Raw genomic sequence first — 121,896 nt, forward strand, 5'->3', positions numbered from 1 at the left:
TTTCTGAAGCTACAATTCCTATCTTTACAGAGACCATAAATCTTCGTCCATTAATTTAGGCACAACCAGGGAGAGAACCCCATCATATACAACTCTGATGGTGCTCTGACCTATAGCCAGTCAGCCTCCAGAACCAGGAGCAAATGCTGTCAGTCGTAAGCCCACCCAGGGAAGGACAATTATATTATTCTGAACTGAATGCGCTAAATCACTCTGCCAAGATTTAAAACAACTTTTTGATACTATAGTCTCTTATTTCTTCCTTTATAGTAAACTAATTATAGCCTCAGCTCATGGGTTACTGGTTCATTTACTCTCTTTTGGCCTTCGGGTGACTGTCTTTTGTTTTCTCTGGATTCTCCTCTTTCTCCTCTCCTAACGTCCACCAAACTGGAAAGCTTTGTGCGGTCTCTTCCTGTTACTGGCTGTACAGACCATGGTTTCACTTTTGGAGTGCTTATCTTTATTTACATAATGCACACATTAGACCATAAATCATACAACGAATTTGAAATGTCTAATAACTTGTCTTGAACAATAGCAAAATACCCTTAGCACACCTTAAATGCCATCCACGTTGCCCCTTCAGTTTACACACCTCTAGGTTAGCTTTGAACTTATTGAAGCAGAACAAAATCTAAGGGTGCTTTTTCTCCCTGCTGTTTTCCATCAGGTTATAAACGTCAGCTTATATTGTTATCAGTTTCTGAGCTTCTGCTCATTGTTTTGTGTTCTGGCTGTTTTCTCTTACTAGTGAGGAGTATTCTTTAATTACTTCTGGATAGGTCGTTTGGGGCACTGCGTTTTAACAGTGCATTGCTGGTCACCTTCTGGTCCACAAAGCCATTTATTTTGTTTTTTTAAACAGATTGACTCTTCACACTTCTCTTTTTTGATAGCCTGTCTTTATTGGAAGGGAGAGCTGGTGGAGTCACTCAGTATTGAAATCAGAGTTAATGACTGTTGAGCCTCTGGTCCTTGGAGGAAGGACCAAAGCAGTGCCAAGCAAGTTTACTTGAAAGGGGGAGATGATTTTTTAGTTTTATACATATACATATATACATATATATATATATTACAATTTTTAAATGTATTTGGACCCCACCCCCACCCCTGGTTCAATTGACAGGTGCATTGCAGTGTCAGACTTGGTGTGCTGATCCCTGGAGGATTCTTCACATGCTTATTTATGGCAATTTCTGGAGTCAGACTCCAATGCCTGCAGAGGCCAGACAGGTTATGTAAATGTACAGACAACCCTGTGTATGACAGTAGATTGCGGTGTCATCCAGCAAGACTGGATAGAGCCGTCTTTGCCAGCAGCACAAACAACCATGTTTTGTAATTGGCAAAGCACACACAGAGTGAGTGCTTAATTAGGCCAATCATGTTTGTCCAAATTCCACACTTCAGTTGCCACAGGAAAGTTATGCTGTGACAAGGTCACGCTTGGATCTGGGCTGTAAGTTAATGATCACTGTTCTTTCAAGGATGTATTCTGTCTTTGCAAAATGTATAAAAAACTCATCAGTGCATTAGAGAGCTGTTTTATTCAAGTAAGGTTAGGTGAGTACTGACAAGACCTAGTGGGGAAAATATTATTCAAGTGAATTAATGCATTATTTCCATGCTTTAACAAAAATTGCTTCATTTTCTATATTATTTGGGGTGACGTACAGCACAATTCTCTACTATGAAAGTTAAGTGTTGTGGCAATTATGCTGTTTCTACTTTTTGTTGTGTCTGAGGTTGTTTGTTCTTTTTGTTATTATTTTATTTTAAGACAGTATTACTATGTAGCCCTGATGATCTAATATTGTGAATCCCAGGCCAGCCTCAGACTCCAGGAAGTCCTTCAGTCTTAATCTCCCAAATGCTAGGATTTGATGTGTGAGCCACCAAACCCAAGCTTCTCTCTGGTGCACATTTTTCCTATAATATATATATATATGTATATATATATAAAACATATATTTTACATATATATTTGTGTGTATGAATAACATTGAATAACATCAAAACCCTTTCCTGATATGATATTTTAATCTGGATAATAAAATTAGAGTAGGCCATATAAAAACAGCAAAAGCAGAGGTATTATGGAGGAAAGATCTATACTGAGGTTTAAAAAAATCCAAGTTATACTTTAATTTAACTGTAATTATCTAAGCACATTTCCTTAGTCTCCCTTCAGTGCTAATGATTTGCACTGTTATCCAGCTCTTTTTCTAGGCCCTGTGTGATGCCTAACTGCTATTCAGCTCAGTGAGTCTTTGTGACTAGCATGTCTAGAAGGAATGAGAATGTTCCAGAGACATGGTACCTCTCCACTTAGCTACCAGACTATTACACAAGACACCCCAAGAAACTGGAGTTCTGTAAGAAGCTCATGCTGGGAAAAAGACTAATGACTGGACCACCTTGAAAAAGATTTACAACTTCTCAGATCATCTTGTAGAAACTACAGAGTCCGGACAATGATGAGCCATGGACAACAAGGGACCGTACGTTAGCTATGCACACTTCTAGCACTCTGCTTAATCATAAATCATGTTCCAGGGTCCTGAAGATGATTTGAGGGGCTATCATTGGATCTTTTTGTTCCTTTTCCATATGTGGCCACACCCACACTGAGTAAAACGTTTTCTTCTTTTTGTTATTGCTTGTTTAACTGGCTTAGGGAAGACAAGTAAAGGAACCTGGCTTCTGACTCCCGTGATCCATTTTGTTAAGTCTCAGAATTTCCACCCCCATTCTCTACATATTAAGCACCACATTTCCATCCTACTCTGTGGTCTGAAATTTTGTTTCATCATGGTAATGTTATATTGGACCTGTTCTGAACACTAAGTAGGTTCATTCCATCTGAAAGTCTACATTATTCTCTCCTAACCTAAAGAAGAAGAGGAGGAGGAGGAGGGGGAAGAGGAAGGGGAAGAGGGAAAAGGGGGAAAAGTGGAGGAAGAGGAGGAGGAGGAAGAGGAAGAAGAAGAAGGAGAAGGAGAAGGAGAAGAAAAGAGAATAATTTCCTTGATGTTAATTTCCTCTTATCTTATCCTTCCTTCCCTGATGCCTCTGGAATTAATGTAGGCATCTTACAGCAGTCCTCCATTTTTTGGTGTTCTTTTCTTGCTTTCTAGTTCACTTTCTCAACTTTATCCTACAATTCTTTTGTGGAATCTTTGGTATTTTTTTTTAAGATTTATTCATTTATTATATATAAGTACATTGTGGCTGTCTTCAGACACACCAGAAGAGGGCATCGAATCTCTTTACAGATGGTTGTGAGCCACCATGTGGTTGCTGGGAATTGAACTCAGGACCTCTGGAAGAGTAGTTGGGTGATCTTAACCGCTGAGCCATCTCTCCAGCCCATCTTTGGTATTTTTAATTCCAAAAGTATCACTTTACTCCCCAGTGATTTGGGGAAGGGACTATTGTGCTGTGTTTTGTTTTATTTTTAGTATGATTTTTTTTGTTGCTTCATTTGTACTATATATTTTCTCTGAAAAAATTTTTTTCATTTATTTATTATGTATACATCACACAGTTTTCTGCCTGCATGTATGCAACTACAGGCCAGAAGAGGACACCAGACCTGATTATAGGTGGTTGTGAGCTTTGTGGTTGTTGGGAATTGAACTCAAGACCTCTGGAAGAGCAGACAGTGCTCTTAACCTCTAAGCCATCTCTCCAGCCCTGAAAAAATTTTTTTACTACATCTATTTACCTGTATGTGTACTATGGTATGCATGATGAGATCAGAGGACAAATTATGATTTATTTATTTATTTATTTATTTTTAGAGCAAGTGGTCAAATGTTTAAATTAGAACAATCGATTGTTCTATGTCTTGGTTTCTCATATAAATGTTGTCAGGATCAAAATGGAGTTACTTATGTCAAATCTAACTAACAGAAATAATCATTCCAGAAAGTTATAAAGGAAGATGTTGCACACGATGGCCTAAGGACAGTATCTACCACAAAAGACTTTGCCAGAACCACAACACTGCCCAAAAGCCACCACAATCTTACATAAAAATATTCCTGGCTATGTGGGGGCACATGCCTGTGATGTCAGCTCCTTTGGAGGCTGAAGCAGAAGGACTGGAAGTCTGAAGCCAGAATGGGCAGGTCAGTAAGCTCCTGCCTAAAGAAGGGTTAGGGATGGTGAGCCGTCATAGAGCACTTGGCTAGCAAGATCAAGGCTCTGTGTTTGATCTCCAGCACTGTAAAACAAACAAAACAACAACAACAACAACTGCTGAACTTATAAAACGATATTTCTCCAACATCTGTTTAAAAGTGGACAGATCTGACCTTTGTAATTCCTTGTCTCCAGAGAGTTCTATGTGCAAAACAGTTTATGTAATCTTCACTTTCACCTTAAAACTTCACTCGTTTCAGTCTCCCTGAAGATGAATATAGTTCTGTGACACATGTGTTACAATTGCAGTGCTGTACTGTTCCCAGGTAATATTTCTAAAAGTTCTTTTCTGTACATTATTTGATATTCATATTTACCTGTAAATTTAAAGAACCAAACAGCAGATCTGAGGCTCTAAATGTAACCATGATCAAGACCTTTGTTTTGAGAAGCTCTGGTCAGGACTTGGCTGTAGGGTACTCCTGGTGTCAAAATTGGGCCTCTCATTTTGAAAGAAGCCCATTCCTCTCACCCTTCTAGAGGGTATCCACTGGCTTCCTGGATTCTGGGAGGGACCTCTGCTGGGGAACACATTGCAAGCTTCATTGTGTGCCAACTTGTATTTACACCCTCTCTCCTCCCAACAAAATGGTTTGTTTTCAACTTGTTCTGGGCTGTTTTCTTCATTCCAGGATTAAAAGTAATTCTGGGGCCACTGGAGGTAAGGGGGAGCCATATAAAAGGTCCTGGGATGCTCTTCAAAGTTAGTATCAGTTCACTCCTGGCTCATGACCTAACCTCTTTCTTCCACATTCATAGGTTCCTGATGTTTCTAGAACCTGAGAGGTGGGAAGGCCCTATAGAGTTAAGTCTAGTTACTGCTTGATTTTCTCTACTATAAACATAACAAAAGGCACCATGACCTGCCTGTGGTCACAGGTGTCTGCTCAGCCAAGTATAAACAGGGTTCTTAGATAAGCTTGAAGGCTTTGCTGAAATACATCTCTCAAAGATTTAACTTTCTCCAAAATTGACCTTAGCTTAGTCCACAATTTCTTTAGCTATTAATTTTTAGTTTTATATTTGTTATATCATTTTCCTCCTTTTGGTTCATTTCATGGTTATTTTATTACAGGCTTAAACTGAGAGTTTAATCTGTTTCCTACTTAAAAAATAAAAGCATTGATTCCATAAATTCCTTCACTGAATAGCTGTGAACAATTTCAATTACTGCTAGCTAATAAAACTATTGCTATAGAATTCTAGAGAGCATGTACCTCCAGCTATATTTTGGGACTGTTTTGTGTTTTAGAAGAGCAATGACATCTTTCTAAGCAAAATTAATTCTTGTTACATTTTTGTTTATTAATGTATACCCTTACTCACTGCCCCCATAAATCTGTTAGCATTTTACTATAATGTTTACTTTTATATTATATAAATCTTATGTTAAAAATAGTTTGTTTTCTGTCAACCTAACTACCTTAGAAAAATTATTTTTGAATCCACTGCAAATTTTGAGTGGTATAAAACAATATTTAAAATAAATCTGTGCACTTTTCTGTTCTGCCTTCCTGCATATATGAGTCCAAGGTGCTCATCTGCCCCCAGAAGAAAAGTCGGGGTATGGGAATTATTAAGACTCCTTTGCAGGAATGCAGTGTAATGATGAACGACGTTTTCAGCTCCTGACATTTAAATGGGACTTTGTAGTAAGACGATGTACAAATATGTGGGAAAACTAGTTGAAGACAAGTGTCCAAATTCCTTTGTTTCTGTTCAATACATCAAATGCTAGGCCTGGCCCAGAAGGTTGCAGGGATTCTTCTAGAACTCACGCAAAAAAATTATCCTGCTTACTAAGAGAGATTAACCAAGAAGGTCTAACTCTAGAGGGGCAGAAGTAGGACTTAAAAAGCCTGCCTGCCCTTTCTGGTCTTGTGAAGACCAAGACAAGGGGGTGGGGCTTGAGACGTAGGAAGAGAAAGTCAAAGAGATCTTGCAGGTCCTCCTCATGGATCCTTGCCTCAGTAAGGAAATTCTGTGATGAAATGTTGGTGAAGACTCTCTTCCCACATGGGTATGGAAAAAGCCTGAAGTTATAGACAGCCTTGATTTAATAAGGGAGGCCCTACTGACGTCAAGACAAGTAGTATTGAAGTTACTACTGAAGTATTCAAGAAGGGCTGAAGTTACAACCTTGTTCAAACCTGAGAAGAGAGTGAGGACAATGTACTGCACTGGACTGGCAAGGTAACGTCAAGGCTGTAGCATGACAAGCATACCCTCCAGTCAGCTTCAGTCAAAACTGAGGAGCAGGGAGGGGCACCCAGAACTGGATAGAGTCTAGAAAAGCAAACTCTGGCTTCCTCCCTCTGAGAATCCAGAAACAGATCCCTGCAGCATGTCCGAAGGAGCACAGGACTGTCACAGTTTGCCAGTTTCTAGTCACTGACACCCAAGGTCCAACCTGAGGCCAAAGCATTTCTTTTAGACCCAAATGAGTCTCTGTGGCTCTCATTCTATCCAACTCCCTGTTTCAATAGCATGATAGGCAGAATAAGGGAGGTTGCATTAATCCACAGCCTTCCAACTCATGCCTCTGACATCAAGTTAGGCACAGATATTGCATAAATGATACTTTCAAACCAAATTGGCATAAAATCAGGGGGAGTAAAACTTAGAAGAGCTTCAAAGCTTACTTAGTACAGAGCTTCTCCCCTATGAGTCTGTAAAATGCCACTCTGATTTTGTCCTTCTGGGTAGGACATGGCCTTCTTTGTTCTTTGTCATCAAGAGTTCATGCTCAAGTTTTTCCAATTGAAATTCACACTGACTTTAGGCTGGAAGACTTCAGAGGAATTCATTTCAGAGCACTGTATGAGAACTAAAGTTCCTCAATGAGGACCCTTAGATTTTTATGGTATGAAATACTGAGATGTCTGAAATTCCTCAGGGCTGCATCCCACTGCACTCTCAATTGGGATCATAACATTCTCTTTTCTACTCTATTATTGCATTTCTTAGCTTGCAGAACATGTACTTTGTTGAGAGAGGTCCAAGTAAGAGGTTTCTAATTTGTCTAAATCTTTTAAACAATCCTACTGAGCATCTGGGAGGTGTTTTCTTAAACGGGGTGGGTTAGGAGGGTGGAGGCTTGATGAGGAGGGGTTAGGATGGGGTTCTTTCAGTGTTTACTCCTTGTTCCTTGATGCTACTACTTCAGGAACATGGAGTCTCTTCTAAGTTCTTTCTCCTCTCTAGGTCTCCATCTCTCCAACTCCCTCAATCTTCTCTCTCTCTCTCTCTCTCTCTCTCTCTCTCTCTCTCTCTCTCTCTCTCTCTCTCTCCCTCTCCCTCTTTCTCTCTCTCTCCCTCTCTCCCTCCCCCACCCCTGTTTTGAACTCATGGAGTCCTTTATTTTTCAAACCATTATTTCCTTTTGGGGAATACATTCTACTCAGTGTCTCCATTGAATTGAGAATATTTTGGCATTTAAAAAACTTTAAAGTCTGTATTTTTGCAGTCAGAGCCTCTTCCCTGACAATATTGGTTTATTGTTCCAATATCCCTGAGTCAGTGAGTCTGGAAAGCAGTTTTTAAATACTGTTCCATTGTTCTCTGCTTTCTGTGTTAATTCTGTGCTGGGGCCATTTGCTGACTATTCAGTTTGCCATTGTTTCCATGTGGCTGATCCTGCTCAGGGGATCCTTCTCTGTCCCCACCCCACTTAGGATGGTAGAACACAATTGTATTGTAGGATACACAGGCATGGGCTTTGTAGGTCTCTGATATTCAGACTGCAGCAGCTCGAGACTACATTTTATGCCAGGCAAGAAAATATGTCTTCTGCCTTCTGAACTGGCAGTGGTCTGTGGTATGCTACGTGTGGTGGCTGGAGGGAAATCACCTAGTAAAGAATCTGTCCTCTACAAAATGACTGATGGGAAATATTTCAGCCCCCTTGGTATCATTTGAGTAGGTACTTGTGACCACTAGTTAGAACTGGAACCTAGTCCTCATTTTTCAGGATTAAGAGACTGCTTTCTTTCCACATTATCTCTATACATGGCCAAAGCTCAAGCTCCAGGTGGGAGAGGGAGCCCACAGAGCAGTTCCTTACACTGCATTTTGATAAATGATTATATATATTTATATTTCTAAGATAATATTTTCATATAATATATTCTGTTCCCTGCTTACCCCCTTGAACTCCACCCAGATATTCCCCACCCCACCTCACAGCTGCTTGGTAATTAACAGGAGCAGGATGGACTTAGGTCTGAGGTACTAGATGTAGTAAACTAATTCATGCAAACAAGTACAGGTTAGGGAGAAAGAGGTCCTCTGGGCTCCCTACTTTATCATGAAATGGAGTAACACGATACTATGTAGGAAAGAAAATTCAGGAGGGAACTTCATCTAAGTAAGTCACTTGTTGAAAACCTGTTTAAATTACAGTCCTATGCCCCTACCTTCAAAACTTGTTATAAACTTCTAACAGTGAAGAACAGACAACAGACAATTCAATGGAGTGAAATCAAAAGCCAAGGAATATACTCAGTGAAATCTATTCGACTGAAGAAAAGAAGGCAATGAGACAGAAAAGGAGAGACTTCCTAACAACTGGAGCTTCAGCAGAAATATCTACATGTAAAGCAAGCAGACATGCAGGCAGAAGAAGAGAAAGAATCTTGACCTTTCACAGAAATGAGCTCAAATGGCTTATATGCCTGAATTTAAATCACAAACCTACAAAGCCTTTAAAAAACTTCTCGGAATGAAACCCCTCTGACCTTGGACTTGGTGATGAGCTTTTGGGGTGAATAAAAAAACAAGCCCTAAGGGTTGGGGATTTAGCTCAGCGGTAGAGCACTTGCCTAGCGAGCACAAGGCCCTGGGTTCAGTCCCCACCTCCGGAAAAAAAAGAAAAAAAAAAAAAAAGAAAAAAACAAGCCCCACCAAGAAAATGGACTTTGGTAGCATTGAAAACTCACAGACAAGCCACATGTGCATCTAATAATGGATGATCTAAAGTACATGAAGAAATCTTAAAACTCAACAGAAAGAAAACAATCTTGTTTTTAAATGTGTGTGTGTGTGTGTGTGTGTGTGTGTGTGTGTGTGTGTGTGTATCAGAGGACAACTTTCAGGAGTTGGCTTTCTCCATTTGCAATGGGCCCCAAGCATGCAATGGACTTAGGCTGTCAGGCTGGTGGTTCCTAGAAAGAACACCACATTACAGTGGGCCTTCTGCAAGCCTGATTAACTGATGTAAGACTTCAAAAACCAAGGGAACTTTGGAATGTTGCAAATCCAGAGCCAAATTATCTTGGGTAAATCTCTTGTGCTCTGAATAGCTATTTATTGCTCTTCTCTGTATGTGACCTAAAGTCTTTGCTCTTTGCAACTATTAGGTAAATCCTTTGAAATGTACCAACAGTTCGCTAGCTCCCACCAGCAAAGACTAAGAATGCTTTCTGATAGCTAAACAAAGAATTCACAGCTGAGGAATGCTAAATGGCTGAGAAGCACCTAAAGAAATGTTCAACATCTTTAGTCATAAGGGAAATGCAAATCAAAACAACCCTGAGATTCCACCTCACATCAGTCAGAATGTCTAAGATCAAAAACTCCAGCAACAGCAGATGCTGGCAAGGATGTGGAGAAAGAGGAATACTCCTCCATTGTTGGTGGGATTGCAGACTGGTACAACCATTCTGGAAATCAGTCTGGAGGTTCCTCAGAAAATTGGACATTGAACTACGTGAGGACCCAGCTATACCTCTCTTGGGCATATACCCAAAAGATGCCCCAACATATAACAAAGACACATGCTCCACTATGTTCATAGAAGCCTTATTTAAAATAGCCAGAAGTTGGAAAGAACCCAGATGCCCTTCAACAGAGGAATGGATACAGAAAATGTGGTACATCTACACAATGGAATACTACTCAGCTAAAAACAATGACTTTATGAAATTCATAGGCAAATGGATGGAACTGGAAAATATCATCCTGAGTGAGGTAACCCAATCACAGAAAAATACACAGGGTATGCACTCATTGATAAGTGGATATTAGCCCAAATGCTTGAATTACCCTAAATGCACAGAACACATGAAAGAAACTCAAGAAGGATGACCAAAATGTGGATGCTTCACTTCTTCTTTAAAAGGGGAACAAGGATACCCTTGGGAGGGATTAGAGAGGCAAAGTTTAAGACAGAGGCTGAAGGAACACCCATTCAGAGCCTGCCCCACATGTGGCCCATACATATACAGCCACCAAACTAGATAAGATGGATGAAGCAAAGAAGTGCAGGCTGACAGGAATCGGATGTAGATTTCTCCTGAGAGAAACAGCCAGAATACAGCAAATACAGAGGCGAATGCCAGCAGCAAACCACTGAACTGAGAACGGGACCCCCGTTGAAGGAATCAGAGAAAGGACTGAAAGAGCTGAATGTGCTCGAGACCCCATATGTACAACAATGCCAACCAACGAGAGCTTCCAGGGACTAAGCCACTACCCAAAGACTATACATGGATTGACCCTGGGCTCCAACTGCATAGGTAGCAATTAATAGCCTAGTAAGAGCACCAGTGGAAGGGGAAGCCCTTGGTCCTGCCAAGGCTGGACCCCCAATGAACAGGATTGTTGCGGGGAGGGCGGTAATGGGGGGAGGATGGGCAGGGGAACACCTGTATAGAAGGGGAGAGGGAAAGGTTAGGAGGATGTTGGACTGGAAACCAGGAAAGGTAATAACAATTGAAATGTAAATAAATATCCAATTTAATAAAGATGGAGAAAAAAAAAAGAATGCTTTCTGATAGTATCTGAGGTCTATAGCTGGAATTTCCCTGACCTCCCAGAAGCTACCTAACATTTCCACTAGGATCACTGAAAAGTGCTTTGTTGGTTATGATAAAAACTTCATAAAACTGCTACCATGTCAGAACCAAAATTTGTTTGTGTGCCACGATCACTAATGTTTAGCTCTAGACTCAGCCATCTCCTAGCTCCTTTGAGGTAAGAGTTATGTTTTTATGGCAATCGTGGCAAATGCTTTTTACTGGTCGTGTCATTTCTCTGGCACTATCCCAATATTAAAATGAACAAAATATCTGAACAGATGACTTACCAAAGACAAACAAGTGATGAGCATGTGAAGAGCTGCCCTACATCATATGACACTAGGAAACTTCATGTCTTTTAGGGAAAAAAACAAGCAAGCAAACTAACATGAACTGATGGTAACAAAGGCAAAGTGAACCCTCTCACCCAATGCTTTCAGTCACCATGGAAGACACAAATGCCCATATAACCCTGGGCATTTAACCAAACGAGCTGAGAACCTGTGTCCACACAAACCCTGCACACTAACATTACATCAGCTTTGTCCACAACTGCCAAACTCAGAAACCACTTAGGTGTCATTTAATTGATGAATAAAGATCGACAGCTCCTTACTGTGGAGTACAGCACCACTCAGTGACAAAGGAGTGAGCTATTAAGAATTAAAAGATGCATAGAGTTTTAAAATGCATCTTCCTAATTGAAAGGAGCCAGTCTGAGGAACCACCAGCTGCCTGGTATGACAATAGGGGCAGTAAAGGTATAAACAGTTCTTTGGGTGGACAGAGGAGGAGTGGAAAATGGGAGTACAAGGGATCTGCAGGGTTGTTAAGCCATCCTGTACATTGCAATGATGGATACAGGGCAGTATGTACTTGTCAAAACCCATAGGAGCAACAAGGAGGGACTTTGGGAAGTGATGGAATTACAGCGGTTCTGAACTAAGTAATGAATTAGTCCATTCACAGGTTCAGAATTTGATGGGCTTTTGGGAACAGATAATGATTGAGAAGTAGGATCTAGTTTTTAAAAAGTAGGGCTGGCTGCATTCTTTTATTCCACTGTCTTTTGCTGACTGGATATCACTGGAAAGCAGAGTACTCTGCTTTACCAGTTGTCCAAGCAGAAATGGGTTAAAACATTTGAAACAGTCAAAATAGGCCCTTTTTTTGTATCTGTTTGTATTACAAATGTTAATTATGTTCCCCAAAATCTGCTTACAAAAGAACATTTGCATTTAGCTTCTGGGACTCTATCCCCAGTTGGTTCTGATTGGTAAATAAAGATGCCAACAGCCAATAACTGACGAGGTGGGGATGGGAGTAGGGAGAAAGAGAACAAGAGATCCAGCAAGCCAGGGGAGGATGGAGGAGAGACAGCATGCCTGAAGAGAGTGCAGGACAGAGCTTCCTAGCATAGCCGCCATGTGAAGGAGCAGGGAGAACATGGCCCAGAGGGCTGCTCAACTGGGCCCGGAGCAGCCAGCCTGGAGCACAGAAGTAGTAATAACTTGAGATTAACCGTATGGAGGTGGCCCAGTTATTGTGCTGTTTAAAGCATATTAAAATATAAAGGCTGTGTGTGTCTTCCATTCAGAAACATCAAACCACTGGGGCAGCTAGCGAACCTGCCGATGGGATTAATATTTATTAATATTTATTTCTAAGTTTTTTTTTTCCAGGGTATTTTGTCACAGTGATGGAAAACTAGTATGAAAAACTGTCATGAAAACCTGCAATCAAAAACAGGAAAACTGCTATCTCACATGAATGTTTTCTGTAGACATTTGCCCAGGCAACTGTCTGTTGATTATGGTCATTCTCTGGACATGGAAGTGCATTTTCAAATTTCATCACTATGCTGCCTAGTGTCAGCTTTCCAAATAGCTGGGCTTCCCCAGTTTTCCTATAAATCAGCTGAGCTGAATATATTATGCTCCCCTTTTTTTGTTAAAAACAACTAACTCCTCACCTTAGGGACAACTGTATTTCTTAGTTTGCAAATCTATTCTGTATACAAAAAAATTTGTTTTATTTGTGTGTGTATGTGTGTGTGTGTGTGTGTGTGTATGTGTGTGTGTGTGTGTCTGTGTGTGTGTAGGCTGAAGGATAACTTACAGGAATCTGTGCTCTTTCTACCATGTGGGTCCTGGGGATCGGACTTAGGTCATCAGACTTGGCTGCAGACATCATTGTCTACAGAGCCATTTCACTGGCCTTTCTAGAGGATGAAGGTTTAGATAGGGTCTATGTCTGGCTTTGTACTCAGAGCTCCACCTACTCCCATGTCCCAAGTGTTGGGATTTAAAGGTGTGCACCACCATGTCTAGCCCCCTTTGTTTAATTAAAAGTTTTTCCTTGGCTTCTACTGTAACCTCATTTGTGGTTTTGGGTCGGCGTTGATATAATCCTTAAGATGGTTGTGTAACAATCTTCATGTATGTAAGGGATTCTTGACAGCTGCTGCTAAACCAATGTACATTGACTTCAGTTCTTTTCGTTGCTTTGGGCTCTCAAATGTAAGGTTGATAAATTATCATATACATTTCGTTAGCATGAAAATAATTAAGCTACAAAAATTATACTCTAGACCAGTGGCTTTCAACCTTCCTAATGCTGTAACCCTTTAGTAAAGTTCCTCAGGTTGGAGGGATGGCTCAGAGGTTAGAAACACTGACTACTACTCTTCCAGAGGTCCTGAGTTCAATTCCCAGCAGACACATGGCAGCTTACAACCATCTGTAATGGGATCTGATGCCCTCTTCTGGTGTGTCTGAAGGCAGCTACAGTGTACTCACATACATAAAATAAATAAATCTTAAAATTATTTTTATTGTTACTTCATAACTAATTTTACTGTTATGAATCATAATGTAAATATCTGATATGCAGGATATCCATGTGACCATTGTGAAGGTGTCATTTGATCCTCAGATTACTTCTCTAGACATTAACTTGACATTCGTTTTCTAGTGGTCAAATATTTTTTAGGTGGTACTTTTTAAATAACTTGTACAACTACAGTAAAGGGTAGCCTTAATTTTTTATATTATATTTTATGTCTGTATATATTTGTATTTACGTGTATTTATGTGTGTCATGGTGCATATGCAAAAGTCAGAAGACTGGTAGGAGCTGGTTCTCTCCTTCGACTGTGTCGGTTCTGATGACTGAACTCAGATCATCAGACATGGTGGCAAGCATCATTGCCACTGAGCCAAGACCTGTCTTTTAATAAGTCATAAGTAATGCTCTATGTTATAAAGCAATTGGAACAAAGGAACTAATCAATGTGAGGAAAATCTACATCTCTCTCGATGTTATGCTAATGAACACATATCACATTATTAAAAGCAGAAGCTGCTAAATCCCTCAGGTTCCCATTTGAAAAAAAAAATAAAAGCTTTACCTTATTTTAATGTTTATTTTTCACAAAAAGTAAAAATAATTAGTTTACTTGGTGTGATACACTACATAATGGCTTCCTCATGATGCTTACAGGCTAATCTCCAGAGTAGCCAGTGTGATTTAAACAATCTTGAGTAAGGAGAATATCTTGACTTACCTAGTTGGGGTGACATAATATCTCAGGGCTTTCCAAAGAGGACACAGGAAGGGTAAGGGTCAGACAGAAAGGTGGGATAGGAGGGGAGAAGACAGAGGTGAAGATGGTACATGGCTGCAGGAAAAGTCTGAGGCAATGGAGGTTGGAGACTGTAGAAAGTCAGTGAAGGAAAAAGCATGAATCCTCCCCTCATGCCTCCACATGTACAAGGCAAACACAACCCATGAGGTAGTAATTTTCACCGTGTGACATTCTATAATTAGGAAAAACAGTAACGAAAGTGTTCATGAGGGGCTAGTTCGCCCAGCAACTCAGGAGAGACTACCTAGGAGACCTGTGGTCTACATAGGACACAACTCATACTATAGGATAAATAAATCAACTGAATAAGTAACTTATAAAATCATATATACACATATTTTTTATAGCTGGTATGTCCTGAAAACTGACTTCTGCTAAAGTCAAGAAATGCAAATATTTGTGAATACTTACACGTCAGAGTTTTCAGCAGGAAACACTAATTAGTAGATGAACTAAAGTGACTAAGGAATTAGATTCCTCACAGGAGCCAGCAGGCTGTATTTGGAAATGGTACCCGTTAGACTTCCAAATTCTTTTCTCTATGATGAGAATACATTTTAGTTTGTTCCAGTTACTATGACAAGATACCCAAACACACAAATCTTCAACAGAAAGTTGTTGAGGTTCTAGAAGGTGGAACAATGTTAAGGTACAGGCAGGGGTAGTACCTGGAGAGAACTCATGGGATGCTTCATATAGGACATCTACTTGCAGTGTCCTTACAGGCTCTGTCCTCATAATCCCTTTTCAAAGACCCTAGAAACACAAATGCCTTGAAGATCAGGCTTTAACATAGCAATTTCTAGAGAAGACAAATGTGGTAGAGTGGATATATCCTGTGGCTCATGTGTTCTGTAAAGAAGCCACCTCCCTTAAGACGAACTCAGCTGGAAACAAGGAATACATATGACCAGAAGTAAGGGGTAATGGCAGTGAGGTAATATTTAAGTAAGAAAGGAAATTCTCATGGGAGAGTTAGATCCGAAAGCATTGGGAATGAGAGGTTATGAAGGCCATGAAACATGAGCCACATAAAGGTCCAGCATTCTAACTGTCTAGGGCTGTAGAGCTCACCCTGTACATCTCCATCACTCCACCTTCTGGCTTACATTTGCTTACCAGCCACCACTCAGTGCTCCAGTTGTCTCCTTTTTCAACTGATTCGGCAAGGCTTCTCCTTTTATCATCATACAGTCTAGCAGAGATGATCTTTGCCCAGAGGCTATTTTTATTTTATACCTTTGTCTATATTTAGGTCTCAGCCTATATACTACCTCTTCCAAAACCATTTCCTAACCATGGATGCCATTTGGATCTACTGTCACTTTTCATGTCCTCTGCACAAGTCCTTCAGAAAACACTTTCATGTGTATCTTTCCATGCTACTGCTCATTTCTCCATCCTTGATGGGGGCTTTGTGATGACAAGCTTTCCAATTTTACTCACTATACGTTCCAGGTCTTAGAACAACACTAACACACTAAAGTCATACAAAGAAACCCCAGAAGATATCCCAACATCTTATTTTTCTCTATAATAACTGATGTGTGATTTTAGAACCACACAAAACCCTAAAGTTTACACATAGCTAGTGATATTCCAAACAAACTTGTCTATTCCTACACATGGGAGAGGTTTGCACCTGGAGACCTCGAAAGCAGTATTGCTTTGGGTTGCAAGTTGATCGCACTTCCTAATTTTCTACTAATTAAGTGTATCAGAGGCTTTCCCCTAACTCTTTTCTCTCTGCTCTCAACACCCTGTCAGTCTGAGTATAATAAAAGACCAATTCCAACAGTAAATTAACCACAGCAAGTTTAACATGGAGGATTACTATTTAGATGACTTGAGTATTTAAGCTTCTATGGGAGAATAACCATGAAACAAAATAATTCTGCTGGGTACTATACAACTTAAGCAGAGTTCTTAAGGACAAATTCGCAAATATGTTGGGGTTTAGACCTGTGTGAAGAGGATGTAGAAGGAGGACCTGTTTATTCCTGATCACAGAACAATCTTCTGTGGAGAAAGAGATAGGTACCACAATGGGATGAAGGTTTCAACAGATGCTGTCTCAGGTCTCAACTGCTGTGAAAAGACACCAGCAGGAGACACACTGGGCATAGCTTTAGCATAGGAGACCTCAAAGACCATCCCCACAGTGACACTTCTTCCAACAAGTCCAGTTATTAATAGTGCTACTCCCTATGGCTAAGCATTCAAATACATGGGTTTACAGTGGTCAAACCTACTCATACCACCACATAGTCTATGCTGGGAAGAGGTTTGCAAACAAAGTCCAAGGTTTTGGGTGAGTGGAGGCAGCCATGAGTTGACAGAAGGGATTGGGCCTGCAGAAGGGGTAGGGGATCTCTGCAAACATTGCTGGAATCAGGTGCTAGACACACTACATTCTTTCTGCTAATTTAGTGGGCTTCCATGAATGGCCTTACACGCTCCAAATCTGCAAGGAGCAAAGGTCAAACAGCCATTTTACTAGAGCTGCTTGACATGTCTGCATGTCTGCATGTGTGTGTGCATGCATGGGTGTGTTGTGTCGTGTCTAAAAGGGAATGCGGCCGTAGCGATTTGGCTGGCAATATCAGATAAGCTGCTGAACCTACATTAAGGGCTTAAAAAAGTCCATAGCTAGGGCTGAAGAGATGGCATGTCAAAGGACCTGCCTGGGTTCAGTTTCCAACAACTATTTGGTGACTAACCACTACTTGTAACTCTAGTTCCATGGGATCTCATTCCTTTTGGCCTCTGGTGGCATTGAACACACATGGTGCAGAGACACAGAAATAAAAATCAATAAGCCAAGAAAAACAACAACAACAACAAAAACGCAACAGAAACCCCACAGCTAGAGAAACCTATACTTGGCTGGCACCTAGTGCTGGAAGAGCTGCCTGACTGAAAGCCAGTTTGTGAGCCAGCAGAGCTGGAACCTGACCAGAAATGTTCCTTGCTTCTCTGTGGTGGCTCATCAGTGCCTTCCACTGGCAAAGCTCAATGTCACGTTAGACAGGTGACCATCTTCAAAAGCCCAAATGGTCAGTTCATTTGGAGAAAGGCAATACATCATGGGTATGCAAGGCCTTCAAAGGTTCTTCCAGCACTTGGTCTTTAAATGACACCCACATAGAGTGAGGGTTCTTATAGCTGCATGTGTAGCCCATTCCCTTTCCCTAGGAGCCAGGTGCATAACCGTGCTCAGTGGTGTCTGGCTACAGAAATGGCAAGGCTCCACACTGACCACTTGATTCCCCTCTCTCAAACTGATCAACTTCCCTGTGCATTTTAAACTACTCCGAAGAGAACATCTACTTAAAAATAAGTACAAAAACAAACAAACAAAAAAACAAAAATCCAACAAAGAAAAAAACTACTTAACACCTCCTCCCAAAATGGCAAACTTTTTTTTAACCACCTTTCACAACAAAAGCCTTAAGTGGCATCCCTTCTCTCACATTGCAGATACTGTTGTTGAGTCCACATTCTCACCATGGCCACTTCTTAACCCGGTTCGAGTTTTCAGCCTTCAGCTGGAGACTGAGGAGATGCCACGCCCCGGCAAGCACAATGGTTCATAGCACTCCACTCATAACCCTTGCAGTGCAGTGAAGGCTGTGGCCCTTGCTGTGGACTTCATAGCCGTGTACTTGGAGTCCTCCTTCCATCTTGTCTGTCCTATCCCGCCAAGTATTGTATTTTGCACCTGGGACGCCCTCTCGCAGTCCTCTCTACAGTGTTGGCCTGTCTTCTTTCTCTAGCTAGAACTTACTTTTCTCACACTAACATGAGTTACTAAAAGGCCTATCTCAAAGCACCACCTTTTCCTTAAAAAACCACTCCTGTCATCTTATCTAAAGTAACAACTTACCACTTCCACTGTGCTAGTCCTCATCCTCCTGAGCTTTGTTTGTCATCACAGTATGTCCACAAAATTCTGCACATGCTTGTCATTCAAAGCATGCTCTTCTTGTTCAAGACCTTTTGTCTGTTTCTGTTGAATCTCCAGTACCTAAAATTCTATCTAACAAAGAAAGTATTTGATAAATAGGGTAAAATAAATTTTATGGAAAACCTGAATGTTAGTGAAACTTAAATATACTTCATTACATCTATATAGCCTAATTTTAAAGGATATGGATGTAAACCAAACAACAGATTGGGGATGTTTCTTTTACAACAGCCCAGTAGTTATGTCTGGATGTCCACACACCACTAGCAGAGGTAACTTCCAAAAATATAGCTGTTTGTATGCTGTGTTTGGAGATATAAAGGATGAACTAGAATTTGCTAAGAATCACCTGCATTCTATGGTCTTTTTGACTTCCCTCGAGTCCCTTATAAATGTGGGTTGAACTTTATTTCAAAGTACTAGAATCCAATCTAGAGATACTACATAAATTAGTGACAATATACATTAGTTAAATAGTTATCTGAAACTGGTATCAGAAATGACAGGATTAAAAATCATATCAATCTTTGGTTACAATAGATAGAACATTTTTTGTACAGATGTAGACGGTTATATTCAGGCATTTGTAGTACATTTCTTAAGCACAAAGAGGTATCCACATAATAAATTTTGATGACACAATTAACAGTGGTTAGCATACGTATTTTTCATATTAAATAAGTTTACTGTGATGTTCTAGGTATGTGGGTTTATAGGTTTGTGCACCTGTTTTTTTTTTTTTGTTTTTTTTTTGGCCTTAGGATTTGTCGGTATTTCATAATTATTTCCTAACTACCTTTTAAAGAAAACTAGAGCTTAAAGTCATTTTATCATTGTCTGATAATGAACTGTATATGTAACAAAGCATAGCAAAATTTCCTCTCCCAATGATTGGTTATATGATAACCTTTACAATCTAGTCTCTAATCATGCATATACAAACAGGCACACCCAGACCAAATGTGCCCAATTGGAGACACACATGCGCAAAAGCACTGACATAAAACTGGACTCAGTATAATTGTTGTTTAACCATCTTAACTCCTCATATTTTGGTCATGATGACTATAAAGAGCAGGAAAAATGGGACTTAAGGTGTATTTTGATCAGTCATACTAGCTTAAAAAAGCATGGATTCCTTAATCTGTTTTTATAATCTCTAGGTGATGAGAGGTCAGTTGATCAGAGAATGAGTTGGCAAGGCTTATGGGAAGCTTATGCTCAGATGAACTTTATGCAAACGAGGGCACCAAACCCCTTTAGTGTTTCATAAATGATGGCTCTATCCTCAATGGGTAAGAAGTCAGTTATTGGAAATTGACTAGCAGGTACCATATTGAGATATATTTCAGTGAGAGCATGCTGTCAGCCACTCCTTAGTAAGCTTCAATCTTCTAGATGGAAAATAACCTCCCATGAGAGTTACAATGCCACCTGCTCCCAGACTGCCACTGGATCCAGAAACTTGAAGGATGGAAACATGAGAACTAAACAATAGGCTGTGCTTTCATGTAGGCTGAGAACAGGACTTACTATTGAGAAGTCTATGAAGGGCAGGTGTATCTTGAGAGGGCAACAGTTGAGACTAGAAGATTGTATTAGAGCTAGGGGCAAGTGTGACTCATTAACCTTGAAAACTGGAATTGGGTTTTAAAAGCTTGTAGGTTGGGGTTGGGGATTTGGCTCAGTGATAGAGCACTTGCCTAGCAAGCACAAGGCCCTGGGTTTGGTCCCCAGCTCCAAAAAAAAAAAAAAAAAAAAAAAAAAAAAAGCTTGTAGGTTTTATATGCTTAGGTTATGCAATGTTTGTCCCAATCTGATGAGGGAGCAAACATTTTAACTTTTACTAGATAATTCTATGAGTCAATTACTGAAAAATAACCCAAATTTTACACTGAGGAATTAGGTAATCGAGAATCCTGAATTCTTCAGGAAGTTATCTTAATGTTAGATATAATCAAACCAAAAGCTAAAAATAGAATCTCTTCAAGCCATCTGGATTGAAAATTGCCAGGAAAACTGTTTATATTTACAGACATAATTTGTGAAGTTGGCTATACAAATCCTAATTTTTGCCACCCAAACTAAGTCACGTCATAACCCATGGCTCTAGTGAGATAATTCTAAACTCAGTCAATAGGTGCTTGGCTTTTTACTCATCTAAAAGTCACTGAACTTTGAATGCTGGGTTTTTAATCTAAGTTCATTTTCTCTTAATGACAGGCCAGCAGGGGCCACAGGTTGCTATTTTTTCTGTGGAGGCAATGACTGATTCTACCCTCCCAATGAGGACTAATAGCTTGGCTGTGATGAATGGGACCTGTGCTCATGAGCCCATTTTCTTTTTTTTTCTTTTTTTTTTGTTCTTTTTTTCGGAGCTGGGGACCGAACCCAGGGCCTTGCGCTTCCTAGGTAAGCGCTCTACATGAGCCCATTTTCTTATAGACACACTTTGCCTGGAGAAAGTTTTAACAGCTGAAGTCTAGTAAATACAAGATACTAAAGCATCTTACAACTTGCTTAAGAATAACCTTAGCTAACTAATGAAACTGGGAGTTAGTGTCTAACACAACCGTTAAACAATGGCTCCCATAGTTGTCCCTCACCTTGCACCTAATAAAGGCACAATCTTTTTGGACACCCCCCCCAAAAAAAAAAAAAAAACAAAACAAACCAAATGGTTCCCTGGGCTCTGGTGTGTACGTAGGATAACCACCAACAAAAGCTTGGCTCATTCTCTTCTTGAACTGCCTTTTATTCTTGAGCACACTTCTATAACCCAGGTGAGAACCTTTACTGCCTTGAAAATGGGAGTCTGCTCCTTTAATGGCTCAAGTCAGATGAATACAGATGCCTTCCAATAAGAAAGAATATGGGTTTTTGCCTAAGAGATGCTTTTCTTAGGAATGTTGCAAAAACCGTTTGTGGGCAACATCTTGAGAGGACTTTCTAAAACTCAATCAAGAACTTGCCCAGCCTCTCCTGTACCCCTCCATTTAGTCATCACAGTCACGATGTCTTCCTGTTTTGTTGGTGCACATATCTTGTGCCTCTTGCAAGAGTTGCATTGGAACAGAGTGAATGGTTTTGTATCACTCTACATCTTATCTTTAGTTACATTTCTCAGCCTTGTTTGATCTATAATTCTACCTTTAAAACACCAAGTTAGTAGGTCTAGACTAACACAGAGAACATATTAACTCCACAGATATTGATATCAGGCAGCAATCTCTTCACAAACAACAACACAAATCATATATACCAATATGCATGTTACAATTTTTTGTCCATGCTGTTTCAGAACACCAATAAGCCAATATAAACTACCACCAAACTATATGCCAAGAAAAATCTTTTAAGACCCAAATTTAATTTGCACTGCCTACCCTTTACAAACCACTGGTTGCTGGAGATGGTACATGAATAGTCATGAAAAACACAGGCTTTAGAATTGAGACCTGTGTCCAAATTTCAGCACTGTCCCATCAGTGAGATTCTGTACATCTTTTTCTTCAGGTTCTTCCCATTTTTCATTTTTAAACCAGTAAAAGAAGAGTTCCTAGAAGCTCCAACGATCTAAGTCAACAGCAAGCTTTTGCATTTATCTTTTGCTTTTTAATGCTTAAATAATGCTGCTACACCTCATTTGCATGAAACTCTACACCATGCATATTAATTATAGTATAATTATATACACCCCTATCCTGGAAGGAGGGACTACTTTAGAAGACAATTTTTACTGAAATATAATTAAATAGATTGTGAGATTATAAATGATATGAAATTATAATACCATTTGCCCATCAACTTAATGCCACTTGCTATGTAAATTTTTGCAGTTTCTAAAAGGTAGTATGTTCTGCCTTCCTATGGTCCAAACAGAATAAAAACGCTCAGAGAGCCAATAAGGTGTCTGTGTTGTTCACTTACACAGGCAAAGTGGCTTTTGTATCAGTTGTTTACGTGCACCAAATAAAGCTCCTGAATTAATACTATAGTGTCGTCATCTTTAATTTCTGAGTGAACTGTCTTGTACATGTTTTTGTTCATGGTGTCTCAGTTTTACTGTAGATTTTAACTTAGGTAGCTGAATGCTTCTAAGACTGGGAGCTACCTACTAACAGTAAAGCACAACTGGAATTCAGAGTGTCATATCCAACACACCAGATCCTACTAGGGCAGGCATTCAGCAATCACAACAGACAAATAATCTGGAGACTCAGGATTTTAATTTTTTCACACTGCAAGAACTGTGCACATTAAAACTTTATGCTCCATGAGCTGTACTTTATTAGAATGCTTAAACTTTACTTCAATTAGAAACACAGCACACACTAACTACTTGGAGCTTCTCATATACTGAGGCCCACTCAGGATCAAGTTAGACCCAAATAATAAGGATGAAATTACTTGTCATGTTTACAAATGTGCCATTTCTAAGAACATTACAAGAAGTTTTGTTCAAGTTCTCCTAAGAGCTAGCTTTATGACCATTAAGTTCACTTTGTCATTTAGTGTCCTTATACTTTATTCAGAAAGGCGTAGGTATAAACCTTATACCTGGAAAACTGACTTGGAATGGAAAACCATGAAATAAGGAAAAAATGAAGTGTGGATCTTAACCACTTACCTTGTGCTCCTCACACTAAGAATTTGAGAGTATATGCTCCTCTAAATGGACATGTTCCAAAACAGTAGCCATCACCATCCTTGCTTCTTGCCTAGTGTTGATATCAGCAAATATGGGCCAAAAAACATGCAGAATTCCATACTAAGATGCTTTTCACATTACATCCACTGCTTCATGCAAATTGAGCACAGTGACAGATCTCAATGGAAAGCCATATCCATTTGCAACACAAGACAGACATAAACTGTATATAGAGTACTAGCCTAGAATCAAACCAAGGTTCAAATCTTGGCTTGACCATTTTTCAGGAGCTACCTTGCACAACACTTGGTATAATGGCTAAGACAGAGGACACAACTAAATAAACAGAAGAAAGAACTCACACGTGACTGCTCACAGTAAGTACCTGTATGACTTGAGTACTTCTGCTCTCAGGACTAGAAATAATTTAGTTTCACTTCGACTTTTCTTCCTTACCAATAGAACACAAAGTACTCACTGCATAAAGAGGTGCCATATAATGCAAAGCTTATGACACAGATGCTAGCACAAAGGCTCTCCTTCTAAGACTGAGAGTGCCTTATGCTGTGTAAAACATGTAACATGAAAAAGTAGGCTGCTCTCAAAGGACAAGGCAGACAAGGGCAAGATACTGTATTATTTGTTCAAAGTAGATATTCAAAATGAAACCCAAAGGGCCATTGTGTAGACTGAATATACTAAAATCTAAACCCAAATAGAGAAACTAATTATTCAAAACCTATAAGGTGTCAGTGAGGACGCTAGCTTCTGGAAATTTACACACTATATAGTTTCTGGAAATTTACACACTATCTGTAGAGAATTGGTTCTTTCTTACCTAAGCCTATCCGTCTGTCTTGCATACTGAGGAAACAAAAGTCAACCATACTTCACTGTTCTCAAGAGTCTCACTGCAAAGGCATATTAAAACAGTGCCTTCCTGTCCTGTACTCACAACGGCCCCCCGTACATGCATCCTTTAATTCCATTTGTAGTTAACTGACATAAAAGCCTTGCAATTACAATCATTTTTTTTTTTATTTTGTGAGGCTGTTTCCTAATTGTAGTAAACTTTCAATATTTAAACGACAATTAAAAATGCTGTCCCACAAAGAATGACGGCAAAGAATAACTGAAGAATTAATGACATCATTTTTTATAGCTGGGAAATTATCCATCTTTCCTAAAATTCAAGTCACAAAAACATCTCATCACATCATTCTTTTAAAACATTTAGAGGATAAAAATGTCCATGACCTACTGCTGAGAAATACCAAATGCATCACAGGAATTTTGTAAGGTAGCAGAGCCAGCATTGCCCAACCGATAAATCTACTTTAACCCAGAAGCAAGCATCTACCAGAACAAGCAGCAAACCTTTATGTCCCTACATATACACCGAACCTGATCTGTACAGCTGAGCTGCCCTTACTTCCAAACTGTTAAGAGCAGCCTCCTTAGTAAAAATTCCAATTACACCGAAAGCAATTCTTCAGTGTCCCACTGTACCTGTGCAAGTACAGCAAGGTGTATACTGGCCACACCTTCACTGCCTCATGTAAAGGTGGGAAACATGTAGAGATTAAGATCATAAGACTTCAACCATTCAGTGCATATAAGAGCAAATTTAAATGCAACAAAACCAAGTCTAAAAGGAAAATTATAATCCAAGACGCATGGGGAAAATATTTATGTGGAGCTTTTAATCCATATTAGAATTCAGTTATTGTAACTTCATAAATTTAACACAAACCATCTTCTGAGACATACATTCTAATAAGTATATCAACAGTATTGATATTCAATGGAGAGTTGGTTACTTGAACTCAGTAACATTTCATTTTTCTGACAGAAATCTAGTGGTTTTCCCCAATTACATATCTAAAACATTATCTTTTAAGAAAAAAAAGGAACAAAATTAAATAAAATGGAAGATAAAAATACTCTGAAGTTAAAGCAAACTATAATCCTTGGCAGATCAATCAGGTAGAAAACGTCAGTGATAGTTGGAAGCACAGAGTAACGGACACGAATCTCCAGCACAAAGCACATCTTTGAAAACACGAACATGACTCTTCAGAGGACAATGGATAGCTAAATATCCACGTTTGAAAAATATTGCTTAACACTTTCCAAAACACAGCTGCAAGAACTGAAGAATTCCTTCAAACTATCAAGGTAATCTATTTATTGCATCTTTAGATTGCATTTTGAAACAATTAATGGTGTACCACAGCTTCACCAAAATATATATTTAAACTGTGTGTGGGGGGTGGGGGATGTATTTATAAACAAATGGTAGAATGGATGTGCTTTTCAAAGGAACTGAATTAAATATAACCAGCTGCCACCTTTGTGCTCTGACATACTTCAGTTAGTGTGTATGTGAATACTAAATTCATTTATTTTGTCTACAATAAATGAAATAAAAACACCACCCTATACAATCCACTATTAGCAGTAAGTACAACAGCAAAAAATTATTGTACAATTTATACATACTAAAATATTTTCTTTCTCTAGAAATAACTCAGAGCAAAACCTAATCATCTTAGAACTTAATTTGGAAAACCTCAGATTACAATAGAGAAAAACAACTCAGGGTATGTACTGATGTCCAAACAAAGGTCCTTGGTCGTAAGGCTGAGACAGTAAGTGCAAGTGGTAGGGTAGAGCATGCGCCAACTGTACGTCTGGGTCTCTGTATACTTAGCAAACCTGTAAACAACACCAGCTAAGGAAACGTCACAAGCAGAGCAAGAGGACTGGGAATTCTGTCTCTTTTGCCATTCTTGCTCCCCAACTTACACAATGCGCAAAGTGTAGTAAGCAACACTACAGAAACACACTTACAGCAACACTGAAGACCTGGGGAAATGAAATCCAACAATTTTATTTTAATGAGCTGTGTTTTCTAAATTTGTTTTATTTTTTTTCCTGTTTTCATACAATATTGAAAACAAAACGCGGCACATTCACATTTTCCCGAGGAACTGTAAAGATGATCTCTACAGGGATAACGTTGGAAAGCCTGAAGCTCAATCAACTGATGTTGAAAACTCTCAGAGGGAGTAGAGGCTTGATCTGAGTGGTCTATAACATGTACTGCAATTTAACAGAAGAGATGGTCGTCTTAATAGTAGGATTTAAAAGAACTTCCCAGTCCATGCGAAGAGTACAGTCCAAGAATAAATCAAATTTCTGAATGCATTTTATGCTACGTATGTGTATACTTTGCGATCCTCAGGTGTTCGTGCCAAATATTCTCTCTCAATAAGTCCTTCAATACGTTTCTTAATAACAACTGGACTTGGTAAGAATCGAGCCTTCAGTTGCTGAGTTACCTAAAAAGAAAAGGTAAAGTCTAAATTTAACTAAAACACTTCCACATAAACAAACAAAAATCCCCATCTTCTACTAGAGCGGACATGCCACTTTAAAGCTAAAAAATTTAGTGACTGTACACCTAAATTTTTTAAATTTTTTAAAGTACCAGGCATGGTGCCTTATACCTATAATCTTAAGCACTTGGGAATGTGAAGCCTCAACATAACAGATAAAAGAACTGGACAGGAAAAAGTACCAAATATTAAAGCTTTTACTTGAAAATTTACTGGATGTTTAGAGCACACTTCCATGTGTCAAAATATGGATGCTAATGAGGATTAGTTAGAGTTCAGCATTCTGAATACATACCAGCATATAATTTAATCATTTCGATGATATTATTAACTTCTGGGTTACCTTCCCAGTTCATAGAACCTAGTAGTGTTTACAAGCAAAGGCTCTGGATCCAGACTGCTTGGGTTTAAATTCCTGATTATCTCAGTCCAGCTAGGGTTTCAGAGATGAGTTGACAGATAACAATCCTTTACAGCAATGGCATGGCACCCAATACTAAGAGAAACTTCTGGCATTCTTTACTCCAGCTGCAGTCAGATCTTAAGTATGTTGCTACCAGTAATATGTTCAACTGTAGCAGCCAGTCTGTTAACATAATATTTATATATATCTACACACACACACACACACACACACACACACACACACACACACACACAAACACTTTCACAATTTTAACTGCAATGTAGTCTGTTTCATTTTATAAAGGAAATTAAAAGTTGGTAATGACAATCAGTAGCAGAACCAGAGAGAGTCCAAACCTCTTTGTCCTCAAAGCTCACACTCATTTCAATAATCCACCCTGACTCATTAGCCAGATTTTCTTTTACTCTTGTTGATCAAAGCTTTTTTCCAACATGCAATTATTGGAAATTCTTTGACATGTGAAATTTTAGCACCCAACTGTACAACTACAATATATCATCCTTCCACAATTTCCATTCTAGTATCAAAACCCTTGTTCTTGGCAGGTTTCTTTTCCAACCTTACCCTCTCTGCATTTTCACAGTGCATTTACCCAACCCACTTATTAAAAAAATAACAACAACAAAAATCTTGCAACCACCCACTTGAAATTGCCAATCCTTAACTCTATCTTATAGACTGTGAATAGACAGACTTTACACTTATTCTTCTTCCTTACAGAGTCTAAATTGCAATCAACCTTCAAAAGTACCTCCAACTCTCAGTTTAAACTTCATAATCACCCATTAGCCTGTTAGAGCCAGAGTGCTGACTCTGGAAGTGCTGATTCATTAAGTCTGGGTGGACCAATGACCTCTATTTCTAAGACTCATGACATTAGTACAGCTTCTTTAAAACCAGTTTTCAAGGGTTCTTCTCAGTGTCATTCATTAAGCACTCTCATTGCTCCAGAATATGGAACTGTAGGGCTTTTTCTTGCAATTTTTTTCTGTTGTTTTTTTCCCATGGTACTCCCGAACAATTTAACATGGACTCAGTTCTGACTATATTTCCATACAATGTGAGCTCCCAATTCAACATCTGGACTTCTCACTTTTTAACCAACTTTCAGTGCCACAATTGACTCCTACCCAGGCATATGCCAGCACACAATAAAAATCAACCATGCAAACCATTATTAATTAAGATATGGACCACTCTGTAGTTAAGGGGCTCAACTTCTGTCTACTTACTCAAGTGAGGAACTCAGGAGGCTAAAGTCATCCTCCTTATTTGCCATCATTGGTTAATGAACTGCCAGCTCTACCTCTCAAGTCTTAACTAGGTTAATGGTCCCTTCATGGGTATTGGCTTCCTAACTTATGAAAAGCTCTTAAAAAAATGGTGACTGTTACTAATGTTCAGAAACACAGGTGATTTGTTTATAAAAGCATACTGATATGCAGGTGTTTATGCACAGGATCTTGTTCTTGGTGAGCAGTGCTGTGTGACAATGACGTTGTTGACCCAGGCTTCCGGTGTCCTTACCTCTGCTACTAAAACATTGTGCTGCATCTTCTTCCTAGACTTCATTATCCGCACTATAGCAGCTTCTATCTCGTGTTTTCTGTCATCATCTACTTTCTGTCTTGTTTCTTTCCTTTCTGGGTCAGATTCACCTTGTTTGGCTGCAACTAAAATAGGAATAAGACCATTTATCAGATTTAGCTAATAATAAATGTAATTTAGTATTATTAAGAGAAAAAAAATCTCAATTAGAATATGCACACAAGTAAACAAACAATAACAAATATTCATGCTCACATCAATTAAAAATTATTCTTTTGCAAAATTTGAAGTTCGTTTTAGAGAGGAAAATAAAGTCGTCTTTTTTTAAAGAGAGTCTCATTATGTACTCCTGACTGGCCTAGAACCCTTAGACCAGTATGTCTTCAAACTCACAGTTTTACCTGCTTTGGCCTCCTGACTTCTGGGATTAAAACTGTACTGGATACATGCCTAGCTGACTAGAATAATCCCTATTCTAGAAGAACGAGGGAGTGGATATCCTCAGTGATAACATTAGTAGTACACACTTTACAAACTATCCAGGACTTTCAGACCTCAACTCTTACTTTTCCTTCATGGCATCCAAGATTTATTTCAACAAAAATATTTCAGATAGGCAAGTATCTGTGGTCTCTAATTCATAAGACACTGTAAGAGAGGGAGGGAAGAGCAGGTGTTGTCAAGATTCTACCAGTTAAACAGAAAGAAAGCATCACTGGTCTATCAGAAAGGGAAACTCTGTTCTGTAGACCTTGCCAGTATCTCCTTAGATTTTATTATCTAACAAAATTCTTTGCATAATCTCATCATTATATCCACACTGTATTCCAAACTTTAGGAAAGCCTCACTCTGTCCTTTCTATTGTGTTTGAAATAACCAGTAACAGACATATAAAGAACTAATGTACAACTAATGCTATAACTGATATAATAAATAACAGAACCATTTGTTGTGCTATCTGGTTCTTTAAAAGAAGACAGTCATGAAACTTTCTGAATCAAAGCAGAAAATCTCAAAGAAACATGGCTGACTTATGCATAGACAGAGACATAAGATAGAAGATTTCTAATTTATAAGATCATTCTGGTATGCATAACTATTTAGCTACTTGTAGGTAAAGTTTCTTGGTTAAGAACACTGCTTTCAGCCTGGTGAAAATGGCTCAGCGGTTAGGAGCACTGACTGCTCTTCCAGAGGTCCCGAGTTCAAATCCTAGTAACCAAAACTATCACAACCATCTGTAATGGGATCCAATGCCTTCCTTCTTCTGATGTGTCTGAAGAGAGGGACAGCATAACTACACATAAAATGAAGAAATAAATCTTTTAAAAAGGGGGTGGGGGGCAAGCACCGCTAACCAAAAAATACTGCTTTCTGCTGGGGACATGGCTTAGTGTTAGAAGCACTTGGCCTAGCATGTGTAAGACCCTGGATTACAGCCCAAGTATTTTATCTGTCTGTCTATCCACCCACCCACCCACCCACCCACCCACCCATCTATCCTAATTATCTCTTTCTCGCTCAGACACAGAGAGAGGCATGTGCATAAGAAAAAAAAAAAAACTGCATTCAGTATATTCAGTATTATCTGCTAAGAAAATAAAGAGTAAAAGGTAATAAAAATGGGGTTGGGGATTTAGCTCAGTGGTAGAGCCCTTGCCTAGGAAGCGCAAGGCCCTGGGTTCGGTCCCCAGCTCCGGAAAAAAAAATAAAATAAAAAAAAATAAAAATAATCTACACAAAGAATTATTTCCCACCCATGTTTAATGGAAAAAAAATTAAAAGAAAGGAAGGTATGGGTTTATATTAAAAGAAATTAAATAAGTGATAACATGAAAACATGGAAAGAATCACAGTTCTGACAGCTAAGATGAAAAAGAAATCGCTGAGACAATTCAAACTATAGACACAGATAGTATGTACATGTTATGAAATTATTTTACTAGAGATACAGTATTTGAGTGATGAAGGAAAACATCTTACTTCAAGGAGATGTGTGTTCTGAGGTGTGATTGTACTAATATTAACCTTGAAACCAGGTAGCAGAATGCTTTAATTCTAAACAATGAAGACAAAAGGCTTTTTGCTACTTACAAACCAAAAATAAAAACCTTAACTGATTATACATACTGAATAGTATTTTACTATCAACATGACAGGCTTTACTAAAAATTCTTCACCAATGGTGTTATTTATGCTTTTAAATTAAAAGTAATAATACTGGCTTTACAATTCCAAACTTACCCTGTTTCTCATCTTAGGACCAAGCATATTTTTGTTGACAATGAAACTATTACTTTTTAAGAGGAAGAAACCCAGCAGATACAGAACTTTTCTATGTAAAATATACATAATTTTAAGAAGGAAATCTTAATTCCAGGTACCTGTTTGAATCTTGACTCTGTGTAGTTTGGATGTGAATTGATCATTAACTGTAAATATGTGGCCACTTTCTATCTCCTTGGACTTGGGTTCTTTTGTGAGGACCCGCTGTGTTGGTTTACCACAGGCGAGGGACTGGAGGGCTCTAACAAGTTCTCTTTCAGGGATATCAGTCTCTTGTTGAATTTCCTGAAAATTTCATTAGATTTAACATAATTAGATTTTCCTCACAAAGATTAAAAGTACATCAGTTAATCAGCAAATAAGTCAATCAAGCAGTAGAGAAAGGTTAATTCTATGAAGGAATTAATTTATAATAAAGAATCCCTGAATATTATTACTTGCTATTAAAATCTTATTATTTGGACAAACTATAAATTGTTAAAAGGCACAGGCATTTCTGCTTCAAAAAGTAGGTTCTAAAAATGCCATCTGCAGGCACTACCAGGAACCTGACAGCATTCAGATAAACTACTACAATGGGCTCAGGAATATTTACTATATTCTAAATTTACTTACAGCATACTTTGTTCAAGCTTTCATTGAAAACAAACGTCAGAATCTGGATCGACTATATTTACTGCCTCTGGGATCAAAATTAAGATTTGGCTACTGGAAATTAACATTAAAAACAAAATCTAAGACATCTGTTCTGAGTTCTAATTGATAACTTTTGTCAATGTTATGATATGAATACAATGCTATACAGGTAAAATAAAATAAAAACACCCGGAGAAAGGCTTGTAATTTTTAACTCACTGTTATCATGTCAACGGGATAATTAAAAGAACTATACTCAAATGACTTAGTTCACAAATGTGCTATGGAAATATAAGTTAAGTAAAAGTAAGAATTCTGTGAAATGCTATTTTACACATTTCTTTGTTTCAAATAATTACACGCTTACTACTGCTGCAGACATTACAAATACTAAATTAATAGGAAGCTAAATAGGTCTTATTTTAGACTACAGATAGTGAGCTATAACATATTTTAGTTATACTTAAAGAGCGGAAAACACTCTTAGGTAGAAACAGCTGTGTCGAGTACAGATTTATTTCAAGAATTCTGTGTCTATTTCGCTGAATCTGAATTCTTTATACAGGTTTCAATTGTATTTTTATTTCTCTATCAATATGCTTAAATATTTCCCTCTAACTATTATGTATTACACATACCATGTGGTGTATGACTGCTATCAATTACAAATGAAAACCTTTTTCTTCCTAGACAAGGTTTCTCTGCATAGCCCTGGCTGTCCTTGAACTCAGAGATCTGCCTGCCTCTGTGTCTTGTGTTGGGATTAAAGGCATGCATCACCACAACCAGAATTGGGTAGAATGTTTAATGGCCTTCCATTTCAATTATATCTGACATTAAAGTCAAAATTAGCTTATACTTGAGACTCATAAAAATTTTTAAAAAGCATACTATAGAGCATTAATACAGGAATGACTAGTCATGCTGCTTTGCAAAACAAATATTAGTTATTAAAACTGAGATGTAAGCTACTATTTTATGTTCCTTGTAACTATTTTGTATTACAGTGAACTTTATTCAAGACCACCTCCTCGAAAAGAAAAACAAAAACAACAAAACAACAACAACAACAAACCCCAAAACAAAAAACTCTCAACAACTTTATTACTATGGAGTAAATATGACACTACAAAATCTTCCCTGTCAGTTTTTAAATATTTTTATTGCACTTATTTATTCCTGGGTCGGTGTGTGTGCACGTATTTGTCCCAATTCACGTGTAGAAGTTAGTCCTCAACTTCCTCTACCATTTGGGTCCCAAGGATCAACTTCAGATCCGCAGGCGTGGTGGCAAGCATGTCTACCTGCAAGTACTTCTGCACTCTGTTTTCTCACCAGCCCAGACGGACTAGGTGACCAACAAGTAAGGGAGGAACAATAATGTGACACCAAGATCACAAAGATCACATAGTTTCTTCTTGGGAGCCCGAGGACTACTCACTCTAGGACAAATGAGGCACTATGATGGAAGATGACCAAAACGTCACGTAGAAAGGCCTATCTACATGAGAAGAAACTACAAACTACAGACTTTTACCAAAAGCAACAACCAACCTGCCCACCATGCAAAACCCCTTGGAAGCACACCCCTCAAGCCCACTCTACAGGAGGTTTTCTAACCTCAACCCGACATGTAAATACAACCTGTCAGGACCTTGAGCCGTAACTATGCAAGTGAGTCCTGCTAAGCACTCAACTGAGAAACACTGCGAGTGGATGCTTTAGGTCAGATCATTTAGGGATTTGGTACGTGGTGACACACCCACCTTACTGATTCCAAGACTCTCATAAGGTCAGCTTTCTTATTAAGTACTATAATGCCGCTAATCTCTGTAAAAAGAGCTGGCTAATGAAGCACAGTGTAAAATGCACGTTATCTGTCATGCATAGTCTCACATCACCTTAGATTTGAGGTATAGGGAACATGAAGGTTTTGAGGCCCATTACACTTCACAGAATTCTACACAGAAAACTCTGTGTATGATATAGCTAAAACTGGCAATGTTAGAGCAATAATCTAATTAATTTCTTCTACCTATAATTCGCTCATTAATAACAATGTATCCCAAGCTGGTTGAAAAAAGGAAGCTTCCTTCAACCATTAAAGTTAATACATCTATTCTATAGTAGCTTTGAAAAATGAATTTATATTTTTGCTTATCCCATCATACTTTTTAGTTCTCTATACATAGAGCTCTCAAAACTCAACCTTGATATTTATCATACATAAGACACTTCATAATGTTCACAAAAAAGCCTCAATTAAAAACTATGTATTAGATTCTAGGATAGTTAGAGCCACATAAAAGAGCCACTCTGCCTCAACTATGCCCCGCAAAACAAGCAAGCAAAAACCAAGCTAAACCCTACTGGATCTGGTGTATACATTCAGTTTGCAGAACACTGCCTAACATGCAGGATGACCTGGGGTTTGATCCTCAGCATCACATAAAACCTGATGTAGTGACTGATGCCTATAATCTCATCCTATTTCTATTTTCTACAGAATTCCATCGCTTAGATTTTTTTTTAGTTTTTTTGTATATTGTTTGGTTAAGATATACACCATGTTTGCTTCATCAACAGAACTCCATGTAATTCCATATAATTTGCTATGAAAATTAGCATTATCCTTAGGAAGAATCTATTTGTTAAATATAAAGAAAAAAAACTGTCTTGATTTGGCCACTGAACTAAAATATCTAAATTTCAAGCTTTAATGTATTATATAAAAATGATATTTTCTTAATATGTTTGTCAGAAACCAGAAACATAACGGCAAGTACCAAAACAGATGCTGAGTTTTAGCTTCTTGCTCTTAATTTCAAACTCATGTTTCCTTCCTATAAGCAATAGCTAAAAATTTGCTGTATTTTATGTATGTGAGTACACCATCACTGTCTTCAGAAGAGGGCATCAGATCCCATTACAGATGGTTGTGAGCCACCATGTGGTTGGTGGGAATTGAACTCAGGACCTCTGGAAGAGCAGTCAGTGCTCTTAACCACTGAGCCATCTCTCCAGTCCATATGAAGGCAATTTTAAAGGTTTCCAAAACATGTAAGACTTTACTTCAAAAAATTAAGATGATATTCATTCAACACCAAGCAACATTTATGCATATAGGAAAAGACTGGTTAAATTTAATGTAACCAGGCTTAAAGATGGCTGGGCAGTAAAGGTGCTTGCACCAAACTCTATCCTTGCTCCTCAGGGCCTGCATGGTAGGAGAGAAAAGAATCTTGCAAGTTGTTCTCTTTCACACACATTCTTTTTCACACACACACACACCCATGTGCATAGAAAATAAATAAAAAGTATTAACTATAAAAACCCTTGTTGGAGAGGTCTCACTAGTGTTAGGCTTTGAGGTTTCAAGAGCCTAGTGCTCTCAGCTGTTCCTGTCACCATGCCTTTTCTCTGACATCATAAACTCTAACTGCCTGAAACCATAATTCCAATTACATGTTTTCTTTTGTAAGTTGCCTTGGTCATGGTGTTTTGTTACAACACTTACAAAAGATGTGGCAAAACAATTGTGTCTGCAGTTTAGTGTGTGTGTGTGTGTGTGTGTGTGTTAGTGTGTGTGTGTGTATGTACAAATACACACATATATGAAGATCAACAAAACTGGCAAAAAGTACTTAGACTGTAGAGGGTATGGAGCATTTGGAGCTCTTGCCTTAGGGTACAGGTTGGACAGTTTCTTAAAAAGTTAAACATAGAGTTCTGTGTGTTTGTGTGTATATGTCTAGGTACATGCAAGTAGGTACGTAGAAGTCAAGGACAACCCTGGTGTAGTCTCTCACAGATCTATGGATCATCTCCCCAGTGCTTGGATTATGTGTGTGCGCCATGATACCCGGCTTTTAACATGGTGGTGGTGAAGGTGATCATACTCAGATAATGCAGTGACTTTGCTGACTGAGTTATCTTTCCAGTTTTATGTTTCTAGTCTTAAACAATCTAGTACCAACTCAAAAACTTAGTAAGTGAAATAATGGAGAAAATGTGGCAAATTCACACAGTAAAACATTGTTGAGCAGTAAGAAGAATCAGCTACTGGCACTACACATTAGGGATAAATCTGAAGGAAAAGGACAAGAACAAAAACAAACAAACAAAAATCCCCAAAGCAAAAACCACTTAGCTGTGAAATCTCAACACAAACAATACACATAACTACATTACATTTACATTAAATTCTTCAAAAGGCAAAACAACCCACAGAAATAATACATTAATCATTAGCTAACTGGCACCAAGATTAGAGGGAACTGACTACAGATTTAAGAAAAAAAAAAAGAGGTAGTATTCATGATGATGATAATGGGACACACTGGTACCCCACTTTTAAAGTTTAGCAAGCTCTCTACTTATAAAATATGAAAGCTATCCCTCAATAATGTCAATGAAGAACAACAAAACAAAGCATGACCCAGGAATGGATTCAATGCCTAAATTTTATGCAGTTTTCCCTATTGGTATTCAAAGGGCATCTCTTAAAACTCCATCAAGACTCAAGTAACAAAAGTAAGAGAAAACAATAGCACTGGTCAAACATTATTGCTATAACCCATACCTCAAATGTGTATTTCTCTCTATTATTAAAAAGCATTAATATGGTCATCTGGAAAGTGGAGACTTGCAGTATGTGCTTCCGTGTATTAGAACCAGTTACTTGTGCACCGCCAACACCAACCTCAGATCCATCTTCCTGTTAAATTAAAAAAAAAAAAAAAAAAAAAGACATTATCTTCTACCAGCTTTTGCCATATTTTCAGAAATAAATCCCATAAGCTTCTCTGCTCTAATAAAATTATAACCTATTCCAATATAATCATGCTTAAACATACACAGGTATGCACACCTGCACGCATGCACATGCCTCTTTATTAAGGAATTATCCCCGTTTCCCTACACAGTGAATACCTCAATATAGCCAAGAAAGTTATCATATACTTAAATATGGAATTGCCATATACTTGTCAACTAAATAAAAGTTCCTCATCTATGTTAACTGCATATAAAAACAAGTTATACATGTAGTAAGCAACACTAAAAATGTGACTCATTAAAAATAAGTCTAGGTTATATCTAGATTAAAAATTTTTGCTAAGCCTTGATTTTCAATTTTAAGGCAAATGGCCTTAAGAATAATTAGTCTACACTTCAAAACCTAAAAAAACAAAAACAAAAAACCTTACTAAAAAGAAACAAATTACTGGCACATTTTTAAAAAATTACTGTATGAATACATGCATGTCTTATAAGTATCAAGTGCCAATCCCCTGGTTTTCATTTACCAGAAATAAGAAAAGACAGAATTTTAAAAAGGGGCATATGGCTTTGCTCTGTATGCCTTCCAGTCAATTCACGTTATGCTATTTTCAGCAACAGGGTTTCTGGTTTAATCTTATAAACATAATACATAATTTCTTTAGTATTTTATTTTTAAAGAAGACATGCTCTTGATATTTTCAAATGCAGTTGACAAATGAAAAAGTACACACAGTAAGTAAAAAACAAAGATTTCCAACATAAGAGATGGGGAGTAACACAGCTACACTCAGGTCAATCCTAATCACACAGCAGTTCTGTATATGCATGTTAACTTGCCCTGCGTATTGAAACGTGTCAATATTTACCTTTTTAACTGGACCATAAAAGGTGGCATTGAGATCTGCAGAACCCATGTGATGCTGGAGTGTGAGCTGCCGACCACTGTGTTTGGCTAAATAGAACCTGTAGGAAAGCAAAATAGTTTTATAAAATCATTTGAAATTATAAATTGTAAGATAACAACCCTTAGCAAACAGATAAGAGACTAAAAGATGAAGGCCTTAGGAATTAAGTTCTGTTCCTACTTTTTAGCAGAAGAGAAAGTTAGGGGCAAAGTATGGGGTGTTGTTAAAAGACCAATGTGACCTAAGTAGGCAGCCACAGAGAAAATCATTTCTCCTATATACTCTGACCAAGATTTTTCTACACAGCCTATCCTAAGGCAGTGATCAATACTAACATACACAAATGCTGAAGAAAGGATATCGATACTCTTCTCAAGTTTTATGCAATCTGTTCTTACATGCTAAAAGTTATTAATAAAAATTCTCCACAAGATGAGGTTTAAAGCCGCTTGCGTGTGTGTGTGTGTGTGTGTGTGTGTGTGTATCAATTAGGAATACAAGAATTCAAATTTAGTTATTAATATTCAGAGAAAGAGTCTTCTTTAGGTGTTACCGTCTAAATATCTCAAAAGCATGTCTTGGAGCAGGTGGGATGTTGCACTTTGGTGTGGCTGACTGAGTAGGCCAATATCCCGTTGTGAGAACCCGGACTGTGAGATCAACTCCACCTAAAGATACCTATACAAATAGAAAGAGGTGAACTAGAGTCATTACCTACACATACAGGCCGTACTACATTATCAAAGTAGCCATATCAAAATAGATATCTTCATGACTAGAATCATATAAAGAAAATGATCTTCTTAATGATATTAGATCTATTTAATCTTTCACATAATTACAATTATTTGACCGTGGAGTGGCTTTGAAGCATATGACACATGATAACTCATTTAGACAAAACTGTATCTTTCATCTCTGTGTTTAACATTTTTACCACATTAAACTAACATTAGCTGTAGGTACAGCGTTATGCATCTCTTTTCAATAAACATCTATCTGTATAACAGATGTCAACTTCAGTAAAATACATACTACCATCACTCTCATCATTAGGCTTTCTGCCCTTGTTAAAAAAAAAAAAACAAAAACAAAGGACAAAATTAATATTTACAAATTCTTAAAATACTATAATCACAGGTATTATTAGATTAAAAAAAAAACTTAAGTATTTGTTTGTATGACTCTAAAAAGTAAATCAAAGAACCACTATGCTGGCTAGATTACAACAGGCCCAAAACCTTCAAAGAGTTATGTTCAGATTGAAGATCCACAATATTTTAACAAAATTCAAATTCAGGGAGCTCCATTTGGCCGACTCTGCTGCTATACAGCAACTGTTTCTAACACAGGAAATTGCTGAGAAGATTCGAAGTTTAAATTCTGTAGCATAAACAGTTACTTTTTAAGATGTTTTTATTTACTAGTTTTAATCATGTTTATATGTCTGTATGACTTTGTGTGCTTGAGTGCAGTTGCCCTAGTAATACAGAGAAGGTGCCAGAGCCCTTGGAAGCAGTTACAGGCAGTTGTGAGCTGCCTCACATGGGCTCGGTACCAAAAAGCTCTTAGCCGCTGAGCCCGCTGTGCAGCTCTACCTGCTCTGACCGTGGAATGGCTTTGAAGCATATGACACTGCCCGAGACACTAATAAGGAGGGACAGACCTTCAAAGTATAAAAACAAAGATCCAACATTTGAGATAAGAAATTAATGCAGGTCCTGTCAAAAGGACAAAATAGCAGCCCACAGAATGGGAAAATATCTTCACCAACCCCACATTCAACAGAGGGATGATATACAAAATCTACAAAGAACTCAAGAAACTAGACATCAACAAACCAAATACCCTTATTTAAAAATGGGGTGCAAATACAAAGAGAATTCTTAACAGAGGAATCTAATGGACAAGAAACACTTGAAAAATGTTCAATACCCTTAGCCACTAGGGAAATGCAAATCAAAACAACTCTGAGAACCAATCTTACACCCGTCAGAATGGCTATGATCACAATTTCAAGTGACAGCTCATGTAGAACAGTGGGAACATTCCTCTACTGCTAGACAGAGTATAAACTTGTACAGTAACTTTGGAAATCAACTGGCGGTTTCTCAGAAACTTGGGCATAGTTCTACCCCAAGACCCAGCCACAGCACTCCTGAGTATATACACAAAAGATGCCCCACTCTACCACAGGACACTTGCTCAACTATATTCATAGCAGCTTTACAGAAAGTGGAAATAATTTAATGTCCCTCAACTGAAGAATGGATAAAGAAAATGTGGTACATTTACACAATGTTAATGGAATACTACTCAGCTGTTAAGAAATTTACAGGTAAATGGATGGAACTAGAAAAGATCATCTTGAGTGGGGTAACCTAGACCAAGAATATACTCACTTATAAGTAGACATTAGTGTAAGGTAAAAAATAACTATGTTACAATCATAGGCCCAAAGAAGGTAAGTAATAAGCAGGGGACTTGTCAACCTCACTAATTAGAATCGACATCATGGATGGACAGAGGGGAGGGGGCTAGACAGGGAAGGGGATGGGAACAGGAGGGATTAGGTGGTGAGGAAGACAGGAGTACTAGGAAAGACACCTGGCATGGAGGTCACATTGCTGAGACAAGCTAGAAACAGGGCAATAAAACTCCCAGGAGGATATGGAGCCTGAACCAGCCATCTTTGGTACACAACAATCCAGACACAAAAACTTTTGGTCTACAATTTGTGTTCAGAGGTGAAGATGGAACAGAAACTGAGGAAGTACCCAACCAATGATTGGTCCAGCATCTGAGACACATGCCATGAGAGGAATCCCACCCCTGACACTATTAATAATATTCTGCTATACTCGCAAGTAGGAGCCTAGCATAACTGTCATCAGAGAGACTTCACCCAGCAACTGATGGAAACTGATGGAGACAGACCCAGTGCCAAACATTAAGTGGAGCTTGGGGAATCCTGTGGAAGAGGGGCAGGACGTTGTAGGAGCCAAAGAGGTTAAGGACACAAGAAAACCTACAAACCAACTAACCTGGGCCCACAGAGGCTCAATAGACTGAATTGCTGGAAGAGTCTACATGGGACTGACCAACCTAGGCCCTCTGCAAATGTTCCAGTTGTGTAACTTCCTTAGTCTTTCTGTGGATGCCTAACAGCAGGAGCAGGGCCTGTCCTTGATTCTGCTGCCAGCCTTTGGGACCCTTTCCCCCTATTGTGTTGCCTCATCTAGAAGATGCACCTAGTCTTATTGCAACTTAATATGCCAAGGCTGGTTGACAGTCATGGGAGGGCTCACCTAAGGAGTAGATGGGAGAGGACTGGGAGGAAAGGAGGGAGTTGAAACTGAGGTCATAAAGTAAATAAATTAATTAACTTAAAAAAGTAATGCAGATTCTTACCCCCGTTGCCTGTAGATGTTGCCTGAACTCATCCATAGTTGTGTTTGAGATGCTCATATCCCTAAACATTCCTTCCAGTTTCGATGTGAATTGACATCCACACTCAGTCTATGGAAAAAGATCACAAATACGTACAAATAGCAAACTTTCCCGTGAGAAAGTGTAGAAAGTCTTTTATGTTATTGCCATCTCTAATTATTCTTCTGAAAGTCTTTCTAGTGGTTGCTCTGAGTCTGTGGCTACTAAACCTTAGCATGTTTAAAAATAACTTAAGGATTTTAGTTTAAAACATAATTTCTAGGCTCCTCCAGATTCCACCATACTCAAGGGAGAGTAGAGTATACTGAAATGTCCTACAGACATCTCAAGTGACGATGACACAGATCAGTTTAGAAACTAGTCCATGCGACAGTGCTACACAACTTTGATGCTCTGTACCTTTAACACATGGAAACAAAGCCTATGCCCTGCTCAAAATGGCTACAACAGTGTGGGTGAACACCAGCATAGTGAGTCAACATCATTTGGGAATACTGCATTCATCTTAAATAAAGCTTACCTTTAATTTAGAAATCATATTTTTTTCAGAGTCATCAGAAACACTTTTATTTGTGAGCAGTCTTCTTGCCAGATGTTGTTTATAGTAACGTTCAAATACATCTTTTTCTTGCATAAACCTAAAAAGGACCATTGCCTTATCCAATATCGTTTCTACTTCCTGTTCTGTTAGCTGAAAAATTAATCAAAAGATAGTTCCGTTTTAAAACCACAATAATTGGTTAAGGGAATGAATGTGATCTGGGACTGTGCCCTACTCCACACACTGTTGTCCTCTCTACTGCACTGAAAGAATGGAGTGCTGCCACTCATATGGGACAGTCACTACTACAGGACTGAGCTAAGTAAAGGATAACCAAAAACAGATAAATTGATTGACGAGGGAAAGAGTAAAACTTTCTGCAGGAACTTGCATAGCCCCAAGAGTTTTGTTTTGTTTTTAAATTCATTAAAAAACTCAAAACTGACAAACAAATGGGTTTTTGTTAAATCCAAAGAATACAGTCTTTACTTCATCTTTTAAATAAAGGAAAGAAAATAGCATAGAAGACTGTAGTATGCTTGTGATTTTAGAAATGAGAGATTAAACTAGACATTATTGCTTGGCAGTCAGTGATTTGTTTCTCACTCAGCTGCCTCTGTAACCTGCAGCCTTTTGCTGCTTTTCTCCTGTCTCGAAATCTCTAAGTTGAGGTTTTAAAAGACCACACACAATCAAAATAGCTTATTTTGATTTTTCTACGGTTCTAAGTGAGCTCCCAAGGTCCCAGAGATAAAACTAAAAATTGAGCTTCAGTGTGTAGAACTTTCAAAAGTTATTTCAGAATTCAGTACACCTTTTCCATTCCTCAAAACCAAGCCCTTCTTGATGTTCTATACCCAGAACCAGATAAAAACAGTGACAATCTGTAACTGCCAGCGAGTTCTCCAATTTGTCATTCCTCTCACTAATTTTCAGCTATAAAGGCAATCATTTTAAAACCTGTAGGTGTGATGTTTGTGCTTTTTCTTTTGGGGGTATTTTTTAAAATGACAATTATATAAGAATGAATATGTGAAATGTCAAGCAATCTTTAAGCATATCTAAGACGTTTAAAAGGAGTGTCTCAAGACCTGCACATAAGTGCAGCAAAGAGGCCTGCCCTCTTTTTACATTTTTATCTGTAAAATACCTTACATTCATTTCCGAACTTTAAATTGCTGAGGAAAATCTACTGCACTTTAGATGCATTACTACTTACCCCTTTGACTCCCTTTTTCAGCTTATCATCAATAAATAATGAGAGGTATTCAGGAGACCTGGAGTTGAGGTTTAAGAAATACTCAAAGTCCCCAGCAATAGTCTGTTTAAAGAGTCGGTCATTATTGAAGGATTCTTGAAGGAAGCGATCAAACCTACTCTTCAGATCCAATAAGCCCTTCCAAATAAAAACAAATTTGGAAAACATTATAAAAATGTTCTTGTAAATAAAATACTTATGATCTAGCCTTACCCTAACATTGTTGGTAATTATGTGTCTGGAGATAATTTTACAGACTATTATTATTTTCCAATCTGTATATATGCTCAAGTGTTAGTAATGGAATGTTCTATCTTTCGCATGTATAATATATCAGGAATACAACAGGGTCCAAGAGATGGCTCAGCAGGTAAATGTACTTTTTGGATCCCTGAAACCCGTATCACAGGAGGAAAGAAACGACTCTGCCCTGACTTCCACAAGGCGCATGTGTATGCATATACCCCGTCCCACCTCAGCACCCTGTGTAAATAAATGAAATGCACACATTTTAAGATGAAACAAACAAAACCCCTGCTTCTGCTTTTCCTAACTTTTTGTCTGGACCAAATACAGTAGCCAGAAAATAAATAAATAAAAAATAAAGCTTAAAAAGACTAATTATTCAAATTAAACCAACTTGGAATACAATTTAGTCAAAGTCCTGCTTAAAACAAAACATTTTGACATTTAAGCAATTAAAATACAACCTGGCTTTCCCTGTATTTAAATACTAACAAACCACAAAATATAGATCACTTCAGATTAAACAAATTAAACAGAGGCTGAGTTTTAGCTCCCTGAAACACATGTAGACATTTTGAACTATTCTAAAATAGTTAGCATAGGTATATAACACCTAACTTAGTAAAAATGATGCATCAAATATTTGTAAAATGTGTATCATGAATGTAAAACATTAGTCTACCTGGATATAGTCAACAGGATTCTTCCCTTCTCCTTCCTCAGAAACAAGGGCTTTTCCTTGTTCCCTCAAATAAGAACTCATACATTCACACATTGTCTTCAAACCATTTGGCACACGACTAAATAATTTGTACATACAAGCAAGGTCTAGAATCAGAAAATAAAGAGACTGGTTACATTAAAGATGAAGGTAAAAATTTCAATCTGTTCAAAAAAGATGATCAATTACCACCATTTGCTGTCCACATGACTATAAAAAAATAGGTGTTAGTTAAAAGCTACAATTTATGAGCTTACAGTGCTTGGCTGGCTATGTTGAGAGCACTAATAAAGTGTTAGCATATTTTAACTTATACAGAAGGAACAGAACTCAAACAGCATACTAACCAATTCCTCTAAAATGACAAATAGTTATACATAATGTATCCTCTGTTACTCTAATGTAGAAAGTACATATATTACAAATGTCTACTAAAAGGTATAGTTAGACGTTACAAGTAAAAATATAAAACCAGTTAATATAGCTGAATTGTCAACCATTACAAAAATTAAACATATTAAAACATTTATTACTACTACTACTACTACTACTACTACTACTACTACTATTACTCCACTGTATCTCATTGTAAATTTTAAATAAATTTACAACCTAAATACCTCCCCTCCCCCCAACTAGTATTTCTCACTGACATTGTCTGTATCTCTGTTTTAAAGACTGATTCACCACACTACACTGTTTCAATTTAGACTCGGGTCTTCACATTTTTTTCCTGTCATTTTTAACACCACCACAATGTGGAGCTAAAGTAATTTTCTTCCATATGCCCAGTGTTTCTCTAAAGTAATTTTCTTCCATATGCCCAGTGTTTCTCTAAAGTAATTTTCTTCCATATGCCCAGTGTTTCTCTATAAAAATGTTTATTGGGACGCTATAATGTCAGAATTTTATGACATGAAAATGTTGTATTGTCATTAACTTTTGAAAATGGCATTAAAACAGCAGTTTCTAGGTCAGGGTTGGCTGACAGTTTTCTATTCAGCATCAAACAATAAATATTTTAGGCTAATGAGTCATATGATCAATCTGACATAAAATCAGTTTTGTCATCACAGTAAGCAATCTATTTTGGACTTTGTAAGAGCAAATTAGTGGGGCTGGGGATTTAGCTCAGTGGTAGAAGCGCTTGCCTAGCAAGTGCAAGGCCCTGGGTTCTGTCCTCAGCTCCGGAAAAAAAAAAAAAAAAAAAAAGAGCAAATTAGTGTCTACATTTAATGTTGGTGTATTCTAAAAACAGTGAGCAAAGTTTACACAAAAGATCACTAATATCTGTTTTACTGAATTATTCACAAGTTAAAATCTATAATTCATTTTAGAGTAATCAATGTATAGCAAATCATGTTATACATTATAATCAAAACTTTATTAAAGTCATTACAAAGTACAATAGCAATTTATAAACTAGAGAATGCTTTGCATGCCAAATATCTGAAGTAAACTGTTTCTCCCCCCACCCCCCCACCCCCGGAGCTGGGGACCGAACCCAGGGCCTGCCTAGCAAGCGCTCTACCACTGAGCTAAATCCCCAACCCCGAGTAAACTGTTTCTAATGTCTACTTTGTTCCTACGTCTTAAGTTTTACTCATCTGTACATTTAAGTTATATATATTAATCAATACAATCTCACTGAATTGTTTGTTCTCATGTTAAATACATGGGATAGTAAAAAATGTGAGCACTAATTGAAAAAATATGGCATTGAAAAATCATGTATTATTCCTCAATACTTAATTAAAAAATAAGCCAATAATATGAGATGCCATTTGAACTTACTGATTCATAGTGTTATATGTATCTAATGATCAATGTACATTTATCTTCCCTTTGTATCTTTCATTTTCTGATTTATGAGAATGATGATGAAACTGTGTCTGACAACAACTGTTCATGAGCCAGGCGCCCACAATGAACACACTCTTCATTTAAGCTTCTAGTGGTAGGGGAGGGAAGTTAAAGGCAATTTAAAAATCTAATTTAGAATCATAGGTAGCTAGCAGGTGCTAAGAACATTAAGAACTAAAGCAAAATCATGCATGGTAAGCGGCTACTCTGTTATTTAGAGTGCTTGCCGTAATGGGCATGCCGAGTAGTCGCAAACAAATGTCCACAAGGCTTCTGCACACGGCTTCCAGAAATACTGTTGTTCAAGCACTCCCAGCTCCTAAGCGCCACTTCCACAATGTAGTTCATGCAACAGCCAAGCTTTGGTGTCACTGTCAGGGGTTATTTTCCCACTATAGCAGCACATTAACCTAAAGTATGTGTTATCTAGCCCTTGGCAAGGTGCTTGCTAGGAGCCTGAGAAAGGAGGATTCAGGGTGTAATAGCCTGATAACCTGAGTTCAATTCCCAGAACTCAGATGATGGCGTGATAGAATTGACTTCCACAGGTTGTTCTCTTGACTTCCGAACAATTGTATATGTGTGTATACGTATACACATTCAATATAATAAACGCCAGTAAAACTAAGTCAGATTACATCTCGCTTACACAAATATCCAAGAGTACTATATTTGAGAAGAAATAAACTAGGAGACTTTTGTTTCCTCAAAATAATAATAGAAACAATAAATTTAGATATAGCTTTTTAGGAACTTGCCACATACTTAAAACTCTTAACTAAAACCACAAGTCAAGGATTCCATTAGAGACTAAAAGGATAATTCTTGCCTGTCAGTATTTCTCTAACACCTGCCTTTCTGTGTCTTGTCTCTGGATATTTCTGTCAAAAAACAAAACAACAACAACAACAAAAAAAAACAAACCAAAAAACAACAACAACAACAACAACAACACCCAAAACTAACAAAACCCTTTCTCTTTCCTTATCTAGCTCACACAAATAGGTAGTATATTTTCTTTTACTAACAGTAAATAGCTAGAATACTGCTAAGGAAGAAAACTCATGGCTATTAAAAAGATCATCATCACTGTCATATAAAATGAAAGCTTCAAAGCAAAATACCAGAAACCAAGAATTTCTTACAGAACACCCAATCATTTCATAACCTCTAAACATAAACATAGTAAATTAAAGTTAAGAATGATCACTACAATTATAATGATTTTTTTTTTTTGGTTCTTTTTTTTCGGAGCTGGGGACCGAACCCAGGGCCTTGCGCTTCCTAGGTAAGCGCTCTACCACTGAGCTAAATCCCCAGCCCCAATTATAATGATTATTATGTCAAAAAATTGCTAACTTTTTGTTTTGCTACTTGTCTACTAGTTTTTTTTTTAAATACTCTTTTACGGAACGTAAGAGTATGCACAAACACAAAAATGCTCCAACCTTGTAAGAAAATATATGAGACTTTAGCACTCAAACTCATTAGTATTTCAAAAAGTATAGGAGTGCAGTAGGAACCCACTGGCCTATGATTAAATATTGAGCTTCATCTTCTGCAAACATGAAGTGAGGGAACAAATATAAAAAGCAGGGGGCAAATGTAACTGAATACTCTAAATATGGAACATTTTCATGACTAATACAATAAAAAGCTTTATCCCAACCCCAGTGCTAACTAGGATAAGTTATTACTATAAAACACTGCTTTTTGAAAGCTGACATGCATTAAGTTAGAGTGATCTTTAACTGATAACACTTACCTTCTGTCTTCCCATTTTTCAGCATATGTACTAGCCCAGAATTTTCCATTTCTACAATAGTCTTCATGTGCTTGGAAATGAGTTCCCTCTCCACCACCTTCACAATAGGCTCTTCTGTGGATTTGTCGAGACAGTGCATCACCCGCTCTATTTCCTCATTAATCCTAGCTTCTACTTTCTTTATATATACTGAAGCACTGTTTTCTGCTAAAAATTTCTGGCTTTCCATCTGCAATTAAGAGTTAAAAAAAAAACATAATAAAAAATGAGTTTCTGTTCTAACAGGGTTTCTATAACATTTACAACGAATCATACCAATGTTAGATGTCTTTAACTGCCAATGCCATTTCATGCAGTTTCTTATCATACTAAATTAGTCTTTAAAGCTTTTATTTACAGAAAACTAATTTAACACATTATCTTTAAGTAGTGTTTTAAAGATTGGCTAGTATACTTCAAATTCAAGCATCTGACCTAAGTCAGGAGGGAAGCTTCTCCCATTTACTATTGTAAACTTTAACAGGAAAGATTCAATGTCATAAACTTTGCTGACACACCATTATTACTGAAGTTTTTCTGCTACTCCATTTTATAGCTTAAAGAACACATACTCAGTATGAGAAAAATTAACTTTTAAATAATTACTCATCTTGTCTGCTTTGTCCTTACCAGTTTCAGAGTTACTGATGTCATCTCAATAGATTTTAACCTACCTGATAGTAGCATTAATACAACTAAAGATATATATAGATACATAACATGATATACAAAAAAATAAGTATCGCACTCTATCTAGCAGAAGTAGTTTTCACTTTTAAAATTAAGTTCCTAAGAACAGACTTTAATACATTAAACAACAATCTTGGTGAGAGCATCTTCAGTCATAATAAACTGTTTCTAAGTATACCTGTAATATGAATGTAATTACAATGTATTTTAGAGACGAAAGAAAATAACACTAAAACCAGCTAATACATTATTCAAAAATAACACTGCTTCTAAAATTATAAACTCATAAAGCATGACCCAGTCTCTCCTGTGCACTCACAAAGATCTTTCTAATGGCTGGCTGGCTATAAGCCAATTTGGAAGAAAGCAGCAACTCCATTTTTTTTTTTGTTTATGGGTAAATTATCAAACACTGTTTTAATACACATCTAATGGTTCTTACGAATGAATTACTTAACTTCCAAGTTGGCAATAATTTTATATTGATTTATTTTTAAAATCATAGTATCATTATAGAAACAGTAATGTAGTTGGGTACCACTATATTTCCTCTGTAAAACAGTTGTTTTAAGGAAGGATGACTGGCTATTCTTACGGCTACTCATACATTTGTCAGTACTCAGTGTTGTTGCCATAATTCATTATTAATTGTTCTAATATGACCTCACTGTTAGAATTTAATTGGTTTTGAACACAGACGATTTTACTTGCTTTTCTAATTAGTAACCTTTAAGTTAGAAAAATATGCCATATGGAATCACATATTGCTAATACTGTATCAGTTAACTGATAGCTAAAAAGTCTGGTGATGTGTGAAATTTACAGTAATTAGATAAATACAATAAAGTCTTATGATACTTCTCAGCTTATGTTTTTTAACATAATTTTAAAGTGGAAAATTTTCAATTATTATTAATAAACACCTCACTGGTGTGTCAGAAAATGAAGTAGGGGTTCTGAAGAATGTATGTATGTATGTATGTATGTATGTATGTATGTATGTATGTATGTATGTATGTATATAGAAGTATCCCCTCACCAATGAATGAGTTCTACTCAAAACAGGCCAAATGTTCAGATTAAGTAAATTCAGTGAATGTTATGATCATCATAAAAGAGCATTTATCTATACAGTCACAGATTACCTGAAAAAATTCTGCAGACATTTCCAAAAAAGGAGCCTCAAAATCTTCCTCATAGACTGATCTTCCTTCAAGACCTAAAATCATTAACATCTGGCAAGCATTTCTTATTGCTCCTCTGTCAAAAGAAGTTAAATTACTTAATAATCAAATATGTTAAAGACATGCAAAAGTTGAAATACCTTTATAACATTTAGCTTTTATCAATGTGACCAGTCTTCCATAAGTGTTCAATGTTCAACATTGGTCTGCATAACATACTGAGACCATGCGTCTAAGCTACAATGAGGCAGACTGCAGATCTGCATTGGCAGCACACCTGCCTAGCTTAAGCAAAATCCTAGGTTCAATCTCATTTAAACTAAGACAATGAAATATAAAATAAAAGGGGCAAAAAATTTAAAGAGTTCTTAAAGGAAAAAAGACTAAGCTGATACACCAAAAACAAAAGTGGGAAAAACTAAAATGGAAGACCAATTTTTAAAAATAAATAAATAAGCTTATGACGGTGCCCTTAAATTCTAGGTAATCAAAAAAAAAAGAAAGAAAGCCTTTTAAGATTTCAGTAACTGCTAAACATTCATGCTTTTAGTGTTTTAATGAAATTATGCCATCAACCAGTTCTTATGATATAAACTTGAAAAACCAAAACAAAATGTAAGGGTAAATGATATACCTGTCTACAACTTCTCCTTTCCTCTCTCTGGCAATCATATCCAATAAAGTTTGCCGAAGATGATCCCTAATACACCCATACCGTACAACTTGATCTCGAAAAATTATTAATCCCAAATTGTAGACATTTTCTACATTATTCTGTTGTACATATACACGGTCCTGCAGTTAAAACAAAATGTTAAGCAAAAATTATTGCATATATAAAATAATCTTCACAACCTACAATAAAAATTGTTTTAAACATTTTTGGAAATGTTTAGTACCTCTCAAGTTACATAGAGTTAAATCTTTATAATTTACCATGGTTACTAAATCAAATTTAAAAAGAACTTCTGTCTACTATACAGCTAAAATGGAAAGTACTGCTAACTGCAAAAAGTCTTTTGTATCAGCTACGTGATAAGCCTATTGAAAATTAAACAAATACAAGGAAATGTAGCAAAGAGTCAATGAAAGGATAAAGAACACCCAAAAACTTAAGTATGACTATATAAAATTAGTAATAATCTATTATAGCAAATGCCTGACATATATGGCTAGTCATCAAGACAAGGGCTGCAAGTATGAATGGCATGTTTTAAACAAGATCTTCAAGCAAATTAGTAGACTATAAGATAAGATACAATGAAATATTTGCTGTGTGGTAATGCCAAGTTCTCACTGCAGTAGGAAGCTCCCGTTTGTTAACTACATTGTTGATTTTATGTAATACAGCAATAATGTAGCTCTAATCATAATTCTTTGTTACTTTAAAAAGACCCTTTACTTCTCTCAAAAGGAACGTCTTAATAAAAAAAATCACCCCCAAAGACAGATAATAAAAACATTAAGAACTAATTTTAAATGTTATATTCTCAGAATTAGATCAAAGTGCAGCATGTTTAAAGTCCAACACTAGTAACTATCTACTGCAAAGAATGCAAATAAAATACTGTGCTTTTTATTTATACTTTAAAACCTCAAATTCAGACATTTTAAACATATTCTTTAAAATATCTGAAAGTTCAATTAAAGGAGTGCATTTCCTCAACAAAGGGAAAAACACATTTTAAATCTACTAGTAGTTCTCTTAGTAGTTATCTCTTGCCCAAGCACATAGAGTCAGCAGGAGTCTTCTCAGCTTGAGAGGCAGTCCATGGCACAAAGTGGGGAATCAATGGAGACACTCTTATGCCTGTCCTTTCACAGAGCTAGGAAGGGAGTCAGATCCTGCTAAGGACTTTACAATGGTTCACATCAGAAACCAACTCGTAAACACATCATCTGTAATACATTCCCTTACAACTTTTCAGTCCTTGCTAAGAACAGCTATAAACTAGATAAATTTTTAAGAAAAGCACTATTTGTTTAAAAATAACAAAGTCTATCTAGCTATACCTTAACCAGGTGTTCTCTGTATCACATGCCTCCCTCCAACTGCTAATTAAGGCCAAGGGTCCCATCATCTCTAACAGAGTTAAAGAGGTACTTAGGTCAACAAGGCCACAGATATTAAAACTTTAACCATTTTAGCAGTTTATCCTTTCCCTCCTGGTAGCTCAAAATCAGCAAGGCACCCAATCGTTTACTAGGAATATAAAAAGATCAAACTCAAAAAACTCTAGGCAAAAGCCTGTCTAGAGGCGTAAAAACCCACTATGCCGAAGTAGTTTTTAATAAATTTAACCTAGGGGTTAGGGATTTAGCTCAGTGGTAGAGCGCTTGCCTAGGAAGCGCAAGGCCCTGGGTTCAGTCCCCAGCTCCGAGGGAAAAAAAAAAAAAATTTAACCTAAACAAGAGTCTAAAAATTCCCCTGTAAGTGGGCCAAATTGTTTCATTACTCAAGGTATGGTATTAAAAGTCATGCCACAGAGAAACAAGTCATGGTACGTGGCTCCAGGCTCATGAAGTAATCAGTGTGCAAAAGAAGGAAAACTTAAGCTCTACCATTCCTATCTAGTGTTTATTTTGAACAATGTTTGCTTTCAAAATTAAACAAGTGCTGAGGGTGGTAGCATACACCTAGACCCCCAACAACAGAATGCCCCCTCACTAAGCTCTTCTTAGCTAGTCTGTCAGAACATGTTTGAACCGCCTTGACAGGCTTAATCACAAGGCAATGTCATTTATTAAAAATTAATAATAGTGTTTTCAAACAAGGTTATTTCAAGCATGAAATAGATAAGAGGTTAAAAGGGCTTAACACAACGAAGACAGAAAGCAACAGTAAAAAGTCAAAGCACCAAATTCTACAGAATCAGGAAAAAAAAGTCTAATTAACTCATAGTTTATAAAATGAACTTAGTATTTCCTCAATACAACTCTGATTTCATTTTTTACAAAGGGCACCAAGTAAGGTGTAAAGTAGTAAGCAGTACACTTCCTGTGTGAATACGGTACTACTTACGGATAACTGGGTAGAAAAGCACAGGATGTATTCCTAAAAATCCTCACTTGGATGCCTTAAGCTCAATCATAGTTTCAACCACTGTACAGTGGGTTAAAAAATCTTTCTCAACACTGTGAAATTTTAAAATAAGAACATTCTACTTGTTGAGAGAAAAATATCTTGTAATTTTTGCTCAGGAATTGCCCTATCAAAATACAAGATAAACTAAAGTACACTGTTCTCCACTGTAAAATTTTATAATCAACAAGCAGAAGAAAAATAATAACACTAGAAACGAGTCTCTATTAAACTCGTTGGCGTTCAGAAGACATGTAGCATAAATGAGTTTAGTGAATAGATGGCTCAGTGGATAAGAACAGTTGCTGTTTTTCCGGAGAATCTGGGTTCAATTCCCAGCACAACACAGTGGTCTGTAACTCCAATCTTGGAGATCTGACGCCCTCCTCTGCCACCGACAGGCACTGCACGACCATACTTGGAGGCACAAAAAGAGCACTGATTCAAGGAGCATAATACATTTCTTTCCATCAGTTCTATGTCTGACATTTAATAACTATGACCGTCATGTCTGTTTCCTTATCTGTAAACATCTACCTCAAATGTTATCCATTTGCAATATTAACAATAGAAAGAACTGCCAAAGCTACCACTTTGCCTTCAAATTTAAAAATAAAAACCCACTATTAAAATAAAAAGCAAAGCTGGGTGTGGTGGCAGGTCTTGAATCCCAACACTCAGGACGCAGACAAGCAGACCTCTGAGCTTGAGGCCAGTCTGGCCTATAAAAAGTTCCAGGACAGCCAAGAGGACACAAGAGAATCACTGTACCAAAAACCTAAATAAATAAAATAAACACTCGACAACAGAACGAAACAAGAGCAACACGTAAACACCAAACAAGCAAGTGGTAGTCAGAACGCAGAGGAGATGAACTCTTAGTACTAAACTGCAGGAGAGATGTGGAAAACAGCATCCAAGTTTGTCAAAAATTAAAACCAGAGTTAGCCTATGACCGAGCAGTCATATTTCTTGGTACATACCCAAAATACAGAAAGCAGAGCTGGAGGGACAATGTTCACAACAGCAATTTTCACAAGTTCTAAAAGTCACAATTAAAATGTGCAGTGATGAATGGATGGGACAAACAAAATGTGGTTTACATATAAAATGAAGTATTATTCAGACTTAAAAGGCAAACAGGCATATTTTACAACATGGAGGAGCATGTGCTAAGTGAAAAAAGAAATCCTGTATTGCTCCACTTATATGTGGTACCCACAGCAGTCAATTCATAGATGCAAAGAGCAGAATTGGGGATTGAGGGAGGTGGGAGGTACGGGGCAGGGGAGGGGGTTCCAGTTTTGTAAGACGAACTCTACTGAGTGTTGTTACCATAATCAATTAAAACCTACACCACCACCAGAAACACACATACACACAGACCAGTGTTTAAAATCATCACCGAAACCTGGACTTACTGGGGCCAAGAGAGAAAGTACAGTTAAATCAGCACTAGGTACTACTGTAACTTAGTATCCCCAGTAGTCAGACACAATGTTACAGGTTAGTACATGTCCGCTGGCACTCCAACGGGCAAAGGTTCTGAAGAAGAAAGACAACCAAAACTGTCAATCATGAGATGGTTTCTTGAGTAAATCGCTGACCTGAGCCTAGCCATATCAAGGACCCCAGTATTTCCGACCCTCGGGAACTGGCAAAGCCTTCCTCTGTTTAGAGTGTGAGTGCTGAGCTATCAACTTCAGCTTTCTGCTTTAGGATGGCTGCAGCCAGAGACCACTCCCCTACAAGAACCTCCTACCGAGATGAGACTCGCTAAACCGCCTGCTCCCTTCCTCATTCTGCTGAACACTGTGCCCCTGTCTTCTCTGAGAGCTGTTGGTGATGGGTCTTCCTTAGAGCACAAGACCCATTCCATCTCAGCTTTTCTACAACTAGGTCTGTGTCCTTTCTGCATTCTCCCTTAGCTCAGTCAGATTTCCACAACTAAGCCATGGAGAAAATAAAACAAAATTCAAAACACAACAGAATAAAGAGATCGCAGCACTAAGATGCTAACTGGCAGACTTGCAGTCTAATAGGTCAAATATGACAATACGAAAAACAGTATAGCTAATACCTCAGGCTTTTAGCTGAGATCTTAAAGGGGCTACAACCACTGTGTAGAAGGCTATAGCCGGGGTGGGGGGGCCCAAAAACTAAAAACATGTTAGCACTAAGAACGCCTTAATTCCACCAGATCATGTGTTCCTATTTGACCACCTACCAAAACAAAATTAAACTTTCTTTAGAAGAAGGTATCATCCATTGTCTCTAGTTTTTCACACAATACCAGCGGTCAATCCACAACTATTAATGCTGCTGTCCCTTGACAAAAAACAGCAAATAACTCAGACTCGAATGTCTGAATGTTTTAACTAGGGTGTGTGTGGTGGGTGACAGGTGGGGTACATATGACATAACCCTGGAAGCCAGTGATTCATGCCTCTTACCTTACTCAGAAAGTGACTTCAAAAAAAACCAAAAACTTAAAAATGCCAAGGATACACTTTAAAGACATTTCAAGAAGATAAAGCGATTTAAATTTATATTTGCTTTGCAACACAACTAAAACAACTAAGTTAAAAGGAAAAAGACCATTACTCAGCAATTGGCAAAATGAGCTGTCAAAAACTGGAGTAAGAATATGAAAGATATGAGTGATCTGGTCAACAAACCTGACCAAACAAGCATCCATATAATTAATACTCCACCTACAATTCTAGGTCAAAAACTTTATCAAAGACTGCATTAAAAAGAGGACCAAAAACACTTGTTTACTTTTAGTTACATACATGTTCTAATTTTATTTCTGCTATAATAAAATACTATTATAAAAATCAACTTAGGTAGAAAAGTTATGAAAATGTATTTAAACTTGTAAATCCAGGTAGGTCCAGTCCTTCATTGTGAGGAAGTCAAGGCAGGAACTTCAGACAGCAACCATAATCGAGAACAGAGAGGAAGGAATGCATGCATGTTCGTTTGTTTGACTATAATTCTTTCATTCTTACAAAGTTCATTCAAGACCACCTAGTGAGAAAAAAATGGTACCTCACATACTGGGCTGGATCTGACCAGTATCAATTAACTTAGGACAATTCCCCATGGGTATATTCAATCCCCCACGGGCAGGTTCACAAATGGACTCAAGACCCTCACTGAGACTTTTCCTAGTTGATTCTGGGTTGCATCAAGTTGAGAACTAAAGCTAGCCACTCCTAAAAACAAAACTAAAACAAAAAACTATTTTAAATTTGCATAGGCTTATGATTTGTCAACGGATGGCATAACTGCCAGGGTGCCAGGTTTCAGAGCTTCTAAGTACTCCCATTATGGTTTTAAGAACTACTGAAAACTGATCTTGGAAACTGACATCTTCAGAGTGAGACTTTTACTATTACTTCAAACATATAAAGAAAGAAAAAATATTTTCAATGTTTTCAAAGATTGCCAAATTAGGTATGGGAAACCAGGATTAACTGTTTAAAAGGATTTCTACATTAGAAAACTGCTGATTGAAAAGGAACTGGAAAACAGCTACTCATTATTGAATCTGTTGTCACAGCACAAAGGTGAATGTTAGTTCAACTCTGGGTTTACCACTAATTCTACTAGACCAATGGCTTGGCTTGTAAGATTGACTATAATAACTAATACTCCAAAGTGAAACTGGAAAGTGGTGAAGACCACAGGCATGGAATGAAAAAAAGACATGGAATCATCTCACTACTCATGCCATATAGATACTGAATAATCTTGTTAAATCAATCTCTCTACCTCCAATTCTTAATCCCTATACCTTAAATTTCTTTATCCATAAAGTGAAGGCAATTTAATATTCAACTTGTGACCTGGGTATGTATATAAGTTAGTGGATAGAAAGGGCTATGTAATAAGAGATATTTACTGTCATATACTAAGGGAAATATTTTATTTTTATTGCTTAACTACTTTTAATAACTACTCTAAAACAATGATAAAACATATATTGTGAAGACTAAATGATAAAGTGCCTAAAATAGTGCCCTGCCCACACAATGGACTATGAATGTGCTGCCAGTTATCACTAAGTAGATGCCTTATCTACTTAACTGAGATGTATTCTTACACCAGGCTATCAATCTACTTTAAGAGTTCCTAAATTGTGGTCCACTTAATATCAACATAAATGCTTCCTGTTTACTTCCTTTTCACCAATCCCTACAAATTGTATCTTGCTGTTGCCTTTCAGTACTATAATAGTTCAAAGCTTTAGAGCTGAAAGAACCCTGAAAATTTGATCATCCCAGCACCATTCCCTTAACATGTACAGAGGGCCTCATGTTCCCTTCCATACAGATAAAGCCAATCTTGTGAGGTACATGAGCACAAGCATGACCATCTCTAAGACAGGATCCAGAAATTCCAACCTTGCACTGAGTTTTCTGACTCCCAGAAAGCGCCAGAGCTCTTATACAATAAATGTTTTATAGATATGAAAAAACAGGCTCATCCAGAGCATTAAGTAAGTGAAATAATGACAAAGCAGAAATTAAAGCTAAGACTCTCTTAATCATCATTAAGCGTTTTCTCACTGCTTCAAACTTCCCACATACACTGGCAGCAGCGCTTCACGCCAAAGTCAGCTTCATTCCATATACTTCATCAGGAAAGTTGTGGTCTAGCCACAAGCCCTGCACACAAGTTCGAACCGGATAGAATCCCAGCCCTAAACTGAGAAGGATAATGGACACAAAGCTCTACACTTAGACAGAACTGTTTGTAACTGGTGCCAAGGGAAAATCAGTCTTCTCCAATGGAGTGTCACTTAGGCATATCAACCACAGTCCAGAGAGGCCCCATACCCAACATAAAATGTACTTCAGGGTTTTTCTATGCATGTTTTGTTTTGTTAATTTTTGTCTTATTTTTTGTTTTGATTTTATTTTTAAGTGAGAGAGAGCACAAAATCAGCAAGGGAACATGAAGTTAGGTGGGTAGGATGTGGGAGTAAGAATATGATCAAATACATGGAAAATTTTTTAAAAATTAAAAGACATCCAAAAGCTGGTTGTGAGTGCTCTGGTGAGGCTCAGGCTCAGGTAGAGTAAAGGAAGGTCACTGTGATCTATGGAAGCCAAACCCTTCTGTTCCTCAGAGAATAAGGCAAAGTCAACTGGGAAATTATCAACATTTTTCTGTGCTTCCAGTTTTCAAAAAGCAAAACATAACTGACTGGCTGGGATTATTGGCTATGGTTTCTGAGTGCATTAGTGTGACTCCACCTTCCTATTAATTCCTTATCCCTGGTCCCGTAAGTGTTTTGTTCTCTTTCTCACCTATGCTTTGATACACTTTGAAGAGGTCGTGTTAAACATGTTATCTAGGGATGGCATCTTGTTAGTGCTCTAGCCACTACCTCTACCTCTCCTCCCCAAGACAGAAATGGCTTTCTATTCCTTTAATGTTAACCTGGGTTGCTAAAGGGAGTCTATCAAACATTTATAAAAATTCTCCTTTGTTATTTATTTCTATAGTAGACAGAAAAAAATAATGAAATAACTTCAACTATTAAGTACATTATTCTATAAAATACTAAAATATGGCTAGGAATGTAGTTCAGTTGGTAGAGTACCTGCCTACCATTCATTAAAAACTTCAGGTTTCCTCCTCACTATCACAGACATGATAGCACACTCATACAATCCCAGAACCCAGGAGGTGAAGGCAAGGAGGGCCACGGTTTTCTTCTACTATATAGTAAGTTTAAGGTCAACCTGGGTTATATGAGATTCTGTTTCAAAAAATTACAAATCCTCTCCTAATCACTAGTTTTTCTGGATAATCTAACCTGAAAAATGAAACTTCACCAAACTGTCTTAAAAGCTATACATGAGCAAACAATACACCCAATGCTGGAGGAAAGCCGAGTACTCAAGTGGACTTGCTCATCAGAGGAGACCAGAGTATGGGTCCTAGCACCCACATAATTATGGATCACAAACAAGTTAACTCCAGTTATAGGTGACCTGATGTTCCTTTCTGACCGCCAAAGGCAGCAAGCAGGGACAGACAGACAGACAGACACACACAGAAATCTTTAAAAAAAAAAAAAAGAAAGAAAGAAAGTGAAAAAGTGAATTTAAATAAAGCAGTTACAAACTCTAATGCATTCACCAGCCAAACAGGTAATGCAAATCTCACATCTCCCCAGAAATCTGAAGGATCTATGTGAGAGTGGGGTAGAAGAACTTTAAGAGCCAGAGGTAGTGGATCACTTAGGAAACTGTTTTCCAGATACAACAAAGATGCATATCACATGTGACAGTATGCACAAGTCCCAAATAAACTAGACCACATAAAGTCCCTGACTGGCATGAAGTCCCATCCCTAACTCAGGAACTACTGGCATTTGACTGCTCCTAAGAGAGGAAAACTCAAGTCAGCTTTAATGGCACCAATACCTGGTGCATCTACAACTACTCACACCACGAGTAGCTGGTTCAGCACAAACTGGACTTGATATGCAGAGAAAAGCTGAGTCAGCAGGAAGGTCAGAAAGGATTCCGGAGGAGTTGAGGAAGGGGAATAAATATGATCAAAATACATTGCATAAAATTCTCAATGAATTAATAAAAAAAGAATAATACATACTAATATTTCAATAATTACTTCAACATGTACACATTTTTCTTAATTTTAAAATGTCATTTCTGGTATATTTTAATTAAAATCACAATAGTACATGTATTTAAAAAGTTTGAGACAGGAAAATGAAGGATATAAAGATAAAAAATTTCTGGCTTATGGGAAGTAAAGATAATTCTTTCTGAATTTAAAATAAGACTTACTAAGTACTTTGAAAAGGCAGTCAATTCAAAAAGATCGTATACTATACTGCTTGCGTGTGTCTAACCTGCACAAGGAGCTGGGCTAGATGTTACAACACAAAATGGTTGTGTAGGCACTGTCCCTTTCCTCAATTCAGTCTAGCAGATAGACCATACGATAGGACAATAATCCATGCTTTCTGAAGGTTTGCTTTTAGTTTGGCCCCAGATATTAAATGGAAAATTTTGGAAATAAACAATCCCCAAGTTAAAAATTATACAGCATTTTAAGTAAGGACATGAAACCTCACCATCTCACTCTGACCTACCAGACTGAATCACTGCTCTGCCTGGAATGTCCACAGTGAATTAGCCAACACCTTACTCCACCCAACCTCCACTTAGGAACTGGGTTTGCAGACCCACAAGTCACATGGCTGAAGTTTTTTTATTCAAATAACTTTCATATTAATTATTAGCTCCAAATTTCAGTAAGTGATGAGATGCTGTGACTGTTGCTAAAGAACAGTTCTGAGCACAAAGGGAGCGCACCTGTAACTTATAGGGCAAAACTCATCAGAACACTAGTAAGAACCTTTCATTCTCCTTGAGACAGGCTGCTAACTCTGTGGCTGAAAAGGACCTTAAAATCCTGATTCTCTTGACTCTGCCTTCCAAGTGCAGATATCACAGATGGGTCACCACTAATTCCACCCCAGCTTTGACAAGAAATTTCAAAATTTAATCAGAACAAGGACAGTTTTCAAAACCTTTCAAAACAAAGGATATGAGATTTCCAGAAAATTTAAGTGGTATGATTGGGGGAGGATGGGGCGGGAGGGGGGGGGTAAGGAAAAACAACAACAAAACAAACAAAAAACCCCCAACAACAATAAAAATTCCTCTGGGAAAAATATTGTCTAGTGGTGCTTTGAGACTAATTCACTCTCCCTCCTGCCCCCCCCACCCCGTTACAATAATTTTAAAAAAAGGAAGATTGATCTTGGCCAATAGATAGGAACATACGAAATCAGATTCTAGCAAGGAAAGATGTAGGTAACTAGACAATTACAAGCTCACTTGGGAATGTCAAGTTTGAGGTGCCTTACAGACGATAAATGGTGCCATCAACTAAACAGATAGTGTTCTCTTACAATAGTTATATATACAATTTGAAAATTGTGTACAGAAGCACAAAGAACTCTTAGGGTAAGTAGAAGAAAAAGTCAAAACGTCCAAAGATACCTTGATTTACTGAAGAAGAGGAGGAAGAGAAGGATGTGGAAGAGGAGCAGTAGCTGAGAAGGAAGAAGCAGAAGGTTGGAGGCACACAGTGCTTTGTCACAGTAACCAGGGACCAATATATTAAAAGAAAAGTGCACCCATCTGTGCCAAATGCTGCTGAAAAGTAAGTAACAAGGCAGGAGGATTAGCAGTGCACTCTGAGTCCAGATGTAGAACTTCTCCATGGTGATCCCAGTAAGGACGAAACTGAACACTGAACAAAAACTGAGGTAGATACTGAACTGGGATATGTTTAGAGTGAATATAAAAACAGAGAGCAAGTTTCAACATTTGTTAATCAGACATTTACCTGAAAGGAAGATAAGGACCCTGGGAGAGCTGGGCAGTAGTAGTATAAGCCTTTATTCCTAGAGCTTGGGAGGCAGAAGCAGGCGGATCTCTGTGAGTGTGAGGCAAGCCTAGTCTACAAAAGGCAGGGTCTAGGACAGTCAGGGCAGTTACACAGAGAAATCCTATCTTGAGAAGCAAAACAAACAAGCAAGCAAAACAAAATAAAACAAAACCACCCCTGGAAGATGGTAGTTCATCAGAAAAATGTAGCTGAATTTTATCCAAAGCATGCATGGCTTGAACATGACAAACATTTATGGAATCAATAAAAACATTACAACTCCCAAGCACTTAAGGGTACAAACCAGATAGTAGGAGATATGATCCCTGACACAGGTTAAAAAACAAAAAACAAAAAAAAACTGGCCTATGTCATAAGGAGATGTCTTCTGGCATTAATACAAGTGGAAAAAGAAAAGGAAAAAGAAACACATAGGTCCTACCTTTTTTCTTTTCTGAGAGGGAGATAGTAAGTAAGACCTTTTCCAGGAAGGAAGCCAAAGGACAGAGCTGAAGACTGATGAGCAATAGTCAGGAAAGAACTCAAACGGGGGGGGGGGGGGGGGGGGGGGGGGGAGCCAGGCAAGGGAGAGGGCTACCAGAAGGTCTATGACAGTGGACAAGTCCTGACACTGATCCCTCTAGTATGAGGTTTCCTCTAGTAGAGCATCTGAAATGGTAAGGTAAGTCACTGGATTCATCTAGTTATTATTGTGCTACCATGTGCATTATCAAAAGCATTAAGGGATAATTAGCTGAGTTTATTACTAGGCTATGTTCTACAATACATGGTTCATCTAAACCCCAATAGTACCCAACTGTAATTTTTCACTCTAGAAATGAGCAAAATGTGGCATGAACTTACTGTGTGACATAGTCATGTAAAGACTAGAGCCAGTACACAAGCCTTGAGATTTCATTGTTTTTGAAAATGGAAATGAAATAAATTTTTAAAATTATTAAGCATAAATTTAAAAGTTCATTAAGAGACAATGGCTAATAAAATTCCAATTCCTGGTGGCTGTATACTTGTGTTAGACAGCTGTACTGAATTTAAAGGCTCACTCCTATTAAAACTGCAAGGACAAGAGTTGCCAGCTTCCTTCACACTTGAATGTCAGACATTTGTTTTCACATGCAATCTCATTTATCCTCAAATTGTTAACACAAGCTGAACCTATAACCGGGAAGAATGTGACACTCAAGAGACTAGTTACTTTGGTTGAACTTTGATTTCACCCCTGAAAAATAAGGTGGCCTCTCCCTCTTTGCCACTAGGAGACCTCATAAAATCTGCCTGAATTTATTCAGCAGAACAAAACAAACAAAACTCTTCTTGCTTGTTCTCATTGGAAATATTTTCCAAATTGCTTTATTCTATTAAGAACTAAACTAGGACAAGCTTTTCTTTTCATACTGCACCTGAAGACCCGAAAATAAAACTGAAGAGAGTAAATTAAAGGCTTAAACTAAAATCATTATGTCAATTCTCCAACATAAACACTGACAAGGTCTGGAGAGATAGCTCCATGGTCAAGAGCACTGGTTGTTTTTTTAGAGGACCTAGGTCAGATTAACAGTACCTACACTGTTTACAACTGTAACTTCTGTTTCACAGGATTCAAAGCTCTTTTCTGGCTTCCAAAGACACTGCATGCACATGGTGAACAGACATACATGCAGGCAAAGCAAAGACAGACATACATGAACATAAGCAAAGAAAAAAAAAACATGGATAACAAGTCATTAGACTTACTAATTTTGTTGTAGCATAATAAGCTGAAATAATTTAGATTTATTCTGTAAGCGTACAAGTATTTTTTAATTGAGAGTAAAAATCTCAGGCTAGGTGCAAAGCTTTAACCTGAACATTTGGGAGACAGGTGATCTCTGAGTTTGAGCTGTCCTAGTCTACAGGGTGATTTCCACTACAGGCAGGTTACAAAGAGAAACCCTGGAGAGAGGCAGGGAGGCAGGGAGGCAGGGAGGCAGGCAGCAAAGGAGGGGAGGGGGGAGGGAAGGAGGGAAGGAGGGAAGGAGGGAAAGAGGGAAGGAGGGAAATCCAAGGTTTCCCAAGCCATTTTTCTAAAGATCTTTTTTGACTGATAAAAAATGAAAACCAGCAACACCAATAAAGCACAGACTGACTGCAGTCATATACTGCAAGTATTTACAAAAGAGATGGACAGCAGCTATGAAAAATCTAACTATGAGGAACTTTCTATTATATGGGGGACTTTTGTCATTGAAAATATTTATAGTTATGTTTTATAAACTTAGAAGATTTGGCTTTCAACACATATTGTCATTTAACTACCTTTACCTCAGGAAGAAGTATTAAGAACAGCTTTTTTAATACTTATTTTTTGAAGCACAATGCTAAATATTAAGAAAACATTGTTTTCCTCTCTTTTTCATATGCATGCTCAAACCTAGTAATGCAGATGCATACGCCTGTGGAGGTCCAATTCTTTCTCTGCATTCTTTTGGGGGCAAGGTCTCTCAACCAAACTCAGAATTTGCCAATACAGATAGTGTAGCTACTTAGATTTTTCTGGGGAGCCTACTCCCACCTTTTAAAGCTGGAACTACAAATGAGCCACCATACCCACTCAGCACTGGTATGGGTCCTGGGGAGCCAAACCCCAGCCTTCTTGCTTGCTTGCCAAGTATTTACCACCGAGGTGTCTCACCTCTCCAATTTTGTGCCTTTTTAGTGTTTTACTCTAATGTTATATGAGCGCACATGATTAGGATTTCACTGACACACAGGTAGCCTTTACAAAGGAAGTATTTTTACTTAGAATTCAAAAACCAGGACATGGAGAGATGGCTCGGTGGTAAAGAGTACTTGCTGCTCTTGCAGAGGACCTGAGTTTCGGTTCCTACTGCCCACATGGTGGCTCACAACTACCTGTACCCCAGTTCTTGGAAATAGATACAATGTCCTCTGACCTCTATGGTCACTGCAGGACATGGCATACATACAAGCATGCAGAGAAACACTCCTATAGAAAACAGTCCTTTTAAAAAAAAAAAAAGAAAGAAACAAAACCCCAAACTACTGTCAACAAAAATCTAGCCAGCACTCAACTAAAATTGACAGAAAGTCGTTGCTTTTAAATGTTGGACTTTTTAAAAGAAAGACAAGAAACACTCTACTTACCATATACATTAGTATGTCTCTAATCATCACCATGGCTGTTTGATGATCATTCCAAGCTTGATTTAGTGTTTGAAGAAAGTTGTTATTCAATGAATTTAGTACATCTTCTCGCACCTATTAACAGAACAGTTTATTAGTTTATTTACGCACATAAACACTCATACAAATACATGCACCTCTCCCACCTATACTATTTCATATAATCTCTCCACAGATACTATCTCTATCTCTCTATATACACTCTCTTTCTATATACCCTCTATTTCTCTCTACTTTTTTACTCTCTGCTTCACTTTTCTTCCTACTACTGCCTATCTATATTACCTATTTAGTTATTGCTTCTTCCACTAAAATTTAAATGCCTCCATGATAGCAGAATGCCTCTTTTAAGTGTTCTTCCTCTACAAATAATACAGTGTTTGGTGTATAGAAGATCAGATCAACTATCAGTCACTTTAACAAGCTAGTATTTTTAGGAAGTTCCCTCATATCTGAAAATGTCTTCTTAGTCCAATCATAACAAAAGACCACTATTTTTCCCTTTCCTAATCTACAAGCTAGCTACCACAATCTCCAGTTAACATTTCCTGCTGTCGCTATCAGCTCAATGAAAAGATTATTTGCCCAGAAAAACTTGTTCTATGCTTCTAACTTTAGAATGAAGTAATGTAGTTGAATCCCAAATTTGTATAATTCTTTGAAATTTCAGTTAGACCTTCATATCTGTATGTCTCACATCCACAGATTCAAGCAACAATTTATCAAATATTTGGGAGAAAACGTCTGTGTTCTAAAAATGTGTACACCTCTCATCCTTGTTATCATTCCCAAAACAACACAGCATAAAAGCCTTTTGAAACATCTGCACTCTACTCACTGTATGTAACTTAGACATGAGTTAGAGTACAGAGGATGGTGTGTGCACGCAGATTTCACAATACGGGAGCCAACCAAAACTTACAGAATTTGGTTGCTATGGGGGATAAGGAAGCAATCCAAGAGGACAAGAAAACAGTTCTATGCTGCCAACCTCCACAAATACTTAATTACAATGTCTTCCATGGACCAACACAATTCTCATTAACTCTAGTCTAAACAATTTTGTAACACAAAACATATGTTAAACCTTGTCAGGTTAGGGAAAATCTCAAGCCATTTTGAAACACATGAAGTAATGAATTCAGATATACATATCTATAAATCTGAGTTGTAAGTGCATATAAATAAAATGCCATTTCACAGGAGATTAATTAAATGGGTAGAAGCAAAGATCAAACATATAGAATGCCCTCAATGTACAACAGATTAAAGCCAGGAAACATGTCTGTCTGTCTGTCTGTCTGTCTGTCTCTCTGTCTTTCTTTCTGTGTGTGTGTGTGTGTGTGTAAGGGGGTATAGGTGACACTTTGTCCATGTGGAGGTCACAAAATTGGTTGTAAAAGTTGGTTCTCTATATCCATCACATTAAATCCTGGGGATTGAACTCAGAAAATCAGACTTGACAGGAAGTACTATCTCATTTTTTTCTTATATGCTGGAGAAAGGCAGCTATTACATTTTAATAATGGGATCATACATATAACCTACCCAATGTACAGTATGAAAACTACTAGGCATAAACCCAGAAATTGGTCTATTTAGTTTTTGCTTTAAGATTGAATACCTTAATTTTAAAGTATGGCCCCTAGATTTGCTCTACGAGTATACTGACTATGATCAAAAGAGGAAAAAAATGTTAGTTAATAGGGCTGTGATAATGAAATACTTTCACACAACAGGGACAAATTTGTAAAATTATATATTAATGAGTAAATATACAAGTATTAAGTCTAGAGCTTGTAAGATGCAAAGTAGGGAACACATACATATCACATAAAAAAGCAGCATCTTGAAACAGTCTTCATCAAGCTTCTTATACTTCACAGGACTATTAAGGACCCAAGCACTGGGAGGAGACAGATGATCCTGAGTTCCAAAGATAGCTTTGGATTACATAGAAAGACCTTCACCAAACCAAAAACCTTATACAATCTACATATGAAAATCACATATTCCAAATACCAAAACATCTGGCCAATTATCGTTAAAAGTGAACATTTTCTTCTTACTTTTCTTTCTCTTATTTTTGTTTATTTGAGACAGTTTCTTGGTATAGCCATGGCTTTCCTGGAACTAGCTTGGTAGATTAGCCTGGCCTCAAACTCAGAAATCCAATTTGTTTCTGCCTCCTGAGTGCTGGAGTTAAGGGCATGAGTTACACCTGACTGGGTATTCATTTCAATTTAGGAAGTTGTTCTTTAATGCACTTGACACATTTGTTCAATGAATGAAAAACTGACAATCTAATAAGAAGTTAGTATTACAAAATGTTCTAAAATGTACTGAATTATATACTTGAAAATGTAGCAGCATATATTTCATATAATATAATGTTTACCATTCATATCAGTGTAGTAGTTTGATTGAGATGTTCTCCATAATTCTTGACATGAGAATACTTAGTCACTTTTTGATGGCTGTAAGATTAGAAGTTTGTTCCTGCTGGAGAGAGTATGTTGCTGGAACCTACTTTGAGGATTCAAAAGCCTCAAAAGTGCTGTTTCTAGAGAGCTCTTTCAAAGTTTCCTTTCTGCGGTTTGAGACATGAGCTATCTCAGTTGTTCTGGCCTCTGTGGCTGCTGTCATGTCTGCTGCCATGCTGTCCCATCATTATCAATCCTAAACCCTGGAACCATAAGCCCTAAATAAACTCTTCCCTTTATATGTTGCATTCGTCATGATGTTTTATTACAGTAACAGAAAAGTACCTATGATAAGCAGCCTCCGAGCAAAATTAAAAAGACATCAACCAGCATAGGCATCACAAATGATTGTGCCATTTGCATCATTTTTCAAAAAACCAGACCGACAATCAGTTATAGTGAGCTTTTACCAGGTAGAAAATACCTGACTAAAATCTGTTTTATGATTGTTTTATTGATTAAAGACTTGTTGGGATACAAACCAAGGTTTTCTGCAGGAGCAGCAAGTATTCTTAAGTCCTGACTTTTCTCCCCAGACCCATGATTATTTTTTTAACAACTGGGCACATATGCAAAACCTAACAAAAAACGAAGTATCTTAGACACAGCTGTTATTCTATTCATATTTATTCCAGACTATATTGTAAGAAAATTCTTTTAACAATTTCCTACATAATTTTCCTATCCTTAAGTAATAAAAGTGAAAATATTTATTCAAATGCAAAAGTAAAAATAAGATTAAAATTAACTTTAATAAAAACTAACAGCTTTTTGAAGGAAGGTTAAGTTGACACAGAAACTAAAATGCACATTGTTAGTAAGTGACTTGTTTTCAAAATTAACATAAAAATTAGGAACAGAGAGCAACATGTACCTGTGTTCTAACACTGTTGTTAACCTACTAATATCACCATTACTTTTTTTCCAGCAGCAAGGCAAGCGACCAGAACCTGCTGCAGAGGCAGTACTGAATAAAGGGACTACTATACACCAAATACTGAAAGAAAACTTACATCAAATTCATCCAGGTGAAGAGTTGACATTTGAAGAGCAACACAAGAAGAAACACGAAGAAGTAACCACGTCAGAAGTTAAGAGTAAGATGGGACCAACTGTGATGAGAGGAAAACAAGCAGTGGAGAACTAATGGCTGTGTGTGGTACTTGGCTTTGCAAAAGAATAAGAGTCTCACAATACAGTGGATCAGTCTGCAGAAAATTAAAACCACTTAACAACTTTTGAAAAGTAGATTACAGTCAAGAGAATGAGAAGACCACCACTGGCTATAAAGACCTATCTGATAAAAGATTATAATTCAAAGCATACAAGCAACTTTAAAAATTTAACAAAATACTAAATAGCCCTACTTTTAAAATGGGCAACAAAAGGTATCTAACTAAAGATAATCTGACAGCAAATAACCGTATGAAAAAATATTCAACACCAGGCCACTAGGGATAATACTGCAGTGATCATACATGCCTATTCCATGACTAAAGGCAAAACCTAACAAATACACGTTGACAAATCTGTGGAACAGGAAGCCTCTAATTCACTGTTGACAGGAATGCAAGTAAGCAGTTTTCACTGAGAACAAACAAAAGTCTTGTTCCCTTCAATACAAAAATCAACAGATGGTGGCACATGCAAACAGTGAAATACTACTAAGCACTAAGCAGGAAATACGGAACCAGGATGTGAAGAAGAGACTTAAATGCATCAGTCAAGCAAACAGTCAAGCTACATGCTGTTTGACTACAATTACATGACATTCTGGGAAAGGCAAAACTAAGAAATCAGTAAAATATTAGATTGTCAGTACAGAAAGATTGGGGGATGGAGGGGTTGTAGTCGAAGAATTCAGCAGAGTTTAACAGTTACACACACCCCCACATTTAAACCCACAGAATCAGTTCACACTAAGGCTTATGTTAACTATGGGCTCTGGGTGGTAATGAGGTATCAGTACTGGTTAACAAATGTACCACTCTATAAGGAATGCTCACTGAGGTGGAGGCAGTGAGAGCCAGTACATAAGAAATTATTGTACCTTCCCTTATTTTGCTAAAAATCTAAATTTCTCTGAAAAACAAATATTTAAACAAATTCTGAGGCCATCCTAAATCCAAAGGCAGACACACTAAAGTAAAGTGCCACCTAGGCAACTCTGGTAAGGTCCAGGTGCAGAAGACCACTGGCTTAAAGGAGCAGGCCAGTTCTGCTAGCTTTTGCACTACTTCAATATCACTGTTCTTATATTGCTGTAACAGTATTTACACAATTCTGGCTCCTGATAATATTGATTGTATTTGCAAAGCATCATGGAGAAAGAGCTATATCATAATGAAAATATATCATGTGAGAATTTTAACTGTCATCCTGATTTGTAAAGCCACAAACTATGAGGAGAAAAAAAACTAAATAAATAAATCATACAACTCAAAAAAGAAGGCAAAGAACTCAATTTTAAAAATTGACACGTCTTGGGCTGGGGATTTAGCTCAGTGGTAGAGCGCTTACCTAGGAAGCGCAAGGCCCTGGGTTCGGTCCCCAGCTCCGAAAAAAAGAACCAAAAAAAAAAAAAAAAAAAAAATTGACACGTCTTGAACAGACACTTCATAGAAGAGGAAAAGCAGAAGGCAATTTTTCAAGGAGAAACTATTAACTATGCTAGAACTCTAAAGTAAGCTGACAGTATCAAGTGCTGGCAAAAATATAGAGCAAATGAAAGTATATTAATACAGCCATATATGGAACTAGGCATTTTTATGAAGTCATATACATACACACTTATCATATGCCCCAATAATCTCACTTCTAAATATCCCAGAGGAATTAAAATTTATTCATACCAAGTTTGAATACATATTTATAAGCTTTATTCACAATCTCAAAAAGCTGTATACAAGAATCATTGTTCATTAAACACCGGTAATTGGGTGAACAAATGGTAATACTCTGAGACAACAGAGTATAAGTTGATCATTAACAAAAGGAATCACCTGAATTGGTAGAAATAATTACACTCAAAGAAGCTGGTCACTTAAGGTAGTGAACTGTGATGCCAGTCACAAAACATTCTTTAAAATACAAGATTATAGTGAAAAGAGAACTGATCAGTACAGAGACAAGAGGACAAGGAATGCATGACTATGAAGGGAGTATTCAGAGTTCTGTGGGGTAAAGGAACTGTTCCACACTGAAAGTGTGGTGTTGCATCAATCTGAATACATGCTAAAACTCATAAAGAACTATGCATGAAAATAAAAGCTAATTTGTTTATGTTCATTAAAAATTTGGTAATAAAATTCTCAAGTTGGACCTTGTCATAAACTACAATTCAACAAGCACTGTTAAAACAACTTTAATGTCAAAAATGTTGGATTAAATAACTTCAACATATTAAACTAATACTATAACAAACTAGGTTTGCATATTATTTATTTCTGTGAATACAGCTTTTTCTTACATTTTTAAAAGTTTCAACTTTAGCTATGATTAAAGTAGAATTACTGAATCAAATGGAAATCTTTTATTTTTCAGTAATAAAACCTGTTCACCTACAAACTAAGTTCAAGCTACAATATACATATTCTTAAGTCATTGAAGCTCCTGGCACACAGAATGGGACCTGACAAAACAAGGGACGAAATACCCAATTCTTTGTTCTTGAGTTTCTATATCCAAGAGTTCCTACAGATGGACAAGAAGAATGATACTAGACCACAATGAGATAATCTGCCAGAATATTCCACTCTCCAACACACAATTTTAACCATTAATAAAACGCTCACCTTTTAAATTGTAATGCCCACAGTTAAAATCCCAAAGAACCAATTTTAATCAAATGCCCAGATAAAACAGAAATCACCTCCTAAAACAAAGTAAGTATATAATTCTAAAGCTTACCAAAACTGTAGCAAAGCTATATAATTAGTAACAAAGTAGAAGTAAAAAGTGGAGGACTTCCTTTAATACTCAAATTACAAGGCAATACTTAGTCCAAAAATAGACAAATCTCTTTATTTCGTTCACTGGAAAACAAACACACAATTAAAATGGGGCATGAATTATGTGGAATACATATTAATTATGCCAAGAACATTAAAAAAGTATAACAAAGGCATAACTCTGGGCATATTATCCTAGAAATCTGTGGTATTAATCATCACTAAGAGACCAAAATAACCAAAATAATCATTTTTCAGACAACTGTATGCAGGGTCTCTAACCAAGTCACTTACTTGGTCTCATCTACAGTCTGTTTCTTACATAAAGTATGATTGTGATTAATCATACCTGTGATTTCCTATCATGCCCGAGGTGCCTTACTAATAAGAGTCAAATATAGGGGGGTTGGGGATTTAGCTCAGTGGTAGAGCGCTTGCCTAGCAAGCTCAAGGCCCTGGGTTCGGTCCCCAGCTCCGGGGGGGGGGTGGGGGGTGGGGGGTGGGGGGAGAAGAGTCAAATATGATTTTTATTATTTGTGTTTAAAGAGGATTTTCTAGGAATTTTGAAATAACAGTCACTAAATGCCTGCTAAATAACTCTAAGGCACGTTGATCATTTCATTTAAGGACAACAGTGTAATAAATAATGGCACCTAACATTTCATGACCTACAAAAAACCCCATCTATTTCTACTTACAAATGTGAGTCTTGTAATTAAGTGTATGTGGTTAGGTAGAGTCCTTGTTACTTAACACATTTTTCAAAGGAATGCTATTAAACAGCCTACAGTTATATATCCTATTCATACAATAAGGGCAGTGTCAGCCCTTAAGACTACAGGTATTGCTATCCTTTCCTCTAAAACAGAAATAGTAACATTAGTTAATGCACAAGGCCAAAACTCCAATTACTTCTATCTTCAACATAAACTTGGTGAATGGATGTTGCCATTATTCACTTACTTCTTTAGATGTCTGTATCTCAAACCAAACATCTATCAAGGCTAAGAAAATGGAATTTACATTGTGTAGCTTTTTTAACTTTCCAAAAATCCATGAATGAGCTTTCTGAATGTCTGTCATAAAACTCATCAGTAGGTAGGTTGGCTATATCATTCTAATTACTTTCCATTAACTGTTAAGAATAAAGGTAGGAATTAGAAATATCATCCCAATGACTTTAAAATGAAGTCATCAAATAACAGCTACCATTCGAAAGAATAAACAAAACCTATCTTATACTGACAGACTTGTGACAGCTTCCATCAGGCAAAGAGAGGTGCTATAACAACGCTATAGTGGGATATAAAATGCATTAAATCATTTTATAATCTCTAGAGTAGAAGAATAGGAAAATTAGTTTTAGACTCAAAAGATACATAAAGTTCTGGGCTTGTACATTTTCATAATTTCATACATTAAGATATGCATGTTAGGGCAAAGAGAAAAGCATGGAAACTTGGTACTTCTGAGTATTCTTTTTGAGAAAGAAATTATTTATTTTGTGTGCATGGGAAGGTCAGAGAACAACTTGCCAGAACCAGTTCTCCTTTCATCATGTGGATCTCAGAAACTGAACTCAGGCTGTCCAGCTTAGCAGTAAGTGCCTCTTCCAGAAAAGCTCTTCTTGTCCAGTCTTCTAAGAAGCATTAATTTAAATTTCCAGTTTTTGTATGCATACTTGTTTTGCCTGAATATATGTTTTTGCCTCACAGTGAATGCAGAAGCAAGAGAGTGTCAGAGGTTTTGGGTACTGGAAATCAAATGAAGTCCCTTAGAAGATCAATCAGTCTGTCCATATACTTGAAGTTCTAGCTAGAGCAGTAAGACAAATAAAGGAGATCAACAGGATACAAATTGGAAAGGAAGAAAAGCAAATGTACTGCTATCTGCAAATGTTGATAGTATACATACATAAGTGACCCCCAAAATTCTACCACAGAACTCCTACAACTGATAAACACTTTCAGCAAAGTGGTTGAGTGTAAATTTAAAAAAAAAAAAAAAATCAAATCAGTAGCCCTCTATACAAACGATGAATGGGCCAAGAAAGAAATCAGGGAAACAACACCCTTCACGACACAAATAATATAAAATATCTCGGTGTAACTATAATCAAGCAAGTGAAAGACCTGTATGACAAGAATTTCGAGTCTCTGAAGAAAGAAGTTAAGAAAGATATCAGAAGTTGGAAAGATCTCCCATGCTCATGGAGATAGGTAGGATTAATGTAGTAAAAATGGCCACTGTACTAAAAGCAATCTACAGCTTCCATGCAATTCACATCAAAATTCCAACACAATTCTTTACAGACCCTGAAAGAACAATCCTCAACTTTACATGGAAAACAAAAACCTATGATATCTAAAACAATCCTGTACAATAAAAGAACTTCTGGATGCATCACTGTCCCTGACTTCAGAATGTACTACAGAGCAATAATAATAAAAACTGCATGGTACTGGCATAAAAACAGGCTAATGATCAATGGAATCAAACAGAAGACCCAGAAATAAAGCTACACACCTATAGACACTTAATTTTTGACAAAGAAGTTAATACCATTCAATGAAAAAAAGAAAGTGCCTTTAACAAATGGTCTGGTCTAACTGGATGTCTACATGTAGAAGAATGCAAATTGATCCATTCTTATCAACTTGCACAAAGCTTAAATCCAAGTGGATCAAAGATTTCCACATAAAACCAGATATACTAAATAGAAGAAAAAGTGGGGAATAGTCTTTAATGCACTGGTTTAGGAGATAACTTCCTGAACAGAACACTGATAGGTCAGGCACTAAGATTCACATATGGGACCTCATGAAACTGAAAAGCTTCTGAAAGGCTTTTTGTTCATCTATAGGACAAAATGGCAGCCTACAGAAAAGAAAAAGAAAGATCTTCACCAATCCTACATCTGATAGGACTAATATACAAAATATACTGTATATATGAAAACGGCAACAAGCCAAATAACCCAACTTAAAAATGGGGTACAGAGCTAAAAAGAACTCTGTTAACAGAGAAATCTATAATGGCCAAGATGTATTTTAATACCCAAAGTTCTGAGTCATCAGGAAATAAATGCAAAGAAAGACGACTCTGATCCCATCTTACAGCTCTCTGAATGGGTAAGAATCAAGTGACAGTGCATGCTGGCAAGGATGTGGAGCAAGGGAAACACCCCTCCACTGTTGGTGGCACTGCAACGTGTACATTCACTCTGGAAATCAATTTGGCACTGTCTCAGGAAATTGGTCATAGTTTTACCCCAAGACCCAGCTATACCACTCCTGGGCACATTCTCGAAAGATGCTCCACCATACCACAAGGACACTAGCTCAACTATGTCCACAGCAGCTTTATTTATTTGTAATAGCCAGAAACTGGGAACAACCAAGATGTCTTCAACTGAAGAACGGATAAAGAAAAAGTAGTACATTTATTTACACAGTGAAATACTACTCCATTATTAAAAACAAGGACATCGGGGTTGGGGATTTAGCTCAGTGGTAGAGCGTTTGCCTAGTAAGCGCTAGGCCCTGGGTTCGGTCCCCAGCTCCGAAAAAAAGAAAAGAAAAAAAGGAAAAAAAAAAACCAAAAAAACCCCCAAACAAGGACATCATGAAATTTGCAGGCAAATGGATGGAATTAGAAAATATCATACTGAGTGAGGTAACCCAGACCAAGAAAGACACGCATGGAATGTACTCACTCACAAGTGGATATTAGCCATAAAGTATTCAATAACCATGCTATAATCTTCAGACCCAAAGCAGTTAAGTAACAAAGAGGGCCCAAGGGAGGATGCTTGAATCTCCCCTCAGAAGAGGAAATAAAAAATTAAATAGATATTAGAGGTGAAGGGAGGGAACTGGATATGAAAGGGCATGAGAGGGGAACGGGGATGAGTATCAGGGGTGCGGAACGAGGAGGCTCGGAAGAAACCAAAAGTCGGTGGGGGGTATCTCTGGAACTAGTTGGAGACCTAGGATAGGGGAGGCTCCTGGGAATCTATGAGGGTTACCCTGAGACTCTTAGCAGCTAGGAATATGGAGACTGAGGTGACTACCACCTCCTATATATCCAGGCAGGACTTCGTGTGGAGGGAGGGGACATCAATCCACCCACAAAACCTTTGACCCAAAACTTCTGCCTACAAGATGCACAAGGGATAAATATGGAGCAGAGATTGAGAGAATGGCCAACCAATGACTAGCACAACTTGAGAACCATCTTATGGGAGAGAGTCAACCCCTGACACTATCAATGCTACTCTATGCTTGCAGACAGGAGTCTAACATGACTGTCTCCTGAGAGGCTTCATCCAGCAGCAGATGGAGGTAGATGCAGAGACTCACAGGCAAACATGAAGCAGAGCTAAGGGAGTGTGTGGACGTGTTAAGGAGAGCAGCAAGCAAGCTGGAGGAAGGGTCAGGGACACCACAAGAAGACCTACAGAGTCAACTAACTTTGGCCTGTGGGGGCTCAGAGACTGAACCAACTAAAGAGCATACAGAGGCTGGAACTAGGTGCCCCAAACATTTGTAACAGATGTGCACCTTGGTCTTCTTTGTGGGTGCCCTAACAATTGAGGCGGTGAGGGGGAGGGCTGTCTTTGACTCTATTGCATGCTGTTGGATCTCCTTCCCTTAGCTGGACTACCTTGTGTAGCCTCAGCAAGAGAGGATGTGACTAGCCATGCTGCATATTGATGTCCTAGGGTGGGGTGGTTCGGGATGTGCAGGGGGGTCCCCTTCTCTGAGGATAAGGAGAAGTGGTAATGGGGGCTTGTGAGGGTGGGACTGGGAGAAGAGAGGAGGAGCAGCAATCAGGATGTAAAGTGAATAATAAACTAATGGTAAGAACAAGAGAAGGAGAATAAGGAGGAGGGGGAGGAGGACCAGCCAGTGCTTATAACACTGCTCTGTATCTCTAGCCCTTTAGAAAACATTCTTGTTTTCAAGTATTCTTTCACTGCTGGGATACAACTCAATGGTAGAGCATCTGCCTAGCATGTACAAGACTATAGCTTCAGTTCCCAGTACTACTAATACCTCTAAACTTGTGTTAATCCACATCAGAGAATCATTATTTCTAAATACATTACAGTACCATAAAGAAAAAGGAAGGGTTTGTTTTTTGTTTTTGTTTAAAAAGAAAACACAGGGCTTGTGAGATAGCTCAATAGGTAAAGGCACCTGATGCCAAAGTGACGCTGAGTTTGACTCCAGGCAAACATGTATTTAATAATAATCTGAGTAGGTGGAGGTCTAAGTCCAATCACATAATATAAACTGCCTCTCAGGAAATTTTGGTTATAAAAACATGATCCTTTCCACTTTCCTGACTTCTTTTAACAGACCAATGCAAACTACATATGAACCAAGAGTCACAGAGGTGAGCAAAAGGTCTCACGTGTATCTACTACTATTCATCAAAAGGTCATTCATTCACATACTTATTAAAAGACCACAGTCAAAAACTCTTAATAGAAATAAATGGAAGAAAGGTGCCTGACTGTGATTGTAAACTACTTAACAAATTAGGCACAAGTGATGGGTACTACAGAAGAAATATCATATAGCATCATTTTTAAGCCTGGTTCTTCTGACAGCTACCCCCACCCCCATCTTTCAAAGCAGCAGCCATTCAACGGTCTATGTATCTCATATCCTACAGGTACTCTATATGCAATTCTCTAATAATCTCGTCTCCCTGGCCTAGCTCCAATCACTCCATTGAGGTTACTCTTCTGTGTTCTGGGTACTATCACCACGCATTATATCAAGGGAATTTACTTCCTAGCAGGTAGCCTTTGATTTCTATTATCACCTTAAACAACTCTAATATCCAACAAAACAGGCTCAGTTTCTCCCAAAAGCTTTAAGTTAAAAGTATAAGACAGCACAAGAACTTAAGGTAAAATTCAATGAAGCATAGAATGGGGTTAGCATTAAGCACTTTATACTGTCAGCTCTATTTGCAGTCACCTTCTTTTGAAAATTTAAAAATAATGGCGCCTTCCAGGAATACTTAAGACCCAAAGCTCTTATAGTACTTTTCAAAGTCCAATCCCCACGTGCCAACCTCATTGCTAAAGATGCCTCTGAAGATCTTCCCACTCCAGCCACCTACCCACTGAGCAAATACACACCTGACTTCTTTCACAGGTATTATTTCCCTACTGGAACTGTTATTTGTCTGTCTTCATGATAAATTTTTATCTTTTAACAGTTGCCCCAAATGGACCTCCTTTTTGTATCTTGCTTTGAATTTCCCACACAAAATGATTTGTCCTCCAATTCTGATTATTTTCTTTAAAGCTTCTTGTTGGAAGGGACTCTTTTTAGGATGGATGAGAAGAAACTGGACATCTAAACTAAAATTAATGAAATGAGGCAATGAATCTGCAGATATGATAGAAATCTTTCTCCTACTGTTCTGCCAATCACATCTTAATAGTTGCTATCATTGTATGTCATGTATATATGCAATTCGACTATCTCTCTACACTGCTTTACATTTGCCTAAGAAGAGGAAGACTCAAAAAGTTAAGTATTCAACTAACTGGCCTACACTCAAAGCTTTAAAGTTATCAACTTCATTTCTACAACTAGTACCCTCACATAAACATTCCCTAAAACATCTATCTATAGATACAATATTTAATACATTAATTCTCCTCTCCTAAAATATGGGGGAGAAAAAAAAAAATCAAGACTCTGAGAAACTGGTTTAGAGATACAATTTTCTACCAAGAAGGTAACCAAAAGAAAAAAAGAAGGAAGCAAGTTATTTGTTACCCAAGTAAGACTTAGCATTTTCAAATCAATTCAAAAGAAAGAAAGTCATCTAAAATTTTAAACTCTGGTCCCTCTACTGTTCCAATTTCTCTTTCTGTAAACTAAAGTATTTAGAAGTAAGGTCAGAATTACAACCCATAGATCCAAGAATGTCAATCTAAAACCTGTAATGCACAAAAAGGCCATGACAATAATAAAATCACATCAAAACTAGTTTCTTCTTGGACTTAATGAAAAAGGTTTTACTCTACACACATCTGTGGTTCAGATTATAAGTAATATGCATCAGAAACCATGTGTTTCCAAGTCTTAAATTAAATAACCTAAATGTGCCAAATGTGGTGTTGTCTGCCCATCATCCTAACTCAGAAAGTTTAAGATAGAGAGTCTGAGGTAAACCTGGATTATACAGGAAGATTCTATCTCAAAACAAAGAAACAGTCTGATATGATGACGCATGCCTTTAATCCCTGCAGTCAGGAGGCAGAGGCAAAGGCAGAAATGGAGCCAGAAGCAAGAGGGTATCTGTGGGTTTAAGGTTAGTCTGTTGTACAATATTGAATTCTAAGTCAGCCAGGATATATATATATACTCAAACTGTCTCAATACATAAATGCATAAAAATTAAAAAAAATTCTAAGTTACTGAAAAAAGCCAAAGTAACAAACAAAAATTTGCCATAACTCCTTACTTAACTAAATAGTTAAGATTAAGAAAGTATAAATATGCTTCACTTTAGAATCAGTAAAGTCCAGAAAAGCCTAATAATTTTTTTCAAGATCACTAGAAGCAGAGTTAGTCTATTAACCTTGTTGCAGTTCTCATTTCTATTTAGTACTTTCCCTACTGCAGCTCTATCCAAGTTACTTATTAAATAAATAAAATTATAAAAATTGTAAATTTTACAGGTAAAATTATACATGTAAGATCCCATGTATCTGACAACATCTGTGTCCTGTAGCTTTTACTATGCTGGTGTATATTATTACCATCACGGGTATAAATCATTAGATTCTGGATTACATCTTCCTAGTCTTCACTTCGATTCTCAAGACCTCTTAATTCTCCAAGCAACAGCACAAGTAGGATTTTAATAACCAATATAACAGCATGCCACCATTTTGTTTAACCACAGTTGGCTTTCTAACATACATATAATTAAAAATTCTGCCATAGCTTCAAGATCTGGCATGATGGTTTCTGACTCTCTTCAAGTTCATCTTGTCCTGTTCCCAGCACCTACCAATTCTTACACAAATCGTTAAGAGCAGATTTCCTGAGAGTAAAGACTTTAGGAATTGGTAAAGGATGTCCTGCTATTTAAAATCAAGTTTCATTGGAATCCCACCATAAGCATTCACTTAGAAATGGCATACTGCTGCTCTCTGTGCCTCAAGAGAAAAGCTAAAAATGTGACAGAGACAGGTACAGAAAAGCAAAAGTACTCTCTGGCATGGACAGGCGTTCTCTTTGCCTTGTGTTCTTCAACCATGTCTTGGACCATGTCTTGCTCATCTCTAAATCCCACTCACCACTTCACCATCACTACATCACGACATCTTCAAATAGCCCTAATTAACCCATCCAGTTACTCTCAGTATTTTTCCTTTATCATGCTTATACTGTATTTTAAAATTAAGAACATTTATTCCACGGCTAAAGGTAAGACATGTTTTGTTGATATATTCCTTACATCCAACTCAGAGCCTGACAACTAAGAAATACTCAGTATGCTAAATTCTGTAATGACAAAGCTAGGATACTTCTGAGGCACTCACAAACTAGTACTTTTGTAAAACTCCTTAAATACAGAAAACATCAGGACTATTTTTTAGCTATACTGCCATTTCTTAGGAAATAGGAAAGAACACAGCTGTGAGAAACTCATGTTTTCATGCTTACTAAAATACTGTATTTTTCTTATGACAAGGCACAAAGACCTAAGATCCCATGTTCTGCTTTGTGGTCTTAAGCATTTCACTAATAATTTCTTTGGGTCTTAGTTTCCCAACAGGAAATGTTCTAGAGATAGAATACACTACCAGTACTGGACTAGATATAGCACTTGGATTATTTTCACCTTTTTTCAATTTTGTAAACATTTCTGAAATTAATAAACAGCTACTTTAATAATTAAAATAATTATTTATATATAATTGTATATTATAAATAATTACAATATATTTAATAATCAAATTAATAAGTCTGTCTTCTCTACAACATCTCTTCACCTACCTTCATTGTCTGTATTGCTCTAACAAAAACATGTTATCAATACTGATTATTTTCATCACAAAAGTCTAAGTACTAAAAACAACATAAAAACAGCCTAACTTCATGTAAAAATCCAATTTCTTTTCACGTCTGAAAAGATAGGTCTTGGTTAGACACTGGCACTAATGTTTATTTATCTAGCCATCCATTTACCTGCCTGCCTGCCTGCCTACCTACCTACCTCTTTTCCTACCTACCTATTTATCTACCTTATTATACTATGCGGATAGTTCAAGTAACTACAAACAAGAAAATACAATGCAACACAATACAGGTAATATTGACTCCATGCAGAATATACTTGTATACATTATATCATACTTAGCATTGCCAAATATTTATTCACTGAAGCAGCTGATACTTACTACATCCAGAGACAAGCATTTTGAGCTACTGTATACTAACCTCTTCTATCCAATAACAACTCTCCTTTGGTAGTGGCCCATTCATATAATAACATTCTATCTGTAGCTATACTTTTTCTCCCCTAAGAATAAAAATGAATAAAAATAGAAAAGACAAAACTAAAAGAAAGCAAAAATACTAACAGACGTTGAAACCTAATTTATCTGAAACACAGAACAGATGTGCAGAGTCAGTAAACTTCCTCATTTGAAAAGGCTTTTAAATTTGTGGGGAAATAAAACATTTCAGATGGTAGGGACATATTAGAGATTATGTATAAGAAAATCAGAGTTTAGTATATAGACATAATTTTTAACTTTAAATCTAGAATAATCAACTTAAACACATGTCCTCAAGAACATACTGAGGGTAAAGCCTTTGTGTACATGATTCATAGTCTCTCTCTGCCATATGAAGATGAAGCAAGGAAGAATTTATGTACAAACCAGACACACAGCCCTCCCTACGGTTATCTTGGTCTTGGGCTATATAGTATATAGTATCTAAAGCTGTGTGTGAATAGCTGTTGTTCAAGCCATATGGGCTATGATATTTGTCATGGCAACCCAAGCTGAGACAACAGTTATGGGACTGCATTAAGCCTTAACATTTCTCATGGCAGGATTATTCTTATGACTTTATTATGTACTTAAGCACATTTCAGATTCCAAAAATCATTCACTTAAACACTGACTTCAAACTCACTTTTTCCATGAGCCAGTTTTCATCAACACGAGTGTAGATTTTTTTCCTGAATCAGTGTCCAAGTTACAAAGCATTGCTTAAAATAATACTACAAATTACATCTTCTAATCAACTCCTACTAAAACCCTACATCAATTCTTTAGCATAATCTTCAAAATGATCATGTCAAGTATCTTCTCTCATTTTCAGAAGGCATTATTTAATGTTTATATATTCGACTAACCTGAAAGCCCCACCAACTAGGGCTGAACCTAACACATAGTAAATGCAAAAAAAAAAAAAAAAAAAAAGTTATAATCAGTATTATCATTATTCCCTGACAAATAGGAACTTAATTTTCTTAATTTATTTCTCCATTATCCTTGATCCCACATCTAAGAACTCAAATATTCTAATCCACCACCCTTTGGTGGCTTTAAGCAAAACATTCTACTCTTATCTTTCCTTTCTTTTAAAGTCTAACCTCTTAAGTTAGTCTTCCTTATTTCCAACAACTCCCTGTAAGTTTCCTCAACATTCATCCCTTGACTCTTGTCATTTCATCCTCTGAAACATAATGCTTACTCCTCAGTACATACTCCAAATACCAAGTGTCCACGTGCAGTTCTGAGTTTCCAGCATATCCAACTAACACGTACTTGTATTTGAAGATCTTATGGCTCACATGTAAAATGACTTCTAAGGTATTTTTTAATGATAAAAAGTGTCACTATAATCTAAAGCAAAACTTACTCCCTTTCTTTACCTGCTGCAAATCACTTTATAATCTGACGTCACAGTTCTACTAGATGTACCACAATTTCGAAGCAAACTAATTTTGCCTGTCTTATTTCTATTCACTCTTTTCCAATCTTTCCTTTTACTCAGATTTTTCAAGGCTTTCTTCTGATTCTAATAAACACCATCTTGATTCTACATTTCATATCTTATCCTTGTATCAGTAATCTCTAAATTTTATATTGTCACTCATGTGTACCTCTTAAATTCACTTTTTAATTCAAATTCCTTAATGATGCATTTAAATTTATTAAAAGCTTCCTATGTTCTTTCCCATTAATAATTCAATAATCCTATAATTATACTCCTCAGTCAACATCCTCTTTTCTTCCTAAGAGTAACCAGTTGTTCTTTTGAAAAACATATACAGTCTGCTATACTAGAGTGCCGCCCAGTGTTTGGATGCAACTTTAAAAACTTGGTTAAATTTTCTTTCTCATGAAATCTTCCACAGTTCAGGTAATTTTTCCTTCATGTAATCCCTAAGCTATTATCACCTACACAATTCATTTGCCACTTAATAATGCACAGGGTTTTGCACTATTACTAAAAGGAATAATATACAATACCTCTGTGCACCTACTGTATTTTTTTAAATGAAAAGCTCAGGTATCTAGCAAAAACTTGAATGCACGATGAACATAATCCTCTTAAAAGTCATGAAATACTAACCTACCTAGCTCATACAATCTCTCCACTTCACTTCAAGAGAAAGACACTCTAGAAGACAGATATAGGAACGGAGCTGCTTGCAACCCTACAGCGATGACTCGTCAAAGAGCTATCAATGAACACTGAAACCACCACAGGGGAGTTTCTACAGGACATTCATACAGTATCAAAATATCACTGAACAGATTACTTAGGAATTACAAAGGGAAAAATGGTACCTTTACAGTGAAGAAATCTGGCGGACACCAAGTGATCAAAGTTAACATCACCAATAATGGGATAAACTGACAGCATGTGCCTCCTGATGTGATGCACTGAGGACACAACATCACTTACGTATTATTCCTGCCAAAAATGCACAACCTGAAACTAGTCATGAGGAAACAATCAGACAAGCCAAAATCTGAGGGACAATCTATAAATCAACCGACCTACAACCTTCAAAAATGCCAATGTGCAGACAGACCAAGTTCTGAGGAACTTAGTATGTGATCCTAGATTGGATCATGGATCAGAAAAAAATTACTGTAGAGGACATCACTGCTACATAGGACAACCAGTAAAATCTAACATGGCACTGCACTAATGCTAAATTGTCTAGTTTTCTTCATACCTCTTTGGTTATGTAAGACAACTTCCTTGTTCATAGGAAAAATGAAAACAAATAATTTAGGGTAAATGAAATGTAAACCTCATCAATAATTGTTCAATAACAATTACAATAAAACATTAGTAAGAGACTGATTTGCAAAAAATTTAGCAAAACATAAAAGTTAAAAATATGAGTTCATTTTACTATTCATAAAACATTTCTACTCCCCCCAAAATATTCAAGAAATGAATATAATAAAAAGTATCAATGAATCTGTGATGTAACATTGTATTTGACAATCTTAAAGCAAGACACTGTAGTAAGTATATTTTGTAACTGAAATTAGATTTTTTGCAGTCTGTTCAATGAAAATCTTTGTTAACCACTAATTTATCTTTAAAGATTTTATATTTACCACAAACTTTGGCTAAAATGAGTAGTCTATTTCAATTTAAACATTTGTGAATCACTTAAATGTTTTCTTCATTAATTTATGATTATATATTCAAAAGAGACCACAAACTTCATCTCCTCTCAACTACTGTAAATTGTCCTTTAGCCTATTGTAGGTTTTCAGTAAGGTTTTACAATACAGTGGCAGCTAAATATAGGCTTCTTGTAGCCTTGAAAAGAATTTCCTGGTCAAAATACAACAGTATAAGGATTTTCTACAGTCAAAATTGTATTAGCAACAGTCCTGTAAATTGGGTACCTTATTTATGAGATGTTCAGTAACAACTTCTCTTAGTCCAGTGTAGAGCTTTTCTCCATGTTTATGCAAAACCATTGTATATGCATTTCTATAGAGCTCCTCAAAACTAAGACCACTGTTATTCTTACGCTGGATTTCTTGAATTGCATTTTTCAGAAGGTCCCAAATGCTGTTTACATATTTTTCATCCATGGTCATCTGTAATATCCAAGAGAGAAAGGGAAAAAAAAGGTTGAAAATAATTCTGTATTTGTTTGTATGATACCTATTTTGACTATGACTACAAACCGATAATGATTTATAGGGACATTAACAACTGTTTTATCTTAGTAAAATAAGGGATACATCTGAAGTTGCTTGAGCTAACAGAAACATTCTTTTTCAATCCTTTATAACCCCCTCCATTTAAGTATACCAAAACGCCCTACTTTAAAATCACAATGGTTTATGTATCCACAAGTCACTTAACCCTTTTCTTCAAGGTACTGAAAAGTACATATGACCAGGAAACACTGTACAAACTGACCATATCCACCAATATTTTTGGTTATATGCCAATATAATCTGTTAATTCTTACACTCTAGTACAGTACAAGAACCAGAAGTAAATAGCACAAAGAAACACAGGATATTAGGCCCCAGCCCATTCCTACACAATTTGCATTTTAACAGAAACTCTAGGCAAAATGTATGCAGAACGTGAAGTCACCTACTGAAGGATTACTTTGTTCACAATCACCTTTCTCATCATCACTGATTTTCCCTCCCTACTAAATCATTCCTATTTACATCTCAAATTATTAGGTTTACATCTTTAAAACATATTTTCACAATCCTTTTATTAACTTCTTTCCATTTTCAGCAAACAGCAAGGGATTGAAACAGTCCTTTACATTCATTCCAAGTTCCATTTTCCAATCTTTAATCCACCTCAATATAACATTCCTATCTCTTATTTCACTGGAACAACTTTAACATTCATAAATCTAATGGTCAAAGTTCTAGATGTCATTTTACTAGACCCATACAGCAGTATTTTGAAAGCGCTCTCCAATTCTATTACTTAAGACAAAAATCCAACTTGCCTTTCTTTATGCACTATAGCCACTTCATTTTTCTTCCCATTTCACTGGTTCCTACTTGGTTTGCCTCTGTTCTTACTACCATCTCCAAACTTAACCTCACATTCTAAAGAGAGATCTCATTTACTTCTCTAGCTTCAAGTCATCCCCAAATTTCCTATATCCTCCCTAGCCCTGTCTCTTGCACACTAACGATAGTTCCAGCTGCCTACTCTGTTTCTACCTTAATGCCTACTAAGCGTCTCAACCTTCTCAAGGTTAAGACAAGTTCTAATCTTTCCCTCACTTCTACTTGTCCTGCCATCGCTTCCCAACTGAATAAATATTTACTTCTTCCTTCCAGGTGCTGAGGGCAAACATTCTATAATCATCTTTGGCTATTCCTCCCCATTAATTCCAACCCAAAATATAAGTCCTGTTCTCTACCTTCAAAACACAAGCAGAACACAACCCCTTCACACTAGTTCCATTAATACACTCGTGGTAAAACCATCATCTCTCAGACAGTTCTAACAGTTACTCCACAATTCTTGGTCTGTCTCCAAAAAGTGATCTCCTGAAAACAAAAATCAAGTAATGTCATTTACCTGTTCATAAGTCTCAAATGACTTTTCATTCCCCCTGGAGTCAGTCAAATGCCTGCAAGGTTCTCCCACAGAGCCTTATCTGATTCACCTCTCAACTTCATCTTTCCCACTTGTTCACTCTACTCTGTGCACACTTACTTCCCAACTATTTTTTGGAATATGGAATTAAACTCATATTAGTTTTTGTGCTTCCCACCCTCTGGAATGTTTTACTCTCCAACATATCTGAATGTCTCAAACCCACCAGTGACAATGTACTATTAAGTGGCCATCCTATTTACAATAAATACATCTTCCTACTATTGACCCTATCTACCCCTATTATTTTTCTTTTTCTGATGCTTCTTCAATAACTCAAATGTTAGTTAGATTCATTTTAAAATAGCCCCGAAGTAATACTTGGTACATAATAGGCATCTGTAGTTTCTGACTGAGTGGTCTTTCTGCTAATACCTTCTCTATTACAAAAATCTACTCAATTCAATTTTTACAACCTGGGAAACACTAGTCAGTCAATACCACTCTGTCCTAACTGGGTAAGAATTAGTCAGTGGAATTTTTTCCAAGTTCTGTTTATGCATAAAAGTGTGAAAAAGGAAGTATAGAAAAGATTTCGGGGTTGGGGATTTGGCTCAGTGGTAGAGCGCTTGCCTAGCAACCGCAGGCCCTGGGTTTGGTCCCCAGCTCCGGGAGGAAAAAAAAAAAAGAAAAGAAAAGATTTCACTTACCCTAGCTATAAAATAACAGCTCAACTGAATCAAAAGGATCCTTAGTAGATTATTCAAGCTCAAACAGTTCTAACATTTTAGGGGAAGCTACATACAAAATGTGACGTTAATATAGTACTTCCTTCCATTCACCAAACTGATCTCATATCTCATAATTGATGTGTAATAAAGACTTTAAGAAAATGAGGGGTTGGGGATTTAGCTCAGTGGTAGAGCGCTTGCCTAGGAAGCGCAAGGCCCTGGGTTTGGTCCCCAGCTCCGGAAAAAAAAAAAAAAAGAAAATGATAGTTCAGATACTTCATTCACACACAGAGGTTTTACTCTATTGATGCCTATCAGCACTGTAACAAGGACATCTCATGACATGAAATAAGGACACAAACTGAACACATACAACAATTTTAATGAAAGAAAGTTAACTCCAAAAATAACCTGTATCACAAAATGTCTGTAAGGGGATCTTTTCAGGCTCCTTACTATACAAATAAGCCAGACAAAATATAATCATCTCTATACAAATACATTGAGAGACTTCTAATATCACCTATTCTCACACAATTATGACAAACTATTTTTAAAATTTATATATTTAAGAGTTTTACAATTCAAGGACCAGAGGACAAACAGGTTACTGCCAGGAATTACTAAGGTAAAAACAATCAAGACAAAAATAAACACAAAGAAATTATATAGGTTTCCCCAAATCATCAAACACTACAAAATCCAAAGCACTGGACTCACCTCACATTTTACATGGTAGAGTAAATTAGATTGTGAGTAACTGATTATCTCAACGAACACAACATGCCACAATAGTAAACAACTCAGGTTGTGTTGTTAAAGTGGCCTCCATGTATACTGAGGCTTACTCATTCTCAAGCCACAGGACCTTAGCTAAATCATTTAACTCCTTTAGATCTTGAGTTCCTCATTTTAAAAATAGGCTTAATAATATTATCTAGTTCAGAGACTATCATAAAAAGTAAATGAGAATGTCAGTAAATTCAGCATGATTCATTCTTGGGCAAAGTATAATACCTCACTCAGAACAACAGAGGAGACTTAGCTGACAGAATCTCTCTTCAATTTTCATGTGTTCATCAAACAAAATTTAGAAAGTAGTTTTCAAACTCTCTGAATATAAACAGGCAAAACTGGAACCAAACTCCTTATCTATGTAAAATGCCTATCAGTGTTAAGCAGCTTTCTTTCAAAAGCATTATTCTCCATACTTCTTCAGTCAGTCTTATCAATCATCTTGGGAATTCTCATCCCCATTCCTCTCTTTGGCTCTTTTGATTCTCTACAATGATCCCTTATGCATCTTTATTCATTATTAAGGATACAATTACAATCCACACAAGAGTTCAGATCCTAAATTGGTTGCAAGAAACTCTAAAGTTTCCCAAACTGTATACAATATTTTGCAAATATAACTTGTATGCACTTCTTTTCTAGAAAAATTAGGCAAGCACCTAGTTTGTTTTTTTTTTTTTAACAGAATTCTCAATCTGGGTTTATTTTTGTCTCACTTGATTGTAATTTTTTACCTTAGTAAAATCATAAAGATACATGATTGGCTTATGTGGCTTCAAAATCCAGAGCGCCAGCTCAGATTTTGCCCCAAAGCCTAAAACTGCTATCTAGACTCAACTACCTGCTGCACATCTCCACCCAGCTCCTGCAACAGGCCTACCTAACCATTTGTACGTTCCACATCAGCTCACCACTACACATGCCCAACATGTTCTCTGTAGTAGTCTTTCATTCAGTCATGGCCTTAGGTCACTTACTTTTACAAACCAGAAGCATAAGCCTACATTCTTTCCTATCGACCCTTTCTACAGGGTAACATGGAGTAGAAGGAGTGCCATAAGGGACATGCCTTCAAGATCCAGGAAAATTCCTTCCAGTCACAGAACCTCCTCCACCCACGTCTAGCCAGTGTTTTTCCCCCTTTTCTGAAACGGACTCTACGAGATTCTGAACCCAGTTCAGGTACCATACTCTTCTGAACTGTCCCCTGACCGCACCACAATTCAGCATTCATCTCCTCCCCTAGCACTCAGGGTCTACCCAACACAACAACCTTCTTAGGTATTATTCTGTTCCACTTCTTTGACTGCACCATGAGAATCCTAAGGGACTTGTGTTTTTCTTCAATGTCACTTCAGTGGTAATAAAGCAGTAATTGTCACATGAAGATTGTTTTAGCTATTATTACACTAATGTTTTTTGAAATACTGGAAGAACATTAAACATGCTTATCTGCAGCATCTAATTATTTAACTATCAAATGTCTTTTTCAAATAGAAATAAAATAAAGTATGGGACAAGCAACAGGCTCTAAAATCTCCTATTTTCATACTTACTCTTATTAAAGACCCCAGAAGTCTGTTTAATAATTGCTTTCATTATTAAGTGTTAGCTGGGAAAAACTAGTGGACTAAATTAGCCATTCAGGAAAGGATCAACAAGCTATAATTTTTCTTACTCTAAGTAAACAAGTGTAAGAACAAGACAACAAACAAAACAGGCTGTCAGTACAGATCCCTCCATGATTTGGTCCTGGCATTAAGTACAACACTGGCAAAATAATTTTTACCAATAAGCTTTGATCTCTCACTCAATGTTCATTTCAGTAACTTTAACCATAGGAACATTAGGCTATACTTTATACAGGATGATTAAAAAAAGTTAAGGTTCTATCCTTTGCACATTTAAAAAAAAAAAGCCTTTAAAGTAACAATCTAAATTATCCTACCAGAATTTTAGTAAATCCATTGGTAACACTTATTTGTTTAAATTTGTTCTAACTACAGATAAACTCAGGAGTTTTGACAACCAAGGTTTTTTTCGGGGGAAGTACACACACATTAATGTCTACTATATACTTACAAATACACTCAGTGGACTGGCCCAAGTTCAACAGAAAAAGCTTATTTCTTCAACAGAAAAAGCTTATTTTTATAGGAAAGATACATAATTATTCTCTCATTAGGCAATAGCAATAAAAATAACCACTGACTTTAAAAAACTGTAATTGTTCACCTACACTATTTTGAATGGCGTAACCTTTGAAGGCCTGAGTTTGAAAGGATGTCTATTACATACACATCTTGATTGTGAGGCAAATAGTAAAAATTTGGGTAGAGAATTACATCATGAAACAAGTTAAATTTAAGATAGAAATATATTCTTTGTATCCACTATGTACAAAGCGCAACAAATTTTCAGTCTCTTGTGAATAATTTCCTACCAGAAATTTAGAACAGAGTGGGTAGCAGAAAGGGGTGAAAATGTGGAACTCCAAGCAATTCAGAATGACATGGCTAACACACCACACACACACACACACACACACACACACACGGGGGGGGGGGGTTTGGGCTTAATTGTTAAGCTTCAGCCTCAACAAGGTTTTCCTGCTATACTGTAATCACTGTATTTTTACTAGTCTCAAAGGAAACACTAATTACTAATAATGCAGCTACCACTTAAGAGTCTAAACACCTCAGACTAGTAAGGTGGTCTCTCTTCCTTTGTTATTCTATACCCCAAAACATATATGCACATGGCATGATGACTAGGTGACATTAACTAATACTGACAAAGGATCTTACTTGTGGACAGGATTAGATGACATATGATATGAGCAATAACCTCTTTTCTTTTTCTTTCTTTCTTTCTTTTTTTTTTTACTACTAATCCCTTAACTAATGTTAACCAGCAAATACACAACCAAAGATCCAAGTTTTGAGCAAACAGCACAGTGTAAAGGCACTGAGTAAACAAGCTAATGTTTTTAACTTTGCTTTCCTTGTCATTTGAGGTGATGAAAAGTGAGATGGCATACTGAATGACTAAGAACATTGATGAAAGCACATAGAACATCATTTGCTTAGTAAATGTAAAGTTGATTCTTCCATCACTGAACAAGAGTATTGTATCGGGGTTGGGGATTTAGCTCAGTGGTAGAGCACTTGCCTAGCAACCGCAAGGCCCTGGGTTCGGTCCCCAGTTCCGAAAAAAAGAAAAAGAAAAAGAAAAAAAAAAAAAAAGAGTATTGTATCACTGATGTTTGCTTCAATTTTTTTTTTAAAAGTGGAGTTCATTTAGGAATAAAAATGTGCAAAAAATAAACAAAACAACAAAAAATAGAACAGAAACAATCTAATAACTTATGTAATTAATAAAAAAAAAATCTATCAAAGTACAACAGCATGAAACAATTCCACGAAAGCACAAAAAATAAGCCTATCTATACCCAAGAGGTCTCTACTAGTATTAACTTACAGGACAGCTACATTTGTAATAAAAAAGTTAAATCAATAGAAGGCTCAATTATGCCCAGCACTTCAATCTTGCACATGAGTAGAATGCTCAGTGAAAGAACATCTTAAAATTTGGAACTTATTTTTCAAACAGAAGATTAAGCTTTCAGAGTAGTCTATCAAAGCCTGTTTGCTTATAGATCTGAATTATTAGTATTAATAATTCCATTCAATTATATTCTCTGAATTATTTTTATATATGAGAAACATGTCACAATCCAATGTGACCATAGCAAGAGGTAATCATTTAAGAATATTCATCCCTAGCATCTATTGAAGACTGGTTCCAAGAACCCTGAGGAATACCAAATTTGAGAATGTTCAAATTTCTTACCTACAATTGTGTACATATATCCTTCCTCTCATATACTTTTAAGTCATTTCTAGATTTCTTATAATAGTAATTACAATATAAATGTTCTATGAAAAGCTGCTGTACTGTTCATGGAGAAAGATGCCTTGGGTAAACAGACAGTCTACCTACTGAACAAAACGTTGGTCAGTATCTCACCAGCGGTGCTGCTTTTTTGTTGATGCAGAGAAGACAGAATCTCAAATAGTTGTTAAAGAAAAATACATGAAGGCATGACTTAGATTCCTATTTTCATAATTTAAAATTAGGTGTTTTAGTAACAGTGACGTTACCATTGTATATCCTTTTAGCTGCAATAACTAGATTTTTCATAATAAAATAGCTTTCCCAAATAAAACCTCTATAAACTGTAGGACACATCACCAAATTTTAGCTACATTAGAGAATCAATTACATATAAGCCAAAGAGAGAAAGAAAAAAAAAATGCAATGGTTTAATTTGCCACTTGGTTTTTGACTGGACTAAAACTACAATCAATTATGACAGCTCAAGACCCAGCACATACATTTATGCTACAGAATCTGTTTAGCCTTCCCTAACAATGGTCAGTTCATCAACGAAGCAAGCCAGAACTTAGCTAACATCCGTCTGTATTGCTTCAACTGAGAACTCAGTCATTGTCAGTAGAATATAGCATTCCCATTTTTAAGAAAAACTGAATTCTGAAAGGCTAGTCTACTATGTGAGACAAAAATGTTTCACAAATTCCAAGAGCACACATTATTACTTCCAAGGTTTACATATAAAGAAACTATGTAATTTCATTGTAATTTATTTATTTAAGAGCTAGAATGTGCCTTAGTTAAACCTCAAAGTAAAAGCTTCTTTATTTTACAAAGTAGGAAACAGACTAAGTGGCTTACCAAAGACCGCAAAACTTGTTAGAGCAATGGAGGAGCCCAATGTCCTTCTACTATGTCATGTCAACTCAAGCCTCACCATACTGAGAAATTTGTAATTTTAAAAGGCCAGCATTAACAATGAGTTAATATGGATACAGATTTATTTCAGTCTAGTCCACAAAAACAAGCTTTTAACCAAACCCATATGTTAGTTGCTCTTCCATAATTCAAGTAAGATGCAAATACCTAGGTGAAATCATTTTATCCAGTCCTCAGTTTTCTCATTTGTTAAACTGACAACCAACTTTCTTTAAAATCCTTGATATGGTTTGAATATTAGTGTCTGCTTCAAAGCTTTTTACTCTATGAATATACTGATAATAAGAACTGAGGACTACAGGATGTAGATTATATGGGTGGATTCCCTCCATGGGTAGAATTAATTAGATAACCTTGTAAGAGGACTTGATGGAAGGAGTTAACCCCTCCTTGACCTTCTGCTTTCTGCCAAAAGAGGAAAGAACATTCCTCTCCTCTGGAGTATGTGGCATCAAAGTATCACTTGGGAACAATGAACAGCCTGCAACAACTGAACTTAAGAAAAACATGATAATGGACTTTCCAGCCCCCAAGAACATGAGAAAATAAATATTTGTTTTTTATAAGCTGTCCAGGTTATGGTATACTGTTATGGTTTCCAAGACAGTCCTAACTAATTTTTTAAATAAGGAACTAAGATGGCTTAGTACATAAAATGCATGAGGACCTGAGTCTGGATTCCCTGCACCCAAGTATGGTGGTGCATATCTGTAAGACCAGAAAGAAGAGCGAGAGGTATCTGTGGAGCTCTCTGGCCAGTCAATACAGTTCAATCAATAAGGTTGAGTAAGAGTGACTGTGTACTGGCTAGTTACATGCCAACCTGACAAAAGCTAGAGTCATAAGAGAGGAGGAGGCTCAGTTGAGAAAAATGCATCTGAGCCTATAGGGGATTGTATAGGTTAGTGACTAAGGGGGAGGGCCCAGCCCACTGTGAATGGTGGTATCCCTGGGCTAGTGGTTTTTGGTTCTGTAAGAAGACAAGGTGAGTAAGCTGTAGAGAGCAACACTTTCATTGCTTCTGCCTCAGCTTCCAGGTTCCCGCTCTGCTGCTCTGCTTAGTTCCAGTCCGGACAACACTGATATGAAAGTATAAAACAAACCCTTCCCTCCCCAAACTACTCTGGTCATTGTGTTTCATCACAACAATAGTAACCTTAACCAAGACAGGCTGTCAAACAAACAAACAAACAAACAAACAAGCAAGCAAGCAAAGTGGAGAAGAGACCCAATTTGGACCTCGGCATTCCACAAGAATGTATGTGTGTGTGTGTGTGTGTGTGTGTGTGTGTGTGTGTGTGTGTGTGTGTACACGCGCGCATGTCTACTCACACACACACACACACACACACACACACACACACACGGATTTGTTTGCATGTCCATGCAAACAAGCACATACTAGAGAGAAAATAGAGTTGAATTTGGCTAATTTATTTCATTTAAAACAACACTTCATGTTTCATTTACATATACCAAAGGAAATATTAACCAAACTCTCTCCTCTTCATGCTTTACATTCATTTTATTGTTTACCACTTTAGTACACTCTAAATTGTTTTTAAAAGAACTTAAACATGTCAACTTAAAAGAATCCAGTTTTTCTAAGTATATACATACTTAAGGCACACTGTACTGTGATACATGTAAGCTCCAGTGCCCTGGATCTGTCACCAGTCAATAATTTAAACAACCTTAGAACTACTTTCCCAACACATTTATAGTAAAAACAGCATACTATTCCAGAATCTAGAAAATATTTAACAACATAGTAAGTTTGTAGTATAGCAGGCAGGTTCAACCTGTGCCCCATGTGCTGCAGGCATGCTAGGATAGGTGTGAACACGACCCAGCACTTCTACAGATGACAGTCCCATGTAGTGAAACTCCAAAGCTGGACAGACCTAGTAATTTAATGGAAAACAACATTGCCTTTTTTAAGTCACACTTGAATATAAATCCTGGCTCTCATTCTATCCTTTTCTAGGTTTGTCAGAACTCCAACTAGATTTAAACAGGAGGAAAAATGTCAACTAAAAATTGTTTTTAGGATTAAGAAATGTCAAAAAATTTAAAACGAAATCCAGAATAAAGTAGATGTTCAACACAGTTTATTAATCTTATGAAGTAACTTCTTATTACTTGGAGAGGATGTATCAGTATCATAGGCTCGAGGTTTATTAACAGCTACTTTAGAGAATTAACTTACAGTGTTAAAAAGCTTTCTTAGTGATCCTGCCGTGCTGTTTTAGGAGAGGATCACAAAGAAATCTTGTATTCTCCAAGGAAAGGAGACTCTCCCTTTGACATCTGGTTACTTGCTTAGCAGTAACATTTCCCAGGAAAAGAGCAAAGCAGGCCCATTCCTTTCTCTCTATTACTCTGATCCTTAAATGTATACAAGTCTAATCAACAAGTGTTATTCAGTTACTTCAGACTTTCAGTTGGCTTTAGAGACACCAAAGGAATGCTTTCTAATAGCAAAAGCTATGCCCTAGATAAGAGAACTACAGAACTAGTTCTCAATTTCTTATTACCACCCAGTTAGGCAAGTAGGGCCTTGTTAAATAAGCTGGTGATTATTAGGGCAATGACTAGCCTTTTTCAGTGAGATCTTTTATAGAATCCTGTATCAATGGCAATATGGAAGCAGCTCTAAATGACCATTGAGGACGATTCTGAAAACACCCCTTCTACTACAAACCCCTCCAGTCTTCTGCAAACTGTCTGAGTGTGACTAACCCACAGGAAAGACTAAACATTTTTAAATATAAACATTTTTATAATTAGCAACTCTTTCTTTTAAATCTCCCAGTCACACTATTTATTAGAAAGGAATTTTTATACTATCTCATTTACTACTTATATTATTCTGTGCAAAACTGTCATTAGCTGTGCCATTTTAAGAATAAAGAAATGGACTAAAGAATATTGACTGTTGTTACTTCATTTACTGAATATTGTCTACTCTGTGTTGTGTACTACTATAACTAGACTAATGAAAAATCAATACAAAAAGACAATGTTTCCTCTAAAAGAAAATTATAGTCCTAAATAGAGATCACTCTATCAGGAATCTTGGCTATGAAAACAAAATGAAACTGGTAATGAAGCCCCCCGCACACCCCAAAAGTTTCTTTTCAGACCAAAGGCAAAGAACTGAGTAACGATACATGTTCCAGAATATAATTAAACAGAAAGATGCCAAAGAACTTTCAATTCCTGACACAAGTTTTCCTAGTGAGTGTATATGCATGTATATGTGTGTGTAGGAACAATTGTTAGATTTCTTGAGAAAGAATTCAGAGAATTCTTAATGAAATGTTTTAAGTACAGTGATTAAAAATTTGGGGGTTGGGGATTTAGCTCAGTGGTAGAGTGCTTGCCTAGGAAGCGCAAGGCCCTGGGTTCGGTCCCCAGCTCCAAAAAATAGAACCAAAAAAAAAAAAAATTTGAATAGCAGGGGCTGGAGAGATGGTTATGAACACTGGCTGCTGTTCTGGAGGACCCAGGTTCAATTCCCAGCACCACAACTGTCTGTTGACTTCAGTTCCAAGGGTTTTGACACCCTCATGCATGCATGCATGCAGGCAAAATGTCAATGCACATAAAATAAAAGTTAAATAATGAATCAAAAACTTTCTGAACTGAGCAAAACAGTGAGAGCTTACTAGCAAGGTATACGAACAAAGCATGTCAAGTCACTGAATGTCTGGCTAAATTAATGACCACTGTTTTACAATTCTTTTCATTCAGTATAACACAGTCTAGAAAGCATGGGCAATGAAAAAACAAAGAGGTGGTATCATCGAACATGGTTTTCCACTAATACCATGGTGGTATCTTTGACTCACACCAGGAATACATAAGCATTTTAAATTAAATAAATATTCAGATATGTAATGGATAAAAAACGAAGACTTGAACTAGAGATAATTTATGTGAAGTAGACACTAATTTCCTCAAAGTCTGAGTGAGTATGAGTAAGATGGTCAGAAAACAGTAGTTCTTAAGAGCCTGAGCCAAAAAAAGATGATGGCTGTGGCAGTGAACGGCATTCTAGACCCATAATGAGTATAAGAAAAATAGGAAACCTTAATTTAAGGTAAGCCTATCTCCTCAGAGCAAAGCTGTGTTTCAGATGGTAAGAAAACAAGAAAATCCTGAGGACAGTACACAGAGTTAGTTAATCTACAGTGAAAGGAGTGGAGCAGACTGTACAGTGAAGTGGGCTGAATGAGAGAACACGAAGTGTGTCCTGACAAAGTTGCCCTGCTGTAATATGGAGTTCAGCTAAGATACAGAAAACACTGAAACCAGAGATTAAGACTTTTACTGTTGAATCTCAGCTAATGCTGACCCTAGTAACCTATCACACTGGACTTTCAAGTAATTTCTGTTTCAGACATTAAGGAGATTACTCTTCTAAGAAAAATGATTCAAAGACCATTAATGATCTACTACTTTTATGTACAGAATCAAATACTTCACACCAGCATTTGCACTAAATTAATCAATTACTATTGTTTGGCTTAAAGAACTAGTTTAATCACTCACTACACATGTACACTAAGTGCTACGTACTCCATTTAAAGGCTGTGTCTGGTACAAGTACTGGGCAAAACTCTCAATCTGAAGGAGAAGTGATTCAGAGCTTCAAGAATTAAATTAAGTTTAGGGGTTGGGGATTTAGCTCAGTGGTAGAGCGCTTGCCTAGGAAGCGCAAGGCCCTGGGTTCGGTCCCCAGCTCCGAAAAAAAGAACAAAAAAAAAAAAAAAGAATTAAGTTTAGACTGCTCAGTACATGGGAAACATTCAACACATTTTTAGCTGTATTTCTACTTTACTGGACAGTCATTATGGAATACATTTAAACTCTACTCAGCTTAGTAATTCTAGAATCATAGATGGATTATGCAGAGTCCAAACTGCATTCTGTACAACAGAGAAAATAGGGACTTCCTAGAGGCAATCAAAATACCTGACAATAGGGAAATGATTAGGCAAATGTGGGAATTGTGAGGTGCCAGAGATTAAAATGTTTTTAAAATATAGTTACAGTACATATAACTATATATACTATGAGAAGGCACTATTAAAAAGGAATCCAGAGGTCTGAAGACTTACTGGTTAAGGGCATTTGCTCTAAGACCTGAGTTCAACTCCCAGTAATACCCACTTCCTCCAGCACCAAGCACACACATGGTGCACATGCAAGCAAAATACCCACACACATAAAATAATAAAAATAAAACTATTTTTTTTTAAAAAAGGAATAGGGGTTGGGGATTTAGCTCAGTGGTAGAACGCTTGCCTAGAAAGCGCAAGGACCTGGGTTCGGTCTCCAGCTCCGGGGGAAAAAAAAAAAAAAAAAGGAATAAAGGGATATAATAGGTCAATATTTTTTTGCTTGCCAGGCAAATGTGTACCCTGGGTTCAAACTCCCAACACCACAAAAGAAATCAAACAACAAAATGACAACATGCAAAATAAAGCCCAACTGAACTATGTAATTACAAAGTAATATGAAACATTAAAAAAAAATCTGCTAAATTGTCAAAACATAGGACAAATCATATTTTAACCTTAATGATTCTCAGTATTAATACTTTTGGGTTCATTTTACAATAGACAAAAAAGAACTTATCACTTTATTTATTTTAAAATAAAAATTACCCAATAAAATACAAGTCTATCTGCTAAAGACCTGAGAATTCTGAAAGAAAAATACATTCTAAGTTCTCCATATGTATAATACAAAAAGTAGTAATATTTCTATACTCTTCCTGAACTGAACAAATGCTACTATTGACTAAACTCCATTTAATGAATGAATGATCTTCAAACAAATGACTGTTTTATGTGAATTGATTTAACTTCATAGTTAATGTGCTATATGTGAAAGGCCAAATTTTCACATTATAGCTGAGAATGTACAAATAGGCTTTAAAATTCATGGGGCTGGAGAGTGGCGCAGTGAAGATGAGTGCTTGCTACACAGGGATCTGATTTCAGATCCCAGCACTCGTGTAAAAAGCTGAGCATAGATGGGTGAATGGATACCTGTAACCTCAGCTCTATTGAAGGGTGGAGGCTGAGGATTCCTGGGACTTGCTGGCTGCCAGCCCATCTTCAGGTTCAGTGAGAGAACATATCACAAGGGAATAAGGTAGTGACAGACAAGGACATTCAAAGTTCTCTGACCTTCTCAAACATACCCACAGACACACGCGCCCACATGACACACATGTTCCACACTTAATGTAAATAACAGACATCTTCTTTCTCACATACATACATACATACATACATACATACATACATACTAGAATTCAGCATGGGTGCTAATTTTCTAGTATTCTGAACTGCTGTTATACCTAAAAATACATTGTCAGTAGACTAGAGCAGAAGAGCTAACTAAGCACAATGTATACTGCTCTCACAGAAGATCCCAGTTTGGTTCTCAACAACCAAGCCCTCAGTTCTCAACTTCCCATAGCTCCAACTCCAGGGGACCCAACACCCTCTTCTGGCCTCCACGGGCACCTATACTTATGGGCATAAGCATACACATATAACTAAAAACAAAGTAAGGGGCTAGAAAAATGACTCAATGGTTAAGAGCACCTGCTATACAGCTGCTGATGGCTCAGGATTCAGTTCCCAGAACCCATATGGTGGCTAGCAACAGCCTACAACTCCAGTTCCAGTAGATCTGATGCCCTCTTCTGACCTCCAAGGAGGCAAAAACACTCATATACATATAATAGAAAAATTTTAAAGATGAAAAGTAATGTTTCTTTTTATTTTCTTTTTCTCTTTTGCTTTTTAATTTCTAAAGCAAGGAAGCACTAACTGCTAACTATAAACACTGTCCCAAAACTATTAAGCAGAAAGCACTTACAGTCTCAGTATAACATTTTGATACACCTTCCTCCATAATTAAGTAACAGAGAATGAAAACAGATTAACAATTAATTCCTGGCTTTGTGTAAATAAAACTGTTATTCTACTATATATACAGTTTAGATAGTTTTCTGTACCAAGTACCTTCTCTAGGAGGAAAAAAAACTATCAGGAAGATCAAAGATGTCCCTTAAATCTGGCAAATACTTATGTAGATAGAAATATAAGAAAAAGACATCAACTATATACCCAAGCCCTTATCTCTTCATGCTCTAATGACTGTCACAAAACATCTTAACTTTTCTGTCATTTTGTGGGCACCATTTGCTGACCATGTTGCACAGGTGAAATTCATCTACAATCATGGAGATTACATCAAGAGTTGTCCCTGTCCCTGTTATAAGCTTTATAATATTAACTGACATTACTTCCAGGACTCATGGTAGCAGTTTTAAGAAAAAGGTCACAAAGTAGAAGTGATTTTCACAGTGTCTCCTAAATCTAAGGATAACATTTTCATTCAATAATCACATCTCCAATTCCAAGCAAGCCTGTTAAAAGCCCACAGGAACAAAAATTCTGGACAATGCATTGAGGAATGGCTTTTCAGAAAAATGTTAACCCAACAGACTATACAGAGCTAAGAATGCATGACTTAAGACACATGGTGGGGTTGGGGATTTAGCTCAGGCCCTGGGTTCGGTCCCCAGCTCCGCAAAAAAGGAAGAAAAAAAAAAAAAAAGGACACATGGTAACAGTGAGGAAAGTATCTCTCCCAAAGGAATTACTTGGCTCAAATCCATACACAACCTCCTTTCTTAATAACCTTCTCAGTTCCAGCACTTAAAAGTGTCCCCTGCTCATGAAGAGGGCCAGAACTTTGGTTCCCAGGACTGGAATGGGTAGCTCACAAGGGTCTTTAATTCCAGCTCCAGGGTATCTGACCCCACTGCCCTCTGCAGGCACCTGTATTCATATGCACAACTGAACACACATAATTTAAAAAAAACTTTTTAAAAAATTACCAACAAAAAGATGTATAATAAGCAATACTCTACATAATGAAGGGAAGTCTAAAAATTAAGAGATTAACTTTTTTCTGTCAACAATTAAAAATACAGAAATTAATTATTTTAAATAAATTTTGTAGATTTACTTAAATTGAGGGGGCAGGAAAAAAACTGTATTAATTCTAAGTTAATACGGTGTAACTTTTACTCTGCTTAATAATGTGACAGCAAGCTTAAAATATCCACTAAAAATGTAAGGAAAAAAAGTAAAGACCCTGATTTATATGGTAACTTTTATCAAAAGTACTCATCTATTTATGAAATATATCCTGTAAGTTAACTTACCACTGTTGTACAGTGAAAACCAACAAGTCTAAACTTATTTCATTCCTTTTACACATCCATTTTGTAAAAAACCTGAAATGAGCAACTGAAACTTGATTAGTTTACAGTCTGCCATAAACTATGGGTAACAACATATTCACATGGTACAACATATACCAGTTGTAAGAACATATATGTATAAGCAAATAATGGTATGTATTTCTGTGTGTGAAATACCACATACTTACAACTTCTAAGAGTCCATGTGGGCTGTACTTACTATATACAAGACATCTAATCTGAATGAAAGAAATCCTGACAGCCTAAGGATGCACTTCCCAGAACTCAATGAAGTATCACTGGGGCATTATCTAGCCTCAACCATGGCTGATTATTTTCAACGGGAACAACCTATGGTTATTTACTTACGAACTAGAAAACAAACAAAAAACAAAACAAAATCTCAGTTTCAATACTAGCTTATCACACACTATTACCATCTTCAGCTAATGATACAAAATTCTCTTCCTGCTTCTAATCCCCAATGCTAGCTCCAGAAAACACTGATCTTTTCCTTTTTCACATCTACTGCTAAGTCCTAAAGCTCTAGGAATAAATAGTACTGCATACAGTACTCAGTATATCTTGGACCAATGATGATTTCTCTACAGGTTCAAGTAGAGAAATCTAGAGATCAAAGAGTTGCAAACACAGATAAAGGTAGAACTGGTTACTCTGAAAAATATTAACTGGCCAAATATAAGCTCTTTCACTTTTTACCCAACAACAAAGACTCCAAGAAACAACAGAACCAAGAGCAAACATTTCCTAGAAAAATCAGTGTCACTGTTGACTTAAAAAAAAAAAAGGCAAAAAACAAGACAAAACAAAATCCCAACTAAGTCTGAATTCTGCTATAAAAAAAAAAAAAAAGAGGGAAGGATTCGGATTTGACAATCACTTGGGTGGTTGATTCAGTAGGGAAATTAAGCTCATAAACCTGGCTCACTGTCCAATTACAAAGGAAAACATAATAGTTACCTTTATTAGCGCTGTTTTTCCGGCATTTCTCACTTTCTGATGTAATCTCTTATTTAGAAAAATCACTCATAATGCAACTAATATCAAAATACCTCATTCACCCAATTATGCCCTACATGTTTACATAGAGCCCATTTATTTACATTAAGGTGCAAGTTTCTACACGCTGACACTATGTCCCTTGCAAAGCCACAATTTTGCATCGGTTGTAACTTCTTTGGTATGAGGAATTCAGAGGCCCTCAAGTTCTCCAGGTCAAAGTTACTTAACTCGTGGTCTTTCCTTTCCTCACAGCAAAGGGTACTTCAGGAAAAGCCTGCTCAAAAAGTGATGACAAAGGCCCCCTTTCCCTCCCACAGGACAGAATGCTTATGAGCCTTTGATGGGGAAAACAACTTCCTCCAGTTTTACTTTTAAAAATCTGCTCCACTGCTGGTTTGTCTATTTGACTTTTACCTGTTACTGTAGCGACATGAGCAAGTACGTCCAGTTTGTTACAACAGGACGTTTTAATTGCCTGCCACTGGCTATCTGATCGAGGCAAGACATCCAAAGTTACATACACTCCATCTACTAAACACCGCAAGCCTATGACTCAACGTAACGCCAAGACGAAAAGTTTCTGAAGAGAAAACGTTTGCTGTCGCTAAAGACGTACAAGGTAAAACAAGTCTGAGTGGCAACTATTCTTGGGGACTTCCTTGGCTAAGACACGGAAAAGCAAGAGCTCCTTCTGTGCCTGGCCCTTCAAAGAGTGGAGGGACGATTCTGAACCCGAGTGGGTCAAGTCCTTAGGAGGCTTGCAGGATCAAAGATGCTATAAATACTATGCTCGCTGCTAGTAGTGTTTTGCCAGTGGGTATTTCGTGGCATCTCTGTCAGTGAGTGGGGCAGTCGGATGGCAAGACCGCTCCTGACTAAGGAGTCGGGCGGAGGTGGACGATCCTTCCCCACCACCGTAAAAGCCAAGCCGGGTCCTTCTGGAAACCGCACGCTAAAAGTTACACACACGCCCCACGCGAGGGGTGCGGCGGCGGCAGCGCGCATCCCCTCAGGGCCGCGGCACCGAGGCCGGCGCGAAGGAGGCCCCGAGGCGGCCGGGGCGCGGGGAACGGCCCGGGAGGTAGCCGCGCCGGCCCCGCGCCGCCCCGTTGCCGGGAAGGCTCGCGCCCCGCCACCGGCGGCGGCCGTGGGGGAGGGGAGGCCGGCTGCGGCCTGTTGGCGGAGTTCAGCCCCGGCCTCGCGTGCGGCTCCCGGCCGCGGCTCCGGATCCCGGGCGCCGAGGACCGACTCACCGGAAAGGCCCGGATCCGCATCTTGGTGTCCTTCCGGCTGCCCGTGCCTTTGCTCAGATTCGACATGGTGCTCGGCCCCTCCCCGGCGGCGGCGGCGGCGGCTGCGGCTCGCACTCCGAGGCGCCGGTGTCACATTGAAGGCGGGAGGGCGGCCGCGGGGCTCGGCGGGGGGCGGCGGCGCGGCCCCCGGGCTGGGCTGGGCGGCGGGCCGGCCCCTGGGCGGCCGCGGCGGCGGGGGCGGCGGCTCGGGCTCGGGCGGCTCGGGCTCGGCCGGGGGCTGCGCTGGCGCGGCGGCTCCGCGGGCTTCCCCTCGCGCCGGGCTCGGCTCCCTTTATCGCGCTCCTCCGCGATGGCGGCGGCGGCGGCGACGGACAAACATCTCACTGCGCAGGCCGAACGTCCTCCTCCTCCTCCTTCTCCTCCTCCGCCTCAGCGAGACGAGATCCGGCCCAGAGGGTGGAGGGGGGAGGAGGGAGGGAGGAGAGCGGAGAGTGGAGAGATGGGGGGAGGGGGCGGGAGGACGGGAGGGGAGGCGGGAGGCCGCGGCGGGCACGTCCGATCTCGCGAGATCAGGGCGGGCGCAAGGCCGGGGGCGGGGCGGGGCGAAGCCCGGGAAGGGAGGGCGCGGGGAGAAGTAGGGGGGGTGGGGGGAGTTAGGAATGGGCGTAGTCAGCGCCCTGGGGGCGGGGCCTGGGGCAGGAGGCGTAGGCTGCGTTTTCAAAAGAGGAGCGTCGGAGACCCTGGTAGGCGGAGGTGGCTTCTGATTGGTGGAGCGCGAAGGTGAGGTGTCACGTGGGCAGTGGGCGGGGGAAGTTCCGAATGGGAAGTGGGGAGTGCTCTGTTGTGGGCTGGCGGGGCTGAGCTTGGCCCGAGCGGATTGCAGGTAGTCAGGGGAAAGGGTGTGGGGTGCGAGTAGGAAGGCTCCTATGTCCTAGAACTGTTCCTGTGTTTTTCTAGGGCACGTGGCCTAGGGATGGGTACTTGATCCCCGCCAGAAACCTGAAAGCAGTGTTTGTGCCTGAGTTACCTGCAGTCTATGAAACCAGTGTCCTGTATTTAGCTAGGTGTTGCAACGCCTCAGTATTGAGTCAACCCGGCTTTCTTACACTGCGCAAGCTCCGGGGCTTGTTGATTAGTTGGTACTTTCTGGAGAATCCAGAGCCCACTAATGTTAAAACCCGGTTTTTGTTTGAATTGAAATAAAACAAGTGCCTGATGTACCACAATATTTGTGTTAAACATATGACCATTTCCAAGAGCAGTATATATCATTAAAACCAAAATCACCGTGGCATTAAGCTTGCTGTAGGTTTGGAGACATTTTTTATTTGTTCGGGACCTCTTTTATCATCCTATAGTCGAAATGTCCAATTCTACTGCCTTTTGCTTCTAATTCAGAATGAATCCTACTTCTGATTTACCTACTTGCTCAATTGCTGTTTCCAACGACGCTGGGAAATCTGAGATTCTCCCAAAGTTTCCGATCTTCCCATTTTGAATGAACTGTTGTTAAGATTAACAGCCATATTTGAAAGCTGAGCTCTAAATAAAAAATGGAAAACTCGATAAAGCTTGTTTACTTATGGTTGAATTGACCCTAAATTATTTGTAATGTCTAAGCTTACAGAGTTATGCATTTGGGCTCTCGCTGGTTGAAGTGCCCCTTTGAAAAATAAACTTAAAGCAAAAACGTTTAATATTTAAAACAAGCTTAAGGAGAATGTTGCTTTTGCTAAGCTAAAAATAAAGCATCAAGAATGAGTTAAGTAAAACAAGGAAGGACTCTGATGAGTAAGTGATGCATAGGTGTTTATAACTAGTATGCTACCTGATCGTCATTTCCATAATTATCAGAATATTGAAACCTTTTTCTATTGGCTGTCCTGTCACATGACTCTTATTAAAAAATACATTTTTTGAGCCTTTGGCTTTAATCTAAGCTCTGCCACTTTATCAACTGTATAACTTTCCCTGAAAAAAAGAAACTGCATGTTCTCTCTCATGAGAATAAAGCCAATAGTATTTGTAATATGCAGTCAAATGTGCATGTGGGTATGGAGAAGGAAGCAACACTGGATATGGAAGGACTGAATGCACACAAGTTATGAAGAAGGATAAAAGTCTTATTTTTAGTTATAATTCTGTCGTGGGATAAAAGTGTAAGATTTTAATGTGAAGCTGCACAGCTTCCCCTCTAAATGCCAAGTTCGAAGATCATCGAGTCTGATGAAGGTGGTGTTTTTATTTGCAATTTAAAAAAAATAACAAAAACTACTATTCTACATTGAGAGGTTTAGCCTTATGAAAAATAGCACATTGCCCTAATCTTTCTCATTTTTCCATGAACTTGGGGAAACAACCAAAACCTAGAGGAGTTAACTACCTTATGACCTATCTATTCACTCGTAACTATGTGACCACTTTCATTTGCTCTACAAACACAGATTTCCATGTTTGCGTTACTTAAGCAAAATTTAGGGGCATTTAAAAGAATCACTGTCAACTCTTAGACTTTTTAACCACCAAAAAAACTACAAAAATTTTTCAGAATTAATATTATTGAGAAATTTGCTGATTTATTTGTTCATTCATTCAGTTGTTCAAATATTTACTAAGTTGCTACTATACATGTGAAGTACTAGAGTGCATGAATGAGTTGGGCCCCACCATCATAGAGCATAAAAGTCCTTTTCTATATCTCACAATTAGGAACCACAAACCCAAGCTGAATGGAGCAATAACTTACTGTATACTTCAGAAATCAGAGGGGTTTTTTTTCTTTCTTTCTAGGGAAGCAGCGTCCTGAAAAATATATATGAAAAACACTTCTATATTGGTAGACCATTCTTCCGTGCCACGTGGTGATCCCTGACTTCCAAATAGAAGATGACCTTACAAGATACTATCTTTTTGTGCAAGCAGGCCACCTTCCCAGCAGAGCAAGCACACTGCAGTAAAACACACTAGATCTTGCATGCCTGACAGTTGTTATTCCTACTCCTGCTGACAGTATCCTGACACAGGGAAACGGTGGCCCCAGATCCATTATCCAGAGGAGGACATGCAGTCTGACAGGTCAGGCCAGGCAGCTGGGTGGGCCAGCCCCTCCTCTAAGTCCCAGTGTGTAAAAAAGCACCATAAGGTACGAAGAGCCTATAAAAGGGAACAACAGCCTCTTTTTGGCCATGAGTTTCTAGGTATCCAGGAAACCAAGCCACTGTAATCAGTGCTGCAGACTCCTATGTTTGATTGTAAAGATATTGGTTATTAAATCAGCTTCCAGCCTACCAGTTCAATTAGAATTTTATGGTTTTGAACAGACCAAGACCATGGTAAGGGAAGTTCTATGCTTTTCAGATTAGAAGACAGATGAAATAGAGTCCCAACGCCTTGATGAAGGGACTAGGTCTTCTTTGTCTCCTAATAACTATTTCAGGTCAATAGATGTGGAGTTGTTTAGCTGCCTACTAACGGCACGTTTACATGGAATTGTAAGACGCCATGTTATCAAAGGGAAATCAGAATAGACTGACCATAAGCACCAAAACTTGACCATACACCTTTCCTGTTTACCTTTCCTTCTTACGTCCTGAGACAAGAAGTGTACGACACCTATAAGCAGACAAAATGAAGTTACAGCTTGAACTAAAGAAAAATCCACATGCCTAATCACTTCATAAAAAACACATCCCCATTGTCCAACACACTTTCATGCTAAATATCATCTGGTGGACAATTCTAGAAACTTTGTCATTGATTTAGACAGTGTTCTGTTTATTCCACTAAGTGAATCTTTTGTGAATAAAAATATGTATATATTATTTTGGCAGAATATAAATTCTCAATTAAAAATTATTGGCATTGCATTCATATGATTTTTTAAAAAAAACTTATTAGCATGTGTGTATGTGGCGGGCAGGGGCGAAGGGGCACGGACACACATTATGTGTGGGGACCAGAGGACAACTGGCTGATATTTCTTCACCTTTATGTGGATTCTGGGGTTTGAACTCAGCTTGTCAGGCTTGTAGCACATGCTCTTTTACCCTGTTGAGCCATCACTGTTGAGCTCGTTCCACATGATTTTATTTCGAAGGAAAATAATTTCCTCTTACCGATAACATTGTAACAGTAAAATGGCAAGAAGCCTCCAGGGGACAATTATGAATGTTCACTGCTTGCATTCATGACAGCTAAAGTATATGTTGAGATTTATAACTCATCAGCTCATTCTTTGTAACGTAATTTCGTAGTCGAGATATAGCATGGTGCCAGAGAGCCATAAAAGCAAATTGTCTACATTTTATTCTACATTTAGTAATTGTATAAACTAGCCACCAACAAGGGTAATAAAATAGCATTATTCTTTTAAACTTCTTCAGTAAGCTCTTGTCTTCGTTGTTCAGAGTGAAACCGAGCTGGTAGAAGTCGTAATGTGAGCGAATTAAAGCCGAGTTGGTAGGAAAGAATTCACACTGACTAACTAAAAGACATCAAAACCAATGGAGCCATGTCTGGCCCCTAGGTAATATAATGAGATCCTAGAGAGACGTTGATTCTATGCCACCACATTCTGGATCCTGCCATTCTTTTGCGGCTGGATTTTGGATAAAGAATCTACCCACTGAATGGGCAGTTTGAGATGGTGGCAACATGGACATCTTGTTAAAATGACAACTTCACATTTAACTGAGCTAAACAAACAAACAAACAAACTCAAACAAGAATATTTATGTATAGGTGTATTAGGAGTGCTACTTCTCTGTGGCTGAAATTCTCATTGAAAAGTGCCTATTCCTACATGAACCTTCAGGTTTCTTAGAACAGCAACTTCAGATGCTTGAATTGTTAAGGTGGCAACACATTTAGCTAAATTAATTATGGTGAGAAAGACAGTGGTGTTTGTTCATGGGGGAAGGCATGCTTCTGATTAGCTTCCTAGTCTTTTGTTTTAAGGGGAATTTCTGACCGGATGTGTGTAGTCTTAGTAGATAGCAGTTACCACTACCAACCCTGGTAGCCAAAGTGGCTTCACGGATCCTTCAGTGTGAGGATGTGCACAAGTGATAGAGATAATCAGATCCATCTTAAAACCTTTGAGTGGATGACTCAAGGACACCAGGTAGTCCATTCGGGGACAGTGGCAGCAAATAAGCTAGACTCTGCGTGGTGGCTGGCCTTCACTTGCTCCTCAGCTTCTGGGCTCTCCTGCTTGTTCAGCCTGTGCCCTTACCCACCAAGCCATCCCTTAGCACCCTGAGGTGATTTTCATCTCTAGTGTGAAGAAGATAGCCTATCTTATAATTGTGCCCAGACCGACCTGTCTTTCTTCCTTCTTTCCTTCCTTCCTTTCTTCATTCTTTTCTTCCTCCCTCACTCCTTCCTTCTTTACTCTCTTCCTCCCTCCCTTCTTCCCGCCCATCCTTCCTTCCTTCCTTTTGTTTGAGCAACTTATCCAACGCTGTTTTGGATGAATTTACACAGCTGGCACGATGCTATGTCACGTGGAAAGCATAAAGAAGATTCAAAACAACCAGCCAACTCTCCTGTGTATCAATAACGGATGTTTCTGTGAACACAGAGAAAATTAGCAATCGTTGTGGTTATTTGACTGCAATAGATGAGTAGCCAGAGAAAATACATCATATGAGATGATTGTTAACTATTAATATTGTCTATGCAGAGTATAGTGTATCTGAATCAGCTAAACTGCTTTCCATACCAAGACAGAGAACCCAACTCTGACTGGTGTAAGAACAATCAGATGACTGTCTTACCCAACGTGAAGCCCAGAGTCAGCTTGCAACCCCGATACAGTACATTTAGGTGACAGTTTTGGGAGCCCCAGCCTCCTCCGCTGGCTAGTGGCAAGGTATAGTCACAATATGTATGATTGTCTCGTTAAATTGAAGCTAGAGCAGTGATTCTCAACCTATGGGGTCATGACCTTTGGGGGCTCCATATCAGATATTTACATTGTGATTCATAACAATAGCAAAAATTACATGTATTAAGTAGCAATGAAATAATGTTATGGTTATGGGTCACTAAAACATTAGGAACTGTATTAAAGTGTCGCACATCAGGAAGGTTAAGAATCACTGGGCCAGAGGGAAACTTACTCTTACAGGTGCTGTGAGCAGAGAATGCTTCCCAGAGACAGACCTGGAGATAATCTGCCATGACTCACTGGAAGACTAGGTTACATGCCTAGTGTACCTCACTAGATGGAAGGAGAAATAAACACGCCAAATTCTAGTCACTGGGGAAAGATATAGGTCCTACAAGTACACCACTATTACCTGTTAGTACAACACACCCTTATTTATAGTTATCTCCTTTGAAGAGATTACAAATGGCAATGCAAATGTAATGCATTGAAGGTTTATGGGGGCGGGGGGGGGGGGAAGGAGAGAATTAAAATCCAACTATGCTGTAAGGAGAGCTCTCATATACAAATGCTAAGACCAAAGAGAGGAGAAACGCATCATAGCCGAAGACTCAAAGAGAGGTGAAACTCCCCACCTGGACATGACAGAGGCCTCTCTGGCCTTCTCTTTCAGCGGCATTTAGCAAAGTCTCATTCCCGGTTTCCTTTTGTTTTGTGGACTAGGGTAGCCAGAGTCAAATGGAAGCACAGTGGTTAGCCCACAGTGTAATTTGGAAGCTGAGGAGGCCTCTTTGCCTACTTCTTCATTTTAAAAATCAATCTATTTTTAAACAACTTGTCAACTAAAGCAAGCAAGCCAACAAACAGCCATGCAGCTAGGTTAATGAAGCCACTCAAGACCAGACCCAATGTCTCTACATCTCAGTGAACCTGTTCACAGTTACAATAGCTATTCTGAAATATTTAGGCTTGCCTGAGTCACACATGTGTGCCAGTCCAAAACCACTCAGATTCTTGAGGCCACCCTACTGTTGTGTTCTCCAAAGATATGAAGAGGTGGCCATAATCAGCAAACTGTCCTTTGGAAATATGTTAGTATTGCATCCAGGTCAGTTGTAATCTTGTTGCTTCTGTTGAGAGGACGTTAACTTCCTGTAAAGAAAACGACACAGTTTCCGGTGCTCTCCTCTCACGAGGCTTTTATGAGTGAAGGGAGGTCTGTCTTTCTGTGCCTCTTCCATGACTGCTTTGTCTGCGTCTTCCTCACCACCACTGCAGCTGAGTGTTCTTATGGTAGTGAAGAGTGCAGGGTTCCGTTAGTTGAAGGACACGAGAGTTCATGAGTAAAGAAGGGTGATAGCGGTACTTACCATAGTAGTTATGAAATTGATATAAGAAACATGATGTGCTCTTATTCAGGACCCTGTGAATAATAAGCACTTAGCCAAGTCTGCCTCCTGGTCCATAGTGAGCCTCATTTTACAGGTAAGAAAGTCATCTCAGACAGGCTCAGCAACTTACCCAATCTGAGGGAAGTTAAGTGTCCTACTTAGAGGCTCCATTTAAGTAAGTCAGGACAAGAGGATTCAATCCCTTTTTAACTAATTTCAGGCCTGTTCAATTCCAGAGTCTGTTGTTTTCTACTATTGGTTGGTTGGTTGGTTTGTGGTTTTTTGGTTAGGTCATCTGTTTGGGCTTTTGGTCCAATGCTGTAGGATGATGGGATGAAATGCATAAAAGTTAGGGATCAAAAAACTGAGAGTTTATCTCAAGCGTTCTATACCTACAAGTCCAAGTCTCACCACAGATGTTACTGTGAAGGGAGAAGAGGAGAAGGGGAAGGAGGAGGACGACGATGAAGAGGAGGAGGACAAGGAGGAGGAGGGTGAGGAGGAGGAGGAAGAGGAAGAGGAGGAGGAAGAGAAGGAGTTCTGGAGGAGGGGGCGGCAGCAGTGGCAGAAGCAACAGCTGTAGCAGCTACTATATCTAAGATACTGATGGAATTTTTGTTGTACTTTTGAGTGATGGGTTCAAAATGTAGCAGTAGGCATCACTCAACAGAGGAAAGCAGTTTGCCCAGGCTCAGACAACCACAGCTGGTTTGGAACCCCAGCAGGGAGTGTGCAGGGCCTTCACGCTCTGACCTGTCTAATGGGTCTTCCCTTTGCTTTGTAAAAAGAAACTGTGATCCAGGCTGAAGTTAGCATTAGTACACTATGTAGCTGAGTCTTAAATGATCAGAATCTCAGAAACAAGCTCAGCTGACTTAGTGAGAGGACCTGACTGTGAGGGAATCAAGTCAACCGGATAGCACAGCAGCCCAAAGTAACAAAGAATGGCCTAGGCAACAAAGTATCGCCTACAGGAAACACTGGTGAGCCAGAGTTGGGGTTGGGCTATGTTTGGTGCAGTTTTCCTGCTATTTGCATCCTTGTGCATTTCCATTTACTTTCTCAGGGCCTTTGTTCAGGACCACAATCTCTCTATACTGAAAAATGCAAATTAAGGGGAGAAGATGTAGTTTTGTTGAGTATGTTCTTCTCGGCATATTAGAGAAAGGAAGTAAGTTTTCAAGTTTTGGAGCAAAATGAATTAATTTGCCAGAAAAGTAGATATATCTACTTATATAGTAGGCTATATATGCTTAATTGATACTGTTTTTTTCACTAACTATAATGGTACTTCTCTTCGCTGAAGACTGGGAATTTTATGGATTTGGACAAATTGCATTGCATGTGGCCAGATGGGAAAATTACAAGAGAATCTTGATGTGTCTCAGCTGCCCTGTGAGAGTGCCCCTCAACATCAGAATTTTAATCTCTCCACTTCCTGCTCCCTATACCCACCCCCCCCACACACTCCATTATCACTAGGATCCCAGAGTTTCTAGAAAGTCTCTAAGACTTTACCCACTCACTAGGGCATTTATTTACCACAGTGTATTGTTGTTTCTCCCCAAATGGATTTGCTTTAGGATTTCTTAACATAACAAATTTACAATGCAGTTCTGCTATGCTTTGATATGGTAGAACTTGGTGTGTATCCTTTCTCAGGTATCAACCAGGCCATAAACAGAGCCACCCTGATGCTATCCACGGGGTGTCTGAAAGTGGAACATTAGCTCAAGCTTTGAAAAGTGCTCAAATTATGCATGTTCCTTTACTGGAAAATGCACAAATTCCCGAAACAAATATATATTGTGCCGTGTGGGTGAAAATGCCGCAGCCCGGGTAATTCTCAGAGGTTTTCTTGAAGCTGAATTCTAAGCCCACAGCTTTCCTTTGTTTTTAGCTCCAACAGTGGCTGGTTTACATCGTATAAACCACCCTAAAAAGACAGAAAGGGAGAAATTGAACATTAAATAAAACAAATGGCATATTTCCGAGGTATCCGAGGTATTCGCCTCAATTATAAAGGCCTAACTTTCATTGCAGTCAGTAGTAGGTTTATTGTGAGCATTAAAGAAAAATAAATGTGTTTGTTTTTAAATTAAAACTATAAAACCTGAGAACAAAAAACATTCTTAAAATTTTGCAATTTGTTTCGCCATCTCTGTCATGCACGGTATGGGGCTTTATTTTGTGATAAAACCCTGAACGTATTTCTTGATTTCAGTGTTGAAGTATGATTTTCCATGGCTCTGGGTATTGCCCTGTACTACTCCTTCCTGCCTTCTCTCACTCCCCCCTCCCTCCCCTCCCCCCTCCCTCCCTCTTCCCTTTCTTTGTTTTCATCCCCTCCCTCCTCGCTTCCTTTTTCCTGCCTTCCTCTCTCCCTTCTTTCCTTCCTTCCTGCCTTCTTTCTCTTTCATTCCTTTTTCTGTGACAGTGTCTCACGCACCCCAGTCTTGCCTCACATTTCCCAAGATGTTGCCAAAGATGACTGAATTTCGGATCCTTCTGTGTTTACCTCCTGAGTACTGGGGCAGCAGTTGTGTATAGCTGCTCCCGGTTTTATGTGGTGCTTGAGATCAAGCCTAGGGCTTTGTGTATGCGAAGTGAAGTCTGCACTCAGCCGACAGAGCCATAGCACCAGCCGGTGCACGTCTTTCAAATTGTTTTGTGAGGATTGTTGAATAACACCTTTGAAGTTTGTCTGTCTGTCTGTCTGTCTGTCTGTCTCTCTCTCTCTCTCTCTCTCAGAACATACATACATACATACATACATACATACATACATACATACATGTCTGTATGTGATGGCTTGAATAAGAATGGCTCTCATAAGTACAAATGTTTGAATGTTTGGTCCTAGTTAGTGCAACTCTTTGGGAAGATTTAGGAGTTTGGCCTTGTTAGATGAGGGCTGTCACTAGGAGTGGGCTTTGAGGTTTCAAAGCCCAGTCTCCCTTCCGGCTCCTTCTCCTCCCCTCCCCCGCCCGCTCTCTGCCTGCCACTTCAGATCCATTGTGAGCTCTCAGCTACTTCTCCAGCACCATGTCTACCTGTCTGATGCCATGCTCCGCACAATGGTAGCCATGTATTAATCCTCTGAAACTGTAAGCAAGGACCCATGAAATGTTGTCCCTTAGAAGTTGCTTTGGTCCCAGGAGTCTATTCACAGCAGTAGAACAGTAACCAAATATACTATCTTAAAGGATTAACTTCCTTAGCTTAGGGTTTCGTACCCACTATACAACTGCACATCCAGCTGTCTACACTCACTTCCATTACCCTGATGGAAACATATGTTGGGGTGCCAGTGCAAATGTGGAAGCTACCTATAGAGTACAAAGAAACTCTCTGTCTCTGATCCAGGAACCTCATGTTGTCTAACAGCCTTTATTTAATTGTGCCATGCAAATTCACTAGCCAGTGTTTCTATTCATAATCAAATTGACTGGATTTGAATTCACTTGGGAAACAAATCTCTGGGTATATCTGTAAGTCCCTATCTAATGAGGTTTAATTGAGGAGGGAAGATTTACCCTGCATGTGGATTGCACCATTGCATAGACAGAGATTTCAGGATGAAGAAAAAGGGAAGGCCAGGGCCTGGCAAGACAGCTCATTGGGTAAAGGTACTTGCCCCAAGATTTAACAAGATGATTTTTTTTTTTTTTTTGGTTCTTTTTTTCGGAGCTGGGGACCGAACCCAGGGCCTTGCGCTTCCTAGGTAAGCGCTCAACAAGATGATTTTGATAGTTGATAAAAGAAAAAAAAAACTCTTAGCCATCATCCACCACTTTTATGTCTTTATGAATATGATGGGGACACAACACACACACACACACACACACACACACACACACACGAATAAATAAATGTTTAAGAAAAAAAAAGATGGGGGTTGGGGATTTAGCTCAGTGGTAAAGCACTTGCCTAGCAAGTGCAAGGCCCTGGGTTCAGTCCCCAGCTCCGAAAAAAAGAAAAAGAAAAAAAAAAAAAAGAAAGAAAAAAAAAGATGGCGCTGAAGATATTGTTCACAGGCTAAGATGTCATCTTAGGGACATCCAACACCCATGATGGGTAGCTCATAACAGCCTGTATCCTGACTGCAGCAAATATGACACCTTTCTGACCTCTGTGGACCCCTCCACACACATACCACACAATACAGATATACAAATAAGAAAATATAAAAATAAATCTAAAAAGTGAAAGAGGAGAGAGAGAGAGAGAGAGAGAGAGAGAGATCAGCATTTACTTCTCTCTACTTCCTGACTGTAGATGAGATGTGACCAGTCCCATAATCACCCTGATACTGTGCCTTTCCCATGACAATGGACTGTATGAAGTGGTAGCTAGAACCAACCCATCCGTCCTTAGGTTACCTTTGCTAGGCGTTTGTCACAGTGTGACAAACAATAACTGACACAGAGAAAGAGGAGTCAAAGTTCTGATTTTTTCTTGGCACTTGACGAAAAGTTATACATGATGTGGGTGCAATAATTCTCCTTCCTGTCATTTTGTGAGAGACTTTCTGCAACATGTACACCAGATTTTGGATAACAGATAATATCTCACAATGGTAAAGAACAGCCCCCACGGCTAGACTATCTTAGTTTAATCCTGGCAAGGGCCCTCCTTTACTGTCCGTTCTGCCAGAAATTGACCCCAACACAAGAACATGACTATGATGACCTTAGAAATCACTGCTATGTAGTAAGAAAGTAAGAAGACTAGAATCCAGAAAGAAGGATCAGTGACTAAGAGTATTTCACTTTCACAGAGGACTCGGGTTCAGTTCCCAGCACCCACATGTGCAGTGTGGGTTAGGCTGGTGCTGCTGTGTATTCAAATGTTAAATACTGGACCCCAAGAGCTGGCTGCCCCCGACAAGGAGATCCTCACATACACCAACCCAGGCTATGTAAACTTTCCCACCAAGTTACCCCTGATTGGTTAACAAAGATGCCTATAGCCTGACCAGGACAAAAGAGATGTGGGCAGGGAAAAGATTCCCAGGATTGCAGTTGGGACCAGGAGGAAGGAGAAAAAAGGAAGGGGTCATCGTGGATAGAGCACACGGCCATGAGGGCTGGACTGATGGAGCAGGAGTGGTCCAGGAGGAAAAAGGCAAGTCATGTCTCAGACATCTCCACAGGGAAGAAGACAAAATAGCATAGAGGGTGACATCTGACCAGCTCTGGTGCTTTAAATTTTATTACAGATCTAAAGGTTTTAGTAACTTTTATTTGGGGATTATAAGGTCTCAGTGGAGTAGAAACACCTAAAAGATAGATAAAGCCAAAACAGGGGATGTGGCAAACCCTGCAATAATAATAACCACAACATCCGTGGTAGCTTACAACCACCTAACCCTAACCCTAACCCCTAATCCCTAACCCTAACCCCTAACCCTAACCCTAACCCTAGCCCTAATCCTAACCCTAACCCCTTACCCTAACCCCCAACCCTAACCCTAACCCCCAACCCTAACCCCTAACTCTAACCCTTAACCCTTAACCCCTAACCCCCGTCTCCTAGCCTCCATAGGCACTGCCTCCACACTCACGATACACATATATGCATAAATGCAAAAACACCCATACAGATAAAATAAAATAAATAAATGTTTAAAAAAGAAAAAAGAAGGCAAATAGAAAGAGCTGGGTACATTATGGATTTCCAGTGAATTTATAATGTGGACAGCTAAAGCAGAGCTCTTGGTGGCCAACATGAAATGTGAACGTCAAAGCCATTTGACCCACAAGTAAGGGAATTGGGAGATGGTATATCAGATCCTCCTTGTCATTTGTCGAGGGCTCCTGGGTCGGGTTGTGATTCTAGTCCTGAACGCTAGGCAATCTTGCATAGCACAAAGAAGGTTGCAGCAGGCCATGGCAGTTGGAAGTGAAGAACATGTATACTGTGTGGCTAAAGCTTAAAAAAATTGTAATAGGCACACTTCGAGCCTTTGCGGCAAATTTTCTCTGGTGGTATATTCTTAGGGTATTATTCAAAGATGTTCTTTTTTTTTTTTTTTTTCTTTTTTTCGGAGCTGGGGACCGAACCCAGGGCCTTGCACTCGCTAGACAAGCGCTCTACCGCTGAGCTAAATCCCCAACTCCCAAAGATGTTTAATGTACTGTTTTCCCATCTGTAGAATGGAAACGATATTAGTACCATTATATAAGGTTGGTAAAAGAATTAAATATTAAAATAATGGAAAAGACTTTAAAACAGGCCGCGGTTTCATGAGAGCTTGGGAAATGTTGGCTTTTATTACAGAAGAGCACAGCATTGATTCCCTGCTTGGTATTTTGTGTGTGCTATTCTCTGACATGAGAGTTTGACTTTTAATTCCTTAACATAATGACATGTTATTTTGCTAAATGTCTGTAATGGACTCTGGGAGATTCCCTGCATATTTATGTTTGACATGTGTCAAGGGGCAACTTTGGCTGCCCTCGGGGAAGCACCAAGAATGATGTATTTAAAGCTTATTTCTATTTAAATTTCCTTAGAGGATTTATGGGGCTGAGCACTCCTGAACTGTTTAATTTAAAGATTTACTGTCTGTCAGGAAAACTAATTAAAACTTGTTTGAAGTGTCAGTAACACAGTAGCATCAGTCTCCATTTTTCCCCTCTAAAATGTGAATGAAAATATAAAACAGAAGTATGTTTATTTAAATTTTATGTCTATGGGTACTTTGCCTACATGTATGTCTGTACCCCATGCCCACAGAGGTCAGAGGAGAATGTCAGATCCCCTAAGACTAGAGTTACAGATGGTTGTAAGCCACCCTGTGGGTGCTGAGAATTGAACCCAGGTCCGCTGAAAGAGTGGCCAGCACTCTTACTCCATGAGCCATTTCTTTAGCCCAAGAGAAGCATGTTTCAAATTCATTTTCTTAGCATTACATATCATCTGTGTTAGACTCCCGTGAATCCACATGATATTAACTACAGAATTCACCAGAATGCTCAGAACGTTAGGAAGGCTACTTAACTTTCATTTGAGATAAATTTGTACTATTAGCCAAACAGCACTGATAGGAAATCACCAAGCTTTTGTAAACTATGAATAAATTAAATCCAAATCTTTATGGCTTTCAGACATTTCAAAGATTCTTTTAATAAGTGTGTATTTATTAAAATAATATATTAGCAACAGATGTTTTAAAATAGTCATTTATTGAATATATGTGATTATTGAAAACAATGTAACAGTAATTTTAGGTTCTGTTTTCTTACTCCCTTGTCAGTTTTGGAGAGACTGACGTGAGCAGCCTCAGGAGGCTCAGCATGGCTCAGTGGCTCTGAAGATCATAGCCTCAGATCAGGCTAAGAAAGTGGTCCAGCTCACGGTCCATCAGCATCAGAACACACATGTCTTTCCCTCCTAGATACCCAGGATCCGAGCCCACATCCTAATTACCCTATGTTCCAATGTCCTCTTCTTTGGACATACTCTGAAACAAAACGAATCCTATATTTCCAATCAAATCACTCTTCTTCTATTCCATTCCTCAAAGGCCTCATTGTTTCTTCTAGGTGAACTATGACATTCGAAAGATCTATTTCTGCTAAAGGGTTAATGATGAGAATGAATCCAGTACAGTGTTATCTGGTACCTAAGTGTTTGAGAAAATATAATGTGATGTTTGCAGGACACATAGTCTAGCAGGGACAACCTGGAGACAGTTTTAAACCACTGAGAGTGATGATAGACATTAAAGTGTCCACCCTCAGATAGAGTTGTGTTTGGCAGTACGTTACCCATTTATAACTATTTTTAAATCAGTGACCCTTTTTAAAAAGTTATTTTTTATATGTATGGGTGCTTTGCCTGCATGTATGTCTATGTACCACATGTGTGCTGGGTGGCAGCAGAAATCAAAGCCAGGTCTTCAGGAAGGACAGTCAATACTCCTAACCACCGAGTCACCTCCTTAGCCCCCTTCTTTATTTTGTGCCCTCTCATAATCAATGCATGTGGTTTTATAAGCAGAGTCTTATGGGCCAAATCTGATGTTCTATGAGTTTCCTGCCATCTGAGCTGTACTGTTAGTAATCAAGGCTTGTCAGAGATGTTGACTGTTTCTGGGCATCGGTACAAGCCCTAGAAAGAAAGATCAGTTACATGTTTTCTTTAGTAATGACATACCTTAAATAATATACCCTCAGATTAAATGTGTCACCTATTCAACAGAGCTCTTACTTTGATGCTTTTGATGTGGGGAAGGTTAACAGCTGCCAAGCTGCCAAATATTATGTCTACACGCTTGCCATGCTGAGCAAGCCACCCCATTTGTCTGTCCTAACCCTATTCTCTTTTTGAGAGCCCGCTTCCATTGATTCTTGTAAGTGGGCAGTAAACCATATGACGATGCACTGTTGGATACAGCAAACTGGTGGAGACACGATAGACAGACAAAGGCAGGAGAAGGAAGGCTAAGTAAAACCAGGTAGGGGTGGGGGAGCTTGAGAGAGAACACTCAGTCTATAAAGTGTATTCCACAGAAGCATGAGGATTCCAAGTCTAACCCCAGGATCCTTGTAAAAAGACAGGCACAATGGTACCTTCTTGTAATCTCAGCATTGGAAAGGCCAAGAAGGGGAAGATCCCAGGCTGCTGGCTGGACACCCCAGCCTAATCAACTAGTCCCAGGCTGGGGGGGAACCGTGACTCAAAAAACAAGATGGTAGTAGATGAGGAAGAATGATCCCTGAGGTGCTCTGTCCTCCCCAGGATGTCTACACCCACACGAGGTCATGCCCTGCCCCAACTCACGTGCACACAAAAATAGGTAGCAAGACAGAGTCCGGTGATTACGCACGCAGGTCCAGGGAGTGGAGAAGGCATAGCATGCATCTTGGTTTGTTTGGGGCACACATGTGTAGAACAGGCAGCCCTAGAGCTTGCATCAACATGTGGGATGCTCAGCTTGCACATGGTACCATCACACCCAGCTATACACTCCCACTGGTCTTTAGCTACTTAGTAGGTTCTTTTTCCTTCCATCCTTCTCCGCCCCTTCTCTTCCACCCTTTCAACCCCTACCACTAGATAGAAAAATAAAAAGAATAGAGAGGAAAGAAAAGAGATCTCTGAATGGTTGGGAGTCGGAAAGGGGGCAGCATTATTGTTAGACTGCTTCCTGCTGACTAGAGGCATCGAGTTCCTTGGGGCAAGCTGTGAACTTCGCCATCAGGACATCTAATTTCTTCTTGTCATTGTTTTTTCTTTGCATTCCATTACTTAGCAAACTTCTACTAACAGTGACCAACAACAACCAAGAAGCCACCAACACCCACACCTTCTCTCTCTCTGAAAAGTCCTCAGAATTCCAAAATGTCACACAGTCACAGAAACTATCCGTGACTGGCAAAATTGCACACCTGCTAGAGTGCCAGGCAAATCATAATCAACTGCTGTGGACAATCTGAAGTCACCCCACAGCCCCACATCTGGAATAAACAAAAGCACATTCCTATTTCTGTGTTTTTGTTAAGGAAACCAAAGCCCCAAAATTCTGACTACACACATCTTGACTCTAGAATGGCTCCAAAGTGTTTCCCGCTCATGAAATAGGTAAATAGGTAGTCTGCCTGACATAGAAGCTGACTTCCACAAGAACATAATCCCAAAAGATAACATGTGAGCCACTTAAGTAAACTTATTATTATTTTTTTAAAGACAAGGTCTCACTATGTAGTTTGGCTGTTCTAGAACTCATAGAAATCAACCAGCCTCCACCTCCTGAGTGTTGGGATCAAAGCCATGTGCCACCATGTCCTGCTTCCTTATACAGTTTAAAGGTTTCTAGAAACCCTATTTTAAAAAAGGAAAAGAAAAAGAGGAAATAAACTTAAATAATATTATCTATATCAATGTCAGTGATGTTATATCAATTTAAATTTAAAATTGTTGAGGTATCTGCATTCTCTTTTCTATGGTAAATCCTCAAAGTCCAGTGTGTGTTTTTCACTACAGCACTTATCAGTTTAAAAAAACGAATCAAAACACCTCCCGTCTTCTCATTTGCTGTGGTGGGTAACCAACTACTATGCTACAAGAAGAGTCAATGGAAACCACATGTGCTTGCAGCCACTACATTTTCTAGTTGTCTTGTATTTGACATGGTCACACATGCTAATCAGATCTGCAGCACTGTGACAGATACTTGAGGAAACTTACAAAGAGGAAAGATTTATTTTTGGTTCATGGTTTGCTTAGTCATTGCTTTCGGCTCGAGGTGACACGGAATCATGATGACTCAAAAACGTGGCAAAGAAGGGTCGCTTGCTTCATGGCAGCCAGGTAACAGAGGAGAAGACAGAGAAGGGCCTAGGACCACACATATCCCCCGAAAGCGTGCCTCTGGTGACCTCTGTACTACAAATAGGCCCTCACCTGGGAAAACTTCGTCCCTTCCCATAAGAGCATCAAATTATGAATCTGTCAGTGGATGAGTTCAATGGTTAGGTCAGAGCCCCTGTGATCCAATCACCTCTCAATAAATGGAATCCACCAGCTGAGGACCAAGTCTTTTAGGTGGCATCTCATAGTCAGACCCTAACACCAGGTGACCAGTGCTAGGCCAACAAAACAAAGTCCGAGCTATTTGTGTCGTCTCCGGAATAGCCTGGTTAAGAGTCAGCTTGGCTTCTTTGCTGTCTTTGTCCCTTTCTACCAGCTTGACAGGAAGGACATGGCAGCCTTCAAAGCCGTTTATGACAGATGGCACAAGGAGGAAGGGACACATACCCTCTGAGTCATCATTTGGAGGATAGCCTACTATTCATCGTATGTGTTAAGCACGGAATGATTTTTCCTGTCTTAAAATGCTAATTTTTTATTTCTTTGTTTTGCTGTTAGCCTTTCCTGTCTGATAGACCTGTTCCCCCCGACGCCCATATTGCTATTAAGATCTTTTTCAATTTCTAGCAGCAAGTGATACCCTGGACATTGTGTGCATGCAAGTACATGCACAAGGATGCACACGCAACACACGGGCATTCTCATCACCACATAATGCATCTGTGTGTGTGTGTGTGTGTGTGTGTGTGTGTGTGTGTGTGTGTGAATTCAGGCACATCTAAGCTACAGATTTAGCCTGGAAAAATAAACCTCTTAAAAACAAATTGAGTTAAAGATATAAATGCACTATTATTTAAACCCTTCTAAGGGGCTTGGGGGTACAGACCAGTAGTGGAGTATTTGTATAGCATGTATGAGGTTCTAGATTCAGTTCCCAGCACTGAATGAAAAAGAAAATTAAACAAAACAAAATAACAGTGAAAACCTCTTTAAAAATGGAGCCAGGGCTGGTGAGATGGATGGTGGGCAAAGACATTTCCACCAAGCCTGATAACCTGCCCTTGATCCCAAGAAATCTGGCAGGGGAAGAACAACACTCAGATCTTGTCCTCTGACCTCCACATGCTTACACAAGTCTGCCTGTTTGTGCACAACACTGGCTATTTGGCAACAAATTCTCGAATGTGACATCAAACACCCAGGTAACAGAAGAATGAAAATAAGTTGGATTCAAACATTTTTTTTTCATCATAAGACACAGAGGAAATGGCAACCCACAGGATGGTTGAAAATAGGTGCTTGAAAAGAAATGTCCAATATGTATGTATTGAGGGGCTCCTAACCCTCAAAAAAACAACGGCAAGCCAAACAAGCTGGAAAGAGTACTTAAATAGACATCTCTCCACAGAATAGATACAAATGGCCAATTAGCACATGAAAAGATGCTCTAGCCATTAATCTGTTGGAAAGTTCAAATGAAAACCGTACACAAAGGCCACCTCACACCCATTAGGATGGCTGTTAGGCATAATCAGGCAACATGGAAAACAGCAACTGTTGGGAAAGATGTGAGGAATTCGGAACCCTTCTGCACCGTTGGTGGGAATGTAAAATGGTGTAGCTGTTATGACCAGAAGTGTGAAGTAGAATTCCCACGTGACCTCTCTACCTTAAGCAGCTCAAGGCAAGACCTTGGAAGAGATGTGAGTGTACTTTACCATGCTCATAGAGCCATGAGTGTCAAAAGACAAAACACGGAAGCAACCCAGTATCCTCAGCAGATGCATGCTTGAGGGAAATGCAGCAAATAGGAACAATGGGATGTAACTCCGAAATTCTGAAACACTCTGCAGTGTAAGTGTTTTGCCAGCTGCAAAAGTAACAACCCCGTGTGGCTCTACTTATAGGAGGTACTTGGCATAGTGAAATTCACAGAGGTGGAATGCAAAATTTTGTTTGTACCGAGGGCTTGGGGGGAAGAAAATTGGGAGTTATTGTTTAGTGAGTCTAGGCTGTCAAGTTTGCACTGTGAAATGACTTCCTGGAAACGGATGGTGGGGATGGTTACTCAGCAGTATGGATGTGTTTAATATGACTGAACTGCACATTTAGAAATCACTAATAAGGTCAATTCTATTCTGCGTGTGCTCTAATTAGAGCCTTCAGAATCCTAGAACATTTGATTGGTAAATATGCAATTTATAACGGCTGAGAAATTTCAACGTCAATGTAGCTAAAATGGAAAATACAGTTCTACAATGGCGTAATGATTAAACAAGGTTTATTTTTCTCACGTGTTAATATAACTGTGGCAGATTAGTAAGGCCCCAGGGCAACTCCCGTGAGATCCTCGTAAGAGATATAGCTATTTTCATGGGAGGAGACTTGAAAGCATAGAGTTAAGTAACTTTCCAAGGTTGTTTGTCCAGGACTCTAGAATAGAATTTTCCACTTTCTGCACAGACCCAGAGACAGACATTTCTGTTTTACAGTACAGGATGGTTTCCAGAATTCTCTGGTCTCTATCCATGAGCACTTCTCCCGTTCAGGC

The 121,896-nt window shown here is 38.2% G+C and overlaps 1 protein-coding gene and 2 long non-coding RNA genes across 5 annotated transcripts; 1 reads left to right on the top strand and 2 right to left on the bottom strand.

Annotated features, from left to right (window-relative positions):
* Positions 1 to 24,458: 24,458 nt before the first annotated feature.
* On the bottom strand, positions 24,459 to 102,247 carry Cul3 (cullin 3). Of its 3 annotated transcripts, none has more exons than NM_001106923.2 (16): positions 101,745 to 101,899; positions 83,124 to 83,321; positions 63,709 to 63,822; positions 49,648 to 49,808; positions 48,975 to 49,089; positions 47,101 to 47,329; positions 43,434 to 43,579; positions 42,467 to 42,643; positions 41,227 to 41,397; positions 40,668 to 40,775; positions 37,810 to 37,934; positions 37,218 to 37,314; positions 36,152 to 36,286; positions 31,032 to 31,218; positions 28,626 to 28,771; positions 24,459 to 26,614 (listed from the first exon to the last, which is right to left on the bottom strand). In NM_001106923.2, the coding sequence occupies exons 1-16, from the start codon at positions 101,808 to 101,810 to the stop codon at positions 26,483 to 26,485; spliced, it is 2,307 nt and encodes a 768-aa protein (NP_001100393.2). In that variant the 5' UTR covers positions 101,811 to 101,899; the 3' UTR covers positions 24,459 to 26,482. The 3 variants fall into 3 exon arrangements, with proteins under 3 accessions (NP_001100393.2, XP_017451865.1, XP_008765449.1); XM_017596376.3 differs by having other exon boundaries at positions 26,144 to 26,614; positions 83,252 to 83,321; positions 101,745 to 102,247; XM_008767227.4 differs by lacking the exons at positions 83,124 to 83,321; positions 101,745 to 101,899 and adding an exon at positions 82,038 to 82,164 and having other exon boundaries at positions 26,144 to 26,614.
* LOC134480396 (uncharacterized) lies at positions 84,066 to 101,734 on the bottom strand. Its single transcript, XR_010054823.1, has 2 exons — positions 100,450 to 101,734; positions 84,066 to 84,761 (listed from the first exon to the last, which is right to left on the bottom strand). It is a non-coding gene; the product is annotated as an uncharacterized LOC134480396 (long non-coding RNA).
* A 149-nt stretch (positions 102,248 to 102,396) lies between the features above and the next one.
* LOC134480395 (uncharacterized) lies at positions 102,397 to 105,619 on the top strand. Its single transcript, XR_010054822.1, has 2 exons — positions 102,397 to 102,627; positions 104,535 to 105,619. It is a non-coding gene; the product is annotated as an uncharacterized LOC134480395 (long non-coding RNA).
* The last annotated feature ends 16,277 nt before the right edge of the window (positions 105,620 to 121,896 follow it).

This window comes from Rattus norvegicus, chromosome 9 (genome assembly GCF_036323735.1).
Source record: "Rattus norvegicus strain BN/NHsdMcwi chromosome 9, GRCr8, whole genome shotgun sequence".
Classification (NCBI taxonomy): domain Eukaryota; kingdom Metazoa; phylum Chordata; class Mammalia; order Rodentia; family Muridae; genus Rattus; species Rattus norvegicus.

Excerpts from the sequence above, each read along its gene's own strand:
- Cul3 (NM_001106923.2), bottom strand. The coding sequence starts at position 101,810 with ATGTCGAATCTGAGCAAAGGCACGGGCAGCCGGAAGGACACCAAGATG. Across the intron at positions 28,772-31,031 it reads CAGAGTCAAGATTCAAACAG|TTGCAGCCAAACAAGGTGAA; the intron begins GTACCTGGAATT and ends TTCCTATTTTAG. Across the intron at positions 26,615-28,625 it reads ACAATGTTTTAGTAGCAGAG|GTAACTCAGCAACTGAAGGC; the intron begins GTAAGGACACCG and ends TTTTCTTTTTAG.